General features: G+C 57.9%; 1 protein-coding gene and 1 long non-coding RNA gene across 2 annotated transcripts; one reads left to right on the plus strand and one right to left on the minus strand.

Moving 5' to 3' along the window:
* The first annotated feature begins 35062 nt into the window (after window positions 1-35062).
* MICAL3 (microtubule associated monooxygenase, calponin and LIM domain containing 3) lies at window positions 35063-111548 on the plus strand. The gene is made up of 39 exons (XM_090258262.1): window positions 35063-35390; window positions 36762-36969; window positions 38481-38597; window positions 38960-39061; window positions 39591-39746; window positions 40459-40559; window positions 42368-42625; window positions 42936-43051; window positions 43964-44090; window positions 45445-45541; window positions 46403-46550; window positions 48340-48536; window positions 49695-49807; window positions 49895-49957; window positions 50226-50399; window positions 51634-51717; window positions 54126-54224; window positions 55721-55777; window positions 57731-57838; window positions 60159-60266; window positions 60817-61003; window positions 67642-67730; window positions 68393-68480; window positions 77971-78166; window positions 81061-81311; window positions 84065-84205; window positions 85199-85261; window positions 87829-87936; window positions 88517-88663; window positions 89009-89091; window positions 89861-91643; window positions 91869-91963; window positions 95183-95233; window positions 96371-96481; window positions 97352-97445; window positions 108458-108523; window positions 110740-110839; window positions 110953-111026; window positions 111118-111548. Exons 1-39 carry the CDS (start codon window positions 35127-35129, stop codon window positions 111300-111302), a joined length of 6609 nt encoding a protein of 2202 aa, XP_090114388.1. The 5' UTR covers window positions 35063-35126; the 3' UTR covers window positions 111303-111548.
* Window positions 96862-100397, minus strand: LOC149995762 (uncharacterized). Its single transcript, XR_016507414.1, has 2 exons — window positions 99865-100397; window positions 96862-97396 (listed from the first exon to the last, which is right to left on the minus strand). It is a non-coding gene; the product is annotated as an uncharacterized LOC149995762 (long non-coding RNA).
* Window positions 111549-124509: the final 12961 nt, after the last annotated feature.

The raw sequence follows: 124509 nt of genomic DNA on the forward strand, positions 1-124509 counted from the left end.
CATCTGTGCTATGGGCGTGAGCACCCTGCCAGGCACAGGGCCAGCACATGGGTGCCCTGAGGGTCAGCTCAAGTTGGTGTGGGCTGTGCCTAGGAAACGGGGTGGAATGTTGAGACTTTGGGCTCCTGCTGTCCAGGAGGAGCCCCCAGGGGCCACATGAGGGTTCCCTCAAAAGCCCCCTGGCCCCAGCCCCCGCTCTCTGCTCCATTACCCTGCGCCTCCCTCCTGGCTCTGCCTTATTGTTCTCATCAGCGACTCCCAAGGTTTCCTGGAATCCTGTGACCACTGATCCCCATCTCTCGGGCTCCTGCACGTGTTGCTTCTGTGGGACTGGGCATGTGGACGTGGGCGGCCCTGTCCCTGCTCATCAGGTGCTTCGCTGCTTCAGAAGGTGCAGCGTGTCTGTGCAGAGCAGGTGGGTACAGGAGAGGAAGAGCAGTGCAGTGCCAACGTGGCACAGACAGGTGACGTCAGAGAGCCTTCACTGTGGGCCAGGCACCGGTGCAGACGTTTCCAGGCGCTACCAGCCCTGCAGGTGCAGTGAGGCTGCAACATCCCACCGACCGACAGGCACCCACAGGTGTGCGCGTCTTGTCCGTGGTCACACAGCGTGGAGGGCAGGGCCTGGGGTTGGCGCCCTGGTCCACACGGCTGTCATGCGCCCGTGTCATGTGTAGGATTGTCTGGCAAAGACAAGGGGAGCTGGTGTGAGCCGGGCTGGGGGCTGCGAGGGTGCAGGACACGTCCAGGGCAGTGAGGGGCCGGGAGGTGGGGGACTGGTGAGCTCAGCGGCCACAGGCCCGGGAGGTTCCTCCCCGGCAGAGCACGTGAACAGAGGTGGGGCCTGTGGGCCTCTTGCTAGAAACCGGGTCTGTGGGGCGCTGTGGCGCAGCCGTGCGGAAGCACATTTTGTGTTGGTTCAGCTGGCGGAGGCGGGAGAGATGAGTGTCCAGCTAGTCCAGCGGTGGGGGGAGCCACCCACGTTTTACTGGGAAGGTCAGAAAGTCTGTCGGGTTTCCGTGGCCACGTGGTCTCTGGTGCAGCGGCCCAGCTCTGCCACAGACGGCTGGTCCACGATGGGTGTGGCCGCTGGCCAACAATGCTGCCCCTCATGGCCCCCCCACATTTGAACTTTCTATAATTCTCACACATCATAAATAGACTTTTAATTCCCCCCCCCCGACTATTTAAAAGTATAAAAGCTTCCTTCCCTTGCAGGTTGGATTTGGCCCCCAGCTCATGGTATGCTCACCCTTAGCGTCGGCTGATGTTCAGTCAGGTGTGACCCCCCCAGAACTGGGGCCAGTGCTGGTGGTGGGGAGAGGAAGGGCCGGTGCAGAGGCCTCTGGGAGAGAGAGCGTCGATTAGATGGGGTGGAGGGGAGCCCCGGGCCACACTGCAGTGCGGAGGCTGCTGTCCCTAAGCCCCATCCTGGCAAACCTGGTCCTGCTTTCCATGCGCCGGGAACCTGACTCGGTTCTGGAGAAATGCCCAGGAAGAGCCGATGTCTGAGGGGCTCCCAGACTCCCAGCGCGGCTGCTTGCTCCGTCCTCTCCCTGAGGGTCACGGTGCCACCACCGTGCGCCTGGGCCTCCTGGTGCATTAGCAGGAGCTGGCCCACCGTGTGTCAAGCCGTAGGTAAAGCTAATTTTTTGAATAACTCTTTAATGGGATAAGATGCCACATTTACAGAGAAGTTGCAGGAGCAGTGCCAGGAGCCCCTTGCATCTGTGACCTGTGTTTATCAATTGTTTACTTTTTGCCCTCTTAGCTCTGTTATCCCCCTCCACCCGTATTTTGTACACACATTTGCCCTGACCCATTTGACAGCTGGAGACGTTGTGCCCCGCTTGCCGGGGAGCCCTTCTGTGTAGGCTTCTGAGGAATGAGCGTGTCCTTCCACAGCTGTGGCGTGGGGGTCAGCGTCTGGAAACATCGTCGAGACAGTGCTGTTATCTAATGGTAGTTCTGACCCTGGCACCCTCAGTAGCTGTGACTCTGGGATTACCTGTCATGCAAACACTGATGCTGCTGCCCCTTCAGCAGTGTGATGGGCACAGGTGGCTGCCTTCTCGGCTCATGCGGGGCTCGCAGTGGGGTGGGGAGGACCCGCAGCTGCCCTGAAGGAGGAGTCGTCCCAGGGCTGAAGGCTCCGTGTTATCTGAGCCTCCCATGGCTCCCGCCCTCCCTGCTGCCCCAGCACACCCACACCCGCACCCACACCCACACCCGCACCCGAGGCCTCGGTGCTGTTCCAGGCCTGATCCTTCCTTCAGGGCAGCTTTCCTTTCCTGCACCTCAGCCTGTGCCGAGTGGTTCTCCTAGGATGGGTTTTTCCTAGGCTTGTTCTGGAAGTAAGTTAGGGTAATTTATTTTGGAAATTACCATTTCCGACTTAGAGCAAAAAGGGATTTTCTTTTTGCCGCTTTGAAAGACTGAAACTAGAAACAGGGCCATGCCTGATGCCTCCTGAGCAGCGGGAGCTTGCTTAGCTCCAGGGGCAGCGCGGGGAAGCGCATCTGGAAGCTCTGCACGCTGCCATGCGAGAGGAGTCCAGGAAGGCCCTCTGTGAGGGGTGACGCTGCCTCCGCTGAGCTCTCTGGGACAGACGACAGGCTGGCCCTCTGCCTGTGTGGGGGCTGACGTGACTGCAGCCACTCCCCATGCTCATCACCTCGGTCCTGTGGTCCGAGCCCCCGAGAGTGAGAGGCAAGCTGCCGCCTGCATGTCTCAGGTCTTTAAGGCCCTGTGCTGGCCATGGGGGGCTGGCGGGCGGGCGGGCTCTGCACTCCCGACCTTCCATTTGTCAAGCAGAGAGGTATTGGCTGTCATCAGTTTAAAGGGACACACTGGAGATAGAATCTGAGCATCAAGTTGGCAGCTGTGCCTGGAAGCAGATACAAGTGCCCTGTGCAGTCTGATGTCCTCAGAGCAGTGCCCCCAACACAGAGACCCGGCTCTCCCCGGGCCAGGAGGCCGGTGGGCAGAGGTGTCCGAAGCTGCCTGGACAGGTCTGCTGGTCCTCGTGGGCCGCATGGTTCATGGGTTCCGCAAGGCCAGGCAGGGAGATGGAGTAAACTTCAACTGGAAAGCACCGGGGACAGAGAGCGCTAGTGCGCAGTTCGCCCTGGGAGTCCAGATAAGTGAATGAGAGAAGAGCAGTGAGGAAACGCTGGCAGGCAGTTTAAAAGTTAACGTCATTTTCACGAGTCTCGAAATTTGAGATATTATTCTTCTTTTGTGTTTTTTCCAACCATTTAAATATGTAGCGACCGTTCTTAGCTTGGACCGTAATTGCAGACTCCTGCTCTAGACTGGAGGCCTCCAAAGGGAGTATCTCCCGTCTGCCTAAGACCCTGGAGGAGACCCAAGGCGCCAGACAGAAATAACCCAGCGTCCGGGAGGGGATGGTCTGCACCGCCTACACTCACACAGGGACCCTAGGAGCCGATGACCACTAATAACCACCCTCCCTCTCCAGGTTGCAGTCTGGTGTCCCTCCTGCGGCAACGCTTTAACATCACGAAGGCTGTAAGCGGAAGTCCTTCAGCCTTGTTGTGGTGAGGCAGCCTCCTCCGTCTCTCCAGCTGCTCTTTGGCTGGTTTTTCAGGATGGTTTCTCCAGTGTAGTTGTAATTCCAGATTGGTCCTGGGAGGAGGTCAGTGCCGCTTCCACCTAGTCCTCCCCCATCCTGGGTCTCCTGAGAATCCCACTTTTGACCAAGGTCCTTTGGGTCTTGATTCCTGATTTATGCCCGTCATGCATGGTCCTGCAGTCTCTGACCATCGTGCTGATTGGCCCTCACCGAATGGGACCACTTCCTGTCGGCCCTCCTGTCCTGGGGCACCTGGCCAAGAGCTCATGGGTGCGATGTGCTTGCAGAACTCTGCAGGTTCTTGCTGTTGACAGAAACGCTTCCTGGAAGAGGCTGAGAAGAGACTTGACACAGACCTGTGTGGGGTGGCAGGAGGGGCGGAGGGGGCTCTGTGCCCCCAGGCCCGGCCCCGATGCAGGGCAGCATCCTTCCAGTGAAGCCTTCCTTTTTATTTTACCAACATTTATTGGGTACCTACTATGTGCCAGGCCCTGTGTTACTTAGGAGGATATGCTGACACATGAGACGTGGTTACTGATCTCAGTTTTTTTAAGAGCTTCACTGTATAATTCATATACTGCACAATTCACGTGACGGCACGTCACTGGGCTTTCGTGTATGCAGAGCTGTGTATTCATAGCTGCACAACCATGACCACAGTTAGTTGTACGACTTTTTCGTCATCCCCAAAAGAAACCCTGTACCCATAGCGGTAACGTGTTACTTCTCTTTGGTCCCCCTCCCCCCAGCCCCAGGCAGGCACTGGTCCCCTTGCTGTCTCTGCGGGTCTGTTATTCTGTACATTTCTCGTGAATGGAATCACACAACATGCAATATTTTCTGGCTGGCTTCTACTTAGCACGATGTTCATTTTGTAGCATTGTTCTGGCCAAATAACGCCACATTTTATGGCTATGTTACATTTCCGCTGCACTGTGGATGGACATTCCACCTCTGGCTGTTTTGCGTAGAGTCGCTATGAACATACATGTAAGGGTTTTGTGTGGACATGTGTGCTCATTTCTCTTGTGCACATACATAGCTGAGGTGGGACTGCTGGGTCACAGAGCAGCTGTGTGTTTAACATTTTGAGTAACTGCCAGTCTGTTTTCCACCCACCAGCGTGTGTGGGCTCCGGCCCCCCCCACCTCCTCAGCAACACGTGTCACTGTCTGTCTCTGATCCCAGGGGACAGGGACCGGGACTGGGGCCTCCCTGTGGTTCTGGTTTGCATTTCCCTAGTTACTGAGAATGATGCTGTTGGCCATTTTTATCAAATGTCTAGCTCATTAGAAATTGGGGTTACTTTATAAGATTGAGTTATAACAGTTCTTTGCATATTCTGAATATAAGTTCCTTAACCAGGTATGTGATTAGTAAACATTTTACCCATTCTGTGGTTGTCTTTTCATTTTCTTGGTGGTGTTCTTTATGCTTTGTTGAAGCATAACAGCTTTTAATTTTGATGAGTCAAATTTGCCCTCTGTTCTTGAGTAAACCCAGACTTCTGAATTTTCAAGTGCTTCTGTTGCATTGAAAAAGTGTCTAGAGCTGAGTAGTACGTATAACTTTAATACACAGAACCTCTGATATTGTGACTTTGTTTCAGCCTCTAGGGACTTGGAAGGCTGTGAAGCAGAGGCTAAGGTGTTAGGTTCTTCATAGCATTTCTTTGTGTCACTGGTGGGAACAACCATAGCTGGTGGCCACTGAGTGCGGCGCCAGTGCTAGGCTTGTGCGGGCGGCTGGACACAGGTGTCCCAGGGTGGGTGGAAGCCCAGGCCACTGTCATGCCAGCTCCTTTGTGTGGTCTCAGGAGATTTTTCAGCTCTGTTTACTCTAGTCCAAGGCATGGACTCAACAAGAAGTGTGTGGGTAGTGTAGTTACATCACCAGAATGAAAACCTTAAGCATGTCCTGTGTGACCCCTGCGATTAAGTTAGCAGGCCACCCTTTCCCTCTGTTGTCTGGAGGAGACTGGAAGGAAACAAGACGTTTTCCTGATGGGATGCCCCCATGACCCGGCTGACGGGCACCTCTGTGATAGGATGCGCTGTCCTCAGGGGTGGGGAAGCTTGGAGCCACAGCAGGGCCACCTTCCCCTGAAGTGGGACACAGTTGTGATTACTTGCAAATGTGTTATTTCAGAGCCTTGTTTGTTCTGCACCTCCTTTCAACTCTTGATCAGGTATTGCCATTTCCAAGTTGAGGTAAATGAGTGTGGGTTTTTTTCTTTGCATGTAATCTGAACAAGTGTATATGAATCATGTAGCCAGGGGCTGGGGTGGGTGGCAAAGGAAAGCAACATAAATGTAAGGAGAGGAACCAAGGAGAGGCGGAGAAGATGAGAAGAGCTTTCTTTTCCAAATGCAAGGAAACTGTGGGAATTTATTAAATAGGAAATGAATCAAGTAAGTATAATGCGGTTTAAAAAAATACTCGCGCTGGCCAGCTGTGGGTTCGATCCCCAGTCAAGGCACATACAAGAAGCAAACAGTGAATGCATAAACGGAACAACAAATCGATGATTCTCTCTTCTTCTCTCTCTAAAATCAGTTTTAAAAAAATTCCCGGGCTTGTTCAAAAAGTGTTACTCATTGAGCATCAGAATGCTTGGACGACTTTTTAGCAGGTGCAGTTTTGCGGTGGAACCTCGCCCCCTGGTTGCGTGGTGGGTGCGGTTGCCTGGTGGGCACTGGTGGCACCGTGAATGGCTCCGCGTTTCTCTGCTGCAGAACCTGGAACCATTGCACGCAGATCTATGGTCATAAGCGGACCTGAGACTGACAGTTCTTCCAGAGCGGTCTGTCCCTCATGGGCTGTTTCTGGAACCTGAGATGCTTGGGCGTCTCTGCCTGCCTCCTTCGTGGTGGGGACAGGTTTTCATACTTGGCAGGTGGACATGATGTGGTTAAAGGTGGGGGCTGTGAAGTCTTTCTGCCTGGGTTCAGTTCTATCTTCTGCCACTTAAAACTACATGTATGTTAATAAATTTGCTTTTCCATGTATAAAACGTAGATGATAGCGCCTACCTTACGTGCTTATTGTGAGGATTAAATGAATTCTTATATGGAGTTCAGAGACCAGCATACAAAGTAGTGTTCATCACGCAGGAAGCGCACATTCAGCGTTAGCTGTGCCGCTGTTGCTTCGGAACAACCGAACGCTCGTCTCCACCCGCCCTGGGAAAGGAGGTCGGCGCTCGGACTGGGGAGCAGCAGTCTTTTCCGTAAAATGAAGTGTGAGGAAGTAACAATGAGATCAGTTCCCATTTCTCAGCGCCTGTGCGTGAGGCCCTGTAGCATGAACGAGCTCGTGTGTGTGTGTGTGTGTGTGTGCGTGTGTGTGTAAAACTCCCAGCCGTCAGCCCGCGCAGTCGCACACGCACGGTCACATAGCCACGTACAGTTGCGCACGCGCAGTCGCACACACAAGTTACATGCAGTCACGCCTGCAATCGCGCAGGCGCAGTAACACGCAGTTGTGAACGTAGTCACATGCACGACCATGCACGCAGTCACGCATACAGTCACGCATGCGCAGTAACGCGCGCAGTTGTGAACGCGCAATCACATGCCCAGTCAGGAACGTGCAGGCGCACATGCGCCATCATGCGAGCAGAGTCGCGCGCGCGCACGCGTGCCGTCACACACGGGGAGTGCTCGTCGCAGGCGCACACCTCAGAAGCCGGGCTCTCCCGAAGCCTCCCCCGCTTTCCTTGTCGGTGTTCATCCCAGAGCCCGAGCAGCGAGCAAGTCTTCCTTTTCCCTGAGCTTCAGTGGCTCCCGTCAGGCCGTGCCCGCGGGGAGCCGGGAACTCCGGGACAGACACCGTTGTTGAGTGAGTCTTTTCTGTTGCGGTGAGTGAACGGTGACGAGGAAGACGTCAGGGGACCTGTCCTTTGAAAAGGTCTGTGGCCCAGGCTGGTGCGGCTCAGTGGACTGAGCGCCGGCCTGCGGACCAAAGGGCCCCCGGTTCGATTCCCGGTCAGGGCACAGGCCTGGGTTGCGGACCAGCTCCCCAGTTGGGGGCGCGTGAGAGACAACCACACATGGATGCTTCTCTCCCTCTGTCTCCCTTCCTCTCTCTCTAAAAGTAAAACCTTTAAAAAGTAAAAATAGAAAGTAAAAAGGTCTGTGAGCACCTGTCTGTGAGCCACGCCCTAGTGGTCTCCCCTGCCCCGCCCCCAGCCTTACCAGTCTCCCCAGGCTGGGGCTCCAGGGCGCGCCCCTGTGTCCCCCTCGACACAGCCTGCCCCCTGCGGGCGGGGCCGGGATGACCCTCTGGGAAGGAACGTGCTCAGTGACACGTTCTCTGATCGGATAACGAGATTGCAGAAATTACGGGTCCTGGGGGTTTTCACCCTCGTTGGTTTCGTTGGAAGCCTGACATCCCCGCCACCCCTCCCCTGCTCCGGGGCCGCCCTGTTTCCCACCCGCAGGGCTTTGCGATTGCAGCGGGACCACCAAATACCAGAGCGGAGGGCCGGCCTCCGCGTGAGTGCGGGGGCGCAGGGCTGGCGGCCTGTGGTTGCTGTGGGAACCGTGACCTTTGCATTTCCTGGCGAATGCCTGGAATTTCAGTTGCATAATTACTACAACTCGGAGTTTTGCCCCTTCTCGCCCTCCTTCTCGGCATTTAATTTTTATCTCTGAACTAGGTCCGTAGCTCTTGACCTGTCCTTCTCTCCTCGGCGCCGAGGGTCTCCCTTCCCTTCTCTTGCTCCCCCGCGCGCGGCGGGAGACCCCCGTGGGGCCTAGCCGGGGGTGTCTTCCTCTTATCCAGCCACGTGGGCAGCACCGTTTCTGAAACCGGTCTCACTGCTGTGGCCGGAAATGACCCCCTTTCCGTGAACTCCACGTGACCCAGCGCTTCACTGGGCATTTAGTCCGACGTTGCCTCGGGGTGGTTGGCTCACCTATGAACCAGATTCTAAGCTTCCTGAGGGCCACACTGTGAAGCCGTTGTCTTGCTTGTTCAGTGGTCACTGGGTTTGCCAGACTGAACGCGCGCTTTCCTGGTGTCCGCTAGAAGCTGCGACGGCCGGAGGAGAAATGTAGTCCCGGTCAGATTCCCAGGGACGACTGGGCTGCCCTGGCCTTGCAGCTGGGCTTGCCTGACCTGCCAGCCGCGCCTCTCCCAGGGAACTGGCCCCGTCCCCTGCACCCCCGTACCTGGGAGCCTGAGCATTGAGCTGCCTCCTGCTCCCTAGAAAGTTCCTTGGGTCTCCCCCAGACATCGCTGCATGGCCAAGGCCTTTCCTGACCGCCTCAGGCGAGGCTGCCCCCATCCTGCTCTTCTCTCCCCCACGTTCCTCCCCGCAGTTCGGAGGGGGCGGGGGACTCTATCAACATTTTCACATGAATGGTTACGATTCTGGGGATTCTGGGACGGCTGGACTCAGACCCAGATGCCTGGCATTTAGTAGATTCACAGTAGCAGCTAAACCATTGAGCGTTCTTTATTTTTTAAAAAGATTTTATTTGTTTTCAGAGAGAGGGGAAGGGAGGAAGAAAGGGAGAGAGAGAAGCCTCTCACATGCCCCCAACTGGGGACCTGGCCTGCAACCCAGGCATGTGCCCTGACTGGGAATCGAACCAACAACCTTTTGGTTCCCAGGCGGGCGCTGAAACCACTGAGCCACACCAGTCAGGGCGGATTGAGGGTTCTTATGTCTTTTTAAAGGACAAGGAAGGGAAATAACATGCCTGCGATCTATCCCGTAGTGACGCTACTGTGGCTGTTTGCAGTTGACAGGCCTCCTGGAGTCACAGGGCCCCTCTGGAGATGGACGTGGGAACTTCTCTGATCCAGGCAAAATGCGTGTGCTTCCCTTTTCCTTTTTCCTCCCTCTTGGTTCCCATTTCCGCCTGTCTGAGAAATCGCTTCCCTGGGCAGTGGGCGGGGGGGTGGGGTGGCTCTTGCTCTTTTCTGTGGGATTTGAGACACTTCCTTTGGAGCCTTTGGGGGGACCCAGTTTTCCTTATTTCTAAGCAGCAGCCTGTGCTGCCCCCAGCAGCTGGGAGTGGAGACCTGCGTTTCCCTTGTGGCTCAGTCCCCCCGAGAGCACTGATACGGGCAGGTGCACTTCCCTAATCTTTGGAAGTGGACTTAACATCTCAGCTGCCCTTGTGCTGGGCACTGCCTAGGACATGCCCGTGAAACGTTTAAGTAAAGGACCTGAAGTAATGTCTCCAAGACACTTGAAGAGAGGTGCTCTGTAAACTCAGTGTAATTATCAGAGTTTCCCTTCCACTCCCCTGCCCTGGGTCTGCCGTCCCTCCCTCGGTGCTGCTGCCCTGGCCGGCACAGGCGTCACTGGGCTGTCCGTCCCAGCCCTCCTGCTCCGAGGCACCAGTGACTCTCAGCCCTTTCCACCTCGTGGCACATAAACTAATGATACTCCGCAGTGCACCAAAAATGTATTTTTTGCCCATCTGACCAAAAAAAAAAACCCCAAAAAACAACAGGTATAATTTTAATTCCTTCACACTGGACAGCTGTTGTTCTGTTGGCTGTTGTCATTTTTTAACTTGACAACCTAAGGAAAAATAGGTCAGTGCCCCTGAGTGAATAGTCGGGTGTTGCCTGTTTTTAAAATTCTTGCGGCGCACTGGTTGAGAATCACTGGCCTAAGCCATATAATTTAGCAAGATTTACAAGAGTGTAGAAAAATGTTTTATTTTTGTCTTGTCCTCTCCTTTAGCGTCCCGCCCCACTTTGAGGTAGCACTTCCTAAACGGTGTTCTATGGGGAAAGTTAAAACACGTTCTTAATAAAATGATTGAATTTTACTATGAGGGGGTGGGCTTATTTATAAAGCTTTCAAAAACTGGTTATCTTCTGCAACAGTTAATTCATCCATGAGAACTTTAGATTTGTGATTAATTTTCCACTAGGGAGGTAGATATGGTGGCAAAGAGCAGCAAGGATTTGGTGGTTTGGTATTGCAGGGAGCTTGGGGGCAGAGGGACTCAGGCAGGATGGGAGGGGGTGAGGGGTGAGGGGCCCGGAGGAGACCACCTTCTGCTGGTCAGTGAAGGGGGGGTTGAGGAAGCGAGAGTCTGAGTGTGGGCAGCAGTACGAAAGGGCTCCCATGAGAAGGCCGTGTTTGTGGGCAGTGGGGGTGGTGACAGCAGTGGAGGCCAAATTGGAGGGCACAGTCCCTCAGGGCTGGTGGGAGATGGGATTGGGTAACTAGAGCCAGAAGGATCTGAAATCACACTGGAGGCAGGAACAGAGGCCCCGAGCAAATCTGTGTGGTTGGGGGAGGATGAGTTTTCTGCTCAGGAACCATGAGGCTGGCAGCGGACGGCAGACTCTGTCTGGCTCTGCTTTCCCAGTGAGCCTGCGAGATCCTTCATGACCCGGTCTGGTCCTGGGAACAGCTGTTGGCGCAGAGGTGACATCAGTGAATCTGAACCCCCCTCCCCCCCGCCCCGGAGTGCAGAGAAGCCAGCAGGTGCAGGTGGCGGCCAGAGACTGGACTTGACTGCGGCCCTGTGGCTGACTAGCTGCACAGGTGACCTAACCTTCCTTCATTCCTGTCTCCCTCACCTGTAATTTGCAGGTAATAATGATACCCTAGGGCAGTTTCAGGAGGAAGATGGTAGCAGATACCATCTAGGGTCCCAGACTTCCGAGGCCCAGCGTAGCTCTTGTGCTGTGAGCAACTTGGGTGAGTTCCTACGCTCCTTATCTGTGGCATCAGGACAATGCTGGGCTTGTCCCTTCCTCACAGCCAGAACCCGGTGAGGAGAGGTAGGCAGATAGTGTGGTTAGTAAGTTGCAGTTGCTGTCATCAGCATCTTTCTGGATACCACGGTCATGGTGTGGAGGGGTCTTGACGGCAGGAGACTGGAGACCAAAGCCTTCTGGGTTCGTGGTAAAAAGCCGCCTCCCGTCCTGGTGTGGTGGTGGCGCGCCTTGCGCTTCTCTGAACCACTGAAATGACTAGTTTCAGAATCATTTTGAGATTACAGGTATTACTGAAAACCTTAAAAAAAAGTCTGTCCTTGTATTGTGATATAGAAGGGATCTTGTAATAACAGTTTTTCTTAGGCGCAGAAATATTGCCCCTCTTTCTTAAATCAAAAGGGGGAGGGAGAAAAGAGAGGAGAATGCCTGGATTTCCTTCAGCTACAGTGTCTGCCTCTTTCGGAGGACTTACCACATCCCCGAGCAGGTGGGCCGCGGTCGGCCAGCCCTGCTGGACCTGCCCTGGGACCCGAGGGCCTGCTGTGAGCTGCCTGTCTGTGCTGCCATGCCCCGAGGCTGCCGCGTTTTGTTCAGGAATGTTCTCCCCCTCCATCCGGGCCCAGACCAGCCCCGTTGGCCTCAGTGGCGCCTTCTGTCTCCTCCCAGAAGCCTCCAGCCCCTGCTCTTCCCCAGCAGTTGGGTCTGAGTCTTGAATTTATCTTTTTGGAGCAATTCTCCCCCACCCACCCCCTTTTTTCAAACAAAACTCAATCATTGGACCCTGTCCTTTGTTGATGAAGTGAGAGCGGCTTTCAGAGGACTGGCTCAAACCAGAAACCAGCTGCTTTGAAATTCCTGTGATCTTTCAAGGGATAGTTTGTTTGTGGACCCAGTTTCCTCCCCACAGAAGGGTGTTGTGTGTATGATTCTGGTGCAGGCTGTGCCTAGGTGGGCAGCACCTGGCAGAGGTGCCTGCGTTTGGTTTTAAGGCGTTCCTCTCCTGTAGGAGCTCACCCGCTTCACCCCCGCCCCGCGTCATGGTTAGTGGACGTGTGCCGTGTGCACGGAGAGCGAACTGACCCCAGCACGCACACTGGCCGTCGGACAGATGATCAGACAGAAGTGCAGCCTCATCACAAGGCCTCTGGCGTTGGCAGCAGGTCCTGCGTGGGGTGTGGCTGGTCAGCAGTTATTTGTAAGTGGCTGGGAGACTGGGCCTTGCATATTTGGCCTTGGCCATGCCAGATAAACGCCGTCGGGGGCTGTGAGGACAGCCTGCTGCAGGGCGGACAGGCGCTGAGGAACATGGAGTGACAGCGTGGAGGCCACAGGTGGCCCCTCTCGCTCCGTGTCTTGGGACCTTGCACTGGGTCTGCGGAGGACGGGCTCCTTCCTTCCTTCCTTCCTTCCTTCCTTCCTTCCTTCCTTCCTTCCTTCCTTCCTTCCTTCTTTCCTTCCTTCCTTCCTTCCTTCCTGTTAGAACCGAGTCCCAGCTCCCGGGCTGACACCATGTTGCGTACCCTGCTTTCAGTGCCCTTGGCATCGTGGTTAGAAGAAACAGACCCCGTCTGCCTTGGGGAGAAGGACTTAGAAGGGAGTCTCTCTGCCAGAACCTTGCTTGCTGTTGCCACTGCAGCCGCTGTCTGTGAGGGGCTCTGGCTCTGCCGTGGGTGCTAAATGCAATAAGGATGGAGCCGTGTCCTTGAAGTAGGACCTTGTGCATGTCTGACCTGCCAGCCAGTGGGGTGGGTCAGGGTGGGAGTGGCTCCTGAAGAGCACAGGGCCCTGTCCTCACTGGAGCCTGAGGTACTGGGTGTGTCGGAACTCCTGAGGGTGCCGGAGCTCCGGGGAGCGCTGCCTGCCTCCCTTGGTGCCAAGGGTGTCGGGCCCACCCCCCGCCACTCGATGGGGCAGGGGGCCTGCCACATATTGACCACAGCTTATGTGACTCTCAGATCTTTCCCCACATTGATGTAAAGCAGGAGCAAAATAAGGGTCCTGAAGGGACAGGGGCAGCTGCCGCTTCCCCTTAGTGCCCGGGTGAGCCTGGTGGTCATCTGTTGAGCATCCTGCTCCGGGACAGTGAGGGTCAGGTCCGGCCCTCGATGGGGGTGTGAGAAGGACTGGTCAGCCTTCCCACCCCCAAACAGGATGCAGTTCGTAAGTCAACATTTGGTTTGTGTGCCTTCAGTATCTCACCTGCTTTGTTGTTTCTTTCTTTAAAATGTTTTTGGAACTTGCTTATCCCCAGAACCTAAAAACACCCGCCAGAACTGCTGCTCAGTGTTTGTTAAATGACTTTTGCTTTTAAAATTCTTGTTTCCGTCGCCTCCGCTCTCACCTGGGCCCCTTCCTCTCCTGCCCCGGGACCCACCTGTCTGCAGCTCACCTTCCTCGGCCCCACCCTCCTGGCTGCGGCCTGAGTGTGTGCGGTGAAGGAGTGTGTCCTCCTGCTGCCCTGGCGGAGCCCCCCGCCCACCCAGCGCCACGTGTGCTCATGTGTCTTGCTCCCGCCTCCTCTGTGCCTGCAGGACCTCTTCTCCGCTTGCCAGTCCTGGCCGTCCCCACCCGGCAGCATGGCCACGCAGTTCAGGACATGCTGCGTGTTTGTCTGCTGCCTGCGTCAGTCTCTCCCTTGACTGGGTTCAGCTGCTCTCTGCCTCCGTCAGTGGTCGCTTGCTGACACAGTAAGAAAACCCTCGGTTTGCGCTGACCACCCTTACAGTCAGTGGCCTAGAAGACACTCAGTAACGAACATTTTCCTACCATCACCCCACTTGGAATCCTTTTTCTGTTCTGGGCTACATGTTCAGGACGTGAGTGTGGGTATTTGGCCAGGAAAAGGAGCTCCAGACAGTGTTCAAAGCTGGATCTCCTGTTAGGTGAGGAGGTGAAGGAGAAGAGTGCTGTGGACAGGTGTGAGTGGTGGAGGCAGCAGGTGTGGCCTGTGGGGCTCAGACTTCCTCTGAGCAGGAGCCCACCCCACCCTCGGGCCCCAACCAGCCACACCTGCCTGAGGGCAGGCACAGCCAGGGCCCGGTGGCGCGGCCCCTCCAGCCTCTCTGGCTTCCCCTTTTTTATCTCCTGTTTTCCCACCTCCACCCTAAGCCTGGCCACCTCCTGCCTCGTTGGAGATACTAGTGCCTGTTCCAGTTGGGTTAGTGTGGGGGGAAGGTCTTGGCATGGGGTGTGTGCTGGGCAAGGGCGCTGCCTTTATCCGGAGTGCACCAGGCTGTTTGGGACCTGCTGAGGGCTGATATGGGCCCAGGGGCAGATCCTGCCAGTGTGAGACTCAAGCCGCCTGCTTAGGCCAGGGTCCTGCAGCACGGTACTGGGGGGTTCCCGCCGGGAGGCTGGCTCTGGATGCGGGTCAGGCCAGGCTGCCAGGGGCCCAGCAGGAAGGGGGCTCCTGTGTTTGCTCTTGTCTGTTTCTTCTTCCTTTGTCCTCTCAGTCCCTCAGGTCACACATCTTGGGGCCATCGTCTGTCTCCCTCCCATCTCGCTTCTTCATTCGTTAGCAGACCTGCCACCGGTGCTTCCTTAGCTGCACGCTGACTTCTCTGAGCCAGGCCACTCTCACCCACCCGCCGGGTGTTTTCGGAACCCTCAAAACCGCAGTCCCCCCACCCCCGGCCTGTTGCGTCCCAAGATGTGTTGTCATGAAGCGGTCTCCTCCTGTTAAGACCTTGGCAGGGGCTCCCAGGGCAGGGTGCTCCTGGCTCCCGTGGAGCCCCCCACGGTGCCTCTGAGATGCCAAGAGTGACTCCAGGGCTCCGCTGTCTGGCCTGGCCTGGCCACCTCCTGCGGAACATCAGGGTCTGGACGCTGGGAGTGCCTCAGAATAGAAGCACAGGATAGTGGCAGGGTCTGCAGAGGGGTAAGGGGTGCTGGGAGGCTGGGGCCTCCTCCCCTGCTTCAGTCGGAGCAGCTTTTCTCTGTCCTAGATGTTGGGGACTGGATGCCAACAAAAGGTGGTCACTCAGTTCGTCTGGCCCTGGGCTGCGCTCACCCAAGCTCGTGTCGTGCTGGGCGCTGCAGGGTCTGAGGCGCCCCAAGTCAGTTCGCGATCCCTGTCCCCTCCTTGCTCATTCCACCTTGAGTTCCACATCGGTGACGCAAGAGGAGCTCTGAGCGGTCAGGCTCCTGCGGCCACTCTGGGGAGGTGGACACACTTATTCCCTGGGGTGAGTTAGTGGATTCCTTGCCTACTGTCCCAGAACAGAAAGATGTTTGACACCCTGGCAACCTGGGACAGTCACTTCATCCCTCCAGTGTCCCATGTGACTTTGAGTCTTCCTTTAGCGAAGGGGTAGTAAATGCCAGGTGTGATGGCCTCCCTGGTCTCCCAGCAACTTGGGGCTGCTGTCACCCACTGTCGCGAGGTGGGTCGAGCTTGTTGGGTTCCCATTTGGTGAGGTGGACATGGAAGGACGGAGCTTGCACCCAGGCTCCTGTCCTAACTGCACCCTGTCCTGCCCGCCGCCAGTCTCCTGCAGTGCCTGGCACAGCTTGGTCACAGGCAGGCACTGGTCAGTGCACAGTGGCTGGGAGCCCCATTTACTGAAGAGTCAGCCTGCGCACGTGGGGAGTGGCGTGACAAGGCTGACTGCACGCACGCTCATAAAGGTTTGCTGCTGAGTCCACCCAGTGGGGCCGTGTTGGGGGAAGGGAAGGGACCGCCACAGACAACTTCCCAACCCTGATGCTTAGTCTGTGTGCGACCTGGGAGGAGTGGGTGTAGCTGATCCCTCCCTGAAGTGGGGTAACATAACCCTTACGCTGCAGAGAAAGGGCTTACTGCTGGGTGTGCAGATGCAAACACTATGGCACTGGCTTTTGAGAGAAGAAAAAAGGATTTATTGCGCAGCCGACCAGCAAGGAGACATCAGGGAAGGCTCACGTTTGTCTCCCCATCCAGGGTGCAGGATGAGATTTAAGCACAAGATCTTCCTGGACAGTGGACCCTTTGCTTCTGAAAAGGCTCCTGCGTTGCAGCTCTGGTCCCATCCTGTCCCTGGTTCCATGGCAGGAGCAGTGAGGGGCTCATGGTGTCACTCACAGGGGCTCTGTCTGAGGTTTGGCTGTGGGTTCTGGGTCTCATTAGAAACAGGGTAGGACCCATGTGCACTGGTTTTAGGTTACACCTGCCACGTCCCCTTCAAGGTGAGATGATGCAGGTAAAGCACATGACAGATGTGCGTGGGGCAGGTGAATGCATTTAGGGACCCATAGTAGCTAGAACTTAAAGTTATTTCAGTTGTGGTCTTGTTCGTCTTTTGAGATACTTTCCGATTTTTGTAAGAGTCATGTTATATCTGCCCCCTTCCCCACCGTGTGTTGTTTTGTGATTTGCAGGGTGGACCGTGAGCTTCTGTGCACATACTCAGTTTTCCCCAGAAGACCTTGTCTCAGGGAGGAGGCCACTGGTGTTTGATGGGCGTGTGACTGCGTAGGGAGCAGGGGCGTGGTGGAGGGAAGATGGGCCTGGCCCTGCCTCGGCACATGTCTCCCCCCACCCACATACCTGCACTTCTGCAAACAAATGCACAAAACAGACCACTAAACAGTGGAATCTGACCTAAATAAGTGTTCTGGGAGCTTTCAGAAATATAGAATCTGACCTCGCCAAGCTCTTGGACCCCTGGACAGGGAGAGGCAGGCAGCAGGCGGGAGGTGACAGATGAGCCCCAGCAGGTCACTGGGGAGCTGTCCTGCATTCATTTTGTGGGAGTAAAGGCTGCGTGCCTGGGACCTCAGCGTTGAAGTCCTCGGTCAGCTATGCTTCACGGTTGCTGCCAAACGCATGATGTCTCCCGGCGGGTGGCGTGGGATCTGGGGCTAGGTTCACAGGTGCATTTCAGGGTCTTTAAATATGAAAATCAGCGTGTTCACTTGCTGGGCCATTGTTTCCTGTCCTGCGTAGCATCTGCTTCACCTGCTGTGCTCGAACCTTGTACATCATGCTACCGTTTTTCATTCTAGACTTGACGATGCCATGTCCATGAAGCCCCAGGTATGACAGAGTCTGCCTGTTTTTCTGTAGCAGCTGCGTGTATCTACTCCTGTGAAGCTTAGTGAAAGGAGGGCCACATCTTGCAGTTTAGAGTAAGGCAGGTATCCTAGTGTTTTTCTGATTCCTTAAAGGATCTCCGTTCTCAGGGGGACTTACCTGCGCTCTAGAAGGAGAAGGCTGGCCCATCTCATTGTTATTCGTGGTTGTGCGGTGGGCAGCCTTGGCCCCTCAGGTTCAGTGACCCTCTTGGCTGGCTTGGCCTCCCCTGCGGGGACACAGCTGCAGGGTGGATACGGGCAGTGGTTGTGGTCTGGCCAAAGAGAGCACACAGGGGTGGCGTGCCATCCAGTTTGCACGGCAGCTTTGCTCTGAGCCTAGGTGGACGACCGTTTACATTTAGTATTTGTCTTCTGAAGCCTCACTCCTTTCCTTGTGATTTAAAAGATTTCTTGCCTCCTGCTTTGACTCCCAGCTCCTCAGTACCTGCTCTGAGGTCTGCAGTGGGGAGGGCTCTGAGCACCCCCTTCCTGCTGGGTCCTCACTGAGCAGCTTGCTGGAGGGAGAGGGACGGCCTCCTAGGGGACAGGCAGGAAGGACCAGGGCTAAAAATAGGCGGCTTAGGAGACCCTGCTGGCTGCTGGCTCAGTCAGACACGGTCCCCCCGTGATAACCAAGCTCAGAGCAGAGCGTGCTCTTAGGACAAGGAAGAGAAAGCACGTCAGCCCTCGTTAAACGAAAGAAACAAACGAACATCAATGCCAAATGGAGGCATTTACTGTATGTCCCAGCCAAGAGGGAGCTGAGTGCTGTCCTTGTGGCCTGGCGATGCCCGGTGGGCACGGCTGTGGCTCCCCAGGAGAGCTGGCACGTGCCCCAGGCAGGCAGGGATGTGGCCTGGATGCCGCCTCTGTTGTTCAGGACTTCGTGTGATCATGTGCCTGGACATCATGCGTCACTCTGGGTTGTGAACGGTATTGCTCTGTGCGTTTTCTGCTCCCCCTCCTCTCCTAGAGCCCTGTGTCCTCTGCGTGGCCACCCCCCTTTCCTCACACGTTCCAACCTCCACCGATCAGCTTCGCTCAGAAGACGGCCGTGTTTCTGGGAAGAAAAGGGACTGGCGGAAGGAGCTGCGGTGCAGAGAAGGCTGTTTAGCATCTGCACAGACACAGCGAACACCAGGGTAACCTGAGGAGCTCCCACGGAGCCCACTCCCCGCACTGCTCTGCAGTCTCGCCTGAGCGCATAGGCTCCGCTCCAGGAGCAGCTTCCTGAGCCCTCCTTCCTGGCGGGGGCACGGGGTGGCTGCTCGTCATGGTGGGGGTGAGTGGTAGGTTTGCGACCTGGGTGGTCTGCTGCTCACTCCTGGGGAATTCTGACGTTTCTGTATTTTCCATAGGAAAGTTTGCCCCCTGCGTCTCAGTCTATAGTTGAACATGAAAAGGCGTAAGAGGTAACCCTACCTTTCACCTGTGCTGCCTCTTGCCATTTGAATTGCAGTGGGTGGTTTCGTGGACAACACCTTGTGGCCTTCCCTGTGCCGACTGTGGCGGCGCAGCCCCGGGGACCACAGCTGAGCCCTGGCGCTTCCGTCGCCTCTGGCTCGTGCTTCAGGCGAGGCTGAAGGCGGCAGCGGAGCCACAGTGGCAGATATTTCTCCTGGCAGAGGAGAAGATGGCATTTTTCAAGGAAACCATATTCTGGTAGCCCAGGAAAGGGCAGTGGTGAGGATCAATTCCAGGAAAAAAGTGGAAAAATTTCCCTTGGTTTCTTGCAAGCGGGGCAGCACTTGCGTCACTGACTGCCGCCTCAGGTGCCGAGCTCTGACGTGCAGTGCAGTGGGGGAGGCTCTGAGGAGCACGAGGGGCTGCAGTCGCCCGTTGGTGGGTTCCCAGATGAGAACACGCTGAGGAGCTCAAGTGCACCAGGACCGTGCCGCAGGGGATGCCAAAGGGGCTCGTGTGAGAAGAAGAAATAAGAAATACTGCAAAGGAAAATTTGCTACTGACAACAGCAAACACACAATAAAACCCGGGAAGCAACCAGCACTGAAGCCAGTTCAGGGGTTAAAAGGCAAAAGTAGGAAGATTGTATGTGATTACGACCATCAATGAAGCGATGCACGCACCGACACTCACGACAGAAGTGAAAAATAACGACAAAAACATAAATGGGGGTGGCTGAGTAAACATGGTAGTGATTTTAGGATGTATTCAAACCTATGTGACCATCAACTTAAACCAGACTGCTGTTCAACATAAACACAGCTCAGTGGCTCTCAGCACAAACCAGGAATCCACTGGAGGGACACGAGAAATAACGAGAAAGGGATCCACATGCAGGAGGATAAGAAAGGAATGGAGCCCTGGCTGGCATGGCTCAGTGGGTTGAGTGCCGGCCTGCAGACCGAGAGGTTTCGGGTTCGATTCCCGGTCAGGGCACATGCCTGGGTTGCGGGCTGGGTCCCCTGTTGGGGATGTGCAAAGGGCAACCAATTGATGTTTCTCTCTCTCTCTTTCTCATGCCTTCACCCTCTCTAAAAATAAATTTAAAAAATATTTTTTTTTAAAAAAGAAAGGAATGGAGAAGAACTACATAAACGATCAGGAGACAATCCATAAAATGACAATGACCACATTCCCATCAGTAGTTACGGTGGACGTGAGTGGACTAAACACTCCGATCAGAAGATGGACAGCTGGAGAAGGTGGGCTCGCAGCAGGGGTTCTGCTGGCGGTGAAGCAGGGACACACCTGGAGATCATGGTGCTGAGCAAAACCTGTCAGAGAAAGACAAATGCCTATGCTTTTCCGTATTTGTAGACTCTAGACAATGAAATGAAACAGACAGACTCTTACGTACAGAGAACAAAGGTGGGCTAAGGGCCGGGTGACGCAGGTGGGAGTCTCATGCTGTGGTGACTGTGGGGCAGGTGGGCACTGGAGGCACTGGGGGCCACTCTGTGAGGTGTGTGATTGCCTCATAGCCACCACGCTGTACACCTGAAACCAATACAAAATAAGATTGAATGTCAACTGCAATGGAAAAAAATTAAAAATGAAAAAAATTTTAATTAAAAAATAATGCGAAGAGTTGCAGGTGAACTAGTTCTTAAGGGGGGCTGCCATGGCACAGACTGGGCAGTGGGGACCCTGCTGAGCGTTGCCTGGTGGGGCTGCCTCGTGCCAAGCAGCAGAGTTACTGGGCACCTGCCACCTGCAGCTGCTCAGACCGTTGGAAGCCGAGTGGGGGACGTCTCAGTGACAAGAGGGGCCGGGGAAGGAGGCACCTGCACGAAGCCCCTTTCATCAGGGGCCCAGGGGTTACTGAGCATCGTATGGCCTTGCTCCTGAGACGTCACACATGATTGTGCCCAAGGCCCAACAATCGCCCACCTTTTTGTCTTCAGACTCATGAACATGCCTGAGTTAGCACTGACCTCAATGACCATTTCCAAAAGCTGGACCAAGAGTCACTCCATCCTGGAAGGGGGAAGTGGGGAGCATGTCTGGTAGGAAACCCCGTGGTATGCAGGACGGAAGCCTCAGCAGCGTCCCTCCCAGCCAGAGATCTGTCCTTGGTGGAGTGAGGCTGTGCTTATGGGCCCTCCTTAGAGCCCCCAGGACTTTGACTTCTTGGGCAAAAGAAAACTTGAAAGCTGGCTTGGCAGTCGCGGTTGCTCCTGTTCATCTCTCTTTGCCCGCTTGGATCAGGCTCTGTCCTTTTCTGCAAACGTGCAGTCACTGGGCTGTCTTAGACGTGTGACTTCACCCTGGGCGGGATGGAACAGTCCAGCTGGCCCCTGTGTTCCTGAGCAAACACCCACCCAGCCACTAGGCAGTTATCTGAGCCCCGGGGGACAGTCCGCAGCTCTTGTCGCACAGTCTCCTTTTGTTATAGTTTTCGAGTCGGTGATGTTAGAGGTTTGCTGAGCGGGTGGGTGAGCCCTGGAGGGAGGAGGCTGGTGTGAAGGCAAGTGCAGCTCCCATTCTTCAGCTGGGTGCTGCCACGTTCCCCGATTCACTGACTCATTCCTCTCTGCCCGCCAGCGTGTTAAAGAGTGATGTCGGGGAGTGACGCACCCCACCTGTCCACCGTGGTCGCTACTGCGGTGTGCTGGAGCTGGGCCGGGCCTGAGCACTGGTGCATCGTCACGTCTGATGACTCCTGAGCAGAGCTCATGTAGCATGTTGTCCTCTTTCTGTCTCAGGCCACACGCCCAGAAGGGGCGTCTGGATGGCAGTTCTTTCTGTACTGTAACAGCACACGTTCAATGAATTGAGAATTGCCTGAATTTTATGAATGTTATCTATTACTTTGGTGTGACAGTTGAAGCTCAGCTTGTTCCTGCTTTCCTTCTTTTAACCTCCGTCTTTTTAGGGGTGCCCCTTGTCTTCTGGGGAGAAGCCTGCTGTAGCTTCATCTCTACTCCCTGGGGTGACAGTGGTTTCCAGCTTGGCTGACAGTAGACATCAGAGCTTTTTTTGCTTCTCTGATGATGGCCTCTCCTGGCAGGAATTTTGTGAGTCCCCTGGGGCAGCGGCAGGCAGGAGAAGAGTGGAGTGGAACAGCTCTGGCCCTCGTTTCCCGCGGAACCAAAATGCAGGCTTTCTGAAGCCTGAGTGGGGATAGGTGTGGGGTCTGTCTGTGTGGACAGGGCACCTGCTGTGCCTGCAGAGTGGGTGGGAGGCACGCTCGCCTCGCTGCATTGCTAGGGGCAGGTGTGGGGCGGAGGTGACAGACCCACCACAGTTGGGTTGTGACACCGTGGGCGTGTGCTGGGCTTTTGGTCTGTGTTGTGTGAGTTGTCACGTCCTGATTAGCTAGGAACATCTGACGCTGGCCTCTCGGGCCGAGGGGAGAGCTTTTCCTTTGAGGAATCAGTCCGTCGATACAGAAAATGTTCGTCACCTGCGCAGTACTCTCCGCCTGGTTTCTGCCCCTCTCCAGCCCCCTCTCCCTCCCTGGCACCCTCGCGGTGCCTTGCGTGCCTGCTCACACCTTGGGTTTATGCCACCCTTGCTTCTCTCCTTGTGATGAAGTTTTTTTTTTACTGTTTTGCTTTCAGGTATGTTCCCTCTTTCTTATACTGGATAGACCACCGCAGGCTGAGTGTTTCATGGGGTTGGTCCTTCGCTGTCCCCTGTGGCCTCTGGGTTTGGTTCAGCTTTTCTGAAGTTGTGTTGTGTGCATTTAACAGCCTTATCAGCATCAATTCTCTTTATAGATTTACTCAGAAATACTTTCCATCTACAGCAGGTCTTGTTTCTGATGTTGTGTTTAACTGGCCCCCAAATGACAGGTATTGAAATGGCAGCTGATTGATACGTTGAGAAAGTCAGACCTTGGGAGTCAGGCGGGAGATGAGGGAGAGGCCATGTCTGGAGGGGACGGGGGCTCAGTGGGCAGCAGGCACGGCAGCCTCAGGGGAGGCCCCACGTGGGCAGCTGCAGAGGGTGTGCCTTCAGGGGAGTGGGGCTGGCAGAGACAGAGGGTGGCCCTGGGCGGGGCGGGGCAGGTTTGTGGGGCAACAGTTACAGGAGGCACAGCGGTCAGGCTTGCGGGTTGAAGGGGAGAGGGGACGAGGAAGCTCAGAGCAGTCTGGGAGTAATGGTGGGGTAATGGGAGAAGTTCAGGGGCTCACACATTTGGGATCGACCGTGGGAAATGAAGCTGAGGGGTTTGGTCAGTTCTGTGTCAGTTCTCGCTGGGGAGAGTGGGCAGCTCCACACTTACTCCTCCCCATGCCCGCTGGGTCGCTTCCTTGTCATGCCGTCGCAGCGGGCTGAGCGACAGTCAGTACCCATGATCCCTTATTGGTACAGGGTTCGAAACGTTTTTGCTATTAACTAAATAAAGTGATTAATTTTAGATTTTCTTTGGTCAGTCATTAAATATGACATTTTATTCTTCTTAACTAAATTATACAGATCAACTTAACTAGAGCAAGTTCATTGCCACAGTTCCAACGTCACAGTTCTCCTTTGTTTTGAAAATACAGCAGCCGCATATGCCTTTATTTGAAAGGCAGAGGTGAAAAATCTTTAAAGGATTTAGTGAATAAATTATTCATAATCTGATTATTTTGTTTTGCTAATAAAGGAGGAAAACCTGTGCTCTGTGTTTGGGAAGCCGACCTTGGCACTTCCTTGCTCGACCACTGTCCTGGGCCTCGGAGTCTGGGAGCTGCGCAGGCTGCTGGGTGTCGTGAGGGACTTTCTGGGGCCCCTGGAGGAGGTTAGGTGCCTCTAGCAACCCTCGCCCACCCCGGTCCGCTGACAGGCAGCCGTCACAACTGTGCACCAGAGTTGCTGGCGCTCTATGGGGCTCTCACTGCCCTGGGGAGCTTGGTGTGAGCTCGTTTTCTGGGGGCAGACGGGCAGTGTGGGTGGGTCTTGCTTTCACTGAGTGAGAAGGGAGGAGCCGAGTTCTCTGAGGCTCTGTCCAGCCAGTGTGGGAAGTAGTGTTTGGCTCCTTTGGTCTGAGTTGCAGACAGACAGGTCTGTTTTCAACAAGATGACAGCCTTACACCTGCCTGAACCTTCTGTTTGCAGCCCAGACCAGCTCCACTGTCTTCCTGTCCTCAAGGACAGCCGGGATACAGGCCGGCATCGTCCGCCTTTGGGGGGTAGGATGCTGCTCCCCACCAGGTGTGGGGTGTGCCAGTGTGGCTTTGGCTGAATTTCAGCCCCATTCTCTGCCTGCCCACCCCCGTCCGCCCGCCCCTCCCCCCCAACTGGGGAGCTTGCGCAGCTGCTCCTGGTGACGGGACAGGACTCTGGCATTTACGCAGCATCGTGAGCTCTGATGCCTCTGTGGATGTGTGTTTATCCTTCATTACGTGTCACCCAAACGATTTTTGCTGCAAATGGTGAATGCTGCAGGAGCACTGGCGGCATGTTCACCTTTTACGTGAGAAGGGGCCCTGCCTTCTACCCAGGTTCCATTTAGTTCTCAAAGAAAACGTCACCTTCAACCAGTGGTCTCCTCAGTCATCTTGACACCCAGATTTTGTCTGAAATTGTATTTGTCCCCACAGTACAACCCAGTTTCCTACTAAGTTTAGAGTTGACAAGGGCAGCTTTGTAAGGAGCCCCCGCGCCTTCCCTGATCCTAGATCTGCTTCTTGGACGCGTCTGAGCTGCTGGCCAAGCGTGACTGAACCTGCCAAACTGCTTCTGTTCCCGCTGGCTGCTCCCGTCTCTTGCTGGAGGTGGGAACTTGCCTTCCACAGGTGACATGGGAGTGCGCTTCTGGAGGAGGTGGCACTGATTTGGGCTTTAGACTGGGGCCCACGGCTGGCCTGGCTGCTGTCGTCTGCAGCATGTTGGCTGGGCCAGTCAGCCCCCCTCTGATCCTGTTTTCTCATCTGCATGCAGATCAGTCCTAAGAGTTGTTGTTGGGGTGGCTGTGAGGATAAGTGGGGAGAGTTCTGTGGAGTGATGGGGCTCAGGAAGTCATGGCCCTCGCCCCCAGGACACACTGGTCTGGGGAGGCGGTCATCTAACTGGCTACCGGAGAACACGTCTCCCTGGCAGGGGCCATGAGGTCACTGTGGGATGCGGTAAATAAGCAGTTTGTCTTTTTACAGTATGTATGGGACCGGAGGGATGGGGAAAGCTAGGCCTTGGTGTTACTTAATTTAAGAGATGTTGTTGGCGGGTTGGTGGGCGCTTGGAAGGGCCACAGCAGAGGAGCTGGAGGGTCTTCCTCTGACTTGCCTCCACGCAGTGATGGGAGGAGGCAGAGGGAAGTGCTGGGGAGAGTTGAACCAGTGGTGGCTCGGAAGGTGGTGTGAGGTCCAGCCCGAGGGGCTGTCTGCGCAGGGGTTCCAGACAGGGCGCACACGGCTCCCTCCTCGTGTCCTCTGGCCTCAACTTTGGGTCACCTGCTCAGGAAAGCTGCTGTGACCTCTTGTTGTGGGTCCTGCCTGTTCCCTGGCCTTCCTGGCCTCTTCTTCTGTGATCACATGCCGTTTGCTCCCTTGTTTACTGTCTGTGCTTTGCAGCACATGGTGCACACCCTGGGGAGGGCGGGCCCTGTGTTTCCATTCACCGTGTCAATTTCATGCCTGCACAGGGCCTGACCGAGACCACACCCTTGGTGAACAGTTTTCTGAATGAAGGCAAAGGCGATAGAGAAGACACACTGGTCTTCTGCCTGGAAAATGGCCTCTTAGGGTGCCTGGAAGCTCCCTGTTCCTGTCTGACTTCCCAGAGGATGCTGTGGCAGCCCCAGACTGCAGGGCCTACGGGGTCAGGGCCGGCTCTGTGACTCGTGTCTCCCACTCCCGAGTGGCCCCTTGTGCCCGTTCAGAGACCCCGAGTCCCCTCATACTCGTGCACACTGTTTGGTGAGTCTGCCTGCAGAAGGGAAAGCGCACTCTGGACTCTGGTCCCAGGAGCTGGTGGCCGGCCAGGCAGAGAGCCTGTATCCTGTGTGCTGTTTATAACCTGTGCCACGCTGGCTCTGGTTGGAGGCCCCGCCCGTGGGCTTCTGGCTGACTGCCAGGGCCCGGCCACACACCTCTGCCCGCGCATGTGAGATGCAGCCTCGACGTCACGCCCGCATCTGCAAACAGATGCCATTGTTTGGTTCATGTTTTGACTGTTGTTAAGTGGCAGTGTAGTAATTCATGTTCTTCACGTGTACAAGTCGAGTTTTTGTATTTATAAATATCCCCACGTATCTGACAGTTCAGTTGAGAGCTGAACCCCTGTGAGATTTTAGGGATAAGGGATTTATTCCAGGAATCAGACCTCACTATGATGGGAGGAGTTGGGGAGACGAAGGTGGTGGGGGTGGAGGTCCGCCCAGAGCCTTGGCATGGCGGGCACCTGGGAGCTCCCAGCACACCTGTTGCTGAGGCGGGGCCAGCAAAGGCACTCTGGGTGCTCTGGGGGAAGCAGCCTGGTCCCTGGCGGGGTCCTCGGTGACAAGGACGAGCAGGAGTCGTGTCCTGGGACCAGCGGGCCATCCCGTCTTTGCCCCTCACTCCGTGGGACTGCTAAGACTATCAGCAAGCAGGGCTCCTGCCTTAACTCCACTTGCAAATGGCATGCAAGTTCCTTTTTGGCCAATTGTAACTGGGGATTCTGAGAATCGTAGTTCCCAGCTTAACCAAGAGGACCCCCTGCATGATTTCAGTTGTATATTTGCTAACCTCATCATCATCTTCTGCTTTTTCCCAAAATCATCTAGGTGATTGAAAGTGAGGTAAAAAAGATGCCCGCCTTCACCTCAAGCGCCACCCTGTCCATTGGCCCGCAGGACTGTGACCTGCTTCACAACAGGCACTGACTCTCTTCAGAAGCCAGGAGCTTCATGGTAGCCGAGGCCTTGCCCACCTTCGCCGTCTCGTGTAAGTGCTTGTACACAGGTTGTTAGAGAACGGACTTGCTGTCACTGATAGGGCTGAGGCTTCAGTGCAAACCAGGGGTTACGTTGCCCCATGGGGAGGCGGGCAGACTCTGTGCAGAGAGGCTGCTCTTTCTGATGGCGTTCTGGTGGGATGCTGACTCAGTTCCTCCCGCCCTCCCGTTGTCGGCTTCTGGTCAGGTGTCTCCTGAGGTGTAGGCTAAGGTCCTTTAACAAAGTCTAGCATCTGGATCAGACGTGTACTTACAGTCCTTTTCCCTGTCCTGAAGGGAGTGATTTCTAGAAGCAGGTCTACTCAGTCAGCACCCAGAAGGGCGCAGTGCGCCCGGTCCGTGCAGCTGTGCCTGCAGAGTGGTCCCCCGTCACGGCTGCGCGCAGCGACAGCCTTCTGTTTGTAAGAGGGTGCAGGGCACCTCTGATTGCCTTCCGCGTAAGGACAGCCGCCCGGGAGCCAGCGCTGCCCCAGCCGCCGCGGGGGTGGGGTGGGGGGGCGCAACAGTGAGTGCGCTGTGGACCGTCCCTCGGGGTGCTGGGCTCCCTTGGAGTTCAGACAGAGCCCTCCAGCTGTCAAGCCTGTGCACAGGGGCCCTGTGCTGGGAATATAGCGGGTGATGAGGCCTGGAAAATGGGGGCAGGCTAGCGGCAGCTGTCCCCAGGGCCTAAGCAGAGCTGGGTCAGAGGGGTGCCTGTGAGCAGCCCTGGAGGGCGGGGGTGGGGGTGGGGTGTCGCCTTCTGGCCACTGCAGGCTGCGCCACCTCATCCCCTGGGTGCCGACGAGCAAAGGTGCGTTAGCCTTCTGAAGAAAACCTCTGCTCGGTCGCTGGCCTCCAGCCCAGAGTCGCTGGAGTTCTGGAGCCCAGAGGTGTCACGGCAGTTAGTCCTTGGCACTTGGTCTTGGAAGAAAAGGCAGTGGAGTCTTGGCTGTCCTTCAACACCCTTGGCTAGGCCGTCCCCCGGGCAGGGGTGGCAGAAGCAGAAGTGGTGGCCCTGCCCATCTGCGAGCCTGCTGGGACATGGCATGGGCATCCGCAGGAGAGAGAAGCAGGTTGTTACTCTTTGTCTTTGGGTGTTTTCGTTTCTAACCAGATGGACTCTTCCTGCGGGTGGGGGGGCGCTACAGGGGTGGCCTCAGTGTCCGCTCAGCAGCAGGCAGAGTAGAGTGTGGGAGTCGCTGGGAACATTAGGCCTCTGCCCCGAACCCTTCCAAGCCACTTTGTGGGGAAAGTACAGGGGCGGGCAAAAGTGGCTTAATAATAATAGTAATAACAGCAACTAGTACGATAATAAACAAGCAGCATACAAGAGAAAAAGCGTGTTGCATGTGCTCATGGCTGTAACACCACTTTGCCTGCCCTGTGCATCCTGTAGAGCCAGGTTAACATTGGCCGTCTGGGTTTCTTTCTGCCTGGAGACAAGTGAGCTCTTCTCCCCGAAAACCACCGAAAATAATCAGGCCTTGGTGCCTGGGGGAGGTGGAAAATGAAGACCTTCTCCTTTGTTAGCTGCCCGCCTCCTGAGACAGCTGCTCCTTCCCAGTCCTGTCTGGCAGCAAGTCTTCCCCAAAGGCTGTGTGCTTGTCCAAGGCTGCATCCCTCCTCCCTCACTTCCACCTCCAGGAACCCAGAGGCATCTGGGAGTCTTTTCCCTGTAGAGGCCTGGTGGGGGGCACCTGGCAGTCCCTGTACTGCCACGTAGGGACCCTCTAGTGTCTGGAGGAGGGAAGTGTTATCCTGGAATGTGAATCGAGAGTAGGAGTCCTTTTCTGAAATCAGCAACTGTCCAAAGATACCTTAGGGAGCCCAACTCAGACGACTTCCTGTTCTCTCACCTCTGACCCGGTGACAAGTTAATAACAAAATAATCATCTCACAAGCCCCTCTCCTAAAACGTCCGGTGACACCAGATGTGAGCCTTCTATCTGTCCCTTTTCCCTGGCACCTGCTTGTCCACAGCACGGACACTAATGGCAGATGTGACCTCAAATCTCTGCCGACCAGGGCCACCCAGGCCAACAGTGGACAGTCAGGACGAGGGGCAGGGCAGATGGGGTGTGTCACCAGGTGAGTGGAAGCCCCAAGGAGGCGATTGGGGCAGGTGAGTCTTTTCAGGGCAGTCTGGAGTCTGCAGTGGACGGGGAGGAAGGATCCACTGGACAGAGGGGAGCAGCGTGAACGGAGTTGGAGGCTCCCACAATGGGGGCAGAGGGCAAGGCACATGGAGGCAGCCTCAAAACAGCAGTGTGAGCAAGGAAGACGGTCTGTGTGTGGCAGTGTCGGAGTGAGGGCTGGTGCCAGGTCCTCATGGGTATGCATGGCAGGAGCCGTGGCAGCGCGGTGGTGGCAGGGCCAAGGGCGACATATAGGCAGCACATGTTTGGAAGGCTGTCATGTAGAACAGGAACTGGTTTTGCTCTGAGGGACACCTCCAACAGGTGCTCTTTGGACGCTGGGTAAAGAACTGGGCAGAAAGGTTTTCATCTGCGTATGATAGACGTTGAGTCCTTGGAGTTAGTTTTAAGGTGCTCAGAGATGGCAAAGACCACATGGGAAGGCAGCAAGCACCCCATCTTTGGAGCGACTGGTGTGTTGTGCGTGGCGTGTATAGGCTGGCTGGTGAGACCAGGCCTGCCTTTGGTCCCGCCAGCCTTCGCCGCAGAAACCCCACATTCTGTTCCAGGGTCATGTCTTGCAGGTGTGGGGTGTCCAGGCAAGCCTTCCAGAACTTGAGCTGCAGGTAAGGCCCCCAGGAGAGGGAGGCAGCTGAGACGCTATAAAAGGCCATTAGGGGACCTTGTGTTGCTCCCAGCGCTGTGCGGTCTTGTCACAGGGCATTGACATCCCTTTGGGTGGCAGCTCTGAGCCCCCTGCTGCTGTGGCCCCAGAGGTCACCATTCCCGTGCATCTGGAACTGGGCGATGGGTGCAGAGCGAAGGAGACTGACACCTGCTCTTGGGGAGAGCAGCTGGGGCTGTGCCTTCCTGGAACCTCCGCCAGCCTTGCTCCCCATCCGAGGCCCCGGTGTCCCCCTGAGACTGGGACACAGTGGTAGGGGGAGCTGGTTTCCACCTCCCGTCTTCTGCAGTGCAGAGTGGCATCAGATGACACAGAAGGGTTTTGCCTAGGACTCCCTGGAGGAGCTCCTGGCAGCTGAAGCTTCAGGCTGGAAAATGCCAGGTGAGCCCTGTTTCAGCCGCCCATCCTGTCTCGGCCACTAGGAAGCCCTGCTGTGGAGCAGGACCGCCCCACTTCTGGTTACAAGAGGCTCCACTGCAAGGGGGCATCAGCTCTAGGGGTGTATTGGGAGAAGAAGGGCCCTGGATTGCGTGTCCTTGCGTACCCGTTGCCAGCAGGGTACTGTCGCCCCGCAGTCTCGGCTCTTGGGCAGCGAGGGACTAGGGGGGGAGTTCTGAGGAGCTGTGTAGCAAAACCGGGCACTGCTTTCAGCCTCTAGAAGCTGCAGGCTCCCTGCAGGTTGTGCCTCGGCGGCCATGGTAAGGACTGAAAGAGGTGAGCCGTGGGTCTGAGGCTCGTGACGTTCGGTCTCAGTTTTGCTGTTATTGATGGAAGTGCTTCAGTCTTGCTTGTCCTAACGTCTTAGTTTGGCAGCAACTTACTGACGTGGATCTTACTCCAGAGCCCCCGCCAGACAGATGGGGTGGGGTCAGGGCCAGGATGGAACAAAGGAGGTTTTGAAATCTTTCTTTCGAGAGCAGCTGTCTGCACCCTCGCCTTCTGGGATGAGTGGCCGCTTATGTAGCCTGAGGGACGATGGACGGGACGGTCATCACAATGTGGCCCCTGGCTGGGTCCGCTGTGTGCCTGGCACTGCCGGCCAGTCCACGCTCCTGACCTCAATCCCCATGACTCACCCGCAGACGACATGGCCTCATGGGCTCCTGCTGACTCCTGCTGTTTCCCTGGGGGACCGCCCACCATCACCTTTCCTGGGTGTCTGGGTCTGGCTGAACTCTCACTGCCCATCTGGGTGACCACAGGGCAGAGGCTTACTTCATTTCTCCCCTGTGTGGGTTGTTGACAAGGAGAGGAGGAGAACAAGCTGGTGAGGGTATCCTGTAGGGCTGTGCTGGGGTCTTTCAGGACCGGCGACTTGGAAGAGAGCTCAGTGCCGGGCCGGCCTAGGCTCCTGTCCGACCCCTCTGGGTGGCTGTTCCACAGCCCGGAGTGTGTTTTGGGGGGGGTGAGAACCCAAATGAGAGGACCACCTGCTTGCTGCTCACTCATTGGATTCCCCTCCTGCCCAGGCCAACGGTAGCGCTGTGAACACCGCCTCTTGGGCAGCATGTCGGGACTCTCCTCCCCAACCACAAGGACTGGTCCTCCCAGGAGAGCTGCTGGGACCCCAGATGGACCCCATGAAGGGCTTGCATTTCCACTTGGGGTCAGGTGGCAGCTGCAGAGGCCTAGGCCACAGGCAGCGCTCTGCGCAGAGCACACGCAGGTGCAGGTGTGTGCCAAGGGGGCCGCAGGTGTGCACGTGCAGGTGGGGTGGGCATCCTGCTGCATGTCCATGTGATACTAAAGGGGATGGCAAGTCAGGAAAGAGCTGAGGAAGGACCCTCAGAACCAAGAGAGGCGAGAACACGCAGGGGAGACAGCTTTCCTTGCTGTGTTTTGAGCTCGCTTCTAGGTGCCCAAGGAAGCCTGGTCTGAGGGACAGACAGGGATGCCAACGAGGGGTCTCTCCTGACTGCCTGAGTCAGTCAGCTCACTGCCACTGCACTGAGGCCACAGGTCCCATCTGCAGATGACGTGGCCTGAACAGCCCTTGTTTCTGAGGCAAAACACACAGGAAGCTCGATCATCTAAAGGCGTTTTCCATCTAAGTTCCAAAATAGGCTTCCTCCGCCCACTTCCGAGATGTATGCAGACAGGCCCGCCTCTGACCGCAGGGCCGGGAAGGGAGCGGCTCGCGGGTTTCCAGGATTCTGAGACGGTGTGCCGCCCAGTCTGCGAGCGGAGCCGTGGTTGGGGAGCCGGGACTGATCTTGACTCTGCTTTCGTGCTCTTGAAATTGAACTCTTACTTTGTTGTTTTGTTTCTTTTCTTCTTCTATTTTAAAGAAAATTCTCCCCCATCCCTTCAATAGCCACCCACCTATTCCAAGAGCTGGAGACTGAGTGTCCTCATAACCATCCGTGAGTTGGCGGCCACTGACTGTTGACCCTCATTGTCAGTGGAAACGTGAAGGCGCCTCTTGCAGGCACCTCACAGGGGTTTCTTGGTCTCTCCAGCGCATTCCTCTGCGGCCCCAGGGCATGCAGGGCCCCTGAGTCAGCCGTCAGCCCCCAGTAGGACAGGACAGGGTGCTGGTGCTCTCACCTCCTCTTCCTCTTCCTCTCCCTTTCCTCCCCTCCCCTCCCCCCCTCCTCTCCTCCCCTCCCCCTCCCCTCCTCCCTCCTCTGGCTCCTCACCCCCATCCCTTCCTTCCATGCCTTGGCATTTCTGTCCCTGGGATGCCGGCCACCTTCCGGCTGGGTTTTCTGGTTTCTAGGTTCCCGTGACGATGATGTTGATTTTCCCAGGATACCGGGATGTGGCAGCACCCGAGGTGGTCCGGGAGGGGCAGGGTCTGGGTCTGCCCTTCAGGGGTGAGGGCAGCGAGGGCAGTGGCAGGACTGGCCCTGCCATGGCTCTCGAGGGATTGATGCCAGACGAGCCCCGCCATGCATGGACAGTGTCTGCAGAGCTACAGGCAAGCCAGTCCTCCGCTGCCTCATTTGGCTTGCAAAGCAGGAAAGGGAGGCGGCCCCCTGGGAATTGCTCTTGTCTGGTCTCCCCTGGGGTGCCTATCACATTGTTCCAGAGCCAGCTCACCACCGTGTATCTGTTGTCATCACTGACCCGCAGGTCAGAATCCCTGGGCTGGGCACTCACTGCTGGCCTGCCCCTTGGCAGCCGGCCCTGCGGTTGAAACCTGCGAACTGGGAAGTGTTTTACATCCACAGGAGGGTTCGGCCTCTGTGAATGGATGTGTTCATCTGGGCTGTGGCTTGACCTGGTACTCTGGGTGGCCAGCGGCTCTTCGTTAGCCTGCAGAGGAGGGTTCTTCTCTGGACGGGAACTGCTTTTTTGGAATCACGTGTTACAGGATCTTGGATGTGTTGGTTTTAGCAAGAAAGTTGTATTAGTCCTGAGCGCCTGGTCCTGGCAGGGAGCGGGAGGTGGCTGCTGTTCTTCCTTGACCCGAGGCGGAGAGATTAGACCAGGTTCATTGAAGCTTTGCCAGACCTTGGCGGGCGGAGTGAAAGCTGAGGGTGAGCACAGGTGGGTGGCAACTCAGGTGGGCAGGGGCTGTGTGTCTGAGCGACAGGGGCCCTGCAGCCAGCACCCCGGTCTTTGTTTCTAGTCCCTGCTCCTGGCCGGTCACTCTTCTGCCTGTGGATGAACACGGGTGTTTTTTCTCCCCCATCCCATCTTTCGACCATCTGTCATGTATAAGATAAGTCTTGACTTGCAAGAAAAAGTATGGGCAAACTTGAAAATTCTTCTCCTGGGGCTTACTGCTGCCTAGAACAAACTTCCGTTGAGGGGAACTGAAGATGGTACCAGTTAATTCCACACCTTACCGTGTTTCTCAGTGGTTTCTACACCCAGAGCCAAGAGGGGCTGTGGAGTGAGGGCTGTTTCGGATAAAAAGTGACCACTTTTGGCTCAGCCCCCACAGTACAGCAAGAGCGGGTCTGATGACATGGAAAACGGCACAATGGCAGTTCCTCGCGTTTATTGCAGTTACTAACATTGGCTCATGAAACTTAAGACGTGTCTGGTTGATGTGGTTGCCTTAACCATCGTGGTGAGGCATGGCAAGAAACAGTGCTGTCTCTCCTTCCCGAAGGGGCCTCCTCGTGGGAGAGCTGCAGGAGGGAATGCAGTCACCGCTCCTGGTCTCAGTGTGGGACTCGGTGCCATCCCCTGAGAACTGACTTCCTCAGCACTGGCAGCTGGTGGCTCCCACGACCCTTGGGCTGGTTCCCTAAATAGGGGGTGACTTGCTGCTTCTACACCTGGACACAGTGGTCAGCAGCGGACTTCCTCCTCCTGTCTCACCTCTAGCGGAGAACTTCTTCTAAGCAGAGCTCCCACGGGTTCCTGTCCTCCACCCGAGTGGCACATTGTGACTCTCCTGTGATGGACCGTCATCATGACGACAGCGTTAGGAGTAAGGGCGAGGCCGCGTGACCTCATCAGGTCCTGCAGCCAGCAGCCGGCACACAGGCTCAGAGCCTCCCTGCCCCATCTCCCTTCTGTGTGTCCTCTGGTTTAGTGCCACTCTTTGGCCTTTGACTCCTAGCCCCCAGTAATAGTTCTAAAGAGTGAAGATAGATAAAACATGGTACAAAGTGATGAGGAGTACGCAGGGGAGGGAGAGGGTAAGGGAGCCCCTTGGGTGCGTCACCACCTGCAGACACGGGTGGCGGGCATGTAGGTGCATCTGGGGCGGGGGGGGGGTCGCCTTTGCTGCCGTCCATGGGGCCTGTGGGCCCAGCGTGCGGCTGTCAGTCCTCCCCCCTGCCATGCGCCACGGACAGAGCGGGGCCTTCTGTCCCTGCTGACTCAGACCCTGTGGGTTTGTGCTTTGAGGACATGGTGGCGTGGCCCTGTGGGTCTCTTTGGACCTCTCTTCATGGTGCCTCAGGTCTCTGCAGAGGGCTCGTCGTCCTCCACAAGCCCCTTCCATCTGGGAGGCCCAGGTCGGAACCAGAGCCTGTCTGCTCTTAGCAGGGCTCTCGTGGGTGCCCCAGGCTCAGCGTCCTCCTGTGTGTGAAGGACACCCAGATCTGGGGCTGGGACCCCAGGCTTCAGTCGCACTTACCTGCCCACTGTGATGTTCCAGAGGGGCCTCCCCACCCACCCGCACGGGTGAGTCCTTCTGGTTCCAGCCTGGTGGCCCGGTGCCTCCATTTCCTCAGCGGTCTGGAAACCTGGGAATCGTTCTTGACTCGGACCTGAAGAGTCCCTCACACGCTCCTGCTTTACTTCCCCTCCTGTGTCCCCATGTCTTCCCTGCCTGCAGACACTTACGTACCCTGAAGGACTCCATCTTTGACAGGGACCCCACTCTCTGTGACTTGGTGTCCTAGACCGCGTGCCTCTCACTAGTGCCGTACTGGAGGACACGGGACGCTCTGTTGCCAGGTCTCTCACCCACAGAACCGTGGGGCCTTGGAAGCCAGCAGAGTGCTGCTCACTGCCCTCCCCAGGCCGGCATGGGGGCGGTGCTGGTGGCATGCAGCCCACCCCTGCTCAACGAAGGGCTCGGTCCCGTGGGACTTCCACATGGAGAACGTCGTGTCTCAGGGGACATGTTCGTAGACTCATTCGGATTTGCTGACTGTGGCTTTTTGTTTTTGCCAGGTTCATCTGACGGTGTCAGGAGGACCAGCACCGTCCCCTGCCCCCCGTTGGGGTGCCAAGAGTGGGGGGCATGGAGGAGAGCAAGAAGGAGCCGGTGAACCGAGCGCATGCCCTCTTCGACCGGTTTGTGCAGGCCGCCACCTGCAAGGGGACCCTGAAGGCCTTCCAGGAGCTCTGCGACCACCTGGAGGTGAAGCCCCAGGACTACCGCTCCTTCTACCACAGGCTCAAGTCCAAGCTCAACTACTGGAAGGCCAAGGCCCTGTGGGCCAAGCTGGACAAGCGGGGCAGCCACAAGGACTACAGGAAGGGCAGAGCTTGCACCAACACCAGGGTAAGGCTGTGCTGCGGCCGAGGGTGCGGCCAGGAGCGGGGAGGCTTGGAGGGGCGGCAGGCCAGGAGAGGACCCGCAGAGGCTGCTGGCAAGAGCCAGGCCAGGACGAGCGGAGTCTGGGGCAGGAGGTCACGCTCGAACCACTTGGGAAAGTCCATGTGACTGTTGCAGGTGCCAGGCTTTCTTCTTACTTCATGTGTTCACATAGCAAACATTAGGGGTTTAACTATTTAAGAACAATTTAAATGGTGTAGCCCCTTGTTTATTTTGCTGAACCTCTGCTTTGAATCTCATGCTGTCTGGGGCGCGGGTCACTTAGCAAAGAGGTGGCCAGGCACACTGGCTCCCCAGGGTCACAATTCTGTCCTCGGTAGCAGTGAGGGATATGCAGTATCTGCCGCTGGCGTTTGCACAGGCTTCAGGCCGCTTTCCAACCCTATTTCAAAGGTCTGTTTCCATAAGCAAGGGCCTTGGGAGGCAGGTTATTTCTTTCAGTTCCTTCACAGTATGCAGAAGCAGTGTTTCCCTGGAGAAGTTGAGCCTGGGCAGAGCTGAGGTTTCAGCCCCCTGAGCGAGTGTGGGTCGGGGTGAGCGGCGCAGCAGGAAGCAGACGGCCAACGACTGCAGGCCGTGTTACCCCGCTTCGCTCGTCCCGAGCCTGAACTGACCCCGTGGGGATCCCACGTCTGGTTAGGGTTAGATGCTCATCAGCAAAATTTGAGCAATTCAGAGGCTTGACTCGCAAGAGGGAGTGGTGGAAGCTTAGTAAGGACCAAAGGAATTCAAACCCCAGAACATTGCATGTCCGTTTTTTTCTTCTGCACATGCAACGTGTCCAGCCTCACCCAGAATACTTCTCTAAAACATGGACTTTCAAGGTCATTTTCTTGGACTTTAGTCTAAAGATAGGATTTTAGAACTCTTGTCGGCACGTAGAACTTCGGCTCTTGGCAGCTCCCTCCCGGGAGTCACTTGAGTGGAAGACACATCCTAGGCCTCTGAGTCCAGCAGCCAGTCATCGCTGTCTCCTGGGACAGAAACGCGCTTGATGGGAGACCTTCCGGAAGGTCCTCTCCTGTAGATGGGAGATGAGATGTGATTTCAAAGCGTTGTGGAAGCGATGCCGCCCTTACACATGTGGCCGGTCTGCAGGGTGAATGCGTGCTGGGCAGGTGTGCAGTACCGACAGCTGAGAGGCTTCTGTCCTCCTGGCGGCCACCAGCTTGTGTCAGGCTGCTGCAGGGGCCCTGGGGGCCGAGGGACTGGGGTTGAGAGAACAGCCCTGGGGGGGCCTTTGGGGAGTGGTCACTCTGAGGTCACAGCCCTTCCCAGGAGGCACTGCCCCCGCCCTGAAGCAGCTCTGCTTTTCAGTGTCTCATCATCGGAGCTGGTCCCTGTGGCCTGCGCACAGCCATCGACCTGTCCCTGCTGGGGGCTAAGGTGGTGGTGATAGAGAAGCGTGACGCCTTCTCCCGCAACAACGTCCTGCACCTCTGGCCCTTCACCATCCACGACCTGCGAGGTTTGGGGGCCAAGAAGTTCTACGGCAAGTTCTGTGCGGGGTCCATTGACCACATCAGTAAGTGAAGCTGGTTCCCCTGCAGGCCCCACCCTACCCCCCGGCATGTCCTGTAAAAGTCACGCAGGTCACCTGAGGACCTCATCCCCAGCTACCGGTTTGTGTCCTCCGCATCTGCTCTGTAGAAGCACATCTGCTGGGAGGCAGGGCTTAGGGCTCTGGACAAGGGGGTAGGCGCAGGGACGGCCGCGTCAGGTCCCGAGCTCCGCTTCACGTGCAGTGGTGGGTGGACGTGGGGCCAGGCCAGGCAACAGAGGACCAGTGGGGGCTTTGACCTGGCTCCCGTGGTTTCCGCCAGCACTTTGGAATGTGATGTGGGAGAGGCTGCGCTCATGTGAGAACACAGGGCCATGGGCGTGTGGGTCTGGGGAAGCCGCAGGCGCCTCGTTTGGTGAGGGGCCAGCCGAGGCGTCGGTGGTGCGACTCCTCAACTCTCTGGGGCCTGCAGTCCCCGGAACTCTGCTCGGCCTGTCTTCTGGAGGCACTTTGAAGCAAATACAAGTTAGCGCAGATGGTGGCTTTGTTTCTGTGACGGCATGTGCGCAGGAAAGCAACGTCTGCCTCGGGAGATTGAGGTCTCCCGTGCCGACCGTCACAGGTGGTCCCAGGGAAGCCCTGCTGAGGGACGTCCCCGAGCCCTTTGCTGTCTGACGGCTGTGCCATGTCATCCACCTCGGGCCACAGCCGCTGCGTCTCCGACAGAGGACGCCCCTGCTCCTTGGGGCTGTGATGCGTAGAGTCTTGGACCCCAGTTGTCTGCACTTACAAGATACCCGTCCCCGTGGGACTGAATGAGCTGGGGAACCCGAGGGACCTGGGGGCTGTGAGGGGCTGCCGGTGAGAACGGCCCTAAGGGAGGACCCAGGCGGCTCCCTCAGCAGGTCTGTCGGCTGGGGTGCAGCAGGGGGTCTCGGGACCGCATCCTGCGGCGGGGTCTCTGGGGCAGCTGCGTGTCTGGCACTGGGCAGGTCCTCACTGGATGTTAACTACGTAAATCTCACTGGGATAACGAGCGATGTTTTTATTCATTCCTGCCATGGTCGGGCTGTGGGGGGTGGGGTGGGGCGGTGAGAGAACACTGCGCTTGCGTTGGGGTTTTCCCTTCTCACCTCAGCATCTGTGAAGCGGGAGGGGGTGTGACGGCAGGGGTGCGGGAGCCCTGGGAAGTAGTGCAGCCCCTTTGGGTCGGAGAGGAAAGTGCACCCGTGGGTGCAGTGCGGCTGCCCCCTGTGGTAACAAGCAAGGGCTGTAGCTTCTGCTAAGCAGCTATGGCCCCGACTGAATCGGGAAAGACGCCTCTCCTGTTGGCCACGGTTCAGGTTAAGTATCTCACCCAAGGGGTGGGAGCAGGCTTGTGTGTCCGAGCACATGTCTGTCCCTGAGTAAAGAAAGAAGCTGTGGGGCCCGGCTCAGAACACAACCATCCCGGGACCTGGGAGAACTTGCGCCACCCCTGCACTGGGGCCGGGTGGGCCCGAGCCGGCTCTCACGGGCTGTCCTCTGTCGCTCAGGTATCCGCCAGCTGCAGCTCATCCTTCTGAAAGTCGCCTTGATCCTAGGCATTGAAATCCACGTCAACGTGGAGTTCCAGGGACTTGTGCAGCCCCCTGCGGACCAGGAAAGCGAGCGTGAGTGGGGGGGGCAGGGAGGGGGAAGAGGCGCATGGGTGGTGGGGGTGAGGCAAGATGCGGTCAGCGCAGAGAGCAGGGGCCGCCTGCGGGTTGTCCTCAGAACCAGCTGGAAGGGGCTTCTCTGTGGGACCACTGTCTTCTGAGGAGCTTCCGGCCTAAGGACGAACCTTGGAGGTGGTGGTGGCCGTTGCAGGCCCTGGTGTTCATTACAGAAAACAGTGGTGCTGGGACGTGTCTGTGAGGTCCCTGCTTCTTGGCCCACATGTTGTCGAGGGGTCTGCCTGCCTGGGTGTCGTGAGATGTCTCAGACGTGGGAGTGTGGTCTGGGTGCCGACCTTCACTTTGACTTTGGTTCTTAGGGATTGGTTGGCGGGCACTGGTGCACCCGAAAACCCATCCTGTGTCCGAGTATGAGTTTGAAGTCATCATTGGCGGGGACGGCCGCAGGAACACCTTGGAAGGTACTGCTTGATGCTCCCCAGCCTGGCTGGTGAAGGGGACCCTCTTGCACGCTGGGCTGAGAGCTTGCGTCCCCAGCTCCCATGCTGCTGGGAGCTGGCACGTGTGTGCTGCCTGCTCTGATGGAGGGGCAGGTCCAGGGGCCGCACCTCGGGCTGGCGCTCCAGTCGGGGCGCTGGGAGGTGAGCTGTGCTGGAGCAGAGCGCAGCGTGGCAGGAGTGAATCTCAGCTGAGTGGCGAGGTGGCTTCCTTTTTGTTCTTAAACGGCATTCCTCGCATTGAGTAATATTCCAGCTGGTCGGATTTCAACTTTTTTGTTAGTGTGTGGGAGACTGTGGCCTCTTTTCCGCGTTCCATTCTTTGGTGGGTAAACACCTTACTTTCCACCTGAGAGAGGCTGCCCTCAAATGTTGCCAGTGCTCCCTGTCTGCTGCATCTCTAAATGCCACCAGCAGTGCCCCTCCTGTCGGACGCAGCCTTCCTGCCCCTCAAGCCTGCTGCCGCCACCTCTGAAGATGTCTCTCCCTCTAGGCTTTCGTCGGAAAGAGTTCCGAGGCAAGCTGGCCATCGCCATCACTGCTAACTTCATTAACCGCAACACGACCGCCGAAGCCAAAGTGGAGGAGATCAGCGGCGTGGCTTTTATATTCAACCAGAAGTTTTTCCAGGAGCTGCGGGAAGCCACAGGTGGGTGTCGCCCACACCTCCACTTGCTCCTTGCTCCCACACTCTCGTGTTCTCCTCATCCACCGTGGACTGGATTTGCCTTTATTTCTCTGTTTTTAAAGTGTTCGTTCTGCCACCGGGCCGTGCACGGTGTGGGAGCCTGGCGTTGGCAGCCCTCTGGCTTACTGAGGGCCCGGGTATGCTGTCTTGCTCCTGACTCCCACGTCAGCCTTGAAGTAAACCACGTGCTAGATGGGAATGAGATTGTTGCGTGATCGCCTTTGAATAGGTGAACGTAGGTGTTTTGGGGCAACAAAAACGTACAGCAAATTCCAGTTTTGTTTTCTAGAACGTCATTTCTTTCCATTACATCTATATTTTTTAGATTGAAATTAAAATTCGGTAGCTCAGTCTCTGCTTCCAGGTGTCCAGGTGCTGGGAGGTTCCCCTGTTACCTTGACAGCTATAAAAGCAGCTTTATCTGGTCACTAACTAGACGTGAACCTTCTTCCTTTTCTCACTGTTGGCCGTTGGGTACAGGGGACTGCAGAGCAGTGCAGGATAAACTGAGTTCCCCCTTCTATGACCTGCAGGGCAGGGTGGGAGGCTTGGGACTCATAGATGCCGTTCTCGTTTTCTCTCGCCTGCGGGAATCCTGCAGCCCTGGCCGGTGTGGCCCCACCATTCACCTGACTGCCCTTCACCTCCACACACCTCTGTTTTCTGGCCACAGGCATCGACTTGGAGAACATCGTCTACTACAAAGACGACACGCACTATTTTGTTATGACAGCCAAGAAGCAGAGCTTGCTGGACAAAGGGGTGATACTGCACGTAAGTGAGGACTGCTTTCACTGAGAGAATGAGTTGTATTGTTGGTGTGTTCCTCCCGTGAGGGAGTGAAAAGGAGCCCCTCACTTGTTGCCTGGTAACACGGACTCTGGTTTTTTTAGTTAAACTTACAAAAATAAACCTTTCATTATGGAAATTTTCTAATACAAACAGAAGTGGAGAGGACGGTCCAATGACCCCCATTGTGTGGCTTTAATAGCCTCGGCATATGGTCAGTGCTGTTCCAGGACTGCCCAGCCCACTTCCCTCCCTGCTGCTGGCCAATTCCAAAGCACATCTTCGATGTTTCAGAAACAAACATTCAATTTATTTTTAGGCAATTTGATTTGTGGTTCCAGAGAATTGCATGTATGACCAATTATTGGTTGGGTCATAGGTGTCTTTTGGAAGGGTGCTGGGGGCACAGAGTTTGAGCAAGAAGCAGGGGCTGGTGCTGCCAGGAGCCTGAACCTGGCTCTGGTTTTCCTGCGGACGCGGCTGTTGGGCCCTGGGCTGCCAACGGGGCCAGGGTGCTTGGACGCCTGTAGTTGGGGCTTCTCGTTCGTCCTTGGTCTGGTGCAGTGCGTTCCTGGGAGGATGGTCCGAATGAGAAGTCAGAAGACCCCTGGGAGCAGGTCCCTAAGTGTGGCTGAGCCTCAGCATGAGAGCAGCTGTCCTCTCCTGGTGAGGCGGAGAGAAGGGGCCCGGGACCCAGGCCTCCGCAACCCCACCCAGAAGCAGGGCTCCCTTGTCTCTGCGGGGTGGTCCCACCCTCCAGCCTGGGGGCAGAGTTTGGGCAAGCTTAGGAGCACCAGCCTGATGCTTGGCCTTTTCTGGCCATCATATGGTACCACCTGGTGCCCATGGTCCCGTGTCTGGGAGGAGAGATGCACCGAGCAGGTGCGAGCCCGCGGCCGTGCCCAGAGCACAGCCAGGTGGGCCTGACGCTTCACCGCTGGGACGTGCAGTGAGCCCTCTGCTGCCGCTGATGCCTTTGCGTGGTCATTTGTGTATTTTTTTAGAGGGGAACGGCCACATGCCTCCGTGTGTCCTGTTAAACACTAGATCCACTCAGACCACTTGCTCAGTGGTGAGCAAACACTACTTTGTGGGCAGCCGGAGGGCGTGTGTTTTGGCTTTACACACCTCGCACTGGTGGCTGGAGGTGCCATCAGGGACGCTTGGGAGCTGGAGCCCAGGAGCACAGAGACCGGCTTGTCGTTGTTTTCCTGTGTTGGTGGGGTTCTGTGGAGTCTTTCAGAATTTTCTTTTAAACTTCAGTTCCCTCCGAAATGTATTCCTCCCCAGTCTCCTGGGCGGTTCTCGCTCCCACCCCTGCACCTTTTTGGCAGAAGCTCTGGGTTCTGCCTATGGGTTTGTTGGGCTGTGCAAGGCTGAGCGTTGCATGTGGTCCCCGTTGCCCAAAGCTGTTTGCTGCTCAGAAAGTGATGGTTGGCAAGAACAAACTGTGAGGTGCTGTTTCAGGTGACCAAGCCCCGCCACACAAGTCATGTTATATGGCGTGCAGAGCAGTCCAGTGAGGGGGATGGGACAGGGTCCAAGAAGCAGTTGCTGGCTCCGCGCAGACGGAAGAGCCAGGACGGTGTTTTTAGGCAGCAAAGCCTGTGTTCCTTTAGAAACGGCCCTCCTCCTTCTCTCTCTGATTTGTGTAAAAGACTGGTGGGAACATGGCGTCACTCCCGGGGAAAGGCGGTGAGGAGCTCAGGTGTCTGTAATGGGTGCGGGGGGCTCAAGCCGGCCGCACCCAACCCCGGGCTTCTCCACCGAGCCTCTTCCCTCTCGGGAGCTAGGACCACGCTGACACGGAGCTCCTGCTGTCCCGGGACAACGTGGACCAGGAGGCTCTGCTGAACTACGCCCGGGAGGCCGCCGACTTCTCCACCCAGCAGCAGCTGCCGTCCCTGGACTTCGCCATCAACCACTATGGGCAGCCGGACGTGGCCATGTTCGACTTCACCTGCATGTACGCCTCGGAGAACGCCGCGCTGGTGCGGGAGCAGCACGGGCACCAGCTGCTGGTGGCGCTGGTCGGGGACAGCCTCCTGGAGGTGAGTGTGCGGGGCCGCGTGGAGCAGCAGCTGGCGCCAGCCGGGCCCCAGGAGTGAGTGTCTGCCATGTCACAGCACACGGGGCCTCCCCTGGGGGTTGGGTCAGGAAGCCGTGCCGGACAGGCCCCGACGGCCAAGTGTGACGGAGACGCTGTGGCTGCCCCGCCGGACCCTCTACCCGGTGTGAGGCAGGGCATCCAGTGTCCGAGCAGTTGCTGGAGACGGCTTCCCGTGGCAGGGAGCGCCTTTGTTCAGTCTCCTTGGTGAACGGCCGTTCGTTTTAATTCTCTGTCTTGTGTCTCCGCAATAGCCTTTCTGGCCGATGGGAACAGGCATTGCCCGGGGCTTTCTGGCTGCCATGGACTCTGCCTGGATGGTGCGAAGCTGGTCTCTGGGGGCCAGTCCCCTGGAAGTGCTGGCCGAGAGGTAATGGGGAGGGACAGGGCCACCATGGAGAGGAAGCTGGGAGTGACGAGGCCTCCCCCCTCCTCTCGCTGTCCCTTTCTTAATTAAAGATGTTTTCATGTGTAACAGAGGAAGTTACAGAAACTAGACTATCTACTCTAAATGCTCTCCTCTTAACCCCTTCCAAACTAAATTTGCTGCGACTGATGGCATCTGGATCATTATATCCCATCAGAGGACGGTACCCAAGTCCTTTATGACGGTCACCTGCACAAACACATAAAAGTAATGTGCTAAGTCCTCTTGCCTTTGGATTAGAGAGACTTACACTCATGAAATCAGCATGGTAATAGGGGATATACTAAAATACGAGAAGAAAGTAAATGTGACTTTAAAATCAAAGGAAAATACCAAACTACTTGTAAACATTTCTCAAGTTTTCAAATGCTGATGATTTATTGCAAGTAGGAGTCTTGGGACTGACTGATGGAAGAGCAAATGCTTGCCCTTGGGAGACTAGAGAAACGTGATTCCCCGGATGGAACTGGTGGTCGATGGCGTTTGTGTCTGTGCTGAAGGGGCTGTGGGTGATTTGGCGACACACTTTCTTCGTCTGTGATGCTCTTAAACGTTAAATGCTGGCGTACTTGAAAAAACAAAACAGGACGTGAGCTGCCTTCTCGATGGGACTCAGGCCGGGCCTCCCACCCCCAGCGGGGCACCTGCTCCTCTCGTTGGCCCTGACCAGGCCTGTGGGCTCACCAACCTGCTGGGACTGGGAAGCAAGAGCCAACTCTGGGTTAGAGGAAACCGGTCGAGGAGGTGGCATTGTCCCCTCCCGATGGCTCAGGGGCTGTTGACAGCCAGCAGCGTCCACCAGGAGGGGGCCATCCCGGTGCGGTTCCTCCCTGAGCGGACTGCGTGTCGTTGCAGGGAGAGCGTTTACCGGCTGTTGCCTCAGACCACCCCTGAGAATGTAAGCAAAAACTTCAGCCAGTACAGCATTGACCCCGTCACCCGGTACCCCAACATCAACGTCAACTTCTTGCAACCGAGTCAGGTGAGCACTTTCTCGCCACTGGTCTCCCGGTGGGTCTGGTCACAGCAAGCACCCAGAAGGCATGCAGGGGTGTGCATCTGAGTCGGTGGGAGGGGAGAGCAGGCCCCGTCAGCAGACAGAGCAGCTCAGGCCGGGGGTGGCTAGGTGACTGGCCAAGGGTCCTGCGTGGCAGAGGCGATGGTCGGCCCCAAGGCCACGCCCTCCAGCTCGGGCCACATGTTGTCGGCAGAGCACTGGTCACTTGCCAGTCAGCACACGTGCCTTCTGTGGGCACCATCACCGCCAGCTCTGTCACTCGGGCAGGTCCTTTCTTGCTCTCTGACCCTTGGTGTTGTCCCCTATAAACCACGGGGGACAGTCCCTGCCGCTCCCAGACGGCGTCACTGGGGGGCAATGGAGACTGTCCACCGGGGAGAACTCGGCGATGAGCCACTCCCCACAAGTCAGAGGCAGTGCCGTCAGTCTTCCTGTGCTGAGAGATTTCTCAGAACGTCTGAAGCCTCGCAGCTACGTTAAGGATGGCATTTTACAGAACACAACCACCCTAAAGAGCCCACCAGGTTTTAGAGGAAAGTAGCCATTCAACACATCTGCCTGTGTTCCAGTGGAATTCTTCGTCCACTTTCTACCTGAGGTCACCACCTTCAGGCCTGTGTCTGTGTGTGGCGAGTGATGAGGATCCGTGGAACCTGCTGTGGAAGGCGGCCTGGGGTCCCGCTGCCGACCGAACGAGCACATGTGAGCACCAAAGACACCCGTTCAGGACACTGCGTTCGTAACACGCGTCCCCCCCAGACAGTGAAGACTTCCTGCAGCGTGTTCCACAGCGGCATTCATGCGGCCATGGAAAGGCTGAACTGCCACTACATTCAGAGTGAAGGCACCTCGGAGAAGCCACCAGGACACAAAAGAACCCCCACACAGGAGTGTGTGCCACATAATTTCATTTACACAAAGCTCAGAAACACGCAGCCTGGCCTTTGGTGATGGAACTCAGAGTCATGGTCTCCTTGGGGTGCTGTCAGGTGGGATCCGGGGTTCCTTATGTGGGAATGTTCATCTACAAAAACGCACCAAGCCTGACGGTATGTTGTCACTAAAAGGAGGAGATCTCTTTAGCAACAACAGTGACGAGGTCCAGCAGAGACGCTCAGAGGGACTGCTGTGGCTGGGCGGTGTTCCATGGTCCGTGTGTGCGTGTCTGTGACCCAGCACGGTCCAGAAGGGTTCGAAGGTCGTCCTAACTTGTCTGCGTGCTGCCCTGCCTGCTCTCCCAGCCTGCCCCTGTCTCTGTGGGGCAGGGCTTGTTAACTGGGGTTTGACTCCTTAGTCACAGCGTTTACTTTCCTGCCAGGTGCGCCATTTATATGACACAGGAGAAGCAAGAGACATCCACCTGGAGATGGAGGGCCTAGCAAACGCCAGAGCCACCCCCAAGCTGACTCGCCACGGTGAGTCCCAGCCACGGCCTTCCACGGCGCAGGGACGGTCCAGAGTCTGTGACCAATGTGGCGCTCTTGTGCGCAGTGGCGTGTACAGTGTTAATTCTGCCCCTCAGGACACACCTGGAAGTTCCTGTAGCCCTTCCATTATCATGGCTGGGGGAGGGTGCGGCTCACCGTCCTGTGGAGCTCACGTCAGCTCCCAGCCAGAAGAGCACGGGGTCAGGCTGGGGGACCTCGTTCAGAGGTGTAAGGAGGGTCTGAAGAGAAGCCAGGCAGGTGCTGCTGGGAAGGAGAAGCAGCGTGTGCGGGCTGCACACGCCAGTGGAGGGCCGGGGGAGGCTCCCCGAGCAGCTGTGGCGTGCTCATGCAGGGCAGCGACGTTGCCAGACCTGGGGGCTGAGATAAGACCATCCCGTGTTCTGTGGGTCGTGAAGGTTGGCTCTAGGGAGAGCGATGTGAGGAGGTCCGTGTGTGCAGCGTGCGCTGGTGGAGGTGGGCGCCCTTCCGGGAGCCACGCTGGCAGTTGCGAGGGCCTGACCCTGGTGCTGGTGTGCAGGCAGGACGAGCCAGGACAGGGAGTGAGATGAGAGGGACGGACTGCGGGCGGGTGCAGCGGGGTCCCCACCGAGGCTCGGCCGTGCATGGAGGTAGTCGTCTCGAGCTGCATCTGGTGTGTCTGACTCCCGTGCCAAGTCCGTGAAGCACCTGCCCCACATCCGTGTTGTGGGGCTTGTTGCTCTCGAGTCTGACAGCCGTGTGCTTCCTGCCGTCGGGGACGTTCCAGACTGGATGGGGGGAGCTGCAGGAAGGGCCCCACGTCCTGCTGCCAGGGGCCCCGCTGCCTCAATGTTTTCTTCGTTTCCTCAGAGTCTGTGCCTCGTTCAAGCAAACTGCTGAGCTGGTGCCAGCGGCAGACGGACGGCTACACAGGGGTGAGCGTGACTGACCTCACCATGTCCTGGAAGAGCGGCCTGGCCCTGTGTGCCCTCCTGCACCGGTACCGCCCTGACCTGATGTAAGTTTTGTATCCCCAGGGTCTTGGAGCATCTGCCCTCATGCTACCAAACGTGTCCTTTTTCCCTAGAATGGAACACACAGTAAGACCATTCCTCCAGAAAGCAGTGATGGATCTTGATTTGAGTCTATTTAAGACTGAATGTCAGACATTATGTAGCTCAGCATGGAAGTGATTCTCCTGAGCTTTAAAACCGCAACACTCAAAAGGTCAAAAATTGGTTTTGACCCCCACCTGGGGGCATTAGCTTCCCATGGAGGGAACCTCTGTGTGTTCGCTGCAGGCTGAACTTTTTGCTCAGTCACCTGTGTTGACTGGTCAGAAGGAAGCATGGCTGGGACGTGGGGCTGGCTGATGGCCTCTGTGTCTCCCACCCTGGTGGTCTGGCGGTGTCCTTTCCTGCCACGCCCCGTGCTCCTGCAGACATGCTCTGCCAGCCCCTCGCCCTCGGACACCGCGGCCATATACCACTGGTGGCTGCTTCTCTGGTGGCCTCAGGGCCGCACGGTCAAGTGTAGCACGCACGCTGCAGGCTCCCAGTGGCGCTTGCCTGTGGGAGCTAGATGAGCATCTTTGGAGACAGAAGCTATCTCTTCTTTGATCATTAGTTCTACTTAAGGATCCAGAGAGAGAGAGAGAAAGAGAGAGAGAGAGTGTGTGTGTGTGTGTGTATGTGTGTGTGTGATGTTTGCTTAGGAAACCCCGCAAGCCCTAGTTCCTGTCCATGTGAGGCTGTCAGCTCATGAAGCCCGAGCGACAGTCTCGCCCAGGGCAGGCTGGAGCGGGGGTTTCTGATGGGCGCAGGGAGAGGTCACAGAGTCTGTGCTCCTGCACTGTGGCGCGCACAGGGGTGGCGCAGGCTCACCCCACCCCCAAGGGGGGCATAGGAAAGGTGGTGATGCGGTACAACCATAGAAGAAAGGGCCGGCGGGAAGGAGGTGTGAGGTGGCAGTGACCAGGGAGCCCTGCGGGTGGGGCAGGGGTGCGGGTGCCAGGCCCACTGCTGTTGGGACGGCTACAGTGGTCCATAGGGGGCTGGGCCATGTGCTTGTCACGGAAGGCAGAGCCGGGAGGGGTGACTGGTGCGGGTCAGACTACGTGACTGCACTCAGGGTGAGCCTGTCGGTCAGTAGGTTCACCTGCTGGGAAGAGGAACTTGTAAATGACCACCTGCCATGGAGGCAGCGGCTTAGCCCAGTGAGGGGGCCTGCGGTGGGTCTCATCGCCAGAGAAACCCAGTGGGGAACGCTTGTTACTCTGAATACTTGGGAAGATTCAAGACACTTAGCAACGGAAATATCTTTTGAGGAAAGTTCTGGAATTGCCCTTCAAGGAGGAGGCTGAGTGAGGTTTATCAGCAGATTCGGGCGCCAGTAGCTTCTCAGGTCCAAGGGCACCAGGAGATGCTGCCAGTACTTCAGAGCTGCCAGATCCAAGGAGAATTTGCATCTTTACTGAGTGTTAGCTTGGTGCAGAGCACACGCAAGATGCAGCAGGGGCTTATTAAAAGGTTGCCCCTGTTCTTCAGCCTAAATTTTAGTAAGAAATTTATGTAATTGGGAAAATGAAGGTAGTGTTTCAACTTTCCCTCTTTTTCCTTTGTGGTTAGGGTTAGTCATTTTTCTCCTTGAGGGTGGTTTATTTTTCAGATTTGTCCTCAGCTTTCAGGGTGGCCCTGCCCACAGGATTGTGGCTGAGCGACTGAAAAATGACAGGGACTGTGGAGACTGTGTTTCTGCAGAGGGAACAAGTGCCCCATCTCGTACGTTCTCCTTTCCCCATTTCTCAGAGACTTTGACTCCTTGGAAGAGCACGATGTGGAGAAGAATAACCAGCTGGCCTTCGACGTTGCAGAGAGGGAGCTGGGCATCTGTCCCATCATGACAGGCAAGGAGATGGCCGCGGTGGGCGAGCCCGACCAGCTGTCCATGGTCATGTACCTGACGCAGTTCTACGAGATGTTCCGGGACTCGCTCCCCTCCCGCGGTGAGGACCTGGGGCTTGGGCGGGGGCAGGGGGGGTCCTCGTGTCCTCACCACAGCCTGGCTGCTCTCCCCGCTAACTGTGTCCTCGTCGGCACGCCTCAAACCCAGCCTGCACTTACTTCCGGGTACATCCCCAGAACTCTCTGCTCCCTTGTTTTCCCTTCTCGGCCGCCCATTCTTGCCCAGACCTCTTTCACTACACCTGTCTTATGTGCAGATCCCTCCTGTCACTTTCTCGTGCCTTATCTCTCAGAACCAGCCTTTTCAAAAAAGTGGTTCATGATCATGGGCTTCTCCCCTGCCTAAATGTCGTCACGCTTGGCAGCCGGCTTCTGTCCCTGCTGCCCTGCCAGGTGGCTGTCTGCAGTCCTGAGGCAGCTGCGTGTACACGTGTGCTTCTCCCTTCTTGTCTCGAAGCGTGGGGCTGGCGGTGTGGTTTAGCACGGTGGAACAACGTCCTGTTCTTCTCGGCATCTGGGACCCTGCCTTCACGGGCCTCACACTTTCCTTCCTGCCCCTGCTCCTTCTCGCTTCTCTTTCTCCCACTGCTTTCCCCTTGGTGCTCAGCCCGAGGCCTTGCTCCATCCGTGTGCTCCGAACGTGCCTGTGGTGTTGTCTGTTATCTCTTGGAACAAGCAGAGCAGAGAACTTACTGCTAACACATTGGAATCCATAGTTAGTGACTCTCCAGAGTCTTCTGGCCCACGTGCCCTCAGACACCTGTGCCTTTTCCTGATGTGATGTACAGTTTTTACAGCAGAAACTCCCAGCTCTGACATCAGTCCCACAGTCAGAGAGCCCTCTTGCAGCCGGGTGTGTGGGCTCTGCACCCCAGACCCGCGACCTTGCACCACCGCCACCTCCTCTGCCCCGGAGTTTCTGTAACACAGGCTTCAGCTCTCGGCCCAGACGACCCGTCACAGGCGCCGTCAACCTTGTGAAGGTCTTGTGACTACAGTGGGCGGGCAAGCGCTGGCATTGTTCACGCTGGTGGGGGAAAGAAGCTCAGTGTCTAGACCTCAGTGTTGTTTTCTCTGGGATTTCCTGCTGACCCTCAGAGCCTCCGGGTGTCCCACGAGCCCCCTGTGGGCAGCACAGCTCTGGTGGGTCCTTTGGGGCCCCCACAGCACTATCCTTGACTGGGGCTTTCTGTCCACAGACGCCATGGCCCTGAACGCCGAGGAGAAGGCCGCTCTGATAGCCAGCACCAAGTCCCCCATCTCCTTCCTGAGCAAACTCGGGCAGACCATCTCCCGGAAGCGGTCTCCGAAGGTGAGGGGAACGGCTTTTATTGGTGGCAAAACCAGTGGCGTGGTGTGGTGACGAAAACAATGCGGTTTGGTCCCACCCTTGCTGTAGGACAAGAAGGGGAAGGACACAGACGGAGCCGGGAAGAGGAGGAAGACCAGTCAGTCCGAAGAGGTGAGAGCCGTCTGGACTTGGGGTGATTATGCCGAATTGCCCTTTTTGTATCAGACCCTTCACTTTCCAACTGGTGTCGCCAGGTCATGGGGAGATGCTTTCCTGTGGGCTTTGCCTCTGATTTCTTGGCGGCATGTGTGAGCCCCGCTGCCCAGGGCTGGGACGATGCTGGCCAGCCGCCGTGCTGGGTGCTTGCTTGCCACATGCCAGCCAGGGAAGGGCGCACGCGGCTCCTCTCACGGCCCTGTCCGGTGTTGCTGTTGACCAGGAGGAAGTGTCCCAGGCCTGCAGAGGAGGGCGGCCCATGCCGGGGAGCACTCTGACTGACAGGAGGACCGATGTCGCCCTTGGCAACCAGAACAAAGTCAAGTACATGGCGACCCAGCTGCTGGCCAAGTTTGAAGAGAACGCGCCCCCCCAGTCCAGCGGCCTGAGGAGACAGGTGAGCCCTTCTCACACCTCGCCGGCCATGCCGGAAGCGGGGCTCTTCTCGGCAGAATGAGGGTGGGGCTCCTGGCTGAGCCTGGTTCTAACCATTCCCGTCCGACCGTGGCTGACCAGAGCTCTCAGCTGCTCCTCTGGCCTCGTGCTCCCCTCCATCTGAACCAGCAGAGAGATTTTAAGTGTGTACCTCTCTTCGTGTTTATGTTATAAAAGAAGCTCATGCTGTTGAGAGTGCGGGCCGCACGCTAGAGGTGGTTCAGCAGCCTAGTCCCGTCCTGTTTCGTGACCGTTGCCTCTGGTCTGTCTTAGCGACGTTGTTCTCACGGCCAAGGCCGTTTTTCACGTGCACGTTCTGTTCTGCTCCTCTGGGGACTTAGGTCACAGCCCATGCCGGGCTGTGGCGGCAGCGCCTGCGCTGTGTGCCGGGCTCACCGGCTCCTCCTCGGGCTCACACACTTGTTCTTCAACCGCTGGACACGGCCCAGAGGTGACAGACGTCCTGGTTAGGAAGTGGCTCTGCATGTTGCAGGCACCTCCCATGCTCTCCTGAGCCAGGTGGAGGTGACAGACCTTGTGTGGCTCCTCGTGAACACTGACCCACGTTCCCCAAGTCCTGCCTGAGTGAGCTGCGCGGGAGCCTTGCAGGCATCTGTGCTGGCCAGTGTCTCTCCTCTCGCTGGTCTAAGAGCTGCTGGGACATCCCACGAGAGGCAGTGCTGGGGCTTTGCGGTCCACCCCAGGTCACCTGCCTCCTTCTGCGCTGCGTCAGCGGTTGTCCTGTGGATGGAGGTGGGGCCTGGCCTCTGCGGGCAGCTCACCTGGAGCCCCAGCTGCGGCTCACCGAGAGGACGGTGCCTGTTGCTGCCTGTTGGCTCCGGCAGCCTGCCCCGCCCCCTTCCTGGGAAGGCTGGCCGCCTCTGCCACAGGGACCTGGCATTCTTGGTTTTCAGTGAAAGATTAGTTTTCCCAACCAGAGTGAGTGGCCGAGGCTCAGAGCATGGAGCTCAGGAGGAGGAGGAGAATTGCAGCTTCCGTCTCCCAGTGCAGGGGTTTTGTTTCCTTCATAAGTGCAGCTGTCTGAGCATGAATTCCACGTCTCCCTTACCCCATACCTCCCAGTACGTAGGTGTGTGTCTGTCCTCCACGAGTGCCTTTTGTGTCTCCTACCTTAATATATTTTATTCTGTTTTGTCTCCATGTCCTGTCCCCACCCCCCGCGGCCTGTGTCGCAGCTGACACAAGTGCGTGGGGCTGGCCAGCCGTCCTGCCGCCCGCCCGAGCAGGGCCGCCCTGCTCCCACCCCACAGTGGAAACAGGTAAAGGACCTGCCTCAGGACCAGAGTGGGTGCTGTCTGCAGGCTCCTGCCATGTCTCTCCTGAACCGGCCGGACGGGGCTGCCCTTTGAACCCAGCCAGGCCTGGGACTTGTCTGCTGGTCTCAGTGACAACTGGGGAGGGTAGCAGCCCAGGTTGCACTGCGGACTCCTGTCACTCCTTGGGGTGAGCATCCCGTTAGCGGGTGGGCCGTGACTCGGTGTTGGAACTCGCTGGGGCTTTGTGGCCAGTCGCTCATTGCTCTAGCCTTTGGGGTGTTGCTGCTATAACTTAGTCCCAAGCTGGCTGCTGGCTAAGGGGCCCTAGTGACCACTGGAGGGGATGGCCTGAGAGTGGGGCAGGGCAGCCTTTCATGCCACACAGGAAAATGTCATCCAAGAAACCGTCTTGAGCTCTGAGTTTTATTTGTTTCAGATCCTGGACAAAGGCTTATGGGCGTTTTCTTGGTGTTGTGTCTACGGTTAAAGCGCTCCTTTTAGAAATTCTCGCTAACAGGGTTGTAGGACCTCTTGGCAGCTATGTCCCGTGAGCAGTGAACAGTAGGTCAGAGGGGAGGGATAGGGCCTCCGTGTGCCCCTCCGTGTTGCAGCAGCCGCCACAGCAGCCTGCACGTGCCTCGGGTTTGGCACCATTTAGGAGTGAAGGTCCGAGAGGTCAGAGGGATGGACCCTCGGTCCCCCTGTGCTGCAGTGCCAGCTGCCGCTGGGCAGCACTGAGCAGGGGCGGGCAGCAGAGTCTTACTGGGCAAAGTGTTTCTTTCTAACTTGTCTTTTCACACAAGGCCACGTTGGAGACTGAGGTAGAAGTTTGGGGACAATGTCCAGGCTCAAGGAGCCCAGCAGCCCCCGTCCCTCTGCTTGGGGGCCCTTCTGGGGGTGGGGGGCTGCACTGGAGATTCCCTTCCCTTCCCTTGAAGGCTTGGTGATCTCTGGCTGAGTGTCTGCTGAAGGGCAGCGTGACCTCTAAGCTAGACCTGAGGTCCAGACCTCATGGAACCCACAGGCAGCGAAGGTGGGGGCGGCTCCCACCCATGCGGACGGGTGAGCGAGTGGCTCTGTGGCTTGTGCCTGGGCCACCATGGGTGAGTGTGTGGGGATGTCTTGGGCAGGAAGTGTGACCCGAGGGGCCTGGCCCCGCTCTGTCCTGGTGAAGGCCGTGGCTGGAAGGGGCATCGGGAGCTTGTGTTTGGGGTCCGCACGTCTCCCGCTGATGAAGCAGACGGTCCCAGTCTGTGACAGAGCACCATGGCCTCTCTCGCAGGCTCTGTGGGCGGGGCCTCAGCGCTGACAGTCAGGCCATCCCTGAGGGGTGGGTGAGCGACCGGGCGCAGAGAAGTCCCCCGAGGCCCTGGTTCTCTGGAGGTGGGAGCTGTGCGTTTGGTTGGCTGTGGGAGGACTCGTACCATGTTCCCCTGTAATTTTTCCTTAACACCAAGCAGGGACGGGATGGGTTCAGGAATCTTGGCCTTGTAAGTTTCTTGGAAATTTTTTCCAAAAAAGATAGGTCACTAGGCCATGTGATGCCTCAGACACTTGGAGACAGAGGCCCTAGAGGGCGGGGGGCACTGGGCCCTCTGCTCTGATCACCCTGGTTGTGCCCCCCCCCCCGCCCTCCCCCCGGGAGTGTGGGGTGTTTGGCAGCACCTGGTCCTGACTCACTTGTCTTCAGAGCGCGCAGAGCCGGCCAGGTGGACCTGGGACCAGTTAGCCTGGAGGATGGCTGATGGCACTGCTTGCCAGGGACTTTCTTGTTCTGTCCCTGTCTCCTCTTTTCTGTCCTTTGATCTTAGCAGTGGGTCCCATAGACAGGCACACGGTGCCTTGTCCAGCCTGGTGTGTGGGAGGTGGGGCACATGGTGATTGTTTCCTGACTCCCACAGGGCTCTCACAGGGAAGGGGTACAGGGAGAGGGCAGGGTAGGGAGGTGTCCGTGGGCACAGGTGTGGTTTTTCAGGTGGTGAAAGATACTCAGTTTTTACGTCCTAGTTCCTGCACTTGTATCTCCTTGGTAGCTTTCCAGAGCCTTCCGAATATGAGTTAGGGGTCTGGGGAGAGGAGCAGAGTCAGGGGCTCCTCTCAGTCAGCCCTGAGGGCCAGTGCTACTCTGCTCCTGCTGGGGTGCAACAGACCCCTGTGTGGTGGCCTGGGTGCCCCTCCTCCCTGCTTTAACCCACTTCCCAGATGGAACCCGCTGAGAAAAACAGGGCCTGGGTCCCTGATGTATAGAAGGGGCTGCTCCGTGATTGGGCCCTGACCACATGGTGCTGGGTGTCGGGGGGTTGGGGGAGGGGGGTGGAGGCGCAGGGCAGGGCCCCTTGGTCCTTCCGGAACCAGCTGGAGCATGGCCAGTCTCACCGGTCTTCTCTCTGTTTGTGTCTGTTGTGCAAAAGCGGCGGGGAAAGGAGCGTTCGCGGACGTGTCCCAAAAAAGTCATCACACTCTCTCCACCCCCCACTCCACCTCCCTGCGGGGCACGTGGCGGCCAGCAGGTGACCTTGTGTGCATGCTCCCTGTCTGTCTGTGTCATCTGCCTGCCAGCCCCGGTCAGAACCCCTCTCTCCAGTGATAACTGTCATGAGGTAGACCAGGGGCAGCAGGCAACCTTTACAGCTACACACGGGCACATTCCCGACTGGACCTCAGGAGAGTGCTGCTTGCATTCAGACCGGGGGGTTTCGTCCAGTTCTGTGTCCTGGGGATACAGTTCCTCACTCAGCCTGAAGTTCAAACTGCGCTGTCAGAGATGAGGCCAGAGCCCTGGAAGGAACATGTGTTTATGTGACCCCGCCTCCAGCAGCCCCTTTGGCCTCACTGCTCATGGGATGGAGCTGAGATGAGATTTTGGGAGCTTTGGGTGGGACTGCCCTGCAGGCTGGCTTCCTTCTGGTTCTGAGCCCTGCCTCTTGCTGATGCCACTTCTGCCACAGACCCCAGCCCTTCCCACCCCCACCCCAGGCCCGCCCTGCGAGACCGCGCTGCAGCGGAGCCCGCGGCAGGCATACGGTGCTAGCGAGCTCTCTTCCACAAAGTTGGTCTTTGTTGTGTTTCCCTGTAAAGTAGCACACCAGTTGTAGAGGCTGGGCCTGTGGGAGGTGCCCTGTTTCAAGGTGACCCCTCCGTCACGGGCCTGGATTCCAAAGGCCCCGTCTGCGCCTGGGCCTGGAGCTGGCCGCTGTGCTGTGGCCTCCCTGTGCCTGTCTCCGCATGAGAGCCAACATGCAGGGCGGGCACCATGGCCCAGGTCCTCTCCCTGGGTGGTCTCGGGCCATTCTCACAGGAACCTTGTCCATCTCACGGAGGAGGAGCCTGAGGCATGGGGCAGGGCCCACCCAGGGGGACACAGGCCCAACTCTGGCCTTGTCCTGCCTGGACCAGAGGAGCCACAGCGGAAGCTCTGGGCCAGTGTCCCCAGTGCGAGGCCATACGGGACCCCCAGGCACCTTGTCCTATGGCCCTCACATGCGTGTCCCCTTGCGGCAGCACAGGCAGCCCTGGCCCCGTCTCCCAGGTCCCTGTTCAGCATGTGCATTTCCCTGCTCACAGGAAACCCTTCCAGGCTTTGCCCCTTTGTCCCCCTTTTGTAAGTGCTGCTTCTGCCCCCCGCTCTTGTACAGGGGCCTCTGCGCCCCGCTGTCCCCTCTGGATGGTGTGACATCTTCCACCTTTCAGCTCTGGAAAGCTTCCCCTCCTAACCCACCTCCCCCCAGACCTGCCTCCTATTGTCTCTGGTCTTGTGCCACCTTTGCGCTGATTAGTCCTTGTCCATCAAGCAGCTGCCCTCGCGGGCACCAGGCGGACAGCTCGGCTGTGCACAGCGTTGTCCTGAGGGCACGGGTGTGATGTCGGTGGGATTGGGGTTCCTCGGGCTGGGGCTTGGTGGGGGGCGGGGGTTTGTGTTGACATTAACTCTGAATTTCTGGCTGTCACTTAGCAGATCCAAATAGAGCTTTAGATGGAGCTTAAATGTCTACTTTGTTGCCAACAGACGTACAGGTACTGTGATGCCGACCGCCGTGGAAAGCAGAGCGCCCACCACAAGCGGGTAAACGCACGGCCCGGGCCTGGATTGCTGAGGCCACACGGACAGGGCACGCAGGGGCGGGAATGGCCCTTCTCACCCTGCTCGTTGCACGCTCTTGTCACCCAGCTGAGAGCCGGCATCCTTTTAGCCCCCAGTGGTGACGGTGCCAGCAGCACACGCAGCTGAGCGTCCGCCCAGCTCTCGGATCAGACAGGTCCCAGAAGCCTGGGTCGTGTTAAAGGGTCCCATGGTGCCTGTGGCAGCCCCCGTTCCCACTCCAGTGTGCATGACCTCTTAGGGCACGGGGCTAGGTCAGCAAGCTGGGGGCCTCTGCTCAGCTCTTCGGACAGCAGTGGGGCCTGAGGTGGAAATACTGAGTGTGCTCTGGCTGGCGTGAGATCGGTCGAGTGAGGAGGATGGGGGGTGGGGAGGTGTGATGAGAGGGGGTTGCAAAGGAAAGGCTTTGGCCAGTCTTCCCTGAGACACCGAAGGGGTGGAGAACGATGACCCCGGGCCATTGTATGCTTTGATGGAAAGCAGAGGTGCCCGTTTTAAAAAGGCCGCTTCCGTGGTGAAAGCTCTTTGTCTTTGCTGTTACCTGTGAAGATGGCCGTGCAGGCACTAACTTCACATGGGCCTGCGACCGTCCTCCCCACCCCTCCTGCCTCAGCTCTGAGCCGAGCAGTCCTGGCTGCGCAGGGACGTGGTGGCTCCTCGGACCTGGTGCGAAGCTTGTCCCAGGCCGGGTCCCTGGGCCTGCATGGAGCCAGAGGCTTGCGGTCGGGCCCCCGGAGCACGGCTTCCCTGCACAAGCTCCGTGCGCCAGCCTCTGCATTTCCAGTGAGCGGGGCCGCGCCCTCCCTGTTGGGGAAGACGCAGTTAATGAGGTGTTGGAGGTTTTCACTGAGAGGACGAGCTGGGGGGGGTGTGGCATGAAAGGAGAAGCTGGCGTCCGGGCCGCTGTGCGCAGGAGAGGGTGGCGGGAGGCTGCAGGGCGCTGTCCTTCCTCTCCCCGAGGGCTGGTTTCCAAGGTGTCTGTGCAGGGCCCCGGCCTGCTGCTTCTGAGGGTCTCGCGGGACATCCCGTGGCCGCGCCTGCACACTCGCCACCCCCGGCCCACCCTCCCCACGAGCCCCCACTGCTCTGCCCTGCCCCCCAGGGAGCTCATCTGCTCTCCTACCTTCTGGTGGGTCGTCCTGCTCTGCGGTGGCCTCCCCCAGCCCCTCCGGGCGTGTGAGCTGGCCAGGCATTGAGAGCGCAGGCTGGTGACGCTCACGCCTCACCCCTCTGAGCTGTGACCTTTGTGTGGGCTGCTGGGAAACCGTACAGTTCTCGTTTGCTGAAGCTTCTGCCACCTTCTCTGTCTCCAGGGACTGCACAGGCCTGTCCCTGCGGGGACCCTGCCCACGCTGTTCACGTGCCACATGCCGCCAGACCAGGGCTTCACGTCTCTTCCTGTGAAGACTGCTGGGGTCTGGCCGGCTCCTTTTGGGCGGGTTCTCTGAGCTCTGCCGGTAGGAGGAGGAAGAGCCACATTGCTGGCTGTGGTGTGTGGGACACTAGCTTCCCCTCGACTTCACTCTCCTGCCCAGGAGAACCCCACTCAGGGGTGAGAAGCTCCACAGAGGCCAGAGTCGGGGGAGCAGGACCCCGCCCTCGCCCCAGCCGTCACATAGCCAGTGTCCACATGGGGCAGGTGAAGTCGGGGCACCAGGCAAGAGCAGATGGACGTCAGGGGGCTTGTGGCTCTGTGGGCGAGCCCCACCCGGCGGCCCTGGGAGCAGGCTGGGGGCGAACTGCAGGCAGGCCTCGTGCGAGCCACGCGTGCTACTGGTGCTGAGAGCGTTGCTTTGCCGCGTTGTGACTTGGTCGTGGTCTGAGAGAAACAAGCCCCGAGGGGCTGGCTCTGCAGGTTCTGGTCAGTGTGAGACGCAACGCTCCCTCTGACCCTCTTCTCCGTCTTGTCTCTTATAGCCAGAGCCTGAGCCTTCTCGTCGATTCTTTGTAGACCAGTGGGAGCTTTCTCTTAGTCTCCGCTCGGCCAGCCGCCCTGCCTCTCCCTCCTCTGACTCCCTCCGACAGGTAGCAGGCCTGGGACTGGGCAGAGCTCTGCGTGCCCTGCCTCTGCTCACCCCACCTGCCCGTGTACCACCTGGCCCCAGGGCAGTGGCAGAGCTCATAACTGACCCATCTCCTGTGGGGGTTTGTGTGTGTGTGTGTGTGCACGCGCGCGCGCGTACAGTCGCGTGTCCGTCTGTTTTCCACATGCCGTCTGCAAGCATGCACCTGCGTTAACGGGGCTGCTGGCTTTCATTGGATCAGGTCCTGTGGACATAAACGCACTTTCATTACAGTTCAGCTGTATCAATAACGTAAACACTTATCAGCCATCGGCTCCAGGTGTCTTTATATTAACGTGTGTTCACGGGTCAGTTGAAACTCTCAAATGGCGGAACCACGCAGAGTCCTGGGTTCCTGCTGAGTTGTGGTCATTAAGGACTGTGGGCCTGAACCAGCTGCACAGCCGTGGACAGAGGACGGAGGGTCGCAGCCTTGCTGTCTCGCGCCCTGTGCTCAGGCCCGTGCAGGCCGCACAGCAGGGGCAGGGGAAGCAGGCACGTGGGCGATGGCAGCCGGACTAGCTTGGTGATGGCTGCGTAGGGAGGAAGCCGCCTGCTCTTTACACCAGAGGCAGACGCAGCTCCTCTTGGGGGGACGCTTGTCCCCATCGCCACGTCCCTGGGGCCTCAGTATGACCACGGCCTCTGCACACAGCCGGCCCTGAGCTGTCCCTGCCGACCCCAGGCTGCTGTGACGGGTGTGGTGTCAGGGTGTGGGAGACGTGGAGCAGCCTCGCACCTGACCCCTGGGCCAGGCCCTTAGGCGCCCGCTGCAGGTTAAAGGCGCGCAAAGCCCGCCCCCACGCACCAGCTCCGCTCTGCCGGTGCTGGCTGCTCTCTGCCTCAGCTCCCCTGGGGACCCTGAGCTAAATAAGTTTTAGCGTGAAGGCCATTTGTTTTCTCAACCACTGACGTGCAGTTGGCTCTTCAGTTCCTGCTGAACCTTGGAGAGTCGCTGACCCACTTTGACGTAAAGGCGGTTTCCCTCCAGGGCTCCCTGTGTGTCCTGTCAGTCCTGCTCGGTGACTCCCTGCACATGGCTTATGTGTCTGTCCTTCTAAACGCTTTCTAACCCCAATGACCGGCTCCCCAAGTCAGCTGCTCCTGCAAGCTCTACATCACATAGTTCAGGAGAGGAGTGTCCCATGCATGAGGTATCTTGGCTGTCTCCACATGGAAGGGTCACCTGGACGTGGAGGCCCCAAAGGACGGCCAGCGAGACTTTGAACTCATTCCCCAAGGCCAGGATCAAAGTGGGGTCCCCTAGCAAGAAGGTGTGCAGTTGAGGTTGGACATTTCCTCCTGTTATGTCTTCAACATTGCTGGAGAGAGGATTGAGTTGGGTGGTCTTTTATCTTTTTCAACCTATAAGAAAAGTTCCTCTAGAATAGAAACATTTTTTTAAAGGTCTTATTTATTCTTAGAGGGGGGAAGGGCGGGAGAGAACCATTGACGTGTGGTTGCCTCTCATGTGCCCCCAACTGGGGACCTGACCCACAACCCAGGCATGTGCCCTGACTGGGAATCGAACCGGCGACCCTTTGGTTTGCAGGCCAGTGCTCAGTCCACTGAACCTCACCAACTAGGGCTAGAAACATGTTCTGACTTCCCAAGACTGAAGGGAACACTTGTCTGCTGCTGGGTGGGGGGGTGGGCACTGCAGCTGAACCTGAGCGGCTGCCCCGCCCGGGGGCCTGCACCCAGCACAGAAATGTCGGCACAGATGGGCTGACTGGGGTCTTCCAGACAAGCCCGGGAATGTCGGGTGCATGTGACAGGGGTTACGAGTGAGGCGTTAAATCCGAAGGAAGGAGGTTATCTGTTAGCCACGTAGAGAGTCCGCCTTTCCAAGGATGAGCTTTCTAACTGAGGAAATAACCCTCAGGCCCTCCTGAACCCTGGCCCCTGAGCTGCTGTCAGCCGGGCGCTGCTGTCGGGACGGCATAGCCCTCCCGAGTTCTCCGTGTGATCTGAGTCACTAGGACGTAGGCTCTTCTCACTCTGGTCCGTGTTTGCATCCATCCCGTCTGCCCTCCCCCGTGCACAGCACTGTTCTCCAGACAGACACGACCAACCAGGCCCTCCCCTCCTGGGCTCGGCTCCCCACTCTGCCGTCACTCCGTGTGGACACTGACACCTGTGCTTCCCTGCTTGTGGACACCGTGTGGGCATGGTTTGCTGCTGCACCTCGTGTTCACTGGACACCTTTCCAATAGTTTTTTCTTAATTTGTTTTTTCCTTTTCATTTCCCTTCTGGTCATTGTGTAATCTCTGACCAATAGAAGTACATAAAGATGTACACAGGTGGAGTGAGCTCATTGGCTGAGCAGATAGCCAATCAGCTTCAAAGGAAAGAGCAGCCCAGAGCCCTTCTAGACAAGAAGGAACTGGTAAGCTATGTCCTATGGATGCCGTGTCTACCTGTGGCACAGCTGGGGCAGCCACACCTGCCTGTTCTGGAACCGTGGAGCACGGGAGTCAGTGTGTGCCAAGTGGGGCTTCACTGCCGAGGTGGTCTGGGTTTTGTAACTGGATTCCTGGGACTCTGATGGCTGTTCAGCTGGAACACAGTGTGGGGAAGCTTGATTGCCTTCTCTGAAAGTGGCTGCTCTAGAGTCCAGGCCCCCCATCCACACAGAACTGTGTAAACACTTAATAGGCATTTTTATGTGACTCTCAAAAGCAATTCTGCCCAAATAATGTGGTTTGATTTTTATGTAACTATAAAACGGACTCATGGTTTCTTCTCGGCCTCTGATTCACATGGACTCAGCAGTGCCTGGTGCCTAGCGCTGTGGGGGACGCGGGACAGTCACTTCGGCAGGGCCAGGAGCAGAGGGAGCATCTCAGCCTGCCTCGCAGCAGGTCCCATAGTGAGGCCTGTGTCCCAAGAGGTGAGCCTGAGACAGTGCCTTGACATGCCCCCTACCCCCACCGCAGGGCTCCATGAAGAAGGAGTTCCCACAGAACCTGGGAGGCAGTGATACATGCTACTTCTGCCAGAGGCGGGTCTATGTGATGGAGCGGCTGAGCGCCGAGGGCAAGTTCTTCCACCGGAGCTGCTTCAAGTGCGAGTACTGTGCCACCACGCTGCGCCTGTCAGCCTACGCCTACGACACCGAGGACGGTGAGTCTGTTTCGTTCCCTGCGTGCCACCACCCTGCCTCTCCTGACCCTCTCCGTTCATCTCCCCCTAGTCTTTGTTTTCCTTTAAGATGCTTAGAAACCCTAAGTCATGGGGCTCCCTCCTCGTGTTCCTCGGGGATGATGGTGATGAAAACTGTGTGCACGTCCTTGAGTCATTTCCCATCGTCCCAGACTCTGGATACCGGGAGCAGGATGTGCCTAAGTCTTGTCTGGACTTTGGAGAAAGGGGGACTAAAGTCCTGTCTCAGCTCGGCGGCACCACGTTGAAACTGCATCCCCTGCCCCGGGCTCTCGGTCTGGCCTCCCGTGGACGGCGGAATGCCCAGGGCTCCCCCTCCAGCTGCAGCATCTCTGCGGAAGGGAGGATCCTGGCCCAGGGCCACCGTCCTTTACTGTGGGGCCACAGTTAATGGGCCATAGTCACCACCCCCACGGGGACTCCACCCTGGCCTGCAGGCTGCTAGAGGAACCTGTGCCAGGCAGCCTCACAGGTTCGAGAGGAGCGAAAGCCCCTGACTCCCAGGGGAGGGAGATCGGTCCTCACAACGTGACCATGGGTCCCTCAGGGCAGACACAGCACAGCGGGGGACATGTGCGGTTAGGACTTGGGCGCTGAGGCACGCAGACTGTCCTCGTCATGTGTGGATAGGCCATCAGGAGAGGCCGTTATGGAGCCACGGGGTGGGCTGAGGAGGTAACGCGCCGTCCAGACCCCTGGGCCCAGAAGTGCCTCCCAGTGAGGGCAGGGTGTTGTTCAGGGCCCCAGTGTTTCCTCCGCCCACACGCCTGCCCTTCGGACAACAGCTTTGGTCTCCAAGGACTGGGCTGGGAAGTGGAGCCCACCCATGTCTTCTCAGCTGCTCTCCGATGCTTGGATTAGTTAGGCCTCTTTCCTGTGTCATCTGCCTGGAAAGAGGGACCCTCGCGTCTAGCCAGTGGGTCCACAGCTGTGTTTGCCTGTGGATGGTGCTCGTTGCGGCGCGTCCTCGCGGGGACACGGTAAGAGTGTGGTCGGGGCCTCAGGGCCACCTCAGAGTATGTGGTGAGGACACAGCTACGTCGTGTAGGTTACGACTTTGCAGGAGGCCAGAGACGGGACACTCGGGAGCTGTTGCAATGACTGATCTGACCTCAGGCTGGACTCAGAGACATGCAGAGGGAAGAGCCGGCACGCCTGGTGGGGGGCGGGGAGGTGGGGGGGTGGCACTGCTCTCGACCTGGAGTTGGGGGGGACAGTGGGACTCAACCTGCACCCCAACGTGACCCCGGGCGAACTGTGTATCAGCTGCATCAGCCTCTCCACAAAGAACTGGTGCACTGGACCAAAGAACGGGATTTTAAGAGCGCGTTCTCCAAGCGGATCACCGTGGGATTCAGAACTGGAACCGCAGAGCCTCAGATCAGGAAAGAAAAAGCTGGGGAAGTTGTGGCTCCGGCAAAGGAGATTACCCAGCACTCTGCCGGGCCCTTGGGTGTGTGTGGGATCAGTCCACCCTGACACCCCCAGGGGCTGGTGGTGTTATTGCAATTTCACAAGTCCGGGAACTGAATGCAGAGGAGTTAAAAGTGGCTTGTCCATGTTTGCCCTCTGCAATCCCTTTCAGTTCAGACATTCTGGGATTAGGAACTCTGGGCCAATGTCAACCCCCAGTGGTAAATTGAGAATTACACGCTTCAGAAAAACATGCATCTTTCACCCTTGTCCCTGTTTACTCTTCCTCTCAGCTTTTACTGGGAGGCAGGCTGCCTTAAAAGTAAGCTACTCTTGTTGCCAAATACTAGCTTAGCTTTGCTGCCAACTCTAAATAAGAACTCCAAGCCAGACAGTATCTGGATCTTCCCCTGCCATCTCGAGAAGAAGCACACCACCTGCTGAGGTGGTCTGTGCAGGGCCCCGTCTAGCTTGGCCAGGCCCGCCCTGACCACCACTGCAGCTGAGCCTGGGCCGCTGGTCCTCCTGGCCCCACGAAGCAGCTGGGGACACAGATCAGATGACCCCAGGCCGTGTCTGCTGTGGTGCAGACGGGATCCAGCCTTCCTGGGTGGAGCCTCTCGTCTGCCGCCCCAGATCCCTATGCCCGGCCACATTGGTCTCCTGTCCATTCTGGACACATGGGGACCTCGCTGCCTGAGGACTTGGCCCTCACTGTCTCCTCCCCTGGAGTGCATGTCCCCCCTCCTTCCCAGGATGTCTTGTCACATACATCCTCAGAGGGACGTCCGCACACCTGGCCTGCTGGCCTCACCAGCACAGAGTCCAGCCTGTCTTCCTGATGGGCCATTCCCATGTTACACTGGATCCTGGGGTGTCGTGGCGCCTGGTGAGGGGCTGATGAGGGAGTGCGGCCCAGGTGACCTGCAGCCCTCTGTGTGTTCCAGCTCCCTTTTCCGCCCACTCCCGTTTCACCACCACGGCGCCTTGATTCAGAGGCCACATGCAGTCAGTGACCCGACGGGCTCAGCCATCACCTGCACTCTGTTTGTCACAGTGACTCGGGCCAGGCTGCTGCGCCTTCTGGCCTTGCTGGGTTTTGAGGACTAAGTGAGTTGTTGTTGAACAGGTTTAATAGTATCTGGCATATGGTCAAAGTCAGGTAAAACGAGCTCCTTCTGTAATGAATCTGAGAAGCAAAAAGCTCTACCAGGTCAGTGGAGTTCGTGAAGGGGTGTAAGGACAGCTCGTCTCCTTTCCTCTGTCCTCAAGGGGACGTGGGTCTCCGGGTTACAGAAGCCGTGCCGTTCGCACAAACGTTGAAAGGCAGACAGTGTTTAAGCTGCGGTTTGACTTCAGGTTCCTGGAAAAAACAAGTTTCTGGGATGTTTTTGAAAGTTGCCTTTCGTTAGGCCCGTGGGACTGGTTTTCGCCTTGACTTTAGGACCTTCTTTCCCTCAGCACTTCCTCCCCCACCCCCAGCTTTACAGAGATGGAATTGACGCCATGTTGATTTGATACATTATTCATTGTAAACTGGTGGCCGCCATAGTATTGGCTCTTTCTGTTCTGTCACATAGTCACTGGTTCTTCTGTGAAGAGACAGCATTAAAGGTGCACTCCTCTAACAGCACTGAACGTTTGGTCCAGTGCTGTGAGCTACAAGCCCCCCCGCTGCACGTTAGACACCCCCCTCACCGGCCTCGTGCCCTCGGACCATATCCCCACCCCTCACACCTGCAGCCACCAAGCTGTCCTCTAGGCTTGTCTTCCCGGATGACACGTGTAAGTGGCATCATGTCATATTTGCCTTTGTGACTGACTTCACGGAGCCCAGTGCCCTCACGGTCCATCCACAGTGTTGCAAACAAGAGTGTGTTCTTTTTGTGTTGGTCAGTAATGCTGTATTGTGTCTGTGACCGCGTCCTCTTTATCTGCTTGCCCACCTCTCGGCTCTTGTGATTCATGCTGCTGTTACCATGATTTCAGTGTCTTTGGATAAATACCCAGGAGTGGAAGCGTGGGATCATACACTTGTCTTGATTTAATGTATTGATCCTCTACACTGTTTTCCTTAGTGACCTGACCAACTTACAGACCCACCAGCAGGGCATGGGGCCCCCTTTCTTCCCGTCCTCACCAGCACCCTTCCGTCTTTCTGTTGACGGCCCCAGGACAAGTGTGAGGAGGCACCTCATGGTTTTCATCTGCATTCCTCTGACCATTAGTGACGCTGAGCGCCCACCCCTTCGTCCACCGACTGCCATTTGTATGTCTTCTCCGGAAAACTGGTTTCTGTGCCCATCGTTTGATCCGGTCGTTAGGGTTCTGCCATTGAGCTGTGTGAGCTCCCTACGTAGTTGGGATGTTAACTACTGTCAGACGTGATTTACATATCTTGGCTCACTCAGTCAGTTGCTTTTGCATTTTGTGGGTGGTTTCTGGGGCTGCAGGAGCCCTTGGTGAACGCACCCCACTGCTCACGTTTCGCTCACTGCTGTGCTGCTGCCACGTCTAGAATGTGGCTTTCAAGACCCATGTCCAGGGGTCTGTCCCCTTTCCTTCCAGGAGTTATACAGTTTCAGGTCTTACACCTGTGGCTCCAAGCCATTCCAGATTTATTTTTCCAAGTTGCATGAGACCGATTTTGCTCTTTCCTAGTTTCCCAGCATCGTTTACTAAAGAGACTCTTCCCTGTTGAGTATTCTTGGCTGCTTGTCAAATATCAGTGGACTGTCTGTGCGTTTAGTTCTAGGCTCCTGATTCTGTTCCATTGGTCTGTGTGTCTTTTTCTGCCATGAGGACACTGTTAGGACTAGTACCGCCTGGTAAATATTGTTTGAAATCAGGTGTATGATGACTCAAGATTGCCTTGACTATCCAGGGTCTCTGTTTCATATAAATTTTAGGATTGATTTTCCTAGCTCTGTCAGAAATGCCCTTGGTGTTTTCTCAGGTCGTGTTGAATCCACAGACTGTTTTGGGTAGTGTGGATATTTTCATAATACTAATTCTTCCGTCCCATGAACTTGGGATCCTCTCCCATGTGTCTTCCTCCATTTCACTTGTCAACATGTCATTACTTCCGGTGTGCAGGTCTTTCACCTCCCTGGTCAGATTTATTCCCAAGCATTTTATTGTTTTTGCTGCTGTTGTAAGTGGGATTGTTTTATTTCTTCTCCAGGTGTGTTGTTGTTAGCCTATAGAAATGCAGCTGTATTCTTTATGTTGATTTTGTATCATGAAACTCAGCTAAATTTGTTGATTAGTTCTAGAAGATTTTTCGGGGGGCCTTTAGGAATCTCTACATAGAAGATCACATCACCTGCAAACAAAGACGGTCTCCCTTCTTCCTTTTTGAGTGGATGCGGCTGTTGCATTGTCCTGGAGGCGGCGCGGGCGGGCGGGCGGGCGGGCGGCGCTGAGCAGCAGTGGGCGGTGGCATCTCCGTCTTGTTCCTGGTTGTGGAGAGAAGGCTTTCAGACTTCCACCCCTGGGCGTGATGTCGGCCATGGGCTTGTCATGTGTGGCCTTTATCATGTGGACGTATGTTCCTTCTAGACTGACTTTGTTGAGCATTTTCTCACGAAAGGATGTTGTGCTTTGTCATATGGTTTTTCTGCTTCCATTGAGATGATCCCATGATCTTGGTCTTCATTCTGTGATGGTCACGTGGTGTCTCACTCAGCTCACCTGTGTGCGTAGATCATCCCGCAGCCCCGGGTGAAGCCCAGGGGATGCTGCCGACTGGCCCTTTCCCTGTGCAGTTGATTCTGTTTGCTGGCGTTTTGCTGGGAAGCTTTGCCTCTGTGGGTCTGTAACGTTCTGTCCTGTCGTGTCCTTATCTGGCTTTGGTTTCAGGGTGATGCGGCCTCGTAACAGGAGCTTGGAGTGTCCCCTCCTGTTCAGCTTTTTGAAAGAGTTTGGGAAGGATTACTGTTCGTTCTTCTTTAAACGTTTGGTAAAATTCACTGGTGAAATCATTTACCTGGTCCTGGGCTTTTCTGCAGGGGGAGGGTTTTGATGACTGATTCAATTTGCTTACTTGATATTGGTTTGTTCAGGTTTTCTGTTTCTTCGTGATTTAGTGGTGGCTTATGTGTTTCTAGGAATTTATTGATCTTTTCTAGGTTACCCAGTTTGTTGGCATAGAATTGTTCACAGTAGTTTCTCACCGTCCTTTAAATTTCTATGGTATCAGTTGTAATGTATCCTTTTCGTTTCTGATTTTGTCTCCTTTTTCTAAATTAATCTGGTAAAGATTTGTCAGTTTGGTTTCTGTTGTTTCTTTTTTTAAAAACAGCTCTTAGTGTTATTGATCTTTTCTATTGTTATTCTTGTGAGGTTTTCTTACGTTAACTTTGAGAACAGAGGAGCTCACTTGTCAGAGCTGCGCTTTCTCCCGACGTGCAGGGAGGCTGGGGTTGGTCTGCATCAGCAGCTCTTGTGACAGGTCTGCCCTGTCGTGTTCAGGAGCCGTGGCTGTGTGCGTGGGAGTCATGGAGAGTTGGGGAAAATGACCCTTTGTGACTAAATCCCACCCCTAGCGTCATGGGAAAAACCAAGGTCAGTGTTTCTCAAACCTTTGAATGTGGGAAATATATTTGTGCTGTGCTAGGAAACAGTTTTAAGTATTTAGGCCTCGTTATGTGCTGTGCACTCGAAGGCTTTCTGTTCCTCCTGCGTCACTGTCCACGGCCCACCGCAGGGCTGTGGGTTCCGTCTGCACCATGTGCGAACACAGTGGGGTCTTATGGCACAGCCTGAGCCGTGTGGGCCGAGGGGCCCATCAGGGTTAACTGGCATCCAGTGCCGCCCCCTGCAGACTCCACGCCTCCACCCTGCGCCTGTGTTAATTCTCGATTTCCCCAGAAAGGCTGTCCCCTCTCATGTGACCCGTCTTTGTTCTGCACACACTGCTGCTTTGTGGGCTCCCCCCACCCCCGCCAGCCTCGCCTTTCTGCTCCGGGCACTGACGGGGGCGGCCCAGTGGCTTCACATATCCAGAGGAAGCCCCCTGTTTAAGTAAATCAAAGTTTTAGGGAGGCGGACCTCCGGGACAAGAAACTGGAGCCCTGGGAGGGTCGGGGCAGGGTGATGGCGCCTGAGGCTGCATGGCCAGGAGTCAAGTTCAAAGTCATAGAGTTACGCTCACACCCCTGTCCCCTGCCCCTTGCTGCCTACAGGTAAATTCTACTGCAAACCTCACTACTGCTACCGCCTGTCCGGCTCAGCGCAGAGGAAGAGGCCAGCCGTGCCCTCTCTGTCTGGGAAGGTAAGGCTCATCTGCTCGCGGGCGTTAGGGGGGAGGTTGGGCAACAGGTCCTGCTTGCTTCAGTGTTGGGACCAGTCAGGACGCAGCCGCGGCGCCTGCTGGGTGGACATGGAGTTGCCCGTCCTGGGGCGGGAGGGCTTGCTGGAGAGCGTCCGCAGTCCAGTTTTGGGAGGGGGCCTTTCTCCGGGGCCAAGGTCTGTCTGCCCCAGAGCTGGACATGGGTGAAGGTGTCAGACCCTCCCTCCTGCTCGCTCTGTGGAGAGGGGGCCTGGCCTTCGTAAACAGGCATCTCTGAGAAAAGGACTTGGCTGTAAACAGCCTGTGCTGTCTGCCCGCTTCTTCCACTTCTTGTCTGGGAATTACTTACCTAAACCTTCTCCCTGTCTCTCTCTTCTGTAAATGAGAGTCACTGGCTCCTCCCTGTGTCTCACTGCACGACGTCACCTGGGCAGGGGCGTGAAGGAGGAGGTCTGGTGGGTGGAGCGGGGTGCCGACTCCTCGTGTGTGTGGACCGGGTCCTGGTTTTCTAAAGACAGACCTCCTGTGCGGGAGGGCATGGCTCTGGGCCATCGGGGGCCAGCAGTGAGCTCAGCAGTCAGTTGCCCTGCCAGCTGAGCTCTGTGCTTCGGGCTCTCACCTCTCTTCCCCTACGACTTTCCCAGGAGGCCCGAGCAGTGCTGCAGGACGGCCCCACGGTGGATGCAAGTGGACGTGCCAGTGCTGCCACCGGCCCCGCAGAGAGAACTCCAGGTAGCCTCGCTTCCTTGTTTGGCTGGGTGGTGCGTCACTCGCTGGGCCTGTGTGACAAGGCCAGGGGGGTGAGCCAGCACCTCCAAAGCGGCATTTCCTCAATGGGGCATCACGTGGCCCAGAACCCTCTGGACTCCTTTTTCATGTGCCAGCTGCTTGCGTTCGGAGTCCCCTTCCTCTACGGCCTCTCGGAGGTGCTGGTGCAGATCCGAGGGGAGTTTCCTGGGCAGGCCGGGGCCGGCAGGGGCACTGTCTGGTCTGCGTGACCACCCCTGCATCAGACACACGGAGGGGTCGCTTCAGGCTCTGCCCCAGTTACCAGGATCTCCACACCAGCTGCTCTGTCACCAATCAGGCGCAAGCTCCGAACCACAGGGCTCCGTGCAAGTCTAGTTGGGACTCCTGTGGAGCGTGGAGTTGCAGTGAGCACCCACAATCAGGAGTTGCGTTCACCAGAACTTAAAATTCTTGCATCCCATTGCCTGCTTAGGGATCTAGACAGACTGACCCTTGTCTGCTCTTTGACCTGTAACCACTGAAGGACGTGCCGTGTCCTGATAACTGGGGCACTTGACCTTCTCAGGAGGGCTGCGCCCTAATAGTCCTTGTGCTGCCGTTTCCTGGGTCAGGAGGTGACCGCACCATCCTGCCCCTAGAAGCAGCTGCTGTCATCTCAGGACAGGAGTTAGGGGCTCATGGGCACCACACTTTTCCCCTTAAAACTGCCTCTCTCTGCCCTGTGTCCAGCCAGCCTGTGCAGAGCCGCTGAGCGGGGCGGCGGAAGCCGGCAAGGCCCTGCGTCTATCTGTCACTCACTTCCTCTCACACAAGGCAAGTGTGTCTGAGCAGCCATTTAAAGATGCATGAAACCTGCTGCGTAGGAAGTAAAGGTCAGCTTACTCCAGGGACTATGGAGGAGGCAGCGGAGTGGGAAAAGACAAAGGTTACCCACTCAGCCTTCAGATGAAAGGGCCCAGGGCCGCTTCTTTCCCCCGTGGGGAGCTGGCGTGCGTCAGTGTGCGCGTCTGGGAGAGCGGACGAGCCGGGGCTGGCTGACCGCCGGCCCAGTGGCAGGAGGCCCAGTGCAGCGAACGAGCCCCTTCCCCTGCGCAGGCCACTTTCATAATCTGGGGAGGCTTTCTCAGTGCCCTGCGGTAGGACCCCCATTTTATAGTCACAAAAGACCGAAACCTTGAGCCCTTTCTACTCTGTCTCTAATGAAGCGCTGGCAGCCCTTTGCAGACATGGGGTGCGCCGGCAGAGAAAATAGCCAAAGGGATCGCGACCGGTGGGGCTCTGACCAGGTCTCGTTCCAGCAGAGACAGGTTTTCCAAGGAGGCTGGTACTCAAGTCGAACACCTTGAAGGACCTGAGCTTTACTTTCCGCGTGGAGTCCAGAGCCGTCCTTAGGAGGAGCGGGCATGGTGGGGCTCAGGGTGTTCTGAGCAGCCTGCACTGACTCCGTTCTCTCGGGTCCAGCTTGCCGTTCTCGTTGTCCAGGTGCAGAGCATCATGGGTTTCGGGGTCCCGTCAAGAAGGGAGAGAAGGTGAAGGTTGGTTAGACAGTCACACCCTTTGCAAAGTGAACTCCCGATCTTGGGGCGTGGGGATCAGAGTTAGCAACGTGGTTAAAGAATCAAAACAACCGAAAAAATCAAAGCCCCAAGGAAAAATCAGCCCCCAAGGTTCTTGGCTCTAAAGGCAACTTGCCTGTTGTGCACAAGGGGCTGAGGTTGTGCGTCTCAGAGAAACCACAGCCTGAGCCCCCGGGTGAGGGAGGCAGGCACTGTCCCCAGTTGAAGGGACCCTCTTGGGGGCGGGAAGGCCATGCCCGGGGCTGATGAGCCACAGTCAGCATCTGCCTCTGTCAGCGACACCCTGGGTCTGAGCTAGGTCCCGGCAGCAGCACTGTCTCCGAAGGCGTCGCGTGTTGCCAGCAGTCTGTGGAAAGGAGCATAGTCTCCTGGGTGGTCTTGATACTTTGCCACAGAGGAGATTTCCTTTTCTCCTCTGTTAGGGATTTCCTTCTTTGTATCCCAAGTGAAGCATTGCTTGGTTAACTAGAATTATCTTCCCAAAAAGCTTTAGGAAAACTCAGGGGTTTTGCATCCTTGAATGTGTTGCGGACGGCAGCCGTCGCCAAGGCCCGGGGCCCACGCGGCCCACTGCGCCCTAGACAGGTTCTGCCGTGAGCAGCCACACCGTCCCCTGGACTCCGTCCCTGGAGCCAGTGGGACACGCCACGGTGGTAGTGCCCCCTGCCTCCCTGTCTTTGCGCAGCGTCTGCCCTCTCCCGTGGGTTCTCCCCCATACGCCAAAACCACTGCTGGCACCAAAAACACGAGCAGCCACGAGTTCAAAGATGGGCCTCTGGGCCTGCTCAGCAGGGTCTTCTTTCTCTGGTGACCTGGTCTGGAAGTGCTGCCTGATTTAGTGCTGGGGGAGTTGTTTACGGTACTTCCGTTGTGTGCTTTTACTAAGAAACCCTCTCTTCTCTCAAAACCTGTAAATGCTTAGTTCTCAAGTGTCTTACGCTGCGGAGCTGCAGGTTAGGGACCCTGGCACGGAGCTGCTTTCCTGGGCCCCCCAGGACCCGCCCCGACTTCAGGGGAGACTGGACACGGCGGGCAGAGAGAAAGCCCCAGGCAGGCGCTCTTTTCCTCCTGGGTGCACGGCCCTGAGTCGCAGGTTATGGGGCCCTTTCTTTGTCCAGAGGAGTCCCCTTCACATCTCAGGTAGTGGGTAACCAAAGACGAGGGGTGCCCGCTGTGGGGAATCACAGCAGCATGCAGAGCTTTTCCTCCAGTGCAGGCGACGGGGCAGCATGGGAGAGACCCTTTACCTTCTGTCGTCTTAGGGAAGAGGCGACCTTAACTTAAAAGGGGTCTTGCGAGGACTGCCCGGCAGGGGGCCCGCCTGTCCCCAGGCGCCAATGCTGAGCGGGCGTTAGACACGCAGGCCTTTCTCTGCACACCAGCTGGAAGCACCCTCCACGGGCTGGCTCCTGTCTGGACATCTTCTCCTGGCTTCCCCTGCGAGTCCCTAACGGGCGTTTCTGCAAAGCAATTCTGCAAACCAGCCTAATGCCCCAGCCCTGCCCTGGGAGTCATAGTCAGTGGCGATGTGTGGGTATTTATTCATATACACATGTCTGTTTATAGAGCTTTAATTTCACATAGATGAGTAGGTATCTATATATTATGACCTAAGTAATAATGACAATAGTCACAAAGCTGCTTCTCAACTCCTTGTCCCTCGGTTCTGGAAATCAAGGGATCATAACGTGGTGCAGCACAGCCCTGGCCGCTCAGCCTGGGAGGGAGCAGAGCAGCCGACACCCCCGTGCAGGGGGGACGCAAGGGGGACTCAGGTCGGCAGCTCAGGCACCAGGCAGGGCACACTCCTAGCCTCAGGTTCAGAACAAGGGAAGCTCAGGTTCCGTGTGTGAGGGTCCGCAGCGAACCAGACCCTCCCCCCACTATGTTCTCGGCTCTGCTACCAGTCCCCACTTCCCGCCCTTCCACTCTGCGTAGAGGAACGGGTGGGGCGGGGGCAGCGGCGGGTGCCCGGGTCCCACCACCTCTGCCTGTCCTTCCCAAAGCCTTTGTTTTGCCCTGTTTTTACCCTGTGCTGTCTGAGTGTTTGGTGTGTTTCTTCGTGAGTTCTTAATTTAATTGTGTAACTTTGTTTCTGCTGTTCTGTGAAACTAAGGTGTGCTTTTATTTATTTATTTTTAACAAATGTTACCATTCTTATTTAAGAGAATAAACTCCAAACAGTCTTCAGGTTTCTGAGTTTTTCTTTCCCTTTCCTGTTTCCTGGTTGGAGAGTGGGAAGGGCGGGGCGGGCAGGCGGCCGGGCTGCGTGACCGAGGGAACCTGTGAGTTTACCCCTGGAATGCAATGCTCATTAGCGGCAGGGTCCCTGTGAGGTGGAAGATGTTTTACTTTGTAGCAGCTGTCGGTAGAAGAGGATGAGATGCCCCCATGTCCCACGTTTGACCGGCCAGCATGAGAGCCGAAGACAAAGCCGACAGAGGGTGGGAGTTCCATGGCACGTCCACGTGTGTGGACACATGGCCTCTGCTGCCAGCTCTGGTGGCCGCAGGGACTGGGAGCAAGCCCGCCCCCTCGTCCTCATGCCTGAGGTGCGGCGACCCTGCCGCTGGTGCCTCCCACCCACGCCAGCTTTGCTGTGGCCCAGACGCTGAGCTGGGACGTCCGGTTCTCTTGTCCACCCCAGCCTGGCGCTGTGCGTTTGTAGCAGCGGCCTCCCGTGTGGGCACGGCGGCCAGCCTTAGCACTGAGGGACCATAGAAGGCACTGTGGGGGCCTCAGGGCCACTTCTGCTCCTGCTGGGCTCTAGGGACCTGGGTGTCTGGTGTCACCATGGCCTGCTGGCCTCCTGGGACGCACAGAGCTGAGTGGCAGGGTCCTGGGTGCTCTGGGCAGGAAGTCTGCATCCCTGCAGAGCTCGCAGCTTAGCCTGAACACGGACATTTGCTGCTTTTTGACCCTCAGCACCGCCGGTTCAGACTGTCCTGGTGAGGAGGTTGAGTGGCCTCCCCCGGCCTCCTCGTTTCCACTGCCCCTCCCCCCCCCCCAGCCTGCAGTCTGTTGTTCTCCACTCTCTGAAGTCCGTCGGTCAGTATCCAGGTGCCTACACAAGGCCGCGAGGAGGAGCACAGGGGTGCGGGGCGCAGCACTGAAGTCGGTGATGGGGGGGGCCCACATTTGCGTGACCCTCAGGTTGGGGCCTTGGCAGTGTGACTGTTTGGGACGCTGCACGCCAGCATCTCCGGGAGGTGTGGCCGCAGACGGACTCTGCTGCCCGCCTGAGGACCCGGAGAACAGCCCGGGCCTCGTTTTCTGGCAGACGCTTCTGAAGTCCGGTCTGTTTTCTCCTAGATTCCCTGGTAATCTCCCCTAATAGAGATGCTCCCAGGAGGGGCCCCGCAGTGCAGACGTGGTGACAGGACCCACTTTATACTGAAAACAGGGCAGAGGGGTCCCCTAAGGCCCAGAGGGAAGAATACCCACTAGGGCCGGGCCGGACGCAGCAGCCAGGCACAGCGTCAGGAAGGGTTCCCATCCTTGCAGAGCTCTCAGTTCCACGTGCCAGCCGCGTGGGAGCCGTGGGGAGGGCGTCCCACCCGGGGGAGGCCTGGCGGCTGCGTCCCCCAACCACCACCCAGTTTGCAGCTGCGCGCACGTCGGCTGCTTCCTGGCTCTTCCCCCGTGACGCTCTGCAGGGAACGGCCCTTTGCACAGGACACCTTCCGTGGAAGAGGCGGGCCTCCCAGCTCGTACCACTGGCTCTCAGTTACTTCCAGGTTCCACCCGCCCCATGGACTCTTGTTTCCTTTTACTTCCTGTATGTCAGCTCCCACACAGTTTTGCCTACTTTGTGAACATTTTCTGAGTATTTCTGGGGCACTTTATGGCCTCCAAGAAGACCATGGGCAAGAGGGGAGTCACTGCCAACCAGGAGGGCGGCATCCTCAGAGCACCCCTTCTGCCTCCCAGAGGCCCCTCGTTGGCGTGAGGCAGTTTTGGGGACACCTTTCAGCAGAAGGGAGTCCAAGGACCCAGCTCTGCCTTGTGTACAGCAGGCTTTCCCGGGGCCACGTGGCCCACGCACCTTCGTTCATTCTGCGCATCCTCCCCGTGATGCCCACTGACTGCGCTCTTCACTCTGCACTTCTGCCAAGCGCCAGGATTGTCCCCTCGCCATCCCTGTGATTCCACTGTACAGCCTGAGCTCACGGGGCCTGGCCTGAAGCCACAGGCCTTTAATGATGATGATCGTTAAACAGCCCCTGCCAGCAGCAAAGCTCAGGCCCTGGGTCCCTGCCACAGCCCAGTCCCGAGGGAAGACGACCCTGCCAACAGGAAGGGCCCCCGGTCGTCACTGGAGACCAGCATCACCGGGCTGGGAGCCCGGGGGTCTCAGGGCTGCTGTGGGTTTTGCTGTTCAATAACAAACAGGACAGAATCGGGACCATTGCCCTGGCAAAGGCCTCAGTGAATGTTCTTATCCGGTTCTCGCGTTGTTTCAAGGCTGATAACGTCAGGAACACCACAGATATGAATCTGGAAAGACGACCTCAGCGTTTGGCCGCTGCTCAGAATTCAAACCTAAAATGTGTCGTTTGGTCGACGCTAACGGAGGCCTTGAAAGGGAGTTTGTCTCAAAGGAGCAGATCTACCCTAGTAACCAAGGAATAGCTGATGTCAACTAGGATAGAACTATAACAGCTCATGGATTGTCTCCCTGTTTTCAGAACTAAGTCAGCATCTAGAAAGGCCAGTGTTGAAGAGAGACCCGCTATACAGTATCCATCCCACCGTTCTACCAACCCAACAATCATTTGAGTTAGTAGGTTCTTCTAAAAGTAAATACTATCCTAGAGTTCCACCTAAACCAGCTCCCTGCCTGCCTCTTAGCGGGGTTTGCCTGTCTTGGGGAACCGGCACTGGGAGGCCCAGCCTCGGGGAGCAGGCCACGTGGGGCGTCCAGACTCACGGGGAGCAACAGGCTGCAGGAGGGAAGAGCCAAGGTCACCGGCTTTGCAGGGCTGCCGAGAGCTGGCCACCGCCTCCCCCTGCTGAAACGTGACAAGGGGCTGCTGGTGTTGACAACCAAGAGCCCCCTTCACCAGTCATGTCTCTTCCTCAGAAGAAATAAGGACTGAAACCAAACTGCAAACTGCTGTTTCCCTGGGTGGCTGGTGCTGGTCAGGCTCCCGTGGGAGCCGCTGTCCCCGGGACTGGAAAACGAGGGTTGTGCCGGCGAGAGCTGACCGGCAGTACTCGGACCCGGGTGTCGGGCTCTGTCCTGTGGCTTCACGTGTTTGTTCACCACCTCTCACGGGAGCTGGCGGGAGTGGAGATGGGCACACAGCCACGCAGACGGCAGGGTGGACGCTCCACCCCTGGGACGGAAGGGAAACTGTCACAGACAGGGTTTCTGTGACACCGAGCGTCAGGACCAAGCAGGGTTCTCTGGCTTTATCGTGGGCTGAGCCAGGGTCAAGGGTGGTCCCGGATCGCGTCTGGGTCTGACTGGTGGAGCCACAACCCCAGGGCCTCAGTGCAGGAGAGGCCGTATTGTGGGCGAGCAGAGAGCTGCTGACGCCGCCACAGGTCCGTCACCGAGTGTGTCGCTGGCCCTGGTTCTCCCGGTCCCTCTGGGGTTTCTGTCCTTGTGCACAAGGCCTGCCCCAGGCCTGTCTCAGTGATCCCCTCAGAGAAGATGGAGTGTGGCCAGGACAGACGTGGGGATCAGGGGTCTCTGTGGGTTTTCCTGGAGGTGATTTCCCTTCTTTTCTGAAACTTACGTTGGGCTGAGAAGATGCTGTTGGGGAGATTTTGCATCTTTAAAAGGAACCCACTCCACGTAGCTTTTGTGGGAATGTGGGGTTATCGTTCTTGACCTGACTGGGCCCGGAGCCCCCAGATGTTAAAAGTCACTTGTGGCTCAGAGGCCATGCCGTGCGGCTGCCCAGTGCGGGTGCCTGGAGCTGGCCCTGCACGCTCCGGTGCACAGGCGTCTTCACAGGGACCCCGCCCTCTCAGTGCTGCGGGAGGGGTCACCATCCCGGCAGACTCGCCCGGACGCAGTGCAGCCCTGTTGCCTCGGGGCCCACACCGCACCGAGCTCCTTGAGAGACGCGGGGCCTTCAGGCGTCTGTGTTACGATGAGGGAACTGAGACCAGAATGTGTTCAGCTAATTGTGCAGCATTAGAACTTGTATTCTGGTCATTTATTCAGAACGCTCTGTTGAACCTCTGCTCTGACCCCCTGATGGGCCCTGGCAGCGCAGAGGGGACTGAAAATCCCTTCCCGGCAGAGCCTCTGTCCGGCCACGTCCAGACCTGCGAGGAGGCGGCAGATGGCACGATAGACGCGCCACAGGCAGGAGGGAAGGGCAGGTCTGGGTGTCCCTCATGTGGCCGTTGCCCTCTGTCCACCTCAGGTTGTCAGACACCAGCCCCACAATTGGGTTCATTTGATAGGTTATTTACCATTACCTGTGTAGGCTCTTCTGGTGCGTAAGGCACGTCCGTGAACTAACAAGTTAAAACAGGCAGCTAGGGCCTGGCCGGGTGGGTCAGTTGGTTGGAGCGTCATCCCATACCCCAGAAGGTTGCAGGTTCAATCCCCGGTCGGGGCGGGTACAGGGCGCATGTGGACAGACATGTTCGTATACGCGGGTGTAATCTCGTTCCATGTCCGTAACCACCCTGAGGGCTGGGCACTGTCCTCATTTATACACCAGGACACAGGCTCTTGGCTCTTACTTAACTTCTAGGACCCTCCAGCCCGCCCTGATGGAGTTGGGTATGTAGCCTGGGTTTGTCTGGACCTACACCTGTAGGCTACATCATATTACAGTGGACACATTAAAGAATAAGTGAATTATTTTTTATTCTCATTCAAGGACATGTTCATTGATTTTTAGAGAAAAGGGAAGGGGGAGAGGGAGAGAAAGAAACATGCCTGGGCTATTTCCTGAATGCCCCCAACCAGGGTGCGAACCTGCAACCTAGGAAGTAGGTGCTGACCAGGAATTGAACCGGCCAAGACAAGAATAAGGTACTTCAGAAAAATGGTGATGGTGTTGCTGTTGCAGATCGAAGGAGACGAAGGAGAGATGTCAGTCAAGTACGACATTTAAGATTTTCAGACATAGGTCTGTAATGGCACTCAAAAACCCAAAAGAAATGGGAAATTTCTTTATGCAAGGGCAATAGTGGAGAAGGAGTGTGAGGATGTGAGAAGTCACCGTTCTGTGACCCTGGTGTGGTGACTGGCTCAGGCGGAGCTCACCAGCGGTGCTGGGACTGGCACGTGGAAGGGTCTGGAAACAGCATGTCACCGGAAGGCGGTGGTAGCCTGGCTGTGTCCCTGCGACCAAGTGCCACGGGAGGGTCAGTGTCACCGTCACCACGTGGTGTCACTGTTGAACAGTGTTTACAGGGACTCTGATCCTGAGCAGACAGACGTGCACCGTGGGGGCGGTCAGCAAGGAGCCGCTGCCGTGCAGGAGCCGCAGTTAGATCCTGGGTCCAGGGTGGGGCCACCGGAAGGACTCCTCCTTCAGGATAAAAGCAGTGTGAGAGCCCGTGGGGCCCTGCCGAATCTCCTCGAGGTTCCCCCAAGGCTCCCTCCCCTCCTGTGCGGGGGCGAGCAGCCCTGCCCGTGGGCTGACCCGTGGCTTGTCGCTGCTCCTGCGCAGCCCAGTTCTGCTGCTGTCACACCAAGTCCTGTTCTGGCCGCCGTCACATCTGCAGCCTTGTTGACTTTCCGCCTCCTCTCCGGCTCCCTGGCCTTCATAGGGGGCTGTCCCCCCTTTCACTGAAACGAGCAGCAGCTCAGATGTGCCTTCTGGGGGTGCCCCTCCCTCCTGTCCCCCTTCCTTACCCCCCAGCACAGGCTCAGCACCCACAGTCTGTCACAGAACTCTGCTGCTCTGCTTGTCTTGCAGGTTCAAGTGTGAATGGCCTAGAGGAGCCCAGCCTGGCCAAGAGGCTGCGGGGCACCCCTGAGCGGATCGAGCTGGAGAACTGCCGCCCATCTGTGCAGCCGGCCACGGAGCTGCAGGAGGTGCCCGAGGAGACACAGGCCGAGCACAACCTGAGCAGCGTGCTGGACAAGGGCCTGGAGGAGGACGCAGCCAGCAGGTGAGCGGCAGGGCGAGGCTGTGCGCCGGCCCCTGTGCTTCCCGGGATAAGTGCGCCGCCCGGCCTGGGGAGGGCAGTGTGGCCACTGCGGCCGCCACGCTGTGGTGTGGGGGGCACCGTGCACCCCCCTGCTCTGAGGCTCACCTCGCTTCACTGCGCTTTGCTCCCTTATGCTTCACAGATGTTGCCTTTCTCCCAAATTTAAGACAAGGCCCTCTCCCCAGGAAAAGTTCAGGACTCACCTGGTCACAATGCGCGCTTCATTGCATCGTCTAGAACTGAGCCCACATGGCCTCTTGGCAGTCTGCTCGTGCTCGGCTCCTGGGCGCGCCATGGGCAGCTGACAGAGCACCCCCGTCTCCCTCCCTCCCCTGGTCACCTGCGAGGGGGACTGAGACAAGGGCCGAGGGCTGACTGAGCTTCAGGCTTAAGTTTTCTGGGGTCAGGATCCGTTCTGCTTCCCTCCCACCCAGTTGTCCCTCCTCCCCTGTCCTTCGCCCCGTCAGCCAGTGCGGGTCCTTGTGCACGGGACTGTGTTCAGGGTCAGTGTTTACCGAGCACCTACTGCAGCCTGAACACCTCGCTCTTTATTGAAAAGGTAGCAGGTGCTGCCCTACAGTTATTGTTCGCAAATATGGTGTAGGGAAGAGGCTTAGCACTGGGCCCTGGGGCAGGGACGGCGGACTCACAGACGGAAAGCCACGATTCTTCAGTTTCCCTTGAAGACCCCCCAGGAACTTGGCATAGACTCCCATGCAGTGGCCTGCCTCATTCATGGCGGGGCCTGCCTTGGCCCTGAGGGGTGGTCCTGACGTGGCCTTGCCCAGGCTGGTCCATCAGTCACTTGGAACAAAGACGGTTCCAGGCACACAGGGCTCAGCTGTGGCAGGAGCCGCTCTGGACATCTGGGCTCTCTGGTCCTTGTCGCTCCCAGGGGCCCCTCGTCCTTTCTCAGGGCAGAGCAGCTGGTGGTCCGCGTGGCCCTCTGCTCTGCTGTGATTCCCCCACTTAACGTCCCAGGCTGCCACCCCGGGTGGGCAGGGTACCCCTCAGCTTCCTCCCTGCAGCCTCTGCAGAGGCCAGTCCAGCAATCGCCCACAAGCAGGCAAGAGTGGGAAGAAGCCGAAGGGGCCGGCGTCAGGCCTGGTTAGACCCCGAGGCGTCTGCGAGGTCCTGTGGGCATGACGTCCAGGACAGCGGCTCGGGCAGCGTCTGTCCTTCACTAGCGGGCAGCCAGCATGCCTGCCTCCATTTCCAGGTGGACATGCACAGCCCTCAGCAGTGGCCTGAGAGCCCGTGGCCTGTGCGAAGAGGCGAGGGTTGGCCTTTCCGCCCTGTTCCATGCTATGCACCTCGCTTGCTGTTCCTCGGGTCCCAAGCTGTTGTAGATGCAGCCCCTATGGGGCTTCCTGCTCGCACTGGGCATCGCACAGCTACCCTGTGAGTGTAGGGGACAGGGCAGCACCCCATGCTCCCCACTGCCCACCCCCCCAAACTGCAGTGCATCCCATCCTGCTGCTCAGCGTACTCAGGACTCCAGACGAGCATAGGAGGCCCTCATAGCCTCAGGTTGAGTTTGAAAGATGTCGAAGGACGGTCATGGGGTTGCACATTGTTGTTTATTGATGAGAAGTAAACAAATGAAAATGAGGGAAAAGTACTTCCTAAGTCAATACAGAAAAATGGTCAAAGTCCAGGTGCCAGCCTTTCTGTCTGTGCTCTAGATGCGCACGCTTACTCACTTTCAGTGGCCTCCCGCCAGCCCTGCGTCCCAGACAGCGTGTTTCGATCTGATGTCCCCTTGAGAATAAGGGTCCCCGTGCCTCCTTGTGTTCTGGCACCATCCAGGAAGTGCGTGACGAGCAGAAGACTTGCAGGACATTTGAGCTGGGTGAATGCATGAATGAATGAGTGACTGGCGTAGGGTTCCCCAGACTGCGCTGCTTACAGTCAGGAGCTGGCCTCCGCGTTCCGGTGTCCGTGGCTGAGCTGTACAAGGCGCTTGGAAACGGGTATCGAGTGAACAGGTGAAGGAACGGCTGGGGGCCCAGGGCGGACCAAGGCAGGACGACAACAGCCAGGCCCCTGGCCTCCGCAGCCGGCCTGCGCCTCTCGCAGAGCGTGCTCAGTCTGCCCAGGGTCAGTCAGCTGGGTTCATGGTCAGCCTGGGGTCAGTCAGCCTGGGGTCACACAGCTGGTGAGCAGCAGCAGAGCCGCCCTGGCCTGGAGGACCCAGCCTCCTGCACAGCCGAGGTTGCGTGTGGCCCCCAGGACAGGCCTCACTCGGCCGCAGGCCACCCTGGGCTCGGTAGTTTGCAGGAAGGGCTCACAACTCCCTGGAAGGTGGGACAGGCGTGAGTCGGGGCTGCTGTGTGGGTGCACAGGACGGGGTGGCACACAGCCGCTTGTCAGGAGCCATGACCTGGGCCAGGGCTTCCGCCCTGTCCCCTCAGCCTCTGCTCAGTGCTGTACCACCTCACGGCCTGTCTGTGCACGCAGGACCTCGCGCAAGGCCCACGGTGGGGATCAGGCTCACGTGACCCCAAGTGCCACCCCCGGCACCCGCATCACGACTGCCTGCTAGTGTGCAGACAAGACACCGTTCACGCCTCTCAATGGCTCCTCCTTCCTCCCGCTGCCTGAGTCCAGACAGCAGCTCACAGCGGAAGGAGACTCACTCTCCATTCTCGACCCCTGGGGTCAGGAGTTCACATCAGAGTGGGCCCAGGGCCTCACGTGGTCGTGTGGTGTCTGCAGCTCGCACGTGTCTCTGCCATTTTGCCTTCTGTCCACTCCCCACCTGTCTCACCCGGGCAGGGCAGCAGGCTAGCCCTCCAAGGGGGTCCCCTCTGCGGTCTCATCTCCCCTCACGTGGTCCTGGGTTCTTCCCTCAGCAGCTCTGAGTCTGAGATGGAGGAGGAGGAGGAAGAGGAGGAGCCCCCGCTGCCTCCCTCAGACCTGGGCGGTGTCCCCTGGAAGGAAGCTGTGAGAATCCATGCACTTCTCAAAGGGAAGAGTGAAGAGGAGCTGGGTGCCTCCAAGAGCCTCGAGCCTGGGGACGAGGAGGAGGAGGAGGAGGAGGAGCACGAGGAGGATGAGGAGGAGGAGGAGGACGAGGAGGACTACGATGCAGAGTCCAGTGAAGGTGAGACTACCACCCCCTCCCCCACCCAGCCCCACCCACCCCGGTGGCAGCCTGTTCCCGCCTGGAGCGTGAGCGTATCTGCGGCAGCATCAGCCTCTTGCTCCTTCCCGCCTCTGGCCGTGGACCCAGGCAGCAGAGGTGTGCAACATGTCCCCTGTGCTTGCTCTGAGTTGAGGTGGGAAGGCAGAGGCCAAATCAGGGTCCGCTTGCGTCTCTCCTGCTCAGTTTCCATTTTTCCCTTCCGTTTCAGCAAATGGAATTCATTTTAATAAAGGGAATTTAGCTTTCTAGAGGATCCCAACACCCAGCCCTCGTACTGTGGGCGGCAAAGGTGGACTCATGTTTGTGCATTCAGAATCGCTGTCACTGAGGGGGGCTGGGCGGCAGGCCACCCACTGGGCATGCTCAGCCGAGACAGGTGCTCGCGTTTGTCTAGGGAGGCGCACCAGCGCCAGCGTTGAGTCGGTCTGGTTGGCTCTGGAACATTCTCTTGCTTTGGATGAAGCTGTCTCAACTCTGTCCCTGTGTCTGTCCCTGTGTGTGCTTGAGTGACTGAGGACGAGCTGGCCGGGCCTCCTTTTCTCACCCGTGCAAGAGACAGGGTCCTTCTTTGCTCTCCTGGCTGCACAGGGGTCTGATGCGCAGTGGCTGGAGCCCGCTCTCTCGGGGGTGGAGGAGGAGGACCTGGGCCTCCAGCCATCCGAGCCGTGGTCAGTCGGGACGGCCTGGGCATGAGGAGCTGGCACTTCCGGCTCGGCCGCCCTGCCCACCCTAGGGTCTGGTCTCTCCGGCACAGTGAGGGCCGAGTGCGGTCCAGGCACAGAGTACTGTTTCGAAAAACGCAGACAACCTTAATTCTGCTGACACGGCCGGTGTGCCTGCCCCGGCCCAGGGGATACCTGGGTACACAGTGACTTGTAGGGCGATACTGCCTGGCTGCTGGAGACAGTTTGTTCCTCTTCTGTTTCCTCCCACGTGGGCTTCCTCTCGCTGCGTTTGCGGCTCTCTGATGCCCCTAGTGGAGAAGAGGAGAGCTGCCGCTGGGGCAGAGCCAGGCCGGGCTCCGGGGGCTCCGTGCTCCGGGCTCCGTCCTAGGGGGCGGACTCGGGTGCGTGTCAAGGCCCCCACTCAGCCTCCTGCCCGCCTTCCACCAGGCTCCCCAGCAGCCGCTCTGACTCTGCCTCCCAGAGCAGGGCGCAAGTGGAAACATCTGTTTCCTGGGGCAGAGTGGCGTCAGGGCCCGCGCCTGCCCAGCCCTCGCCCCGCCCTCGGGGCGGTCTTGCACAAAGGAGCACCTGAAGCAGACGTTCGGGCAGGGCAGCCCCCCACCCCCAGCTCTCCATTGGGAAGGCAGAGGTGCAGGCAGGCAGATGCCCCGCTTCCCACCGGGAAGCAGGGAGGAGACGTGAGTTCTCCCTTTGTCGAGGGAAGCGGGAAAGGTCCCCACGTGTTTCTCTTTGACTCGTCTTCCTCAGTCCTCAGACGTCCAGCCTGTTTGGGGGCTTTGCTGTGATTCAGCCTCACCCAGCAGCACAACGACCCGGTGGCCTCAGAAAAGCCCTGGGTCTGTAGCGATTGCAGGTCCGCAACTGGCGCGGCGCAGCGCCCGTGCCCACGCTGGGCGGCCTTGCTGCACTTCCTGCCGGGTCACATTTCCTGTTGTCTGTAAGTGAGCAGGTGGGCTTCGCACAGGTGAAGCCAGAGCAGGCTGTGCAGCCAGATCACGGAGAGCAGCTGCTGCTAGGAAGTGCGGGGTCCCCAAGCAGGTGCCTGACAAGCCAGCCTTGCTCCCTGTGCCCCTCCCGCGGGCTGCTGCTGCCCCTTTTCTTCACCCCACTGTGCGGCCTGGCCCAGCACGGACTCTGTGCAGACCCCTTGAGCTCTGGCAGCCGGAGTCGCCTGCAGAGGCCTCCGCTGAGCCCACATTTCATGGGGAGCCCAGGTCTTCAGTGGCACCAAGTGGAACGTAAGGAAAAAGGGTTTTCGCCTCAGAAAAAGCAGAGAAGGGTCGTCATCCCACAAAGTGCCAAATATTTACAGGATGGAGCTCTGCTTCTCCGCAGCCAGGCGTCCCTCACTCCGCCTTCTCCCCAGAGCTGCAGCCCTGCCGTGCACCCACCTGCGGCTTGAGGCTTTCTGGGTGGGTCTAACTACAGAAGGTAAAACCTGAAGTACTAGCAAAGTGAATTTCTGTCGGGTGTGAGTTGGCTGGTTCTTGGCAGAAGGACCCTGTCCCGTCCCACCTCGCTCTTGTCACTTGACTCAGATCCCAGAGAGAAGCAGGCAGGCGGCACCCGGCTGGGTGACTTGTGGAAGGAGTGGGGATGGGGTGTGCTGGGGTGCGGATGACGGCCTGCACTTGCGCCCTCCAGGGCCGCCTGCGCAGCCAGGGTTAGTAAGGTGCTCTTTCTGAACTTGGCCTCGGGTCCCTGAGTGCAGCCAGTGTGGGAGAAGCATCCGGAAGGAGGCTGTGGGCGCAGTGGCCACGTCCCCTCGTGCAGGTTCCCAGCAAGTATGAAATTTGAAATGACATCACGCTAAACAAGCGGGAGCTGCGTGTGTGTGACCTACTGCGTAGTCTCCATTTCCCCCCCTTTCTGATTCGGTCTGGCAAATGAGGTAACTTTTCTCTCTGTTTCCTTTCCTGTGGTGTTTCCTTCCTCCCTCCCTCAACTGTTCACCTTCTTCCTCCTCCCCATCATCGCTCCCTTCCCCGCTTCCTTCCTTGCTCCCTTGCCGTGAGCTGGGTGCAGCAGCCGGGAGCCAGAGGCTGCTGCAGGCCCTGAACCTGGCCGAGCCCTTGGAGATCCAGGCGGACGTGCACTGGGCGCATGTCCGTGCAAAGGAGGAGGAGGCGCGCACGGCGCCCAGCTCCGCGCCCTCCACTTCTCGAGGTAACAGCTTCGGACCCAGCACCCGGGGCCTTCTGCTTGCTGCAGGGGGCTTTGCTATTGGGGCCAAAACCACCTGTTTGGTCAGATGTAAGGGCTGCACTGTTTTCTTCATGTTAATCCTGACCCTGCCCTGGGCTTTTGTCCGAGGAAACAGCAAGTTCTCTGTGGGTTCAGAGGTCATGAGCTCTTTCTCCACCAATGCAAACGTGCGAAATGAAGTTGGTCTTGGGGGACGAAGAGTTTTCTTTCCTTCCCCTGTCTTAGGAGTCACGCTGCTCTTTCTCTGCTGGGGAGAAAGACTGGCCCTTGCTCGTGGAGTGTGCCTGGGTGTGCGTGTGCATCAGCAGGACCGGGCCTGGGAAGCCTAGTGTGAATGGAAAGGACATTTTAAGGAGAAATTGACATCAAGGAGGCCTCTGTGTAGCAAAACTTCCAGCTCCAGGTTGTAGGCAGGACGGTCTGTGCTCCGCAGTAGAACAAAGAGGAACTTAACTCTGGGTTCCTTGAAGGACTAGCGAGCAGGTACTGCGTAATTCACCATCTTCCCGCCTCCATGTCTCACTCACTTAATTTCAATTTCCGTTTGGTTCCAATAGGAACTGCGAGTCTCTGAATACATGAGGGGGTGGTCTCTGCGTTCATGAAATAGCCTTTCACAAGGTCATCTGGTTGGCTCCTCCCAGCCCCGAGTCTTCACCCGCAGGCAGGACCGACCTCGGTGAGCTCTTCTTGCAGCAGCGGAGTGGAGGAGAGACCCGGCCAGCCGGGAGGGGGCAGGTTGGACGCTGACCTGCCGAGTTTCTCTCCTTCCCATGTCCTGAGCTCCCCACACACAGGCCGCCAATGGACTCACCCCTGTCGGTGCCAACAGGCCCTGGTGCCAACGCCACCTCGCTGCTCTTTTCATTTCGGACGTCAGGGGCGACCTCGACTCTACCCACGGGGAACTCTAATTCCTGTGTAACTTTGTACTTATGTCTGTTTTAAATTCAGTGCCTGACCTTTCCTCCATACGCCGCGCAGCTGTGCAGGCCTGGCTGGAGACGGTGTCCAGAGGTAGTCGGGGGTGTTTGTCCTCTTTGCTCACCGTAACCTCTCTCGGCAGCCCTGCTGATCCCTAACACTGACCTCCCGTCCTGCCGCTGTGCATGCCGGGGCGGGGGCGGGGCACCGCACGCCTCCCAAGGCAGCCCCTCGCATGGCCGCATGGCCGGGACACGCTCCCCATGCCTGCAGGGACACGCCAGAGGCAGCGGCCAGCGCTTATTCTGATTAACGGGGTTGGGAGAGGCCGAGCCAAGGGAACGTTTTTAGCTCTGAAAGGTAAAGTCTGCAGAACTGAGTGTGGAAGTACAGGGATTGGTTAATCGTCCACAAGCCGACTGCAGTGTCAGAGGAGGAGGCAGCTGGTGCTCGGGGGACGGACGGGACGCTTGCGGAGGACAGCAGGTGCTGCTCTGCTCAAAGCGGGGGGACAGGCAGCGTCAGCTGGGTCTTCAGATGGAGGTGCAGGCATCTCTGAGTAGTTGGGCCAAGAGGTAGCTGAGAAACCTCTGCTGTCCGTCCTAAACTTTCTGGGGAGGAAAGTGTTTCTCAACAAGGGGCTCCTGGCACCTGGGGCCAGACGGCTCTTTCTGCTGTGGGACGTTTGACACCGTGGCCTTTGCCCCTAAATGCCAGTGAAGCCCCCACCCCCACCCATATGACACCCACAGGCACCTCTGTAGCACCCAATTCCCTCGGGGAGGGTGGGCGTACCTGGTGAGCCTCACTGTGCCCACAGCACCCTGGGACGCGTGGGGTTAAATCTCACGGAGGCCCGTGGTCCTCCCGGGCGGCAGGAGGCAGGTGTAGCTGCCCACACGCTACAGGAGAGCTGAGCCAGAGCCGTCCGCTCTTCGTGCAGCTGGTTAGCTTGGGTCCAGGACAGCGGGACAAGGCCAAGGTGCCAGGACATTCTAGCTGGCAGTTAAGTGTGGCCGCGACTTCCAGTGTCTGTAGTGCGTGGCAGTTCCCAGGGCCCTGCTTGCATCTTAGCTGGATCTAACCCAGGGCCGCCCCGTGAGCTGCGACCCTATCAGCCCCCGGGGCTGCCCTGATGCCCTCACTTGTCTGTGGGACACGTGTGGGCATGGTTTTCTCGGGGTGACCCCAGGGCTGTAGAACTACACAGTCTGACTGCAGCAGGTGGGTCTCGTGAGTCTGGGCCTCGGCCCTCCGGCTTCCTTCCTGTGCTCAGCACAGCAGGGCTGGGCTGCCCTCGATGCCCAGGGGTGTGGCTGCCTGGGCACAGTGGCCCCCAGTGGCAGGCCTGGTGCTGTTCCCAACAGGCTGAGGGGCCTGCGAAGGAGCGAGATCCTGGGGGAGGGGCAGCGCAGCCGGGAATTAACCTGCATGCAGACAGTGCAGGTGTCAGGGGCACAGGTGTCCCCCTCCCTGGGGTGTGGGAACACCTAAGTTGCCCCCAGCATCTATCTAGCAGGCGCCATTGTCGTAGGGACACGCGTCTGCGTGGCCGGCCCCATGGGCACTCTGCCGTCTCAGGAGGGACTTGACATCTCCGTCTGCCAGCCCAGATCATGTCCCCCAAGCCTGCACTGTCACCCCAGGATGCTCTGTGTTTAAGGGTGGGAAGATAAGGGCACAGCTTAAGGGACGATCAAAGGCAAAAACTCGTGTAACTACCATCTAGGTCAAGACCAGTGTCTCCCAAGTGCCCCTTCCCTCCCCTCCCCCAAAAGGTGGGCGCTTCCTTGACTGTCATGGCACACTGACCTCCGCAGCCACCCCCAGGTTTCTACCGCTTGTGCTCTGCACACCCCTCCCGTGCGGGGCTGCGGTTCCCAGGCCGACCTGTGCGGAGACAGTGACCTGGGCCTCAGGGGCTGCCCTCGAGCTCACAGCCGTGTGAGGAGTCGGTGCAGCTGCCTGCCCTGCGCCCACCCTCCCGGGGGCGTCGGTGCTGAGGCTCTCACGTGTGTAGGGCAGCCTTCAGTAGCCGTGTGAGGGCAGCAGGGTCTCCCGTGCTGCCAGTGCGAGTTCTGAGCGTGCAGAGGTCGGGAGTGGCTAGGAGGGAGTGAGTGTGCGTCTGAGAGGCTGGTTCCCCCGCAGGAGAAACGAGGTGCGTGAGTGTGTGCTTCACCTTGCAGCGCGGAAGGGCTGGGTCCAGAACAGGGACTTGGCGCATCCCCTCACCCCTCCCAGTGCTGCCTGAGAAAAGCAGTTCTCTAAACCACCCCCCACGGAGCTGCCGCCTCTGCCCGTGGTGGGGGGCCTTGTGGGTCACGCCTCCCACGGCAGCGGTGCTGATGGGGAACACGACGGCCGCCACGCTGAGCGTGTGGCCATGGCCAGCATTCTCAGGGACAGGAGTCAGGTGACCACAGGGTCGGCGCGGTCACAGGGCCGGGCCAGCGAGCCTGACTGCCGCTGGCTTTCTGGGCAGGAGCCGCGTCCCCTGCCCTCGGTCTGGAGGAAGGAGGTGGCCAGGCTGAGCCACACATCCCCGCCCACGTGGCCCTGCCCAAGGAGCCGTGCTGGTCTTGGGGGTCAGGAAGGGCCCCCCTCAAGGGCGGTCTGCCTGTCTCCCTCCCTCTCCTCCCCTGGCTGTTCCTGCTTCCCAGGCCCCTTGGACGAGAGCAACCTGGAGGACGCGGACTCGGAGCCGGCGGAGATGGGAGGGGCGGCCGCCGAGAATGGGGACACGGGGGACACTGGCGCTGAACTGGACGGTACGGGCACCACAGACTGCCCCCCCCCCAGGGCGACCCCCTGGTCCCCACTGCGGGACAAGCCTGGGTGTTCTGAACGCAGGGAAGACAAAAACTGCGCCTTAACACAGACGCAGGTGCCCAGGGGAAGCAGCCGCTAGGCCTCCTGGTTTGTGGCCACTGGGCCCGTCAGCCGCCATCAGCACAGCCGGTGTCCGTTTGGTTGTGGTTGAGAGGCAGCTGATTTGGGGCTTCACACAGAGCCTGTGTGACCCCAGGGTGCCACCTGCAAGCTCAATACAAGGAGATGGTGTTTTTAGGGTCACGCTCTGACTGGTCGGGAAGCAAGGGGCAGCGGCTGGGCCAGAGAAGTGAGAGGGGCTATCCAGGCAAGACTGCGAGGGAGCTCCACTGTGGTGGGGGCGCAGGGCAGAGGGGCCCTGGGAGAGGAACGCAAGTGAGAGGCGGCCCGCGGACCAGCAGGCAGGCCTCACGGGGCGCAGGGCAGATCCAAATGCAGTGCCCCCTGTTTTGTACTGGGAACAGGAGCCTGCCCAGAGCAGGGCCCCTCTGAGCCTGCCCGCTCCTCTCCCCCTGCCAGATCAGCGCTGGTCTGATGACATCCCCTCGGAAGCCGAGACCGAGGCGCGGAGGCGGCTCTCAGTGGAGGCGGCAGCAGAGCTGGAGCTGAGGGTCCCAGAAGACGAGGTGGAGCAGCCCCCCGCCTCTCCACAGCCCTGCAGAAGAGGTTAGTCTGCTGCCACAGAAGCCGCTCCAGGATCCCTGCTGAGGCCACCGAGGACGGTGGCCCTGGGCACCCTGCACAGCAGCCTCAGATCATGGCCCCTGCCCTGTGCACGGGCCCCACATGCTCCAGTACCAGCTCTTTTCTGGGTGTTTTTAGGGGCCCTCGCAGGGTAGAAGGAGCAGCTCAGACCTTTGGCCACAGACCATCCGTGTGACAGAAAGTCAGCACATCTGACAGCACAGTGGCCAGGGGAAGCGCCCTGACCCACCGCAGAGGTGGCCACAGAGGCGCCGTCCGCGGGGGCGGGGCTTCCTCCCGTCAGCTCTGTCTCTCTCTGCTCCGCAGGTCCCTCCCCAGGCTCCAGTCCCACCCAGTCCCCTGTGGCGCCAGCTGCTCTGTTCTCCCGAGTCCACAGCCCCATGGCAGAGGTAAGAGTTGGGACTCACGGGGGAGCAGAGCGAGTACCCTGAGAGGATGTGTTTAAAGTAAAGCCACTGTGTTTGTGGAATCATCGGTTCAACATGACAGGTGCACGTCTCCTTCACTTTTTGTTAAAGTGAAGGATGAATTTTAAAATTAAAAATACCCCAATGTGAACCACACATTGGAGAATACTGTGTGCACATGTGGTAGCAATATGTCCCGTGGAACAAGTTTTGGAAAATCCTTTCTGGAGGAAAGGTCAGGGAGGGAAGTCTGACCTCCTGACTGGGTCTGCCTTGTCTCCTCTTTGAGATCCTAAAAAGCAAGGTGACATTGGTGATTTTGTGTGTGAGGTGGGCAGCTAGGGGAGGGCAGGGGCTGAGGATTCATGCGGGACTAGCTGGACCGCTGAGCTTCCGGGGGGTGGTTTGGAATGCAGGCTGTGAAAGGAGCTGCCTGTAACCTGCATACCGTGCGGGCCCTTGTGTTCATCATCAGGGATTCTGATGGCAGGGGCGGGAGAGGATTGCGCTGGAGGGACCCGGTCCTGCACACCGAGTCTGTTTAGCCAGGCGGAGGGGCCTAAAACTGCAGGACGTGCGGACAGCTCTCCTGGAGGCACCTGGAGCCACCTGAGTACCTGCTGGAGGGTGGAAGGAGGACTTGATTTCGGCAGCTCAGGCCCCTGGAGAGAGAAAGTTCCCCAAGGGGCCTGCTGACCATGAATCCCCACCCTCTAAGCAGCTTCCATCTGTCTGTCCTGGCTTTCTGCAGGGGACCCAGGTCCCACTCCCAGCTGAGGTTGCCAAGGTGAAATCGCCCAAGGAGCACGTTTTCCTGGAGTGCGTGGTCCCCGAAGCGGAAGCCGCTGCTGATCGTGACGCTGTGCCCCCTCCCGTCCAGGCCCTGCAGGCAGTCCTGCCACCTGCCTCCCCATTGTCCGCCCCTACTGCCACTCCCACCCCACTCCCCATTTGTTCCCAGCCTCAGCCTTCCTGTGAGGCCAGCATCCCATCGTCCACCAAGTCCCCCATATGCTTCCAGCCCATTTCAGCCAAGACATCCACCCCCCTGGCCCTCATCCCTGTGAAGGGCCAAGGGGACACCCATGGCGCACTGGACAGCCCTCTGGCTGTGGACGAGGTTCTGAAGCGGAGCGACCTGGTGGCCGAGTTCTGGATGAAGAGTGCTGAGATCCGCCGCAGCCTCGGGCTCACACCCGTCATTCGGGGCACGGGGCCTGATCTCAGCTTCCTCTCACCAGGGTCCCTAAAGTCCTGTTCCATGGAGAAGTCCCCTCAGAGTGAGGGGCCCCATCTCCTAAAACCTCCGGTTATTCCAAGGAGACTGGGCCTCCCCAAGGCAGACGATGACCAGCCCTCCCTGCCAACCCCCAAGTCCCCATCTGACCGAGAGCTGCGGAGTTCCCATGAGGAGCGGAGGGACCTGTCCAGCAGCTCCGGCCTGGGCCTTCATGGCAGCTCCTCCAACACAAAGACCCTGGGCAGCCAGAGCTTCAACACCTCGGACTCCACCATGCTCACCCCTCCCTCCAGCCCGCCCCCGCCCCCACCCCAGGGCGAGGAGCCCGCCACTCTGCGCAGGAAGCGCCATCAGATACGTGAGCGTCCGGAGACCGAGCCCAAGGCCTCAGTGATCCCACCGCCCCCACCTGCCGCCATCACACGGCCCCCACGGGAGCCGGCGCAGCCCCCACGGGAGGAGGCACGGAAGTCGTTTGTAGAAAGTGTGGACGACATCCCCTTCGCCGACGATGTGGAGGACACCTACGACGACAAGACCGAGAACTCGAGCCTGCAGGAGTTCTTCACGCCCCCGTCCTGCCGGCCCTTCCCCGAGAAGCCCCTCCGGCTGCCACCAGCCAAGGCAAATGGTAGGTTGCCTAGTCTGGAGAGTGGGGTCCACCCGCAAGAGAGAGGGCTGCCTGTAGTCTCTCCGGAAGCCAAGGAGCGGGCCGAAGAGCGCATGCGGGCCAGGGAGAAGTCCGTGAAGAGCCAGGCGCTGCGGGACGCCATGGCTAAGCAGCTGCGTCGGATGAAGGACATGGAGACGGGGGCTGGGGCCTCCAGGCCCCCAGGGGGCACCTGCCGCCAAGCCTCCTCAGGGACCCCCAAGGGCAGAGCCCTCGGCCTCGAGGCCCCTAGACATGCAGCCCACAGAGGCCCTAAGGAGCCCACCACAAAGCATAAGGCCACCAGCGAGGACACCCTGTCCCCCGCATCGGACTCGGGAGCCCCTGATGGCTCGCTCACCTCCTCCGAGGGCTCCAGCGGGAAGAGCAAGAAGAGGTCATCGCTCTTCTCCCCCCGCAGAACCAAGGAGAGGAAAGCCAGGGGGGAGGGCCGGCCCCCAGAGAGGCCTGGCCCAAACCTGGAGGAGACTGCCGCCAAGCCCAGGTCGCTGTGGAAGTCGGTCTTCTCTGGGTATAAGAAGGACAAGAAGAAGAAGGGGGACAACAGGTCCTGCCCCAGCACCCCCTCCAGCGGGACCACTGTGGACTCAGGGAAGCACCGGGCGTCCCCGAGACTGAGAGCAGGTACATGGGCCCCGGGACCTCTCCTGGGGCTGAGCACAGGGGTGCATGCGGCTCCCCCACCCCCCGGGGGGGCCTTAGAGCTGTGTGATGGGAGGCAAAGGGACGCATGGATGGAAGCTGGTTTGGGGCAGGACCTCCTTGCTCCTGGCTCCCCAGGGTGGGGAGAGAGTCGCTTAAAGTAGAAAACCCAGCCTGCGCTGTCCTCACCGGCCCCTCCCCCCTCAGAGCTGCAGCTCCGGCGCCCTCTGAGCTTCTCGGAGGACTCAGACCTCTCCAGTGATGATGTCCTGGACCGGACCTCCCAGAAGTCGAAGCGAGAGGTACGCAGGCATGGTCAGCGGTGGGCTTCAGCCGGTTTGGGGCTGGGGCTGCTGTCCTCTGGGCAGTGCTGGCCTGTGACGAGGAGAGGAGAACAGATCTCAGATCCGGGTGGGACATGCTGCCCCCACAGACAGGGCCGAGTCCCAAGCCGCACCCAGTAGTCCAGGCAGGAGACACGGGGGGACTTAGCTCAGCTTCCCAGGGAGCAGCTGGGGTCACTGCTTCTGTGGCAGGAATTTCTGGGCTCAGTTCTGGGGAGGACAGACATTCCAGGCCCAGTCATTTTGTGTTTACGGAGTGGCCCAGCGCTGTCCCCTCTTTCCTTGTGCCCAGAGCCCGTGAGGCCGCGACAGGGGCCTCCCCGTCTCCATTGTCCAGCCCTGGCACATGCTCCCCTCCTGCTCAAGGAGGGGGGAGGGTCAGCTGCATCCCACTCCCCTTTTTGAATGAAAAATTTCCCCAGAATATTCTGTACCTTCTTTACCAGGCTTCCCGGGACTTGGCCTTGCCTTCCAGGGAGGCTATGGCCCGTCTGCATCCTGCTCCCTCCTCCCAGCCAGATCTGGTTTCTCTCTAACACGTGGCAAACCAGAAGAAGCCAATCTTCTAGTTGTCACCTTGTCTTTGACTTGTTCGTCCCCTGGGTCATGGATGCTCCACATAGGTCCATTCTCCCAAAAGGACAGCTAGGTAGCCAGGCCCCGCGGGTGACTGTGGCGCTCCTGGGTACCACCTCCCCCCGCAGGGGCCTGCATCAGGGGCTCCCATGGTGTGTTCCCCCGGGGGCCTGCTTCCAGGTATGTGTGGGTCCCCAGCACATCCCGACGAGGGGCACTGGCGCTGCCCGGGGGTCCTGCAGGGGCCTGTTGGGAAGGAGCACATGGTCTCGGTGCAGACAGGCAGACCCCTTAGTCCCAGACTTCCATCTGGGGTTGCTTGTTCGTTCATGAGCTGTCTGGCACCATCCTGAGCTGCAGGCTGCCCTGAGCGCAGCCCCTCCCTCCCTCGCGAGGAGCTCATACTGCCCCATCCACATGAACAACCAGTCACAGGCTGCTCCTGGAATCCCAGCCCCTGGCACCAGGAACGCTCCCACAGGGGCGGGCGGGCGGCTGGCGCCGTGTAGGGCAGGAAACGTCCTGATGCCCGCCGGGGTGTGGGGCAGGCTGAGCAGGAGCTTTTAAGACTAGAAGCTGGAGGTGAAGGGATGAGAAGAGTCGATGGGCGGCCACAGAGTGGCCACCGACGTAAAGTCCAGCATAGGGGACGCAGCCAGGAATACGGTAATAACTGCACTGTGCCAGGCTGGCACTGGAAGCGTTGGGAGGTCACTTTCTGAAGCATGATTGTACGCGATTGTCTGAGCACAGTGCTGTACACCTGAGACTAATACAAAGTAACATTGACCGTCAGCTATAATTGAAAAAAGAATAGAAGCTAATGCAGGGAAGCAAACCAAACCAAAACCAGCTGTGGGCACTTTCAGGAGTCTGGTCTTGGGTGGTGTGTGCAGGTGACAACATCAGCCATCAACACCGAGTTCCTGAAAGCCCCGACGCCATGCAGGAGGCAGCTGTTCATAGCAACTACTTGCTGAAACTTAGGAGTGAAGGACCATGATGTCTACAAAAGCTTTAGAAAAAGAGATGAGACACAAAGATCCTCTCTCCAGTGCATCCAGAATCAACCAGCAGATCTAGGCGAAGGTGTTCATCCTCCTCCTCTTTCAACTCTCCTGCCGGTTTGGGGATTCTCAAAGCAAAAGTGGGGCCCATGCAGGCAGCTCCAGTGAGAGAGGGGGCCTCTTGCTGCCCACACCCCGGGCACTCATCTTAGCCACGGAAACCGCCATGAGGAGGCAGCTACGAAACCAGGACCCGTGTTTTATTTCGTTTAAAAAAAAAAAACACACCAGAAACAACGTATTTTTATTTAAAATGCTTATATAGAAAAGAGAAGGCAATACATATTTTTTTGAAAAACCACCTCGCAGCCTCACCAGCAGGAGGGGACTCACACTTACCTCCTTTTGCCTCAGTCTGACTTCAACTGCAACCCCAGCGGCTGGCCCATCCCAGCTGCTGCGGAAGCGCTTCTGGCTGACCTGCCCTGGCGCACGCATGTCATGGTCCCTGCTCTGCCGGGTTGTGCTTCCTCCCGAGCCTGGTCAGTGACCACCTGCGGCACCGCATGTACACATCCGGTGCACCTGTCGAGTGCTGTCCCTTAGCATGCGGTCCTGCGGCTCCATGTAGGGAAACCCCATCGTCTTGTCCTACAACTGATTTGTTCCAATGATGAGAGTCTTCCTCTCGGGTGATTGGTGAGGGCTTGAGTCTGCTGAAGAACAGGGTCTGCATGCTCAAATTTAAATGTTGCTGCCAGGAGCCTCGCTCCTTCTCAGGGCCGATATGCTCTGAAGACGCAGACCCACACTGGGGTCCCCATGGCCTCAGGAGAAGCAGCAGGGTCGGGGAGACACTGCAGCGTCCAAGGCTGCAGATCTCCGGACCCCCAGCCTCAAGGGTATGGCGGGTAGAGGACCCCACGGCAGCCGTTAACTCCCCTCTGCTCTGAGTAGCGCCACATGGGTTTACTGGGGCCAGGGCCTACCGTCACTGCCTGAGACGTTGCTGATATACATCAGTTATTCCTGCTATTTCAGGTCCCCTCACTGTACTCAAGAAACACCCCCCGACCCCACCCCAGGGTTGCAGGCAGCGGCAGGCACCCTGGCCCTGATTGAGGGCCCTGCCAGCGGGGGCCTGGGGGAGAGGGTGCGGTTGCTGCCCAGCTTGCTCTGTGTCTGTGTCCCTGGTGATGGGGCCACCACCCCCAGCCCCTTCCCAGCACCTATGACACTCAGTGGGAAGGAGCCACCTGAATTGCCACAGCAGACGGCCTGCTGAAGGAGGAATGGCGTCTGTAACCACATACTTAGCAGTTTTAACTCACACATGAGGAGATTGAGAAGGAAGGTTTGGGGCGTGAGAAAGAAGCTGTCTTCTCGGTAGAACCAGGAGTCCCAGCCTCAGCCAGGGAGGGGCTCTGGGAGACACAGCCCCTGACCCAGCCCTGCGTCACGTCCTGAGAAATAACCATGGGTTTTGGTCTGGGTATTTGTTTTAAACTTCTGATTTTGCTCCGTCTCTGTGTTCTATTTTTTAATTATCATCATTGCTATTCTCTTTTGTTTTCCGTCACCATCCTTTTAAAAGTCGATTTATGTACCACACACCTTGGTGTTTGGGAGACCATGTGCACTAAAGGTAGTAGTATCTCGTTCCGTGGGCCGGTCACTGTTGCATGCGAGCCTGTGACTAACCACGGGCTCCGGCCCCGCAGCCACAGCTCACTAACTGTCCTGCGTGCATGGACGGTCACACATGGGGGCAGCTGTGCAGAACGGAGAAGCAGAGGCACACGCTGTGCGCGGGCTCGAGAGCATGAGGTGGTGTTGGGGGCAGGGCCAGAGGGCAGGACTGCCCATTGGGACTGGGCACTGCGGGGACGGGGACTCACAAGCCCTAGTTCCCTGGTCTACGAGGGACGTGCTCAGGGCCCCAGGACAGCGTGGACCGCCAGGCCAGGTGGCTCCACAGCCTGGTGCTCTGAGAACAGGTGATTGGAATAGACGCCTGAGCTGCATCTGCAAGTCTGCAAAGGTCTCCTTTTATATTTTCCTATGAAGAGAGGCAAAGCCCCGGCAGCTGCCTCTCAGGTTGCCCTGTGCCCCCTCCCGTGTCTGGCACTGCCTCGCGCCCCCAGTGCCCACGTCTGCCCGTGGAGCTGCCCCGGCAGGTCCTTGATGGAATCGCCCTGGACTTGGCCGGCGGCCGCCATGGGTCTTCACAGCACCGGCTGAAACAGCCCCCGCTGCCTGCCCTCCTTTCAGCAGCTGCTGGGCAGACCCCAGGGTCGAGCCGGGGTCCCCAGTGTAGTGCCTTCTTCAGACTGTTCGTTAGTTTGGGGTTCACTCAGACTTAAAATAGAAGCATCCCTGTTTTCTCCACTTCAAATGCTACTTCTTAAAAGAACCTTATAAATATTGCTCATCTGAAGAAAGTGGCTTTTGGTACCAAACCAGGAAATGAAAGGGCCCTGATCTTTCGCTGCACGTCTCCCTCAGGTGGGGGGCGTGGGGAACCTCTTACCAACGTTTTCTCCCTGAAAAGAGCAGACAGCCTTGTATGGGGAACAGGTGATCTTTTTGTTGCACTGACTCCCTGTCTGTCCTCCCTGAGCCCCTCGTCCCTGTCACAGCGGCAAAGTGTCTCCCTGTGGCATTTCAGGCTACAGCCTGGGGGGTCTCCGCATGCCGCGCGTGGGTGCTCTGCACCCTGCCAGCCAGCACCAGCCTCTCGGGCCTGTGGGCGCCTGACCGAGGACCGTCTCGTTCTCTCCAGCCAAGAACTTACACGGAGGAGGAGCTGAACGCCAAGCTGACGCGGCGCGTGCAGAAGGCGGCGCGGAGGCAGGCCAAGCAAGAGGAGCTGAAGCGGCTGCACCGTGCCCAGGTAACCCCAGGAGGGCAGAGTAGTGTGGAGGGTGACGGGGGCCCCGTCACCTGAGAGGACAGCCCTCGAGTCTCGGGCCACGCGCCCCCGGCTGCAGCTACAGAGCCTGGCTTTGTGGGTGGGAAAGGGTGAGACTGAGCTTTGTGTCTGCGAATTCCTCACTGTGGAGCAGTCGCTGTGAAGTCGGCTCCTTCACTTGTGAGGACAGTTCTGCAGGGGCTCTGGGACCTGTCGCCTCGGAGGGGCCCAGGGCTCAGACGCGGAGCCCTCCTCCTGTCCCAGGCTGTCTGCAGGCCTCCCAGGCCTCCTCGATCCGGGTTGGGGTGCCGAAAACAATTCATTTACACAAAATAGTAGAAGATAGCTCACTACAATATGGGTTTTAGGTGAGATTGTGTGTATACAGTTGTATTCAGAAGGCACACTCATCAGAAGCTACTCAACAGTGAGCAGCTGTAACAGCAAATGCAAATACCAGCAAGTCTTCCCCCGACGCCCACGCCTCGTGGGTCCTCCTCCTGCCCGTTCTTCCATGTGCGCGTCCTCGGCGCCAGAGGCCCTGGCTGCTGCCCTGGTGGCCCACTGCCCCCGCTCGTGCGGGGACCGCCCCCCACACCACGCAGGTTCCGGCCAACTGCCCCATTCCACATCCTGTTGGACGTGGCAGAGAGGAGATGTCGCCTTCAGGAAGGTTCTGGCCGTGGCCCTCGAGTCCTTCCCACAGGAGTTGAATCCACTTCCTGTGGGACTGGTGCGGACCGCCGACGGGCCGGGACCCACACGTGTCCTTCGTGCACTTGCCTCTCCCTCTGCGTGTGCAGAGCACTTGGCAGCGAGGGACGGGGTGCTCCTGCTCTTCTGTCCCCACAGATCATCCAGCGGCAGCTGGAGCAGGTGGAGGAGAGGCAGCGGCACCTGGAGGAGAGAGGGGTCGCCGTGGAGAAGGCGCTTCGTGGGGAAGCAGGTACTGTCCGAGGCTCCCGGGAGGGGGCCATGCCCGAGGGAAGCCCCGCCCCCACAGTAGGGCTGGTTCCGTGTCACCTCAGCTCTCGCTCTGGCAGGCTCCTCTGGGTCCCCTCATCACCGAGACTGGGGGAAAGCCCCTCTGGGCGGGGCTTGCCATCGGCCTGCAGGAGACCTCTTGTCCTCTTCCTCTGCCAATGGCAAGCCCCGGGCCTGCCCACCCTCCTTTCCCGCCCGTCACTTCCTCTGGAAAAAAAGCATGGGCAAAGGGAGCCTCTGCACCTCCAGGGACCATCACAGAACTGCACAGGCCGGGCCTGCCCGCTGCTGTGCTGCCTCCCCTGAGCGGCTGTCCGGGTCCCTGTGCTGCGCCAGCTGCTCAGGGCAGCGTGGACACCCCTCAGGGCCCTCCACCTCCCGGGGCAGCGCACGGTACCGTGCAAGCCGGCCCCCAGGGCAGCTGGAAGGCCCGGTGCCTGTGGTGCGCAGCCGAGTGGGCCCTGGGCAGCAGCCACGAGGCCACGGGCTTGGCTGCTGTTCGGGAAGGGATTCCAGGGTGTCGGGCGGCACCGCCCTCTGCTCACCTGGGAAGCCTGCGGGTGGGTTCAGCACAGTCGGGCACAGCGAGAGCAAGGAGGTCCCTGAGTCACCCGGGGTTCCTGTGCCCCAGCGGCAGCCCCAGCACATGCACAGAGGGGTGACGTCCCTGCCTTCTCAAGAGTCGCACATCGTAGCCTGTCTCCTGTAGGTGCTGGGGGTGAGGAAGGGGTAACTGCATTGTTCAGAGTGGCAGCGGGGCCGTGCTGGGCAGGCTGACTGCAAGCCAAACGAGAACCAGCGACTAACAGCCGAGAGTGGGACCAGCTGCTGCCCTCTGATCTCACGGGACAGCCCCGAAGTGGGGTGACCTCATCATGTGTGCCTGGCGCAGGGCCTCTGGGACAGACGTTTAGCAGGGGGAGTCGGGGCTCAGACGTGGAGGAGGCCTTGTTTCCAGGCCCAGACATCAAGGCTTCACCGCTGACTCAGTGATGAAGAGCAGGCAGGGGAGGCGACGAGGATGGGAGTTCTCCCTCGGCCACCAAAGGAAACACAAAGCACTGAGCCACTGGAGCTGACGAGCCAGAGCCAGGCTGGGTGGCTGGGTGGCTGTGAGCCCGCTGGTCCAGGCTTCAAGTGCAACTGTACTGTCTCCGCCACCTGGTCCTCACCGCCGGTCCTGCGCACTCCGACCAGACCTCCCCCGTGAGGCCGGGCCCTGGAGGGAGTCGGCCCAGGCCAGTCAGAGACGCCTGTGCCTGCTGCAGGGGGCCCACAGCCCTGCCCCAGCCCCTGCCCCTCTCGGCAGAAGATACTGGAGGGAGCCTGGCCCGAGCTCCTCCTGCTTCCCCTGCAGGTTGCTTCTGCCAAAGCAGGAAGTGAATGGGTGGCTCCCAGCACAGTCAGACTGGCTCATCGGGCCTGCACCCCTGCGTCTCAAGCTCAAGACGTCCTGCCCCAGCTCACAACGCCAAGGCTCGGGTGCACTGCCCCACGTGTGTGGTCTGTGTCTGTGATGTGCCTCAGCGTGTCCACAGCTGGGGCTGCTGAGGGCCCAGAGGGGAGCGTAACGTCAAACACTAGCCTAGGATGTTGCCAAAATTCCTCGTTTCAGTTGCTTAGATAATTATCTTTTCATAAACATGCAGCCAAGATTTCATCTAAGTCAGTAGTTTTCAAACTTTTTTTCTTTTGGCAGCAGAACCCTTTTTACAAACCAGATTATAAGTTTAACTCAGAAAGAATTCCTCTAAAATGTTAATATGCACAAATTTGAAAGGACATTTCAGTGGAGCCCACGCCGGATGGGGACCCTCCCGCCGCACAGGGGCAGCGGCCATGGGTGGCGGCAGTGTTGCCTCTCCCCGGGCAGCACAGTGGCAGGGCCGGTGCCACGTCACACTGAGGAATCCGGCAGCAGCTCACACGCCTCCTGAGGAGGAGGCCTCAGGCAAAGGCTCCCGGCCACGCAGAGGCCACGTGCCCAAAGGACCCTGCCTGACGGGAGCGCATTTCTCGCTGGGACGGGGATGAAGGAATGAGGCTCCCAGGGAGTGAAGGCACTTGCCAAAGAGGCAGAAGAAGCTCGACTCACCTGGCACACGAGTAAGGGGTTTGGTGACCTTCAGGGGTCAAAAGTCGGCTTATCAGACTTTGAACCTGGTGTGTCTGATTGAAGCATTTCTGTGAGTTGGAAGGTATTGGGAGACTTCTGGAACTGCACTTGAAGACCCCGGGGTTCCACAGAACAGTGTGAAAACCCCTGTTCTAGCCCAAATACATACACATCTGTTCTGTCTATGAAGACAGGCTCTGGCAGCTCCATTGGGAGATTTCCTCAAGATGCATTTGGGAAGTTCTGAGAATATAGCAGCTCTTACCATGAGGATGTATTTCCAAACATATGATTTTCTTTTTCTTACTGAAGTGCGTCATTCCCATGGCTCTGCTGTTGTCAGAAGCCCCGTGGCCCTGCCCCTACAGGGCGGAAGACCTGCCCCTGGAGGCCGATCTTTGCACACTGGCTGCTCAGCAAGGCTCCTCCCGGGCGTCTGGTTGCTCCCAGCCAGTCAAGGGTGCGTCTGAGTCTTCCAGAGACACTCCTCTGCCCCTTCCCTGGGGGCACATGTCTGGCCAACCTGCTCTTCGGTCTCATTTGGTGGGCTCAGCTTCCGTGCTGGCCAAGCCTCGCTGACCTTCCCACGACGCAACCTGAAGCGGATCTCGCACCATCCATCGGTTTCCCTTTGCCCGAGGCTTGTGAGCACCCAGAGCCTTTGGGCCAAGGGCAGGCCTGAGGCCGACGGGACTTCTTTCTGGAGCGCAGAGAAGCCTGTTGCAGTCCTGGTTTACATGTGAAGCTCTGCGTTAGCCTTGATCTGAGTCTGAAAACCCCCCAAGTTTACATTCTCCAGTGCGTCCATTCTGAAAGGGGGAACCCCGGTGGGGTGCAGAAGGCTGCACAGTCAGCATGTAGGCTGTGAGGCGTGGGGCAGCGGGTGTGCTGTGCTCTGCGTTCACTGGTGATTCTGGGAGCATGAGGACCACCTCCAAGCCCAGCCCCGCGCCCGGCACTGTCTCTGCATCTCAGGCATGTGAAGGACGTGGCGCCCTTCCTGGGCAGCCTCACAGAGCGGAGAGCCAGGAGTCCGATGGCCGGCAGTCCTCTGAGAGCCTTCAGACAGTCACAGCTCGCACCCCACTTCCGGAGAGGGAGCTGTGGAAGTTGGAATCCTGACTTCAGAGAAAACAGCATCTCCTTCGCCTCAACCCGCCCAGCAAAGGGGTGCTGCAAGGAGTGGGCGCACTTACCAGTGGGGGCCATGGGTCCATTCTTGGAGAGCGCTGACTGCCTTCCAGCCCGAGGCTGGAGGCCTTGCCAGGCGTTTTCGGGGTGTTTCCACCTTGTCTCCAGCCCTCAGCCTGGGGCATCTGACACTCAGTAACTAAGGAAGGAGGGGCCCCTGATCTGCCCTAGAATTGTTTAAATCTTTTTAGGAGAGGTTGAGTCCCAGCAGGGACAGGATTCCCCACAAAGCCAAGGTCATTGGGAGTATTGACAAGTCTGTTACCTGGGGGTTGGCGACACCCCTACCCCTGCCAGGAGGAAGTGTGCAGCTCAGCCCGCATGTGCCCTGAGAGGTGCGTGCTCCCAGCTGTTCCTCCCTGCTCTCGCTGGTCTGCTTCTTATGCTTCCTGTCCTTGATTGTGTGGGGGGGTGGGGGCGGGGTTGTCGGGTCCAGTAACCGTCTCCATCGCTTCCTGTTGTAGACTATTGGGGAGAGTCTCATTGCAGTGGCCTCATCGACCTGCACCTGGGTGGTACGTAAGGCAGCACCTGCTGCTGACTCTAACCCTGCTGCCCTCCCTCCTCCGCGCTCCTCAGTCCTTGCTCCCAAAGGGCAGGAAGCAAGCAGCCCAGTAACCGAATGGCAAAGCACAGGCTCTTTTCCAGCTCGACCCATGTACTGCCCCTGCACCCCCCGTGTGCTCCACAGAAGGGCAGAGGTGGCCCCTGCCGCCTGGGGTCTGAGTGTCTTAGGATGGAAGTTCACCCGTCCACCCACCCACCTCGCCCCTCACCCTGGTCCTTCTGATACCGTTTTGGTAGTTTGACATTCAGTGCACGCGTACCCCCACTCTCCAACGTGACCTCGCCCCGCATAGCCGACAGGCACCATGGAGTGCACGTTTCCCCAGGAGGCCCCAGTGCATGGGGAGGCCCCTTGGGGTTTCTGGCCAACTCATGACCTGGGGCTGTGTTGACAGGTGCCTGTCATGACACCCCTCCCCCATCGGTGCTGACTTGGTGGGTGGGGCCCAGGGCCGGCCCATCAGCATTGAGACCTGGGAGCTTGTTAGACAAGCAGGTGGCCAATCCCCACCCCAGGCCCGTCGAGTCAGATACCGGGGGTCTCCCAGACCCTCTCAGGTGGGAGGACCCCTGCCTTGGAGGGAATCATTTGTGTGAGCAGAGAGGAATGACAAATCCACCAGCCTCGTCTCTAGACTCTGGGCCGTCTTGCTCCCAGGAAGCCGATGTTTAATCGAGAGCAGGGCCACGTGGCCACTCCCGAGGCGCTCAGGGTTCTGGCACCTGCCCTCTCGTCCCCGCACTCTCAGCTGGGCAGCCTGACCTCCTCGTCTGCCCTGACAGGCTCCTTGCCCACAAGTGGCCTCAAAACAACAGCAGGTGAAAACTATTCTCTCTCACCTTTACCCTGGTCTCGTCCATTTGCCAAAAATCCAAAGGCCTGGTGCTGCACTTCCTGCTGCCACTCCCAGGGAACAGGCTGGCCCTGGCTCGCTGCTGGGCTGGATGTCACCAGCCTCTGCCCTCTGCCCTCCGACCCCGTGATCCATGATTTTCCAGAGACTTGCACACTCATGGCCACCGACGCTGTACAAGGGCTGATGCTTCCGTTCCGATTAATAGACCCCATTTCTTGTCTAATGTCCTTCTTCCTCCTCCTCCTCCTCCTCCTCCTCCTAACAGTCCCGGGGACCTTCTGTCATTTCTAAGTGAACCTCAATGTGTGAAAATGTGGCTGCTTATTGTTCTTAATTCAGAATCTCCTGAAAGGGATTGTGAAAACCCATTTCTTTGAGGTTGTGCTTGCCTTCCCCCCAGCTCACTGATGGCCTCCTGCCTGCAGCTGTGTCTTCTCTGTCCCGGTCAAGTGACAGCCGCCGCTGGCTGTTTCATTCTGTGTCCTTGAACTCCAGCTCCGAGCCTCTCAGGTTTAGAATTCCAGTCCATTGCAGGGGAAGATAACACAGGTTTGAAGAAAGAAACTCTGTGTCTTCTGAACTATACTACCTGACTCTCCTCACTCACTGCTCCTCCTTCAGTGCCTGTGATTTCCGTGTGACAGACTTGGCCCCAGGGCTCGGGTCACCACGCAGAAGCCGCAGAGGAACCCCCCTTCTGGAGGGTGTCCCAGCGTCCCCGGGTCATGGTGTCCCCAGGCAGACAGCCCTGCTCCTGGCAGCTCCGGAGCCGCAGACACCGGGTTAGGCCCCTTTCAAACTCAGCCACAGTTTCTGTCCGCGCAGCCCTGGGTGCTCGTCACTGTTTGGGGGAAGAAGTGGCCCTTTTGAACCTGGAAGCCTGAAACGTAGACCTAATTGCATCTCTGTTCTGCATCCCATCCCCAAAAGGCTGCATAGAGACCCCGTCGCTGGGCCGGCTCCGCTCCTTTCTCACGTGTGTGCGACGAAGCTCAGGCAGCCTCTGGTCTCATCCAGAGGAGTCCATCCTCCTGTGCCCGCCCGGGTCGCTGTATTGTGTTGGTGGGTGCGGGGGTAGGGGGAATCTTTACCAATGTAAAGGCTGCAAAGCTGTGTTGAAAACTGTCTTTCTGAGCCACAGAGTATAGAGAACCTTGTGATGTCAGAACAAACCATGACAAGCAAACCAGTGAGCTTTGGGCCAGGGAGGAGGGCGCCCTAGTAACCACACCCCTCGTTCCCTTACCCGGGACACTGCAGGTCCCACCCCACCCAGGCTGCAGTTTTTGTTTATTTTAGATTTTTTTAAAATTTATTTTCAGAGAAATGGGAAGGGAGGGAGAAAGGGAAAGAAACATCAACGTGTGGTTACCTCTTGTGTACCCACAACTGGGGACCTGGCCTGTAACCCAGGCATGTGCCTTGACTGGGAATCGAACTGGCGACCTTTGGGGTCACAGGCTCAGTCCACTGAGCCACCCCAGCCAGGGCAGGCTGCACGTTTTGTTGCACAAGAACAGGTAGTAACTACCTGCAGATCTTTCTATAAAAACCACATCTCTTCTGAATAACTTCCAATTAAAAATATACAGGGTGGGGCAGACATAGGTTTACAATTGTTCATGTGGAAAATCCGTCGTCGGCAGCCGTCCGTCTCGAGAGACGATGGTGTAGCTTCCTAAGAGTCTATCTGCACTGCCGAGAATGGCTGTGCAGTCCGACTCGGGAGTGACACGGTATCTGTCTCCTCCCGTGTTGAATCGACATCTTGCGATGACGCTGGAGTGTCCTCTCCAGTGAAGCTGAAGCTACAGAGCCTGGGCAGGGTGATATGGAGGGTCTGCTGTTGCCCATGCAGCAGACCCCCCCTCTCTTCGCAGCTGAAGGGTCCAAGGGAAAGACGGAGTCAATACAGCCTGGCTTCAGGTGTGCCGCAGGAGTTGCCGGTGTTGACTACAACGTCAAACCGCCTTAGGGACTCCGGCTCCGGATTTTCTGTCGGGGTTTACTCCCTTAGCCTTTCCCCTGAAGAGGTATGCCGCAAGGCAGCGGAGGTTTTTTGGAGTCAGAGTTTTCCTTCTCTGATGTGCCCTGACTGGAAGATAGAACCAGCGACACTTAGGTCGCAGGCCGACGCTCAATCCACTGAGCCAAACCAGCCAGGGCTGGGTTCAATATAATAACGCAATAATAAATAACAAAAGAGTAAACTCTTGCTGCATGTACTCACAATGGTAAACTTACATTTGCCCCGCCCTGTGCACACCTGATTTTCAGAGACCTGGCCTTGGTTTGTCTCCAAGGGAAGCTGGAAGAACATGTTGCTCGGGGGGGGGGGGGGGGGGGGGAGGCTACTCCCTTCCCTCCCTCTGGGTCTCCCTGTTCTGTTTGCTCCTTTGGTTTGATGTTGGCAGAGTTGGCTTGTCTTTCTGGTCCGGGTATTAGCCTGGCTCTGGTTTGCTTAGGAGCTTTAAAATCTGTGCGATTCCCCAGCATCTTCTGTGGACCAGTGTGAATGGACACGTGTGTATATGCACACACATGGGTACACTGGATCTCAGTTACGTTTTTTCTTTACCTTCTAATTTTTCTTCATTTTTATGGGGATCTATCTGTGGTCAGTGTTATGCCCGAGGTGCCCCGGCCCTGTTATCTGTGTGGGGACGGGGCTGCTGGGCCACAGACCTGCCACGATGGTGTGACGCCACTCTGCCACCCTACGCCCAGCCAACCTGACCCTCGTGGAGCCGAGCATTTGTGGCAGCCCTGGATCGGGAAGGCCTCTTGGGGCGCCATGCAGAGGTGCCTCCTGGCAGGTCTGGCCCCAACGCTGAGCCGAGAGGCTTCCCGGCTGGAGGAGTGAGAACAGTTGAGCATAATCTTAGTCAACAACAGAGGTGGCCGATGCTCCTGTCTTTAGGCTGCGTAACCTGGACAGCACAGAAAAGAAAGTGCGAGAGCCCGTTCTTGACACCTGAACCCCCAGGGTGTTCAGCTCTGGGTGGGCGGCCTTCTGCATGTTTAAACAGGCGGACTGAGTGTGGGCGTGGAAGGAACTGTCCCTGCCATGTGTTAGGAGAAAAAGAAGTCTGGGACTGTCTGTAGCATGAAGTGGATAAAAATGTCTTGCTGCAGCACTGGGTGGCATGACTACCAAGAACAAGTGTGAGAAATGGAAGCCACCGGCAAGGGAAGACCTGCGTGTGGCGCCCACAGGGACCAGCCAGGGCTCTTGTCCAGGAAGGCGGATGGCGGAGCCTGGAACGGTGCCTGAGGAGGAAGCGCCCCTTCCACCCAGGATGGATACCCTGGGGGCCGAGAGGAAGTCGGAATCTAAAAAGATCTCTTCCTGCAAAGTATCACTCGGAGGGAAGTCCTGAACTCGGGCATTTTGGGTGGACATTCGAGCTCCAGTCCTGAGTGTTGGCTGGTTGTGGGCTTCCTGTCCACTGATAGGGTGGGCGGGGAGGGTGCAGGCTTTGGGATGAAGTAACTCGGATAAAGCCTGTCTGAGGAATTTGGAGGAAGATGGAAGCAGATGAACAAGCGCAGAGAAGGGGCGTGGCCAGAGGATTGCTCGCCTTCCCCACCAGCCGCCTGCTCCACAGCACCGGCCACGTGAAGGCAGGTCTGGGGGAGCGGTGGCAGGCCAGGGCCACAAGGGCATGCATCAAGCACCCCCGACCTGGGAGGGCAAGACCTGGACTCGGGTCCCAGCTTCACTGTGTCCCCAGCCAGGCCACCTCCTCTCTGGGCCTGTATGGAGACTACAAGGTGGGTGACCATCTCACCCTGTCAGGCCTGCCCGTGACTCTGCATCCAGGCCACCAGCCAGCAGATCCTCCGAGAGCCTTTGTTGGCCCCTCCACAGGGGAAGACTCTCCGTCTGGCCCAGAAAAGCGTGATTGGGTTTCCGTCAGGCTGTGCCACGTTTAGGTTCTGGGAGCTTCACAAGAGAGACGCTGGGGCCTGTCCAGGCAGCTGCACCAAAGGATCTGTGTCATGCAGCGGCGGCTCCTCCGGGCTTCCCACCGCACCCCCGGAACGTGCGGATCGTGCCTCCTGGTGCAACGAGTCTCTGCTGCTCTTCCCAGAGCACCTGTCACCTGCCCCCTGAGGTCAAGGCGAGTGGTCACCTTTCAGGAGGTGCTGCTGCTACGGAGGAGACACTTGATCCGCTGCCCGGGTGAGCTGCAGAGCCCAGGGACACAGAGCTGGTTCCAGAGGATGTGATACAGCAGCTGTGACAAAGGGACAGGACCCCGGCATTTAAAATTCTTGAACTTCAGTTTGCCATGTGCTTGACGGCATCTCGGCCCCCCGAACGAGCAGACTGGCCCCCGTTCCTCACAGAGGCACTAGTGGCGCCCAGGTCGGTGTGTCCGCCTCCCACGTTCACCGTGGACTGAGTGCGCACAGCGCCCTTATCTGGCGCACGCTGTCCATCATTGTTCCCCCGCCAGGTTCTTGTTAAATCCATACTTACCAGCTGTTTCCTGCTTGTTAAACTAGTATCGATTATGGATGTAGCAGAGCGTGGACATCTAGAAAGCCAGAGCCGCATGGTGTCGGCCCCCTGGCTTCCCTCAGGGCGACTCTCTGCCCTTAGCGTCCGCCTCACCCACCACTCGGCAACACTGTCCCTTTTCTTAAACAGTTGCCTCACCCAGTGTCCCCTTATCTCATTTCCTAATTTCTATTATGAATGTCTTGTTGGGCCGCATCATCTGCTGGGTTGGGACGGGCCTGTGAGGACGTGGTCAGCAGGAAAGGAGCAGAAGGCTGTCTTCTGGGAGAGGCATGCGGGCGCGCTGTTCTTGCGGTGGGTGGATGTCTGTCCCTGCGCCCAGCACATGTGTGGAGCCCGTCTGCCCCAGGATGCAGCCCAGTGCTTGGGCACATGTTTCCTGGAACCCACCCGGGTGTTCTCAGCACTTGTAACAGAGGAGGCTGAAGGCAGACCAGCCACACTCGGTCTGTTTGCTAAGAGAGGAACACTCCCGCCACCCGTGCGTCCGCTGGCCACGTGGTGTCTGCCGAGAGCACTGCCTGTGGTCGGCATCTGCTCGCTCGTGCCCACGGCTCAGGCTGCAGTTCTGTGTTCCCAGAAGCCAGGCTGGAGCTCAGCCTTGGGAGGCCGCGGGGAGAAGCGCTGCGGCTGAGGCTGTCCAGGCGCTTATCTGTCTGTCTGCCTGCCTGGTGGCCGGGACAGACTCACTTCTCACACCGTGTTCTCCTGGTGAAGGCACCTGCTTACCCGCCAGCCCTGGGCGTGTCTGCTGGGGCGCTCCCTGTCCCTGGGGGCCCCTGTGGTTCTGTGATGGTCCCTGCTGAGTCCCCCTCCCTGGGCCACCTTCCGCTCTGAGTCTCAGCAGTGTCTGCACACTGTCCTCCCTCAGCCGTCCCATCCACGACTATCAGCATTGTCACTGGGGTTTGATATGTCCTGCTTACAGTCCAGAGTAGGACAGCCTCCCCACTGTGGCATTGGACCCCTGTGTTCACACGGGATGGGCAGAAGGAAAGGGGGTGGCTCTCCATGGCACATGAGGGACAGTGAATCGGGCGGGGGGGGGGGGGCGGGGCGTGTCCCCAGCACGCCTGGGCTCGGGGTCAGTGGGGCGGGCCGCCCGCAGCGTGAGCACTGCTTCCTGCGGCTGGTGCAGCTCCTCCGGGCCCCTTCAGCAGCGTATCGGGCTCAGCTCCACCGGTGAGCCGGTGTTGGGCCCGTGGGTGCAGGCTGGGCCGACCACAGATCTCACGGCAGGTCTGCTCCACAGAGGCCGGCAGACCTGTCCTGGGCTTTGGGCATTTTTGAGGAGGGAATGCAACACCGAAAATTCAAAAGGCCACAGGGTGGTGATCCTCAGGGTCACTGCCCCCCCAGGGAGGAGTGGAGGAAGGAGGGGCGGCCCACAGCCGGGGAGGGGCGCACACACCTGCCTCCCCTGAGCCCCACGCCCACCTCAGGAACTGCCACCACGCCGGGTCTGCGCTTACCCAGTTCCATGCTGAGAAAGGACTTAATTCATTTGTAGACTTTGTTTCTCCCGTTTCTGCTTTTCCATTTCTTGTATTTTTTCCTTCTCCTCCTGTTGCTCCTTTCTCACTTTTATGCTTTTTGTCCTCTGCTTGTGTTTTGTTTCGCCGTCCCCCTATCCCTCTCCACTTCCACGTCCTCCTCCTCTTCTGTGTGTCTTTCTCCGCCTCCTCCTCCTCCGCCCTGTTTGGTCCTTTTTGAAGTTGAGCCCAGTGGCGGGACTCCACGGCGTAGACCTCTCTCCTTCTGCCCTTGCTGTGTCCAGGAAGGTAACGTAACCGCCCCGCCCCACTGCCTCTCGGGCGTAGCAACCCTAGTTAGAGGGACCCCTCCCGCTGTCTCTATCTCTCTCTCTCTCTCTCTCTCTCTCACACACACACACACACACACATGAGAGCCCTGTTACAAAACTTCACGAGTGTGTGGCGGTTTCTTCCACGGCACAGTATCCCTTTGACTGTCTCGGGAGGGCTGGGGTGCGGCATGAAGCCGGGGCCTCCAGGCCGCAGAGGGAGCCCCGCGATGTGGCACCGCCATTCGCGGCCAGGCCGTCAGCCGCACGCAGCAGGCAGGGGTCCTGGCGCGCAGGCGGCGCGGTTTGCGCTGGCAGAGTCGAGGAATACTGTCCTTCCCAGACTGGCCTGGACGACGTCCTGCGTTCTCCTTCCAAACAACCACTGCAGTGAACTTCTCTACCCTGTGTCTTGCTGAGTGTGTGTGTGTGTTTAAGTTTGTCTGACTTGAAGTCTTGTGGTGATAAGATTGACATTGCCAAGGCATGTGGGACGGGCGGGCAGTGTGGTCGTGACTAACCCCGCTAACCTCCCTCCGCTCTCCTGCCGCTCACCTCTGACTCACCCACCGCCCCACGCACCTTTGCTCATTGGCTGTGAACAGTGTCTGCCCACGCTCATGAGTGGTGTTCGGGTGTCTCCCGTGGAATTGGGGGGAGGCAGAGGAGGGAGAAGCTGCCCGTTGCACTCGCAGCTGGCCACTCGGGACGGCTTGCATGCCTCGGGCCTCCACCCTCGGCACGCGGGCACTGTGCAGAGACGCTCAGAAAGGAATGCATGCACCTGAGCTGCGGGCTGCTTTGCCAGCCAAAGAACCAAGTCTGTCACGGGGGGAGGAGAGCCCAGACCCTCGGCGCGCACTCCACAGCAGCAGGCTCGGGCAGGCCGTCAGGCATGGGGGGGGGGGGGGGCTTCACTCCGGGAGCACCACGCCAGGCACCGTGTACATGCTGACCCCCTGCCTGGGCAGGCAGGGCTCATCTCCATCTCTGTAGCCTGAGGCCTTGGAAGGACGGACTGGCTTGGGCCTCGTGGGTGTCGAGCAAAGAGCATGGCAGGGGCGTTGGCTTTGGTCCTTCTGCAGGGAGGTCAGGCATGGAAACTAGGAAAGCCGTGAGCAAAGAGCTGGATCCATGAGAGTGGTACCCCCACCCTGAAGGGGTGCTCTGTACACTTCTGGGTTGGGTCTTTCCTGGGATATACCGTCCAACCAGGTGACTCCTAAAATGGGAAGCACCTTGGAAGGCTCCCAGTCAAGCACCTCTTCGCCTGGGGCCCGCGGGTGGGTTTCAGCAGGCCCTCTGAGCACCCTGAACTTTCTCTGTAGGAAGTGGTTGGATGTAAGATACATGCATTTTTTCCTAGGAAGAGAGTCCCTAGCTTTTCTGAGATTCCCAAAATGGTTTGTAATCCAGAAACACTGAAAAGCAGGTGACATAGTCTGTCATTGGCCTTCAGACAGGCCTCAGCGGCTTCTCTGTGCTCCAGGGAAAAGGAATTTTCCCCCTTTGGGCAGTTTGACTTCTTGGGGTCCTCCCTCTGCCCTCCTACGGCAGGCAGGCTGAGCGGGGCCAGGCTGCCCCGGGTGGAGGTGGAGGTGGAGGGAGCAGTGGTGTGGGGCAGCCTGGGGCGGCAGTTCGCCCCCACCAGACGCCACTGCTAGGCTGGGCCCAGGCGTTCAGTCTGGGATCTGCTGGCGCTGCTCTGCCCTCAGTGAGAGACCTGGCAGCCACCTTGGGGTGCACGGGTGTCCCCGCAGGGTCCCTGGAGAGGGTCCGGTCGGGATGAAAGGAAGGACTGGGTCTAGAAGGAGCTGAGGTGATGAGCGTGGAGGCGGCCGTGTGCGGTGCATGAACTCCCATCACCTGTCTGGGTTTCGTTCACACAAGTACCAAGTAAATGTCACATAAATGGGCCAGAGAAAAGGAGGGCACAGCACTCCACATGCACGGCAGGGAAACAGGAGCAGGAGAGGCCCGGCCCCGGGGGGACCAGGCGCTGAGGGCTGAGGGCCGGCCTGGACAGGGAGGCCCTGAGGGGGGCGTGGCCCTCGGGGCGGCAGGCAAACGACCTGGCTTGGGCGGTTCCAGCAGCATCTCGCTCTGCTCTCTTTGCACATTGGCCCCGGTGTGCCGCCACCTGCCAGCCGGGCGGGCCGCCACCCGCACACCTGACACGCCCTCCCCCCACAGGCATGGGCAAGAAGGACGACCCCAAGCTGATGCAGGAGTGGTTCCGGCTGGTGCAGGAGAAGAACACCATGGTGCGCTACGAGTCGGAGCTGATGATCTTGTGAGTGGGCTCGGGGTGGGGCCCGGCTCGAGGGGGACAGGAGCAGTGCTCCTTCCGAACTTCAGGGGTAAGAGACAGGGCCCCCAAGTCACTGCTGCTCGTCTCCCTCCCAGTGCCCGGGAGCTGGAGCTGGAGGACCGGCAGAGCCGGCTGCAGCAGGAGCTCCGGGAGCGGATGGCCGTGGAAGGTAGGAGGGACGTGGGCGAGCTGCCCGCAGGGAGGCTGGGCCTGGGCCGCGGCCTCCTGCCCCGCAGACCTGACGTCTCTGCCACTCCCAGATCACCTGAAGACCGAGGAGGAGCTGTCAGAGGAGAAGAAGATCCTGAACGAGATGCTGGAGGTGGTGGAGCAGAGGGACGCCCTGGTGGCCCTGCTGGAGGAGCAGCGGCTTCGGGAGAAGGAGGAGGACCGGGACCTGGAGGCCGCCATGCTGTCTAAGGGCTTCAGCCTGAACTGGTCCTGAGCCCCCGCCATGCGCTGGCTGGTCCACGGCCTCCACTGACCCAGCTGGGCTCCCCCGACCACCCGGCCCGAGAGCCTTGGCACGCACGCCCACACGCCTCTCGAACACAGGTGTCTGTGCGGTAGGAGCCCCGGCGAAGTTGATGATCTGAGGCGGCTCTGCCTCCTTCAGGAGACGCCCTGCCTTCCCGCCCAGGGAGAAAGAGCCCAGGGGCAGCGGTGCCACTGGGGGAGAAGAGAGGCGTGCACAGCCGCGTGTGATGGGAGAAGATGGGAGAAGGAAGCTGCTCCCCTCTGTTGAAACCACGGTCGCCAGAGTGCACCCCACATAGAGGAGGGGGCCGCTGTGGTCTTCACGTGCCCCGAAGCACTGCCAAAGAAATGGAGGAGAAGGCCCAGGAAGCTGCCTGTGGATTAAGACCAGGAGAGGGGCCCCGGCCAGTTGGGGTGCCTCCGACCCTGTGTTGCTAGGGAGCCGAGGGGCCCTTGTCCACGTTCATTAGGCAAGTAGGGAGGACCCACGAGGGGCCTGCTCCCAGCCCCCGCCACACACTGGACTCACCGTGGCCAAAGCCCAGGACCGTCCCTGCCTGTGGCCTGAGGCCTGTGTGCTGCTGCGTTTGCTTTTCGTTCACAACCATTTAACACTGGAAACTCCTGACTGGGCGACACATCAGGCCCTGAGGTGGGACGGGCCTGGCCACGGCCCGGGCGGGAGTCCCTCCGGGTGTTTCTCCTGCGTTTGCACATAGAAGTGAAGCTGACAATCCAGCGAGACCCTCAGCCGCTTCAGACTCTTTGTCAATTATTTTTTTAATACTTGAAAAAGAAAACTTCCTTTTTATATCTTTACTAGAAACACTGATCACCTGGCACCTGGTGTGGGAGCGACAGGCGTCCCGCAGCTGTTCATCAGCCTTTTTACAGCATCCTGACCGCTGACCCCGACCCCCGACGGCCTGCTCACAGCGCCTCCGGCTGCTCCTCCACTGCACCGTGTCCTCACTCTGGCGCCAAACTTGGTGTCGGCACCACCCACTGGTCAGGGAGGTGTCTCAGTGCCGTGTGCGGCCCGGCCAGCGGGCACAATGTCCCCGCCTCTCCCTGGGGTCCTGGCCCTGCACAGCCCACTTTCTTCTCCGTCTTGGTGCCAGAGTTTTCATGTCCTGCAACGTGCTTACTGAGGAAGGCTGGGGAGTGGGTCCTCTCCTAGGCTGGCTGACGTGGGCCTGGTGGGCCCATCTGATTGGGGCCTCTCAGCCCAGCCTCAGATCCAACCAGATGAGCAGGTGGGCCGCAGCTATTGGGGTTCAGGTTGGTCTCTCCAGCCCAGATGCCCTCAGGTCCCGGATCTTCATGGGGAGACAAAGGATGATTTCTTACGGCTCAGCTGCTGTCTAAGGAAACTAGGGGGCGGGGGGGCACTTGTCCATGTGCAGAAGTAGCCCACCCTGCGAAGCCAGTCTGTGAGGTCCTCCAGCCGACTCCTGTGCAGAGCAGCCAATGCGCAGAGAACAGCCTGGCAGCTCGTCCAGGCCACCGAGGGCAGGACAGGTCGGGCCTCTGTGCCGTCCCCGGGGCTCCCTGGGGAACCACACTGTGCCTCCACATGGACATGCATTCTCACCACCGAGGAGCAGGCCACCCGTCTCCTCATGTCATCCCAAAGCCGCCGCCCTCCTGCGGACGGCGGGGGTGCTGCTGGCAGCCGGCACAGGTCTGCCTTCTCGTCCTGCCTGCAGGGAGGCCGCAGGGTCCCGTTTCTGTTCTCTTAAAAGGAGAGAGGAGTGTACTCTAGATTCCATCTTTAGTCCCCAGCCTTCCATCGAATCAGACCTGGGACGGGACCTCTGTCGCCCGTTCGGCCTTTTTCCGAACCCTTCACCTCCTAGAGGCCGGAGCCTGGCCACACCCCGGGAGAGCTGCCCCTGCCTGACTCCAGGCCCACAGTGACACCTTAAGTGGCCTGGTGGTGTGGGGCCAGCCACACTGCACCTTCCAAAACACACTGCTTCCTCCCGAGACCAGAACAGGCTGAAGACTTGGCAGAGAAGCTTTAAAGATCCACAAGCCTGTACAACTGTACAAGGTTCCCTAGCACTCCACTCCCCACACGACACTTTTTAAAGTTTTATAACCACTAGTTTGCAGTTGATTTTGCGCCCTGGTGACATGCTGCACGAGAAGTTCCCCAGCTCCAGAAATGCATGTGGCTCCAGGCAGGTCTTCCTCCCGCAGAGGCAGGCTCCCTAGAAGGCCAGACTGGATAGACATTTGTCTACAGTGCCCGAGGCCAAGGGAGCCAAACAAGGCCAAGTCCATGGGCAGCAGCAGGCACCCACCAGAGCTGAGTCGCTGGTGGTGGGGCAGCCGACCACTGCAAGGTTCCTGCCCTGCTCCGGGGTCTGGGCCTTCGCCCCGGAGCCCTCTTCAGCTTCTTGACCAGCAGTGACAGTTCTTCGTCCTTTCAAAAGAAGACGTTTTTCAGTGGGGCAGGAAGTGAAGAGAATAAAAAAAAAAATCTAAGGTGTTAACAACTGAGATACAAAGGAAAACAGGCCGTTTTGTGCGCAATAAATGTTTTACAGGAAATACAGAGTGTATTTTTTTAAGTATATTTTATTGATTATGTTACAGTAGTTCCATTTTTTTCCCCCTTTGCTCCCCTCCACCCACTACCCCCTCCCCTCCAGCAATCCCACCCCCTTAGTTCATGTCCATGGGTCGTGCATATAAGTTCTTTGGTTTCACCCTTTCCTATATTATTAACTTCCCCCTGTCTATTTTGTGCCAACCAGTTATGCTTCTTAATCCCTGCACCATATCCTTATTTATCCCCGTCCCACCTCCCAGCTGATAACCCTCCAAATGATCCCCATACCTATGATTCTGTTCCTATTCTGGTTTGCCTAGTTCGATTTTGTTTTTATTTTTTAGATTCGGTTGTTGATAGTTGTGAGTTTGTTGCCATTTTAGTGTTCATAGTTTTGATCTTCTTTTTCTTAAATAAGTCCCTTTAACGTTTTGTATAATAAGGGCTTGGTGATGATGAGCTCCTTTAGCTTTACCTTGTCTGGGAAACACTTCATCTGCCCTTCTGTTCTAAATGATAGCTTTGCTGGATAGAGTAATCCTGGTTGTAGGTCCTTGCTTTTCATCACATTGAATACTCCTTGCCAGTCCCTTCTTGTCTGCAAAGTTTCCTTTGAGAAATCAGCTGAGAGTCTTATAGGCACCCCTTTGTCGGTAAGTCTCTGCTTTTCTCTTGCTGCTTTTAAGATTCTCTCTTTATCTTGAACCTTTGGCATTTTAATGATGATGTGTCTTGGTGTGGTCCTCTTTGGGTCTAGCTTGTTTGGGACTCTCTGTGCTTCCTGGACTTGTATGTCTATTTCCTTCGCCAAATTTGGGAAGTTTTTCATTATTTTCTCACATAAGCTTTCAATTTCTTGCTCTTCCTCTTCTCCTTCTGGCACCCCTATGGTTTGGATGTTGGCACATTTAAAATTGTCCCAGAGGTTCCTAAGTCTCTTCATTTTTTTCAATTCTTGTTTCCTCATTCTGTACTGGTTGACTGTTTTTTTCTTCCTTATGTTCCAGATCATTGATTTGAACCCTGGTTTCCTTCCCTTCACCATTGGTTTTGTGTGGATTTTCCTTCATTTCACTTAGCATAAACTTCACTCCTTCCCTTCTGTGTTTGCCGTACTCAAGAATATCTGTCAAGCCTGTGAGCATCTTTATCACCAGTGTTTTGAATTCTGCATCTGTTAGGTTGGCTGTCTCCTTGTCTCTTATTTCTCCCACTGGAACTTTGATCCGTTCCCCCTTTTGGGCCATACTTCTCTGTCTCCTCATCTGGACAGGATCCTGTGTTTGTTTGCCTCTGTGTCTTAGGTAGAGCTGTCGCTCCTATTACGTTGTAAGGGGCGGAGCCTTAGGGATTCGTCAGTGCAGGGCAACCTGTTTCACCACATTGTGGCGCTGTATGTGGGGGAGGGATCTGCCTGAGAGGGAACAAAGCTGCCTGCCCAGCACTTGCCCCTTTTCCAGGCACTTCTCCCACTTCCATATAGGACTGGCACCTCTCTAGCTGTTGCCCTGGCAGTCGTTCCCGGAGTGGGTGGGTCTGTGGTCGTTCTAGGACCTTGGGGGCCCTTTAAACAAGCGGACTCTGCTGAGAGACCGGCAGTTTCTTCCTCTGTCCCAACCCCCACTGGTCTGCACAGGCAGAAGCAATGAGGCTTGATTTTCTCCGGTGCTGGGACCATGAGCTGCGGGGTCAGATGAGCTGAGAATGCTCCCCAGGTGTCCCTTCTGACTTTTTAAAACATGTAACTTCGCTTTCCGCTGGCCCGCTGCTGCCGCCACACCACATCCTCTCCGCCCTGACTCCGCTTCTCCTACCTGTCTAGATGAGTATCTCTTCTTTATTTCTTTGTTGGACTTCCATGCAGCTTGATTTACTGAAACTTCTGGTTCTCTCTGGTTTTGAGGTAGTTGTATTACTACTTAGTTGTGGAGGGAGACGCAGCGTGTCTGTCTAGGCCTCTGTCTTGGCTGGAAGTCCCCCAGAGTGTATTTCTTAAGTCGTGGTGTGGCCTCAGCAGAGATGGGATGTGCTTCCACAGTCGACCGCCTGTTTTTTCCATGCAAGTCATTTTATTGTCTCTGGTGCATGTGTGGGTGTCTGCTAGGTTGTTTAAAGAAGACAGCTTTTCTTTTTTTAGTTTGTGTTTTTTTTAGTTCATATTATCCTGGCCCAGCCATCCACGGTTACCAGTTGAGAAAGTGCCGGAAGCAACCCAACATGGTGAGAAGCTGCTCTTCAAAACCAAGCCCCAGGGTTTCATCTTGAACGGAATCTAGGGAGTCCACAAGCCGGAGTAACCCCGAGTCCCGGCAGCCTGGCAGCCTGCCAGCCAGTCCTGTGGAGCCCGGAGCCCCAGGTCGGTGCCCCAAGGACACTCGGGGCATGGGTCTTGGGGGGCTGGCATCGCCTGTCTCTAGTGGGAGCACCCCCGAGAGCAAAGGGGTCATCCTGAAGCTCCTCTCTTTGCTACAAGCAGCCCCAGGGCTCTTTTCCCAGTGGAGGCTCAGTGTCCCCCTTGTCCCATGTGCTGCCCCATCAGGAGTTCAGGGCTTGGCCCAGAGGAGTGGCACCCCCACAGGAGCAGCGATGGTTGGGTGGCAGTGACCCCCGCCCAGCCCGAAGGTCAGCCGGCTCTGCCGCCCACTATCCCAGAGGGAAGAGAAGGGCCTGTGGACACACATGGGCGCATCTCAGGAGCAATCGCGCCAGCTGGATTGACCACTGGCCCCAGTTACTGGAAGGGAAGGGGCCAGGTATGGGCCTGTTGGGAAGAAGGGGCATTTGCAAGTGCGGTGCCAGTTGGTCCCAGTCACCTTTTGTCCCTCCAGGTGTTCTCTGGGGTCGGAACTGGGCACAGGCAGGGTTTGGCTGCAGCTCACGGTGGCTGTGGATTTAGGCTGGGAGCCCCAGGTGCGCCCATGACGGACACATCCTCCCTTCTTTCCAAGAAGCAAACTTGTCTGAATCCCAGGACCCCTTCTTAGAAGACAATGAAAAATGGCTAGGGAAGAGGGGAAAAAGTGCCTTTTTTTTTTCCGCTTCCTGAGCTGGCCAGACTGGCCCACGGGAGGAGGCCCCTCCCCCTTTCTGTCGCTGAAAGGCCCTGCCCAGCCGCGCCAGGGAGGAGCCTGTTAGGGATGCTCCCTGAACCCCTGCTTGCTGCTGAGCTTCACTAGCTGGTGGTTTGTGGCAGCCGCTCAGGTGTCCCCTGCCCTACGCTGGCTGTGGGTGAGCCACGTGGGCTGGCGGCCTCTGCCTGAGAGGCCACGGGACCAGGACAGACATGGAAGGGGAGACTGCATCATGTGACACGTGTGCACATGCACACACATGTATGCATACACACTCCTTCCACGGCCTTTCTGGACAGAATGGATCGGCCTTAGGCCCAGGTGGGGCCCCCTGTGCTGGTGGCCCCGAGCCAGGCAGGACCCCAATTGAGGGTCTTCCTGCCACTGTCAGCAGCCTGGGCCCGGAAGGCCACAGCTGTGCTGACCCGTCTCCGGGGTGAGTGGGCGGCACATCCCCAGGCCCAGAAGAAGGGGCCAGAGTGGAGCGGACTCATGCGGCTGCCGTGGAACGACGGGAGGTTGCTGGTGTCTGGCCACACAGGAGAGGGCCGCAGGGGCATGAGACAATGACCTTGTCCCTGCCCATCTCCCGACTTCAGATGTGGCCTTAACGTGTCAGCGCCTCCCTTCCTTCCTCTCACCTGGGCCTGGAGCTCGCGGGACTGGTGGGGGAGGGCTGTGCACCAGGGGCTTCCGGTTCTCCACTCAGGGCCTAACTCTTTCCTGACAGCAGTGTCCACCTTGAGGAAGGTGAGAAGCCCCGGGGGAGCTAACGGTGGGGGCTCCCAGCACCTCCAGGGCCTCCTGCCAACTGCCCGAGGTCATCTCTGGTCTCGTGTTTATTTTTTAATTATTTTAAGTGCTGGACTGAAGCTTCTGTTTCAGGAACTGACTTTCTAGACACAGGTCACCGCAGACGGGCACGGATCCCGGGAAACCACTGGCTGCGTGCCTGGGGCTGGACAGCTTGACCCCAGGGGATGCCCCCGGCTTTTCCCTGCTGCCTCCTTCCAGTCCGAGGAGAAGCCAGGCCCTGGACTGCCCGCTGGTGGCCCCGGGGTGTCTCCCCAAAGGGGCCCCTGGTTCCTGAAAGATGGGCGAGTGGGCCTGGTGCCCTGCTAGGTTCCCCTGCGGGAGGAGAGTTGGCCGGAGCCTGGACCAAGGGCAGCACTAGGGACAGAGGAAGAAGCCCGCCTGGGCAGCAGTTAACAGGATTTGAGAAGCACGCGGCCAGCCGTTCCTGACTTGAGTCCTTCGAGCCAAGGAAAGAGGGGCAGAGGCTGAGAGCACCTTTCTTCAGTTGTGTGGGGTGGGGTGCGCCTCATGCACCCTCTCCCCACTCACACTCATGGGGCCAGCATCCTAAAGAACATCAGCCATTTTTTTCTTCAGCAAGCAGCTTCTCTCCCCCTGTGGCGCTGGGAGGTGCCTTCCCTCCCTGGGCAGCGCTGGGCCACCAGTGCACCAGCCAGGGACAGGCCACCTGTGGCCTCCAGCAGGGCGTGTCCTGGGCCGTGACAGAGCTCCCGTCCCACCTGCGACCTTTGTGGGTTTGCTGGGTGGTGAGACTTCTCCTTCCTCCCGTCCCCTGGCGTTGCACGTGCAGACCCCAGAGGTGCTGCAGGTTCGATTCCAGACCAGGATCGCCACAGAGCAGCTCGTGACCTCTTTGCTGGCGGTGCCTTTGGTTGTGAAAAGCGCTGCACCTGTGGGCAGAGTCAAGCGAGGCCTGCGTGTCTTGTGTCTTGGCAGGAAATGGCGGACGGAAACGCCGTCTTTCCTAGGCTTGCTGCCTGGGCGGGGGAGGCCCGGCTCACCAGCACGTCCACTTGCTTCAAGCACCAGGCTCTTCACCCGCCCCCAGCGTGGCCTGGAAGGGTCAGAAGCACCTGCTCCGGGGCCCCAGTGAGCAGAAGCTGTCAGATGGCTCTGAGCAGGGGGCAGCCCCCAGGGCCACCCAGAGCCTGGGGGAAGGGAGAGCGGGCCTCTTGGCCCCTTGGGCTATGGCAGCCTGGCCCTCCACAACCCCGCCTGCACGTGTGTACTTGCTGCTGCCATTGGGGTCAGGGGAGGGAGGCTGGTGAAGAACTTCATGCTTAAAGCAAGGGGAGCACCGGGAAAATGTCCGCCCCAGGCCTCCTCACCCTGAGCCCCACACTGTTCTCCTCCGGGAGAGGGGTGCTCCGAGGACCCCCAGGGAGGACCAACCACTCTGAGACGGGAGCCTGGAGAAGTCGCCTGCCCTGCCCAGTAGGCTAGTGACTGAGAAGGATGCTGGCACCCACCCCCCACACCCACACACACTGGGGGGGGGGGGGTGCTGCCCTGGACCTGGCAACTGAGCAATGCTTAGGTATTAGACAGGTGTGCAAACTGAATGGTCACCAGTTCAATTCCCAGTAGGGCACCTGGTCCCCAGTTGGGGGCGTGTGAGAGGCAACCACATGTTGTTTCTCTCCTCCTTTTCCCTCCCTTCCCCTCTCTAAAAATAATAAGTAAAATCTTTTAAAAACAAAAAATAAAAAATGTATGGCTGGCCTCCATGTACCTAAGAACCAGCTGTGACTTTGGGGCTGAGCAGCGAGTTCAGCCAGGGATGGGAGCCAGTCCCACTGTGGAGCCTCGGAGCTGGCCTTCAGCCCAGGGCCTGGGTCCTTACGCCCCTCTCAGGATGTCCCAAGTCCTAGGCCTTCTCTCTTGCCTCCACCCAGGAGAAAATTCTTTACTGGAGGCCATCGGTTTCAGGAAGCAAGCCGGGGACTGGACTCAGATCAGGCACCTGGTCCCAGCTTGGCCACCACTTGGCTGGTGGGCCCTTGAGATGGGAAAATGACACCCACTCTGCCCTGTGAGGTGGCTGTGGGGCTGAGATCAGAGGCACCACGGGCTCTGAGTTCGGGGCGCTGCACCACACTGTCCCCCCCCAGGGTTGAATTGGCCCCTGACCACAAGCAGGTGTGTCAGCGACCCTGGCACTTGTGACAGGAAACAGCAGCAGCTGCCGGAGTCTCGTTTCCAAGAAATCAGGGCCACAGTGTTTGTAGGAAAGACAGGAACCGCAGAGTTGGCCGGGATGCCGGGAAATCCATCATCGGGAAGAACAGCCAGAAACGTCACGGGGCTAAGCCAGGGTCTCTGGCCCTCCAGGTTCACGCCCAGACTGGAGCTCTTCACGGTCACCAAGTCCAGCACAGCCACAGGCACACCCATTGGGCCCCTTTCTCAACATCTGTCCCTCCAACGAATCACCCGCCCCCAGACCTTCAAGCACCCCCGCTTGGCCTGGTGACTCAGCCAACTCCAAAGAGGCAGGAACTAGAAGCTGCGTGGGAACCCCACAGCCTGGCAGCCCTGGGAGACCCACTCTTGGGCAGTCTACCGTCCCTGCCCAGGGAATTCCTTCTCGCTTCTTTGGGACTCATTCTGGGCAGAACTGGATTCAGTAGGGAGGGGACGTGTGTGGAGCATCCTAGCCCGCGGGTCTGGGAGCCACTTGGCTCTTATTCTGAGGGAGAAGGAAGCCTCAGAAGCAACGTTGGCCATTGCCCCAAAAGAAAGGGCCGGGGAAGCTGCTTAAGGAAACTTGAGGCTGGTGGCTCAGCAGGCACAGGAGCCAGTCAAAGCTGGGCCACCACTGCACCAGGGCAGGAGAACCCACGCAGCCCCGGCTCCACCCGCTCCTCTGCTCAGGACAGCTCATCACTGGCCCTGGTCCTGTATGGGACCGTCGCTCCCCTGTCCTCCAGGAGGGCTTGTCCTCTTTTCCTCTCTCGGGACTCGTCTGCCTTCCAAACCCGTCTGTCCTTCCAGAATCCCAGCCACATGGAGGGACCGAGCAAAGAGCGCCGAGTGTGGGAGACCTCAGGCGATACCTGCATAAGAAGTACAAAACAACAGGACGCTTACCTTGTTGGGACGATGGAACGCCTGTCCTGGGGGTTGCCTCTGAGTGAGAAGGGCGTGGAGAAGGGAAGGAAGGAATAAATAAGTAAACTGATGACGATAATTTGCTAAGAACAGGAGGCATGATTTATCCAGTCCATTGCACTTGAGTTTTTTTTTTTTTTAAAGAGTAAAAGGAAACTTTTTAACGCTAAAGCATAAGTTAATGATTTTTTTAAAAGCTTACAGCCCTGGCCAGTAGCTCAGTTGGTTGGGTGTTGTCTTGTGCACCAAAAGGTTGTGCGTTTGACACCCAGTCGGGACGCATGTGAGATGCAACCGATTGATGTTTCTCTCTTACAGCAATATTTCCCTCCCCCCCTTCCTTTCCCTCTAAAATCAGTGATAAAATATCCTCGGATGAAGATTTAAAAATAATAATTAAAAAAAAGAGCAAGCTTACAGAGTGACTGCGTGCAGTGGGAGGTCTTTCAGCCTCAAAGTGCGGGCTGGGCTGGGGTCAGGGGAGCCGGCAGGAGGCTGGAGGTGCCCGCCTTGTCTGCCTTGCTCCACCCACAATGGAGCAGGTGTTCCTGGTGCCTCTTCCTAAAGCTACGCTCAGTCCTCAGTGGTCCTCACACCAGAACACCTTCAGCACCTCATCCTTGAACACGGAAGTGTGTGAACAGGGACTGCAGACAGAGTGGACAGCGTTCTGGGCCTGGGTTCGGTTCCCCTGCAAGCTGGGGTCTGGCCGTGAGTAGGACTGGTCCAGGGTCCGAGCCTGGAAAGGCCAGGTCCTAACAGGAGTTTGGGGGAGCCCAGCACTGCTCCCCCCACAAGTCAGCTGGCACCTAGACCTGAGACAGCCTATGAGGAGAATGTTCAGGGACCCAGGCCCGAGATCGAGGGAAATATCTTGAGTTTTGCTAAAAAAAGTTAAGCTTTGCCCTTGAGGGTGGGGCAGCAGATGACCAGGGCCAGGTGAGGAAAGTTTGCCTGGGAAGGAACCAAGGCAGGTTTCTAGGGACAGGTGATAGAGGAGAGCACCGCAGGTCCCATGGCTTAAAGGACAGAAGTCAGTTTTCTCATGTTCTGGAGGCCAGCAGTCCCAGATGAAGCTGTTGGCGGGGGGGGGGGGGGGGGGGCTTTCTCTCCAGGCCTCTGTCCTTGGCATGTGGACAGCCATCTTCCCCTCAACCCGTGTCCTCACACGGCCCTTCCTCTGCGTGTGTCTGTCCTGATCGATGCCCATAAAGACAACAGTCAGATTGGGTCAGGGCCCCACCTGCAGGACCTCATTTAACCTTAATGACTTCTTTAAAGGCCCATCTCCAGAAACAGCCACATTCTGGGAGAAGGGTTAAAGCTTCAACAAATGAGTTTTAGGGGAGACACAATCCAGCCCATAAGAGCGGACTTTAGAAACTGTTTTAGAAACGAGCCTCCTTAAAGATGTTTTTGACCACGCCAGCCTATTTCTGCTGCAATAAAGGGAACTTGGGCAGGGGGTGCGGCTTCACGGGGGTGGGGGTGTGGGGGGGGCAGGAGACGAAGAATGGGGGACCGCAAGGAAAAGTGAAACTGTCCGATTCTGACGGCTCAGGCAGCTGCCCCCTCTCAGTCAGAACCGCACGGGGGCTTGTGTCCTCTTTTCAAGACCAAGAACATTATTCCCTCTGGTTTATTTATTTATGTATTTACTTCATTTTTAAATGATGGTTTTTATGTATAGTAAAATTCACCTTTTAGTGCAAAGTTCTGTGAGAGTTCTCACAGTTTTTTAAAAAGATTTTATTTACTTATTTTTAGAGAGGGGGAAGGAGTCGTGGTGCGCAGAGCGAGCCCCCAGGAGACAGGGCGACTGGGACGGAGGAGCTGCAGCTGAGAGCGCGCAGCGGTGCCGGCAGTTTCTAGTCAACCCCGCCCAGTCCCAGCGGCTCAGCCTTACACTCGAGAGGTGTGAACACACGTGCACAGAAGGATTTGTAGGCAGCGTGCAAGCCAGACAACCCTCCGCGCTTCCTGGCTTCCTCTCCGCGCCCTACACCGCTCACCCAGCTCGCCTCGCCTGCCCGCGGCACCAACCACCTGTTCCTGCTCAGACCAATTTCCAGCAGAAAGAGAGCAGGTCACAGGGCCACCCAGTTCAAGTCCCGTCTTCCACAGAACACTGAAGGTGGACGGGTGTCCATGGGACACTGTAGCAGAAAAGCCAGCTCTAACTGGCAGAAACGAGACAGTGCAACAGGCTCTGTGCTGCAAAAGCTGCTCTCCCTGGTGATAAAACGACAAAGTGCATTCCTGCTGCGGGGCCCCGAGGTGTTGCCCACCCATCCCTGTGCTTGCTCACATGCGGTAACCAGGGCCTTCGATGAAATGCACAGAAATACAAAACCAGAATATGTACGTTATGAAAAAAAGTTAAAATGCACGAGACATGTCATTCGCACACAGCCGTGCAGTTGACATCCTGGAGAACGTGGGACCTGAGGTGCAGTTACCCAAGGGACAAAATAAAGACAATTGTGTTGGCCCAGAAATGGGGTGGGAGTGAGCTTGGGAACGGCTGGTCTGCTGCTGTTCCCAGCAGCCCTTCGGCCTGTCATCGCCACCCCCAGCTTGGGATGGCTCTCACCACCCCGTGTCAGAAGGGCGGGTCATGAGGAGACAGCTGTGGAAACCCTGCCACGCTCCTGAAGGGTCCCTCCCGCAGATGGTAGGCGGGCCGGGTCCATCCATCTGGTCTCCTGCTGATCTTTTCCCCCTGACCCAGGAACAGCGTCGCTACACGTCCTTCTGTGAAAGGAAAACAACTTCCCTGTCCAGGCCACTTTCTAACGGGGGAGGTTCTGGGGGTGGAAACGCAGAGAAAGCGTGGAGGGAGGGATTCCCCCCAAGCCTTCCCCGGCAGGCAGGAGGCTGGATAGAGTGTGGTTGGAGCGCCTTTGCTGCCCCCTCTCCTTACCTGTGCTGCCTACAAGAGACTCACTTCAGATAGGAGCCACACAGACTGAAAACAAAGGGCTGGGAAAGTGTATTTCATGAAATCAGAAAGGGAAAAAGAAAGAAAGCTGGGTAGCAATGCTTACACCAGACATAACTGACTTTAAAACAAAGACAAGATGAGGCAAGAAAGGACGCAGCAATTCCCCTTCTGGGTATTTATCTGATGAAATCCCAAACAGTACTGTACACAGGAAAGACGTAACCATCCCCCGTGTTCATCGCCGCGCTATTTGCAATGGCCAGGATATGGAAACGACCTAAACGCTCGTCCACAGACGAGTGGGCAGAGGAGAAGGGGCGCGTGGTTACAACGGAATGTGACTCAGCCGTGAACAGGAATGAACTCGTGCATCTGCAACAACACGGACGGCCCTAGAGGGTCTTGTGCCGAGTGACAGAAGTCAGACAGAGAAAGACAACTGCCCTTGATTTGACTTGTATATGGAATCTAAACACAAAGACTCACAGAGAACTTTTTTTTAAACAATTTTATTTATTTTTAGAGAGCGGGGACAGAAGGGACAAAGAGAGGGAGAGAAACACCCATGAGTGGTTGCATCTTGCACACCCCCAACTGGGGACCTGGCCCAAAACCCAAGCCTGTGCCCTGACTGGGAATCGAACCGGCGCCCCTTTGGTTCACGCGCGCGCAC

The sequence above is a fragment of the Furipterus horrens genome, unplaced genomic scaffold (genome assembly GCF_987537825.1).
Source record: "Furipterus horrens unplaced genomic scaffold, mFurHor1.1.pri manual_scaffold_12, whole genome shotgun sequence".
NCBI classification, from domain to species: Eukaryota; Metazoa; Chordata; class Mammalia; order Chiroptera; family Furipteridae; genus Furipterus; species Furipterus horrens.

Excerpts from the sequence above, each read along its gene's own strand:
- MICAL3 (XM_090258262.1), top strand. The coding sequence starts at position 35,127 with ATGGAGGAGAGCAAGAAGGAGCCGGTGAACCGAGCGCATGCCCTCTTC. Across the intron at positions 39,062-39,590 it reads CCGCAGGAACACCTTGGAAG|GCTTTCGTCGGAAAGAGTTC; the intron begins GTACTGCTTGAT and ends CTCTCCCTCTAG. Across the intron at positions 91,964-95,182 it reads CCCAGAAGTCGAAGCGAGAG|TCGATTTATGTACCACACAC; the intron begins GTACGCAGGCAT and ends TCCTTTTAAAAG.